This window comes from Serinus canaria, chromosome 1 (genome assembly GCF_022539315.1).
Source record: "Serinus canaria isolate serCan28SL12 chromosome 1, serCan2020, whole genome shotgun sequence".
Taxonomy (NCBI): domain Eukaryota; kingdom Metazoa; phylum Chordata; class Aves; order Passeriformes; family Fringillidae; genus Serinus; species Serinus canaria.
Window position 1 is genome coordinate 75,436,991 of NC_066313.1, and position 108,445 is coordinate 75,545,435.

At 40.3% G+C, this 108,445-nt stretch overlaps 4 protein-coding genes across 4 annotated transcripts; 1 reads left to right on the plus strand and 3 right to left on the minus strand.

Annotated features, from left to right (window-relative positions):
* The first annotated feature begins 2,613 nt into the window (after positions 1–2,613).
* On the plus strand, positions 2,614–89,658 carry UBAC2 (UBA domain containing 2). The gene is made up of 9 exons (XM_030234433.2): positions 2,614–2,779; positions 11,471–11,598; positions 14,748–14,867; positions 15,302–15,408; positions 59,287–59,410; positions 61,281–61,328; positions 72,005–72,250; positions 85,388–85,504; positions 88,794–89,658. Exons 1-9 carry the CDS (start codon positions 2,749–2,751, stop codon positions 88,899–88,901), a joined length of 1,029 nt encoding a protein of 342 aa, XP_030090293.1. The 5' UTR covers positions 2,614–2,748; the 3' UTR covers positions 88,902–89,658.
* Positions 16,706–21,293, minus strand: GPR18 (G protein-coupled receptor 18). The gene is made up of 2 exons (XM_009085323.4): positions 21,200–21,293; positions 16,706–18,033 (listed from the first exon to the last, which is right to left on the minus strand). The coding sequence occupies exon 2, from the start codon at positions 17,987–17,989 to the stop codon at positions 17,024–17,026; it is 966 nt and encodes a 321-aa protein (XP_009083571.1). The 5' UTR covers positions 17,990–18,033; positions 21,200–21,293; the 3' UTR covers positions 16,706–17,023.
* Positions 41,602–55,633, minus strand: GPR183 (G protein-coupled receptor 183). The gene is made up of 2 exons (XM_009085322.4): positions 52,154–55,633; positions 41,602–44,481 (listed from the first exon to the last, which is right to left on the minus strand). The coding sequence occupies exons 1-2, from the start codon at positions 52,192–52,194 to the stop codon at positions 43,377–43,379; spliced, it is 1,146 nt and encodes a 381-aa protein (XP_009083570.1). The 5' UTR covers positions 52,195–55,633; the 3' UTR covers positions 41,602–43,376.
* Positions 89,659–92,814: 3,156 nt separating the features above from the next.
* Positions 92,815–100,062, minus strand: LOC103812615 (G-protein coupled receptor 183-like). The gene is made up of 2 exons (XM_030234930.2): positions 99,988–100,062; positions 92,815–99,094 (listed from the first exon to the last, which is right to left on the minus strand). The coding sequence occupies exon 2, from the start codon at positions 99,059–99,061 to the stop codon at positions 98,003–98,005; it is 1,059 nt and encodes a 352-aa protein (XP_030090790.1). The 5' UTR covers positions 99,062–99,094; positions 99,988–100,062; the 3' UTR covers positions 92,815–98,002.
* Positions 100,063–108,445: the final 8,383 nt, after the last annotated feature.

Here is a 108,445-nt window from a genome sequence, read left to right on the forward strand (position 1 = left end):
CTATCTGAGGGCAAAACCTACATTTCCTCTACTATTCAATCACTATGTGAAACTATAATTATTAGCAAGGGGTGTGCAGTTTTCTCAAAAATACATAGTGGATCTCATCTGCTGTAATCTCAGAAATATTGACATAAGAAGTTAAAAAAAAAAAAACAAGGGATAAAAATATCAGGGATTTCACAGACTCTGTAATGTATTTGTAGACATTTATAGGATAGCAGCAAATAGATTGAGAGCCAGCTGCCTGTATTCCAGCAGTATTGACAAATCTGCAAGGGTTTTGGTTTGCTGTTGGGAGAAGTTTGCCAGCTCATCCAGCTTCGCTGTATCTGTCAATGATAACAAGTCCACAGAGCTGCTTTCAAAATGGCCCTTAAACGTTTCCCAAATGTATCCTCATTGAGTGGAATACATGCCTAAGTCTCCAGTATGTTCAGTGATTATGACTTGAATCCAATTCCAGCACCTGACGTTACAGAGGAGAATCCCTCTAATATGCTTACCTTGCAGGACATCAATCTAGGGAAGTCTTCAAAACAGAGCCTATAAAACAGAAAAATACTAGGTCTTGGCTCTTAGGACTGTAAACTTCTAAATAATGATTGCTCTGTCACTCGATTCTGTGGGACTGTGAAAAGAAAAAAAAAAAAGTTTTATCTTTGAAAAAACATTTGTAAACCTATTAAACTGAAACAACATTTCTAAACCTATTACACAGGCAATACTGGAAAAGTTTTCAGATTTTATCCTCACCTATAGTAAAGCCAGATCCACAAAAAGGCTTAATTACTTTAAGTGGAGGTTAGTCAAGAAAGTTCAAAATGGTAATTAATTAAGCCACGAGTACCTCATTAGATCCCTAAAGCTTCAGGAGACACCCAAGCTTTTCCCAAAGAGGTTTCACGCTGGAGCTATTACAAGCTTTGCAGGCTTTGCACCTCCTTATTTACCTTCCATTCCTTAGAAATGAGGGTTGCCTGTCACTTTTGTGTGGTTACAGGCATTCATCAGTGCACTGGCAAGACAGAGTTTGCATATGTAGCATGCACCAGCCAGAGTCATTTGCATTTGAAAGAGAGAAGGAAAATTTCTGTAGCAAATAATTTCTTCCAGCTGCGCTTGAACAGCAGAGAGTAAGCTGGTTGTCTGAAGCCAAAGACACAAAGTATGGATGGGTTTCATGCTGTGAATCCAATTTAGATTCTTTTCAGAGGAAAGAACCTCAGCTTGGGATAAGTCAGGATTTCCAATGTGCCATCTCTTTGTCTCTTCCTGGCTGGTTTAGACATACCTCCTGCTCTGTGAGCAGACTGTGAGTCCCAGTCCCACCTGCCTGATGCAGGCCTTGTACAGAGAGGACAAGTGAGCAGCAGAAATCTGAAGTTAGTGCTGGAAACCGGCCATTTTAAAAAGATGTGCTGATATGCTGATCTTAGCTGAAGCCTTTGTGAACCAAAGCAAAAGGTCTTTTTATGTCCCCTTGGCAGTGTTAAAGAGATTACGTTTACAAAGGTTCAGAACTCAGCATTTCTGAATGCTGGCTAAAAACTACATTTGAATGCAAATATTAAAATGCATTTTTATGGTATATAACAAAATGTCTGGAATATAAGAAATATACAACTTACCTAAAATTTCTTACCATTGGTTGCTTACTTAAAAATTGTTACCTAGCTGACAAGTGACATTTTGCAGTTCCAGAGTGGCATTTGTTTTCAGTCTTGCATTGCAGTAAGGTAAATGCAACTTTGAGGCCCACAGTTCCATCACCACACGAAAACAAAGCGCACACACCTTGTGCTGCAAAGCACTGTCACCTTTTTAAATGCCTAGCATGACTTATTGCAGTAAAGTCTGAGTTCCACATTTTCATTGAACATGTCAGTGAAATTTGTTGCCCTAATAGTTTCAGCATTATGATACCTTAGCTCCTATGAAATCGGGAATCCAGCTCAACTCGTATTACATGCCTGCCATGCTGTTAGAAAGCTGATGTGCCATCAGAGCTCATGGTGATCTCTTCAATGCAGTCCCTTGGTGGAGCCTGGGGAGGAATTAACTGGATCCTAGAGCAGACACCTTCATTCAGCCACCTGAAAAGCTCTCCAGACTCTGCTGTCTGTATTGGCTCTGTCTCCCTTAGCTGCAATGACAGCTCACCCACGGCTCCTAATGAGACATTTACCGGCTGGACGCCCCAAATCAGGGTGAGCCTCGAGGGCCAGAGTTTTCCCAAGGGTAAGAAGTCGGGCTTCATCAAGGCACCTACAAATTTAAAATTTAAATCGTGTGGAACCACGAAATCACAGAGTAGTTAGGGCTGGAAGCGGCTTCTGGAGGGCGATTAGTCCAACGCCCCAGCCAAGGCACGGTCACCTGGAGCAGGTGACACGGCAAAGTGCCCAGGTGGGTTTTGAATGCGTCCAGAGAGGGAGACCCCACGCCCTCCCTGGGCAGCCTGTCCCAGTGCTCTGTCACCCTCAGTGGAGAGAAGTTATTCCCATTTCTGCAGACAGGAGTAATTACAGATAACACCCTCACGCCGAAGCGCCGCCCGCGCCCCCGCTCGCCCGGCGGGCCCGGCAGGGGGCGCCGCCCGGTTGCCTGGCGGCGGCGTTTGGCCCATCGCGGCCGCCTTAGCCCTCCCCAGCCCCGGCCCCGGCCCGCCGCGGCTCCTCAGGGGCTGCCCGACCTCGGGGGCTCCGCCAGCCGCGCCCGCCGGCCGGGCCGGGCCGGGCCGCTGCCATGTTCACCAGCACCGGCTCCAACGGGTTCTGTGAGTACCGGCCCCGCCGCGGTCCGGGGAGGGCGGCGGCCAGGGGTGGGAGCGCGGGCGGCGCTGCTGCCGTCGGCCCCGGGGGAGCCGCTGGCTTCGGTCCTCTCTTGGCTGGACTTTTAAACTACGTGACGGCGGGAGGAGCCGCGGGTGTGCCTGTGTGTGTCTGCATGTGTATGTGTATGTGTGTGCATGTGTCTGCCTGTCCGTGTATGTCTGTGTCTCTCTGTGTGTTTATATGTATTTGCATACATCGATATAGATCTCCGTGGCAAGATACGTATCAGAAAAAGCAAGCAACCCCTCTTTTCTAAATGTGAAATTAAACTTGTTTTTTAAAATCAGTTTATTGATAAGTCAAACGTAAGGACTAGCGTGCCCCTAGCTCTGCTTAGCTTTATTTTTTCGCACAGCACATGTAAATAATTTCATGTCCCTTGCCACCTGAACTGACTTCGCAGGTATCTGGGTTTGGCTCTGAGCTTTTTTTACAGGACACAGAATCTGCAGCGTCTGGAAGCAGCAGTGAGGAGCTGACCTGGCTGCGGTGTGGACTTGGGCACCACAGTCCTAAGAGCAGGCGAGGACAAATGCTAAGTCAAAGCTTTGCTGACAAACTGCGTGCTCCTTACAGAATGGGAGGGAGTGTCCGTCTGCTGAAGGGCAGGAGGGCTCTGCAGAGCTCTCTGAACAGGCTGGATCAATGGGCCGAGACCCAACAGTATGAGGTTCAAAAAGGTCAGGTGCTGGCTCCTGCACTTGGGTCTGAACCACCCCAGGCAGCACTACAGATCTGGAGAAGAGTGGCTGGAAAACTGCCCGGAGGAAAATGATCTGGTGCTGGTTGACAGCCAGCTGAAAATGAGTCAGTGTGCCCAGGTGGCCAAGAAGGCCAGCGGCATCCTGGTCTGTATCAGCAATAGTGTGGCCAGCAGGACCAGGGTAGCAATTGTCCCTCTGGTGAGGCTACACCTCAGGTACTATCTCCAGTTCTGTGCCCCTCAGTTTAGGAAGGACATTGGGGTGCTGCAGCATGTCCAGAGAAGGGCAGTGGAGCTGATGGAGCATCTGGAATGCATGTCCTGTGAGGAGTGGATGAGGGAGGGAGCTGGGGTCGTTTTGCCTGGAGAAAAGGAAGTTCAGGGGTGATCTTATCACTCTTTACAAGTACCAGAAAGGAAGCAAAGTGAGGGTTGCCCTCTTCTTGCAGGTAGCCAGCAACAGGACAACACCATTGAACTTAGCCTCAAGCTGTACCAGGGGAAGTTCAGGTTGGACATTGGGAGGAATTTCTTGACAGAAAGGATAATTAGATATTGGAATGGGCTGCCCAAGGAGGTGGTGGAGTTACCATCCCTGGAAGTGTTTAAGAAAAAACTGGAGTGAGGTACTCAGTGCCATGGTCTTGTCAATAAGATAGTGTTTGGTCAGAGGTTGGACTTTATGCTCTCATAGATCTTTTCTAACTTAATTGATTCTGTGATTTCGTGAAATCAGTTTGAGTGTGAAAGCACCCTCTGACTAGGGGGAATAATTCTGGCATTTAAAAAGGAATGTTAGTTGTAGCTGTATTTTGTATGAGGAATCGAAAGAAAGGAAGAGTCTTTTTCAGATGGATTTGATAATACTGTACATTGATTTGCAGCTCCTGATTTTTCATCTTTCTCTGTGCTCCCCAATAGATACTGTAGAGTGACTTTTCAATGGCATGTGTCTTTGTATAATTCTATGAGAATGCAGGAGGAAGAGTATCCTTGTTAGACTGAATGGGTGGAAAGTCATGGTCAGTATTTACAAGTTTTTCCATGTTTGATCCATCAGAAGGATGAGTGGGAAATGGTTGTCATAAGAAACATATATGTGGTAGGGAAAAAACCCTAGATAATATGTCATTCTGCCGAAAGAAAATCATAGAGTATCCTGATCTGGAAAACACCCACAAGGATTATGAAGTCCAGCTTCTAGCCCTGCACAGGACAGCTCAAGAATCACACCATGTGCCTGAGAGCATTGTCCAAATGATTCTTGAACTCTGTCAGGCTAGTGCTGTGATCACTGCCCTGGGGAGCCTGTTCCAGTGCCTGGTCACTCTCTAGGTAAAGAACCTTTATGACCTAAACCTTTCCTGACACAGCTCCATACTCAGTGTTGTGCTTTTTTTTTCCTTCTCAAAAATGAATGCAGCATATGTTCTTACCGAACTTACCTGTTGACCCGAAGTGGGTTTTTACAGTAAGACTTGGCTGGTATGGGTGCACTGGCAAACTCCAGTAGAGGCATGGATTTAGGTGCAGTGACATATGCTTACCTAGGGCACAACTGTGACAGTCTCAGGTGTCCCTGTGCCCTCAGAGTTGTTTCTGTGTGTGTAGAAGAAGTTGCTGCAGTAGCAGCAGGAGTGTGGGACTCTGTCAGTGATGCACAGAATCTGAGGTTCAGGTGGTTAATGAGTTGGTGCCTGATGTTGTATCAGGGAACTGTATGTGTGTGTTGTGCCCCTGGGGCTTGGGAACCTCTGGCAGAAGGCAGTGTTGGTGGATTATTGGACCTGTATCAGTGACCCTGAATATAATAAATGGACACCTGTTTCAGCAGCAATAAGAATGATCATGCCGGATCACACTGAAGGCTCCTGCAGCCTACTGGGCCACCTCTGACAGACTAATTAACATTTATAATGTTGGGATGAGGAGATGGAAATGTGAAAATAAACATACCTGGTACATGGTATGACTGTGAGATAGGGAAGCCAGGAAACAAAGGACACCACCTTGTGAAAGGATAAAGTTAGTTTGCCTCTGCTGTGGAAACTGTTTCTGTTATCTGGCGGAGCTGGTGTGCTCTGGAAAAAAGAGCCAGTGGCTCTGGGTATAGTAATAGTAAGAGACACAGTGCAGACATATGCAAATGGCTTATCAGAACACTAACCCAGCTGAGCTGACTTGTCAAAGGGCATTGCAGTGTGCTCAGGGGCCATCCTGGCAGCACCTAGCTTTAGGTGTGCTTGACAGGTGGGCTGAGGTGCCAGACCCAGGCTGATTGCTTGTGTTGCAATCTGCTGGCAGCTTCGGTCTGGTTACAATGCTGCTGAAACACTTGAGCAGTTCTGCGGAGGCTCACGTGAGTGTGTGAATGGCCTGGCTGTTTGCTTTACTGTAGTGCTGCTTAGTTTGCCATGAGGCTGTGTCCCAGGAGCAAAGCATGGTCCACAGGAAGGCTCTCCCTTATAGGACAGAAAGGCCTTACCAACAGTTTAAACCAGCTAGACCAACACAAAACCTTTTTGCAGACATTGTACTATCCCCTCCCAATATTCTTCATGCTGTTTATGTACTGCACAGGAGTCTAGTAGGAAAGTCTGTGAAGTCATTATTAAAGTAAAATTTGAGTCCATCTTTTAAAGCATATACACTTGTTGCATCTGAAAAACATTTGACTATTGCACACAAGCTATTTCTTGTAGTAGGAGTGAGGAGAACCCTTTGAACTCACTAGTGCAACTTAGGCTTTTACCTCTGTGACCCTTGTAGTGCAGTGCTAGCAATTTGTTTAAAATCCCCAAGGCAAGAAGGGATCTCTGTGCTCCTCTGCTTGCATAACTGGCAGGACTGAACTCTCTTGTGCAGAGGCGTCGGGAAAATAATAAAGCTATGTAAATTAATGCTTTGTGGTATGACTGAAGGAAAAATGAAGCATGTACTGAATACATAAGTCTTGTGCATAACAGTATTATGCAATACAGTACTGTATGGGAAAGCAAATTAGCTTGTACATCAGAATACCACTGTGCAGCCTGGTTAGTGTGAACCCTGGAAGCAGCACAGCATTGAAGGCCACAAAACTGTGGCTATTCTGCTTCTGCAGAGCTAGCTCATTTCATTTCAAGCTTGTGTGGGGATCTACACATGGTCTTGTGGTGTAGCCATACCTGATATTTCTGGCAGTGTATAATAAAAGCAGTATGGTAACACCTCTGTCTGGTTGGAAGGAAGAGAAGTTTGCTGAATGGGGTGAATATTTTTGATACTTTCAACCTGATTCAGTTTCTATTTCAAGTATTGCTTTTAGAAACAAAGGTTTTCTCTTTTTTCTTTTTATATTTCTTTTTTTTTTTTTTAATAGTTTGTGACCTAGGCTACACCTAGCAGTTTTCTAAACAGTAAATGTATAGGCAAGTAGTTTGATAACAGTCTTGCCTGTGCCTTTAAAAAATAGATTTAAAGCATGATCACAGGTTTCTCTATTAACTTTCTTAATACTAATATTATTCACCTCTCAGCTTCTGGATTGAATTTAGAAGAACTGTTCCTGCAATATACTCTTACTGTTTTCACTTGCAAATGAACATCACTGCTGGTTGGTGAGCCCCCTGCAGGTTCTTGGACAGGTCTTGGAATCCAATAGATTGATATCTGCATGATGGTTTAATGCAGGAAAAACAACCACTCAAAATGCAGATTCCATAAGTGCATTTGGGAAGTACTGTGGATTCGATTGCGTATTAATTATGGTTTAATTCACAGATCTTGTGTATAAGCATTTGAAAACTGTTCTGTGGGTATTTTGTACCGTTATAGTAGCCCCCAGCAGTTAATTGTCTGTTTGAAAGTGACTTTTAGCAGCTGCCTTTTAGCAGCTGGATTTGAGAAATTTGCAGGTGATAGTGGAAAAAGAGTTGTTACAGAGCATGTTTGCTGCAGCTGCGTATGAGCTCAGTAGGGATCCCCATAGAAATTGACCTGAGCTAATTTGAACTTCTGCAGCCACTGCTCATCAGCTGGCTCATCACTTCACATCAGCCAGCAATTTCTCCCAAGTCAACACTTGAGTCCTGAGCCTGGAGTAGCAGTCCAGGGGGTGAAACTGTTTCTGCAAGAGCTCTTCTGCAACAGTAGCTTGGTCTGGCTGCCTGTTTTGCTATGCCCATCTGCTGTCTCTTCATCTGTGAGTACTGAACAGGCAGGGAAAGGAAATAATTTCAAAAACTGTAGCTGTTTCTGTATCTTCTCATTCTTGTCATTAGTGCAGTGCTGATTTCTGGAGCTGCAACTCAGGCAGTTGTGTTATAAACCTCCCCCTCTGTTTGTGACAGATGGACACCTGTATCCTTCACTATCTGTACTGTAAAAGAGGCACTGGCAATCAGCAGAGTAGTAGGTTGTGGAAGAAGAGGATCTGTGGGCTTTGTAGTAAGTGCAGGGGTGGAATGTGGAGGCTTAGAAGTGGTTTTCTCGCTTATGTCACATTTTAGGAGCAGCTTCACATTGCACAGTTGGTAGCATGAAGGTTGGGACACTTGCCCATGAGATTTTGAAGGCAGTTTTGGGGAAGAGCTTTTCTATTGCACCAGGAAGAAGCAAAGATCTGTAGTGGAAGCTAATTCCTTGCTCTTCATCATAGTGTGGGTGTATTCTGCTGGTTATTACCAAAATTTCTCTGGGTACTTATGTGGATGCTCAGTAGATGTGTTGCAGCACCAGTGCTATAACTGTCTGTTGTTTGAAAGAAATGCCACTTAAGGAGCACTTTGGGATCACAAATTTATTCCAAGATCCCTGAAGGCAGTATTTGATATGTTTTAACTTTCAAGGTCATAATGAGTGTTTAGCCTTTCATTCTTCTTTCTCTCTGTGGTATAATGACGCCGTGTTTTCTCCTTCTGGTGAACATTTGCATTTGGTGCTGCCAGCAGACTGGTGCCCTGGTAGGTTTGTGATAACTATTTCCATCTCATCCATGCTTGCACATTCATTGGATTAGAATTCTGCTTTCTAAATTTTACCTTTGCATTGTAAGTAAAGAATTTGACTTGGATATCAGATTGCCCGATTGTGCAAAATCTGATTGTTGTCATTTTTGGTCTGACAAGCTTGAGGCATTCCACAGTAGTGGGAAGGTTGTTCCTTCCCCACAACCTCACAGCAGTCCCCAAGAAGGATCTATATGCCGCTGGGGGATAAAGCAGACTGCTACACTGTGCAGTGAAACACTGGGAAAAAGAATTTCAGAGGATGAATTATTATATTTTTCAAGTTCACCAGACAAGAATAAACTTCTCAACCATGATGACATTATCAGAAGCTGGAGAGTAGAAATTTCCATCACTCATGTGATGTTTCTGTGGGTGACAGTCAGATTCATGGGTTCTGTGGTTTTTGATTGGATAACATGTCTTATTATAAGTATTTTTTCCCTGTATCAGGGTTTAAAGTGTCTAAGATGAAAGCTAAAAGGAGGCTCTTAATAAAAATGTGTGTTCACACTTTCGGAGAAAACAGATAGAGTTCTGTTGGTTGGATATTTTGGAAAACATTCAAATTAGGAATTAACTTGATAGGATGAAGTATTTCAGTGTATATTACCTGTAATGTAAAAATGATCTCATTAAAAATTGCAGTAAAATCTACATATTAAACCTGTATAGAAAAATATAGTCATGGTGGGATATCTAGAGACTTTGTTCTCATGTGTGTCTGTGGTAATGTGATCCTTATGTAAAAAGTTTTATAGGACTAATTAGTTCTTGTGAACTAATTAATTTCCTAAAATTCATTAAATAATGTAAATGTATTTAGTAAAATATGGTAAAATAACAATTTTAATTTAAATTTAAAATATAGTAAAATAACAGTTTTTATTGGTTCAGAAATGTTTACTGTTGTGGCTATTACAGTCCTTCCGAATTAGGCTGTATTTCCAAGTATCAAAAATCGCATCCTGATTATAAAATTGACCTTTTCACATTAAGAAATGTTAATTTAGCTAAGTTATCCCAGGGAGCATTGCTTGAGGTTTCAAATGAATATCTGTGTGCATTGTCTGTGTAGTAGCTTTCAGGAAGCTCCAGCTTCTGTTTTCTCCCCAGTGTTGTACAGTACTCTGATGGCTTCAGATGGTTTTGAAAAGCCCAACTGAATTAGAGGAATGACTAATTTTTAAAAAATGGATGTCTAAAGAGTATAGACTTTATTTTTGGAGGAAAAAAAACCAAAAAACAAACCCAAGGAAAGATAGTAGATTGAAATGTGGACAGTTTTATCACATTAAAAGAAAAAAAAAGAATCAGCCAGACTTTCTCCTTGGGTGTCTCATACAATCATGAAAGTAGAGTTTATATTTAGCATAGTAACATCAACCTGTGTCAATCCAAGTCACTGCCTAATTTCTATAAAAGGATGGTTCTTCAAGGCCATACTTGCTCAGATGGAAACTGCATGTTTAAATAATGAACTTAAAAGGTATGGGTGTGGACTGAATTAATAGTTTTAAGTACAAGTTTTCATTATGATACACATAGAGATGTTTTCTTCCCATGGTGAAGATCAGAAGACTGCAGACTTCAAGGTGGTTAACAGCTAACCGTGCCCATCAAAGTAATTGTTGATGTCATCAGTTAATACTTGGATGAGGATCATGCTTAAACTGTGTAGCAAGAGCCATATTTTCGATGGCAGTGGTATTGTGCCATAATTGAAATCTTCTCTTTGGTGCCTATTGCCATTTGCTTTTTCTAGCAGTTCACTGTTCTAGTGCGCAGCAGATGTTGAAAAAATCATTCGTGATATTCACTTTAATCTGGACAGGTAGTAAATGTTTATTGTATTATACTGTTTCATGCAGTTTTACTGTTCCTGCTGTGTTCCTGCTCTTTACTCCCCATTAGTGCTTTTAAAATAATCTCATTGCTCCTTTTATTATATTAAGAAGAATGACAGCAGAACTATGGATTTTTGTAGTACCCTCCAAAAACAGTTGTTTGAGAATGAATGGATTCTGTGTCATAACTGATGTGTTGGAATAGGAAGTAAATGTGATTCAGTTTGCATTTGTGAGAAGGAGAAAAGTCATAGAATGAATAGTATTTCAGAGTCTTTGTGTTGGCTTGAGTTTTTGGGCAAGAGTTTGTGTTTTATTGCAGCAACAGGTTAGTGTGAATTGCTGGCTATGCTCCTGTTGGATATCCTTCTTGGTAGATTTTAGTAAATGCCAAATGTGTACTGCAGATTTCGCTGTTCTTTGCCTGCTTTCTTGTGAATATCCTTTCTGAAAGTCATGGCCCTAGAGGGAAAGAAGTTCTGATTTCACAAACCTCCTGATTCTAATAATTTCTTTATGAATAATTGTAATAATTGTAATGGGAGGAAGATGAGTATCACGTAAATTGACTTAAATATGATTCCTTGAATGGTGGATCTAAGTGCAGTGGTGAGAAAGTCCATTTATTCAGATGGTTCCTGCTTCATAGCCTCTAAGAAAAAGCTAATCTTGATCCGTAAGGCAAAGGAAACAGCAGTATTTAACTAGATGTGCATGTATATTTTGCTAGAAAAAAGAGCAATCATTTTATTTCCTGAAATGCGATTGAGCCTTAGGAGGGCAGTATAGGAGGACATGACCTCAGTAGGTGCAAAGAACTTGGGTTTAGTTTAGCTAATTTCATGGGAGAGTGTTGGAAACAAAATGCCTGGCTAATATTTAACTGTCATTAATATCTCTAAACATTTCCTTTGATTAGTGTGTTATTCCTATCGATTCACAAGTTTTTGAGAACTTGGGAAGTTGTTGAGCTAAAAAGTCAAGGTGGTGTCACTGCTATTATGTCTTACAATCACCTGTTTAAATATGTCACTTTTTAAATGTGAAAGACTTTTCTCTAAAATGGTTTGACTGCTTATTTGTTTTGTCTTTAAGATAAAGCGCCTTTGTCAAAGAGTTTGTTACTAGTCCCAAGTGCCATCTCGATTCTACTGACTCTGCTCTTCCAACATTATCAGAAGTTCTTTGCGTATAACCTACAAGCTGTAAAAGAGGATTTTCAGGTAAGAGTCTGTTCACTTTGTGTGAAAAGAGACTGCAAGCTCTGGTTTTCTATGCAATTTTCCCCCACAGTCTGTTTGTCCTCTGGTTCTTTCCTTTTGTACACTGCTGTAGACCAGCTCATTTTTATCCTTTTTTATATCACCCCATAATGTTACTATTTGGAAAACATGAGAAAAACTGATCTGAAATAATCAATATAGCTTTTCATATATTTTTCTTGTATGGGAAACTACTTGGTTTCTTTTGTTTTTCCTTTCAGGCATTGGCATATGTAAACTTGCTGTGAATGAAGTGTGACTATACTCATTTAATAATACAAGTGTTTTGATATGAATGTCAGTATCTCATTGTGCCTAATTTTTGAGGCTGAAGAAGGCTACTTTGATTAGGCATGCTGATTATAAATTATTTATTTTAATGACGGAGTCCATAATTTTCATTCTGTGACTAACAGTTGTAGTTAGTTGTGGAAAACTAAACTTTGGCTGTTGAATAGAACTGCTACTTCTAAATTGAAAATTCCAGATGATGGGGAAGTTTGTCATGCTCTTCAGTAATCAGCTGAATTGGTTAATTTCATACTCATTCCTGTTTCAAGCTAAGATACTCTATCTTTTAGGTATTGTATCTTGTAAGGTTTTATTTTAAATTTAATTAAGGATCCTATAGTATCAGCTCTAAATGTTGAAATAATGCTCTTAAAAGTGATTAGATAAGTTCTGTGGGTATTTGTTTTGGGATGTTTTTAATTTTTGAAAGTGGCATACTACTGCTCAATAGAGAAAGGTTAGCAAATGCCTCTGTGTTTATCTTACCCCACAGATTTTACAATTACATCAAACAAAAGGTATGTAGTCAAATTAATGTCTTTGAGGTTGCCAGCTGTAGCCTGTAAGCATGAAAATATTATTAGACCTAACTAGTGATGCTCTGTGCTATTGTGGTCTCTGTAATCTTTCTTGTTAAAAACAAGAGCTTTATTGTAATAATAAATTACAGCTCTTCAAGAGCGCTACTCATATTTACCAAGTATCTTGCTGATGCTGTGCAGGGAAAATACATTAATGATGTCTGCCTTTTAAAAATGTTACAGCCAAGTGTTTGGGGAAGAGAATGAAAAAGTCTGAGGAACTATTCAAGTTTTAAAGGGAAGTTGTGTGGGTTTGGGATTTGTTTATTTGTTTGTTTTGAGATTTGTCTTCAAAGGAATCCTCTCTTTCCATATGTTTGATCTGCTGAAAAACAGTAGTAGCTGCATTTCATTCAAAGAAAACATCTCTACTGTGTCTTAACCATAAACACTTGCAAGTATCTGTAAAAGCTATGACACTTTCATTGTGGTGCTTTGGGGGAATTTGTGAGTTTGGATTTTTTGTTTAATGAGATCGTTTCACTTATTGCCACAGCCCTTGGAGCAAGCTATGTACTATATCACAGAGTACCTCTGAGATCAGTAAGAACAGATTGTTTTACTCCTGTCTGGTGCTAATATTCAAATGAGAACTCTTAAAAGAAATTTTGTTTAGAATAAATTCACCTGCAAGGATGTGTTTAATGGAAAGGAAATTTTTCAGGGAATGAACAAACATTTTGGATGTTGGATTTTAACACTTCTTAAAGCTGGTAGAGAGCACGCAAATTAAAGTGAACAGTTGAAGAAGAGTACATTTGATTTGGAAAGCAAAATATATGCTGTCCAAAACCAAAAGGTCATTGTCTCCATACAGCGGGCCCTCAAGAGCAGTGAAAATGCTGTGTGTAAAAGATCTTTTTTACTCCATATCTGTATATATTTTAAGCTGGCTAAAGCAAAGAGCAGTAAGGCTGGAAGCCTTTCATAGTCTGTGTGAGAGCTCAGTTAGTGCATGAACTATTCAGCTGCAAGGTCATGGCCCTGCCAGTCTTGACTTCAGGAGGGGTGGTACTCTGGCTGGGATTTAAAACTGGGCATGTTGACGTGGGACAGTGGGAATGGTGAGTGAAGTGGATTGAGGCCAATACTGTGTAGTGTCTTCATTCATAACTTGGACAGTAGGACTCAGCGTTCTCTCAACAAGCCTGTGGGTGATGTAAAACTTGGATTTATAGTTGTTACACCTGTTAGTTCTGCAGCCATTTAGAGGGGAGAAAAGGGTCAATGGGAGGCTCAGTTCAGCAAAAGCAATGCAAACTCCTGCATCAGAGAGGAGTAACACTATGTGTACAGGCTGTGGGCTGAGCAGCTGGAAATCACTTTACAGAAAAAGCCCTGAGGGTCCTGGTGGTGGCTTGAATTGAACATGAAGCAGCAATGCAGCATTGTGGCTAAGAAGCCAAACAGTATCCAGGGCTGCATTAGATAGGAAGAGCCTCACAAGGAGGCCTGGATGGTGATCATCTCTACTCTCAGTGAGAGCAGTCTGAAGTGTTGTACCTTGTTCTGGGCTCCTGAGTACAAAATTGTCCTTGGCATGTTGCAGAGAATCCAGTGGAGGACCACCAGGCTGGTCAGGGGCTAGATGATTTGGTGTATGAGAAGAAGCTGAGAGAGCTGGGATTGTTTAACTGGGGAAGAGAAGGTTTAGGGTAGATCTTATCAGTGCTTGTAAATACCTAATGTGAGGGAGCAAAAAAGGCAGAGCCAGGCCCAGTGAAAGGTCAAGAGGCAACTGGCATGAATTGAAATACAAGAAATGCCATTTAAAGGAAAAGGTTTTTACTATAAGACTGATGGAACAGAGGAACAATTTCCATCCTTAGAGATGTTCAAGACTCAACTTGGCATGGCCCTGAGCAAGCTGATCTGGGTAGACCTTCTTAGAACAGTTACACTGTACTAGTTTGTATATTGAGGTTTCTTAAAAAATTTTTTTTATAATTCTAAATTCCCTAGGGTTGTGATTTACATTTGTATTTCTAAGTGTAAACTAGGAACCTCAACGTGTATTTTGAGTTAATTTCAATTGTTTATTTATTTTAACAGTTAGACATCTGCTTTGAAAAAAATTTTAAAGAGACTCTCCATAGCATGCTACTCTCTGTATTTCCCTCCTTAACTGTGCTGCATTTCTCTTACCTGACTCCAGTATTGCATTCTCTCTAAGCACAAATTCTGTAAAGAATTTCCTTGAAGGAGGAGTGGCTTAACATGATGATATTAACCTTCCAGATTTGGAGACTTGTATGTGGAAGAACAATATGTCTTGATTTGAAAGACACATTCTGCAGCACTCTGCTCATTTACAACTTCCGAATATTTGAAAGAAGATATGGCAGCAGAAAATTTTCAGTAAGTTCAGTTTTGAGGGTTTTTTAATGAAAACTTTTCTATACAGTTTAGTCTTCTACTAGTGGATGAGCCCTGCAGTTTTATTTCTAGCGTGTTGTATAGAAATACATGTTAAAAAGTTGTAAAGATAATTTGGTTTTAATAAATTTAAATTTATATTGATAATACCTTGCAGTCAGTGGATTATTCTAATTTCTATTTGCAGTTGTATTGCTTGTAAGATATCAGACCCATCAAATTTAATTTTGGAAACAATCTTCCTCTTGATTCTTCAGTATCTAGACAAGCAGACCTGGAATTACGTTGTGTTAAAGATTGAATTTGTCTTTATTGAACCACTAGAGAGGTTTTGTTATTTTTTCTTATATATAGAGGTATATTAAAATCTTATTTTGAAACTGCTGAATTGATTCAAATTACCTCTTTCTTTCCAGTCTTTTTTACTGGGCGCTTGGATGCTCTCAGCTTTGTTTGATCTTCTCCTTGTAGAAATCACTCAGTATATATTTGGCATCACCATCAACAGCTTGCCTTCTGGTTTGTAAGTAGCTTCTAATGAATTGGTTATTTTAGATATTGTTTCAAGGGATTGTTTTCTGAAGATTTTATTTTAAAAAACCTTTCTTCATGTATCACTTCAAATTAATTTAATCCTCTTTTGAACTGAAGCATAAAGGTTCTTGGCACAACTACTGCGATTTCAAACATTGTTTTCTTAGCTATGATTTTTGTTTAATTTCTAATTTATCCATACGATGATTAGTTTCCAATCCATTAGTCTCATTTCTCTGTTAACATGATTGCAACATGGCTTGCAGCGCACAAATTGTTGCTGTATTTGTTCACTCTAAATTGTTTGGATCCATTCAGTTTGTAAAAACTGGAATGAGGTTGTGCTGATTTCTGTCTTAAATCAGAAAGGCAACAGAACTGAAAGTCATGTGCTTTATGTTCACTTTCAAATGCATATGCATTTTGAATTGTTATTTTGTATGTTTTTGAAAAATTGAGTGCCAGAGGTTGTTACTCCATTTTGTGCTTGCAGCTGAAGTTCCTACAGCTTTAAGGTGTTCAGTGGTTCAGTTTTGCATAGCCTATATATGAGATTTCTGCACTTAATAAAAGATGTGCATATTACAGTAGGACCACAGAGCTTGCAACTCTTTGTGGTTAAACTTCTGGCAGTTGAGATCACACAGACTTCAGTTTCCATGTGTTGCACACTCTGAGGTAATAATAAAAGCTCTTGGAGTAAGATTTTTAATATTAAACACCATATTAGATCTTTTTCTTTTTAACTTTTGCTTTTCCAGAGCATCTGTTGAAAGTATCTAAAGACTGATTTATAAGGGACAAAAAGCATGTGTTTGATATAATAAAAATACATTTTTCGTAGTGTGTGAGTATTCAAAAGAAGTTGAAAGCTTGAGTAGCTGCTGCAGTTACTTGTGTTTTTTACCTAGAGTTTGTTGCTAGGACATAGGCTACTAATGTGTGTGGAGAAATGAATATTTTCCTACATGTAAAAAGATACTTTGTGAAAAAGTAAGGTGTCATAAATGTGCACGTCATACTGACAGGTAGGTAATGAACAATTTTACCATTTTGCCCTTTGATGGTATTTTTATGACTGCAGAATATAGTCAGTTACAAAGAAATCTGCATCAAAGAAGTTTTTAATTAAGTAAAATATAAATTTTACCTTCATATACCTTCTCATTATGTCATTTGAATTTGATATTGAGAGAATAAAATTAATTTTAGAAATGTGGGATATATCGTAGTTTCAGGAGCATTTGATTATGCAAAAATAAAAAATTCATATATGCATTGCATCATAATTCTTCAGTGTTGTCTGCTTTATTATATTATTAGTCACTTTCACATCTGACAGTATTCACAGTTGTTTGAGGTGATAAAAGCATTGAAAAATTTAACACTGATGCTAGGTTTTAGTTCATTTCAGGTGAAACAACAAAAGATGTTGAGCAAATAAAAAGAAGTGCAATTATTATTCTGCTTCTGTCATATTACAATGCAACAAATATATCTGTTACCTTTAGTTATAGAACATCCTTCTGTGTAGCTGAGTGCTAGAATTTGGAAAAAGAATCCCTTTTTTGCATTGTAAAAGTCCCCTGACATTTCTTCTCTTTTTATATCATTTCACTGTTCATATTATTGAGTGATCTTACACTTCCAGTTCTAAAACTTTTCCTGCGCACGCTTCGAAGGTAATTGCGATAAAGGATTACGCTGATGACTCTTGCCTGGAATTGTTTGGAAACAATGTAGTACAGTATAACATCCAAGCATGTACTGAGATTCATGAGGAAGGTGGTAAAGGCTGCCCAGGGATTGTAACTTGTATTTTCATCTTGCAACATCAGGAAGACAAAGCAAATGTGGAAGGGTACAAAGCAGAAGAGTACCTGAGCAATCAGAGTAACTATAATTCTTATAGATCTCTCCTTGGCCTTAGGCTTCAGTTTGGAAGTCTTGCCATGAATAAAATTATAAATAATGACTAGGTAACACCCCATCATGATAAACAAGGGGATCAAAAAGAAAAAAATCAAGCGACAAAAATTCAATGTATTTACTTCCTTTAAATGGATGATATCAAGCATTTTCATGCAGGTGGTGAAATTTGAGGCTTGGTCTGGATCAGATCGTAAAAACACCAACGGGGATGTTGTTGAGAGGGTCATTATCCAGATTCCAGTGCAAGCCAGCAGAGCTTTTTTTGTATTTTTTAGTTCTTTGACATGTTTGGGCTGGACAATAGCCATAAATCTGTCTACGCTGATAAAAGCGAGCAGCCACAGAGCAATGGCTGGGTAAAAGACGGTGAAAGCCCCGAGGATCCGGCAAAATGTATCTCCAAAAGGCCACGCTTCTGTCCCGTGGTAGATTATCCGAAAAGGCAGGGAAAATATAAAAAACAGGTCAAGTAATGCAACGTTCATCATGTATACAGTTATAGTTGTTCTCTTCTTGGTAGTGCAGCTGAACACCCATAGTGCAGTGGCATTCACCAGCAATCCCACTGTGAACACAAAGCTGTAGAAGACCAGTGATGCAATCCTGTATTCTTCTGGGTGGGAATTTTCTGGCGTCATAGTTTAATTGAACTTAGGAATAGTTGTTGCGCTCCATAAATCCCCTAAAATTAGATAAAATATGGGAAGTTATTCTCAGTCAAATAAAATCTGTCTTTAAAAACAAACAGGAAGATTGTTTTAGGACAGTGTTTAATGATGAAACTATTGTTTAGCTCTGAAATGTGCTAGTTTTGTTGCTTTTTCTGACTGCAAATACATTATCATCCTCTGAGGAAAGCATATGTATTGTCAGACTTGTGAAAATAGTATTTATAAGCATGTTTGAATAAAATATTTTTGTTACTTACAGGGCCTTTTGATAAAAGGAATCAAAAAGTCAAGATTGGCGGCGTGCATCAGTAGCTGATAATTAAATTGAAATAGTTCTGTTTGAGCTACGACAGCTACTTTCTAAAGAAAATATTTCTTCAAGCTGTCTCTGTTAAAAAAATTTTTTACTAAAACTAGTTATGAATAGAAACAAGTCAGCATGGCATGTAGTGACATTTGGATATGCAAAGAGTACTGACTTTGCCTTTTATCTGTGTAGGACCTACTTAACTAAAAGAGCAGGTGCTTGCTTATTAAAGACGCTTAAAAAAACTCTTTGAGTGTCTGCATAGCTTCTAATACAGTGTTTAATCCCAGGGCATCAGAACCACCCACCCAATAAACTAATAAAATTAATAGATTAGTAGACTTCCTGTTTTAAAAACTAAAAAGGGGGAAAGCAGCACAGTTTCCAGCAAGGCCATATGGGAACAATATTTGTCTGGGGGGAAAGTTGCTGTCTGGTAGCCAGCTACCCCAGAGCACGGTTATGTTCCTTCATCCAGCTTCTTGGTCGTAGGAGTTGGACATCTAAAATGTCACTGTGAAGGCTGAGGTGATGAGAGCTGAAGGAGAGGATCCCTGGTTTTTTTTGGAGCCCGTGAGGATGGCAGACCTTATCTGGTGTTTGTGTGAGTGCTTTGTGTAACCTTCACCCCCAGCACTTTCCTGGCTCTTGGTGTGGTCACAATTTCATGACTTTATGTGGGAGGGTTCCTCTTGTCTGGCCTTTTACCCAGCCCTGTGACAGCTTTGTGAAGAGGAGGAGGAGGAACAAGTTAGCTGTTTGTCTGATCTTCCCACTTGTGACAAACGGCCAAGGAAGTTCCACAGTATCTGTTAGGCACCAGAGCTGTTCTTGAGAGCAGAAGGGTGCATAGTTCCTGTGTGTTTTATCTTCAGAAGTGAAGAATGCATTAAAACCCAGGTTTATTATTACTGCCCATTTGGTTAATGCTTTCTCTGTAATGTTACCAAATACTTTCTCAGTGCTACAGGAATGCATAGGGGATTGAAATGGGCTTTATTAATCTGACATCCTGGTTGGACACTGGCAAATACCAGTTGCATTTGAGAAGAGTACCGTGGAGTAACTAACTTAAGTATGACCTGCTAAATCTTTATATAGGTTAGTTTGTGCCTTGAAATACAAAGTTAGAGCTTCTAATGTTCTTACAGTTCTCCAGTTTACAGATATATTAAAGTTATGCATAGAAATATTTAACCCTTAACTTCAAGGTCTTTTTTTCAGCTGTACAAAACAAAAAAAGGTGTGTTTTGTTCTCAGATGAAGACATTAAAACATGTAACAGAATTTATGTTTTGTTTGGGAAAAGCCATGTATGTGATACAAAAAAGAGGGTTGGAGTGCATCTGTAGAAATGCCTCTCAAATTCCTCATTGCATGAAGAACTCTAAAAATAAGAAAAATAAAATAATTAAATAATGCTAGCAAACCTTATTGAAAGTTAGATGGCATATGCTAAAAAATGTTGTGCATGTGCTAGCAGCAGAGTTAAAATATTATCTGGCACACTGTTCCACTTTCACTACTGTTGCACAAAATTGTCCAAATGTTGCTTAATATACACCTCCCCCTTGCCCTTGCACATTGTAAGTGGGTTTTTTTTTTCCTTTTTTGTTCTGTTATTTTTTTTCTCTCTTGCTAGTGGTTGTGTTTGACAGTGCAGAACTACCAAGCTCAATATCCTGAGTGATGTGGCAGGTGAATTGAGTAGTAATGTATAAGACAGGTAGCATAATTTACTTAAATATTAAGAAACATCATGGATTTTAGTTTTGGTTTTGCTCTTGTCTCCTTTGGACTTGCAGTGACTGTAATTATTTCTGGTCAGGTCATGTTTTCAAAGTAACCAGTAGCCTGATGTTGATGGGAAGAGAGGAAGCTGAATCTGGTGTGATCTACTTTTCATGCCTGGGTGGTTGCTGGTTATTTTAAGTTTGTGACTGTTTTGCAATATATCAAAGAACTGACCTGCTGTAACAGGCAGGGTTTGTTCGGTTTTGGTTTGTTTTTTTTTTTTTTCCCCTGGGTTTTTGGAGACTGATTCCCAACTTTGATATCTCCCAGGTCAGCCCAAGCATATCTTTGGGTTCCTCTGGGTGGATGGTTTTGCCCTAGTTGCCATTTTTCATAGTGGGAACATTTACTTACTGGTATTGATTAGAGCACTTCCTGAAGAGCCCTTGGAGTCACTGTTTTCTGGAAGACTTGTCTGTATTAATTCTGAATGATTCCTATGTTGTTTGTATGTATGTTCTATCAATCTTTTAATTTTTTAATGATAACCGACATTCTGAATATCTAATGTGAATTGTGAAGGCCAGCTAGGTGCCCTGTGTGAGAACAAGATGTTCACAGCAAAATCACAATTAAATCTCTTCCTCCAGATTCTTAATGTGAGTTAGGTAATAGTGGTTCCATTTAAAGGGCCATGTGTGTATTTCTCTTCCCAATCCCCCTTTTTACTTTATCCTTTATATTGGTTGCATTTCCCCAAGGACAACATTTTTTCAGTGAAGCAGAGGCACCAAGTAACGTGATCTCCTGGTTTTCATTTCATGAAAACAAACATTTTTCTTTTAGTGATAAATGTACTTACCAATGTTTTCATTTATTGCATACTCTTAAAATTTTTGTTAAAATCCTAAACAACAGTATTTATGGTACTATGCTTTTACAAATGCAATCATTTTTCTTTAAATGTTCTTAATAGAATGCTGCTGCTAATGTTTTGAAAGTGAATTGAAAAATTAAATATATTTTCATTAGTTCTAGAATTAATGCCCATGTTCTGCTTCTGAACAAACTCTCTTAGCAACATGTATGAACATCCAAATTACTTTGTTAGCACAGCATAAGGGATCATTACTCACCTTTTGTGCTGTACAAAATTTCTTCAGAGATGCTTCTTTCATGGCCCCAAATCTGTAGAAGGTTTAGACTTCCTCTTCTTTGCTCAGCTTCGCTTGGCTAAAATAGCTCCTCAGGCAGGAAACAGTGACGTAATCTCACTAGTATTGAGCTCTTTTATTGGTCATACTTAAAAGTTACTATTTCACATAGGTGTGGTGTCTGTGAACTGGTATTTGTATTACCTTTCAACAGTCAAACTTGTAATATTTCATATATTTTCAACTTTTAAATGTTTGTGGTATAATGAAAGCATATTTTATGTTAAAGTTTCCATAAAAAGGTATCTGCAAGAATACACATCTTGGTTGTGCATAAGTTTCTAATAAGCACAATGTAAATGTGTTTTCAGAGAGCAGTCTGGTGGATTTTTTGTGGAAATCCCCATTTTATTTATATTGCCTTGGATAGTAGTCAGTCTGAAAGTGACAGAAAGTCACTGCATTTGAAATGAGAAGTTTGATTCACTTGAATACACAACTTTGTTTATCCTGTAATTACAACATTTTATTAACACAGCAGCAATATTTCTATTTTTTATTTGCTGTCTAAATTAATAACATTCTTATTTGAGAGCTTTGCTGAGAAATGCTGTATGAAAACAGGTTTTAGCCTGTGCTAAAATGGGGTAAAATCTCTCAGCTGTGTCACTGCAACAGACATCTTAGGTGGGATGGGAGTAGTAACAAAGATTTATAGGTGAAGAAGAATAACTTACTTTGTCAGCTTGAGAAAAAATCCACCCTTTAGAAAGGCAGTTTGGAGAAGGAGCTCATTCCATATTCTCTGTAGAGTGCTTGTTGCTTCAGGTCTCTGGCTGTCAGTCTTTGGGAGGTGGTAGCAGAGAGCTCTTTGTTGAGTAGGGGAGCAATAATGTTTTGGTCTCCACTTGATATGTCATCAAGAATTTGCCAGGATGTTCACTTGGTGCCAGAAGCAACAAAGTCCTGCAGTTCAGAAATTGCCAGAATCAGGTTTGTTTGTGGGAACATCTTTCTTCACTGACAGTAAAACTAATGTGGGTACATGATCCCTACTTAGTGCTCAAGATAACTTCTGGGAAAAGAAGCCTCTTTCCACTGTAGTCATGTAATTAATCTCAGCTGAATGGGTTTGGGTTAGCATCTAGGTGTCTGCATGGGTCAGTGGGATTGTTAAAGTAATTAGAGGGAAGGACCTGGGTATGATTTTTGGTGTGTAGATTACCTTTAAATATTTGGGGTTTTTTTCTGTTCAGGTGGGCTAATATGAAACTTGGGGTTTTTTATGATCATTCCAAAGGCCTTTTGAGCTGCAAATCCTGCCCAGATCGCCCTAGGGAAATATAAATTTATTTTAAAGCATTTAATATTTTAGGACTAAGGAGTATCTTAAAAGGACTAATCAGTGCTGAAAACTCTTCAGTGGCTTTATCATTAGGAAAGCAACTCCAGAGCATGCTTCAGCAGAACAAAGCACTGTTTTCAACTGTTCAGTGAAATTCAGTGCCATATGTGTATCTTGTGGAAGAGAAAAACTGGACTTTTGCACTCTCCCGGGCAAGAGTACATTATTTTGGGAAAAAATACAGAATTGTAGAGGCACCTTCCAAGCTGAACTGCTCTGTGAATGCAGTTTATGCATTATGTTTATGCAGTTTATGTTTATGCCAAAAGAGGCAAGTGGACTGCCTGTTTTGTGCCTCCCTTAGTAAAAGAAGAAGTCCAAAAGTGATTCTGGATTTAATGGAAAGCGAGCAGATGTTGAGTTTGGGATCAGAGAGCCTATATGCTGTCAGTTGTCTCTTGGCTTGTAGTCTGCTTGGGGGAGGGTGGAAAGTGTGACCTCTTGTAGCTGTGTCACTTTGTCTGGAGGCTGGCTGATGTTCCGACCCTGCAAGGGAGGTCATAGCTTGTGAGGGCAGCTGGAATCAAATCCCACAGTTTACACAGGTGGCTAGCAGCAGCCCAGTTGAGTTTGCTGGCAGGTTAGCCATCCATCTGGTTTGCTGCAGCATGTCAGTGTGTGTTCTGCTTTCACTCAGGCTTTTCACAGCCTTCCTGGTGGAAAAGAGGCAGCCAAACGTCTCTGCTGCTTGTAGGCTGGCAGGCCTTCTCCCAGACGTGGAGAGGTAGCTCTGTTTGGCAGCAGGAGGCTGAAAAGGGGTGTTTGCAGTACCAGCAGTTGCAAACTCCTTGTCTAGGTGCTCAGCTGGCTGCAGCTGCAGGGTGATAAGCATTTGGAGGTGAACACCCAAGTCAAAAGTTGCACTGCCTGTGGTTTGTGAGAGGCAGTGGCCTGCTCTGCAGTGCCACATTCCCCTGTAACTTTGGTTTCTGCTGTAGGAAGCACCTGGCTCTATTTTTATTTCCTTTGCTGTTTTATCAGCTAGAAATGAGTGCCTTGCATTGGTTTCCCAGAGATGGGTGCGTACTTCCTTTGCTCCAGCTTCTACTGAATTAAATGCTAAGTTCCATCTGGGGTCTTCTTTTGCTATTCTGAAGTTTGAGCTGTAGACAAGGTAATTTTACTTGCATTATGTTGTGCTAAAGCTGGTTTTAAGTAGTTAAAAGCTAAGCCAATGTTCTTCCTGTCTGAGGATAAGGCGGAGTGCATGTGGTCTGTTATGGTGTGTTCACTAACTTGTAGTAAGCCTCAGAAGAAATGAGTTTGATCACTTACAACAACCTCGAAGTACAGCACTGAAGGTATTGCCTTCATGCTGTTGCTTTTGCAGAATTAATGTACTGCTGGTTCTTTCACTGGTTTAGTCATGGTACAGAAAGGTCTGTTTTTCCTGTTCACTTACTGTGTAAGGTGAGCTTTGTCCAGCTGATACAGAGAAGTTCTGCACACAGCGGTACAGAAGGATTGCTACCCTCTGCGTCAGTTTGGTAGGGAACTGGCTTGAGCTCATGTTCTTCTCCTTTCAAACTTTCCATCGTTGGGATCTATTGAAAGAGCTGAAGCTTCTTGCATGGTTCACTGCACCAGTGGTGCAGGAAGCAACTCTCCCATGTCAGTTTGTTAACTGACTGGCTTGCTGTTGTGGGTGAGTTCACATGCACTTTTGGGTTACTGTTCTCAACCTTGATGAAAACTGGCCTCATTTTTTATTCCCGTACTGTGTTCACCATAGTGAATACTGAAGAATAAACTACTGGTTAAAAGTTGGCACTGAATGCATAAAGTCATTGCAGCTGTTTCCAGTTTTGCTGTGTGTGTTACTCAGAGGCTGTGTCATGGCATAGCTGTCCCTCCTCTACCCCTCATCTTTCGGTGGGGGGGTATAAATGCAGTGTGCAGCAGAGCTGAAGGAATGGAAAAGGGAGCAGCTTTAGAGAACTGCAGCCTACTTAGCTGTACCTGACATGTCTTATTTACTGTCATAATTTGCTTTCTCTTCCCTGTTTTGCTAATACATGGTATGGTTTGAGGAAGGAGATCTTGTTTTTTCCCTTAAAAAAAAAAAAATCAACATTCCATATTTCTCCTGGGTTCATTTCGGTTTTTTTCCTACCCCTCCTCCCTTCCCTTCACCCCCCTGCACCACCTCTTGTACAGCCAGGACACACCCTGTTTCGCTAAATAGCCTAAAAATATACCGTGCATCTGACCTGTAGTTCATCTGTTTATCACTGTCAGTCAGCCTTTGAAAGAAACAATACTTCAAAAATTAATTAAAATAAAAGTTGCATCTCTGAGATGTCTGTGACAGTGGGGTAGTGGACTGGAGACAGTGGTCTTTTACACACCAGCAATCTCAGAGTGTCCATAATCTAATATTAGCTCATGGCAAATACCAACACAGTTCCATGCTCATTGATGATCCCAAGTTGCCTTTGACAAATTCCTGTGTTCTGTTTTTTTGGGAAGCAGCTTTCCTAACTCAAAAAATGCACAATTCTCATGACAGATATTTCATAGTTTTTTAAAACTGGCATGAATACTCAATTTTTTATTTTCTTTTTTTAAACCTGCATTGTCAGGAACTAGTTAGTTCCAGTTTGGAAGTGTCTAGGAGAATTTTTTTTTTCCAATCCTCTTTCCTTACTAAGTATGTTGTATGTGATGTTTTTACTATTAAATTTCTCTTAAAGGTCTCAGGTGCATAAGAAGTATCGTTCTGAAATTTGATATACCTCCCAGGAATAGAGTTAGTGTTTCAAAAGAAATGTCTTATTTGGAGCTGCATGTACTCAGATTCCTTTGATGAAGTCAAGTGCAGGATTAGGGAGAGTTGATCTGACTCCTCCAGAGTTCAGGAGTTTGGACAAGCTCTGTCAGTAACCAGCCCAAGTATATGTTATCAGAAATTAAACAATTAAAAATTGCTACATAGGCCTTAGCAGACCAGTGAAGGGTTTAATCAAAAGTATCTGAAGTGAGAGTGGGCTGTGTGAATTAGAATAAGCACTTCAAATTCAAGGGTGCCTTACAGTGTGTTGCCCAGCCCTGGCAGGTAGCTTGCTTTGCAGAAGTGACAGCCTTCTAATGCTGTGCTGCCTGGCACAGATAAACCAGCAGCAGTGTGTTGGGGTTGTGAAGCCTGGTGTGCTGTGGTGGAGTTGAAGTGACACGAGAGGAGCATCAGGATGATAAAGGCGCTGGCATAATCCAGGCTGGGACAAGGCAGCCCGGTGCCTGCTGCACAGCAGTGAATCTGGTTGGTTAGGAGCTCTGCTGGGCAGGTTTGTGTGATGTGTAGGCTCAGCACCGTCCTTGGAGGGAAATGAAAGAGCTGCTGAGTATGAGTGTGCTCTGTGCACCAGAGCACCAGGACAAGGCCAGCTTGTGCTCTGAGCTGGCTGTGCTGGACAGCAGAGCTGGCTGCAAGTAGGTCATTTCAGAATCACTGTCTTTTCAGATATAGAGCCGGGTCCAGTCTGAGGACTCTGTATTTCCCAACTAACTGTTCAACTACAAAAATTATATCTATTTTACACACACACACACACACACACACACACACGCACATTAAAGGAAGGGGCTGAAAATCCTGAGCTTTATCATGGCAAGAGGCCTAGGAGAGTAAGTCAGGGCATAAATCTGAAGTTCAATAATTTAAGCAGCTGTTTTCGTTATGTAGAGATTGTGTTGGTAAAGGTGGTTTTAAGATAGGATGGAGCAGTGAAACTGAACTGGGACTTGTATGTTCCGTATTCTCTGCCACTTTTATCCTTTGCCTCTAAATCATACTGCCTGTCAATGCTTTTTTATTTTAGTCTTAGAACATCTGGGACATTGCCTTTATTTGCTTGTAACGGAGCCATGTGCTGTCTGATGATTGAGGCCACCAAATTCATATCACTTACCCAAATAGCAGAAATGAGAGGGAGTGCAAAGCTTGTTTTGAACAAGGAACAGTGAGAGAAGAAAGGGTAGTAAAGGTTGCAGGATGTTGGGCAACTCTATATTCCTTCTTCTTTCAAATTTGGCATCCTGTGGAGGTAAACATAAGAACTCTGAACAGCAGTTCTGGCTGGCTCTGAACCAGCAGCCCATGGTTCACAGCATTCATTATTGTCTAGATGATGCAGTTTATTTCCAAGGTAATGGGGCAATAAACCTGTCGCAGTTATTGAATGAGTGATTGACACAGTGTCTTGTAGTAGTGATCCTGGATCTGACTTCTCTTTAACTGCCTGACAGTTCCTGGCCCAGTGCTTGTTCTGCCTGGTGTTAGGATTTCCCACTCTGGAAAATGGGGTTTTGCCTCAAATACGAAACAGCTGGGGGAAATGGTTTTCATTTGACCTCTGCTGTGGTGAGGACTAATTACTGCATCAATGCTGCCATCTGCGGATCTTCAGCAAGCATAGCAACTCATCTTTGGAACAGCAGAAATGGCTGATGGAGGATTAATTCCTTTGTACACCTGCACTACTTAGCCAGTTTTTCAGGAAAACTGATTATAAAGAATGAAAGCCACTTTGTCTCTCCTATGAAAGGGACATACCATGTGACATGGAAGCTGTGACTGTTCCCATAGTTGTGGAACTTCAAATACTGTTATTGCTCAAATAATTACAGTTCATACAGGTCTCCCCTTTGCATTTCTGTTTAGTTAATTCTGTACATTAAGATGCAATTCTGAGAATGAGTTGAAAGCAAAGACTTTCTTACTGTGCGTAGTTTGAGTTTACCCTGAAAAAGTGAAGAATTAGAAGACACCTAGTGGAGGAAGAGAAGAAAGACTGGAAACATTTACCATTCTTCTTTTGGCTTTGTTATATAGCACAAGGAAATAAACTAATAATAGAAATTGAGCAACTCTGTGTTTTTAAGCTACTCTCTTTCTGATTTTATTGTTCTATTTGTCTCATATGTCTTTATTAAAATAAGACACAATAGCAACGACTTTCTTTGCACAGCATTCCATTTTTCAGAAGGAGTGTTCTGAAAGTGTTATGATTAATTATTTCACGAGAATAAACAATGCCTTCTTTCCTATGTGGGAATAGGGGCCTCCTTTTTAGCTTAGCAGTTGTTCCTTGTAGGTTATTTTCAGTCCACGTGGGCACGATCAAGCTTTCTTTCAATCTTTACTGGCAGCTTTCGGCTTTTTTTCCCCTCTCTTCTCTTCCTCTTTCCGGAGTTAGGAACACCTTGTTTGTTCGTCATGTTCAGCCATAGTAAAGAAAGACAGGGATGTGGAAGTCCCTTTGGAATTTTAAAGGAAATCCTGCATCTAATTGTAGATGTCTGTGCCAAACAATTCTGTACAAGTTATCATTTCAGCTATTGTTTGCAAATTGGCTCACTGCAGTGCCCTCTGTCATTTGATCTAAAGGGAAACAAGCTTAAAGGAGTCATTGCATCCTAGAAACATCAGTTGTCTCCTGTTTAGTTCTGCTATGAGCATAGATTCTACATTTTGTTTTAAGGATCTGATATCCTTTCATGTAAATGATGTTGTCCTCCATCACAGAATGAACCGCTTCCATTCCAGTGATGTTCTTTGAATCTCTTCTTTCTCCCTGTATTTGTAGGGCAGTTACTTATTTGATTGCAGTGGAGGAAGAAGGAAGGAAAACGAATGACTAATTCTTCAGAGTGGTTGAAGACATACTTAGTGTGAGAAGATACTCTGTCTGTTGTAGCCTTTTGCAAAATAGAGTGTGGTGCTAGGATTGCTCTCCTAGGACAGATGAGGAGTGTAATGAAGTAACTTCACAAAGGAGGTCTTGCAGTGTCTGATGCTTTAAAGAAACACCTCTTGATTTACCAAAGTAATGAACAGAAATTGATTCAGTAACTTCAGTGGTATCTAAGAAGGTACAGTTGACTGTACCTTCTATATGACTGAGACTTTAAAAAACTAATGTGCATGAAACAGAAGATATTGTGTACAATTAGTAAAAAAAGTGTTGCAGTTGTTTCTCTAAAGAATTTAGAAATAAAAATGTCTCCTTTTCAGAGTTAAATGGCCTTGAAGACTTTTGGTATAAGTAACAAGATCTTTTAAAATTTCCTCTTTGCTTTTATTTTATGCTTACTGAATACTCTCCTTTTGTTTAGTCATCACTTTCCTTCAAATACCTTGGTCTGTAGTTGAGAAAAAGGGTTATATGGTGGTCTTAATGGGGAAGTTTGTTTTGCAAAGAAATCACTTCTCTGCTACAGCTTTCTATTTTGTTTCTGTTTTATCATGAACAAGCTTAAGAGTTTCCTGCCAGCAACTTGTGCCTTACAATACTTACTCATTGGAAAAGTCCAACTACAGTCATGAATCACAATGAGGTGTGAATGGTCTCTTGACCAAAAAGCACTAAAATGGTGGGAAGCATTTTAATGTTCAAGTATTGTGAAGTAAGCCAAACTGTGTGAATAAGATAAAGTTTAAAACCTCCCTTTACTTGTCTTCAGCCTTTGAAGATATGGTATGATGTCTGTTACAATATCCTCATCATAATGTGGTTAGAAGAAATTTGATTTTTTACCAAGAGTACAAAAGTAGTTAAAAAAATGGCTCAGCTAAAAAATAGCATAACATTTACCAATAATATTTACTGTAGAAGAGGACTGAGGAGTAGCCAATAACTTAATTGTTCTACAGAATTATGCTTAAAATATTGAACAGGGAATATATGAGTCACTTTCTGTATTTAGCTTCAACTTATTGTCTCTACCATGAAAATAGGTCATAGTAAATGAGGCAAAAATAGCTTGTGTGCTTTGCCATGTAGGTCAACATCAATTGCTCCACTTTGGCTCCACTCTGCCCAAGCATTATGCTAAATATAGATCCTGATAAGATCATTTAATGCTTGTATCAGATGGGAGCTGGGAGTGAAGACCCTCTTCATCCCATGACATACTCAGGTGTGGACTGGGTGATCTGGGCCATTTGTGGGATCAGTAGGGTAGAGAGAAGCAGGATTTCTGTGCTGAAATGTTGGAGCTCATAGTGCAATGAAGGATCAGATATCAGGAGATGGTAGGAAAAGCTCCAGCTCTCATTCATGTGTGGTGTCCACCTCTCCCTCCCCAGCACAGGCAGTAGTCATGTAGCCAGACTTGTCCATGCAAAGAATTCTGGGAGACTGATGCTACCCAGGTGGTTCTCTACACTTCCTTTACTCCAGGAAATGTTCAACAGGTGAAGCTATCAGAGCTGTAAAGTCAGGTAGCATCTGCATGTTTTGAAAAGATTTCTCAGGTGAAGTAAGAACAGCTGTGAATCTAATAATGTTGAAAAGCATGTCAATGAAATAATAACCCTTGAAATTCAGGTGTGTAACTTGCCAGGGCCTTGGATCACTACTTATCAAATATGTTTTCTCTAAGGCAAGAAGTTTGCAGAATAAAAGTATATGTATTAGAGTTAAAAGCTATCTCCATTACAAGTTGGATCATTCCCAGTATAAGGTTCTACTTTTGAGATTATATGTGTCTGAAGGGCCTCTTGAAGTAGGTGCATATCTTAAATGAGGTTGCCCGCTCTTCTTGATTCAGTTGAGTGCCTCAGAAGTGGCAGTTTACCAGAGTAAGTGTCAAGATCCTTAAGATCTGCTAGACAGCTCTCTTTAGATTCAGAAAGATTATAAAAGGCTTGGCTGTCCCTCATAGAAGCATGAGTTTGCTTCCCAGCTATCCCTGTCCAGGCCTGGAGGGCAGGCACGTGACTCAGGCTGGGGTGTGCAGCCTCACATCCTTCTGTATGTGAGTGCCTTCAGTGAGCCCCTTGGCACTGTGTCCACAGGTGATGCTTTGCTCCTTGCTTGCCTTGCACACGGGCACAGTTTGAGAGAGTGAGTGTACAGTGGTGGTAAAGCTAGTGCCCATGGGTTTATAGCCTATTGTCATCATTACCAGGTGTGCAGTCACAGATTTCTGTGGCCTAAATCAGGAACCTCCTGTGACATCTTTCAAGGAACAGAGACCTTGTGTCTTTAGTTTGCCTATCAGCTAGGCAGCAGCCTCAGGCTAGGTGGTCCCTTTGTCCATCTAGGTACAGCTTAAAGCTGACAGTACCATGGTGCATTACACAGGTGTGAAGGGTGAGCATCACTCTCCTGCTTTACAGATCATTTGGTGGAACTGACTTTATGTGTTGACAAATTATTGAGCGGGACTTCAAGGGCTTCAGTTGGGTGTGTCATGAGCAGGAAATCTGAGACAGTTTCTCAGAGCTGTTTTAAAAATGTTTTCCTCTGTTCTGGAACCAGTCAGATATATGGACACCTTTTCTAGTTTTCTGACAATACAGAGAGATTGGTCAGGATGTAGATGAGTTAGCTGTGATGACAGCATTCCATCTGAGAGGGAGCTTTTTTCAGGACTATCTCAGCTAGCAATGCAGTCACACCATATCTACTCCTTTGCTTTTTGTAAATTTTTTTCTGGCCTTCTTATAGCTTTTGGGCTTCGTAAAACATGTCCACTAAATCTTTAAGTGGGAAACAGTCAAGAAGAAGCAATTACTCTTTTGTTGTTCATAAATGAGCTGATTTCCCATTAGTATGAGACAAAATACGTTTCTCAATTTTAATACTTTTGTTCAGTTTTTTTACCTTTTTATTTCCGTGTCTTGTACACTTAATAAAATCAGTTCCGTAAAGGGATACTCAGCTTTAATCTCTGTGCTTTTCTGTTGTGAGCTTTTCCATTTCTTGAAACCAGGGGTTATAGCAAGGGCTTGATGAGAGGTGGTTTTGTTTGTTTTGCCTTCACTTCATGATCCTTTTTCTTAGTGAGATGTTCGTTTGATGCAGTCTTTCCTCACACCACAGCTCTTTGAGCCTGTGGTCACTAGCTTTTTTCACCTTTTGATAGTGTTTTGGTCGTTGTGTGCTCTGCCACAAGTTTGAAAGAAGATTGGAGAGATTGAAGCCTGTGTGGCTGAAACAGTAGAACATCCTGTGCTTTTCCTCTTTTCTTTTTTAAGATTTCCTCAGAATTCATCCCACATTCCTGTATCACTTGTCAGAAAATCAACCTGCTGGTGTTTCATTTCATCCCCTCTTTTTTTTAGAACTGGGGCACTTCTTTACCTCCTGGACATTAAGTACTTTTTTCTTTTTATATTTCTAAAGTTTGTTCAGGAGTGTTTCTTGCTTCTTCAGTGCAATAACTGCCTCTGTGCAGACTGTCATAGTAAACAGCAGACTGCGAGGTGACAGGGGAGCTTGGGGCAAACACAAGGATGGGGCTGCACAGTGGGATCACTACATTCCTTCTTCAAGTAACTTTTTTTTGGGCTGTGGTTAAAAAAAATGAGTGTTTGCAGTAATCGCAGTGAATGTTCCTGCAAATATTCTTTCAAAGGAAAAAAAGGACTTCTTGCTTATCACTGGAGACAGGGATGTACTATCTGTCTGCAGATCTCTATCTTTAGATCTACTTCTGAACTCCTTCTGTGTGTCAGAAGTTTGAGGTAAGCAAATGGAAACGTTAGGGTGTGTTTTGCTCCTTTCACACTATGTTTAACCAACAAGGGGAGTAGACAGTCAGGAGTCCACCTTTCTGGCATAAAGATGAAATGTCTTTGTCCTTAAGTGCTTAAGTAATGCACTTCTAGACTGTCACTGATTAATCCCATCCAAAAAAAAAAAAATCTTGCACCAAATATGTATTGCAGGAACTCATTTAAAGAAATTTCTGCTTAATATAGGACTGATTGTGAAAAGAGCTGAAAAAGTAAGGGGACAGGATCAGAAAATGAGACCAAACCTATTTAGACTCTTGAGGGAAATAGGAAGATCTTATCATATAGGGCACAACAGTCAGAGCAATGGCAGAAAAAAATACCCATATCAAATGCAAAGTGGCACTTGGTCAGTGTAAGGGAGTCTGAGGCAACTGGACTGAGGGCTCTGACTTGCATTCAACTGATGGAAAGAGTGGAACTCATTCAAACCATAACCATGGTTCCCAGCCATGTTCCCCACTCCTCTGCCAGTGCCTTGCACAGGAAGCAGCAAGAATAAGCACATGGGTCTTGGTGTGCTGAAGGTGCAGTTTTGTAGCAAGGCTGAGCTGGTTGAAGTGTGAGCTGCTGCTTACAGAGCAACCAGTTGGCTCTCACCTGTACTTTCCTATCTACCACTTGCAGCACGAGTCATCTGACTTCTTGCAGGCAGTGGTTATCAGGAGATAATGTTTGAAAATAAAACATATGTATGCTTATGTTTTGTCATTTGGGATTATTTCCCACAGGCTAAAATTTTAAACCTGCTCACTTCTGGGGTGGATGCATACCAACACCAGAGCAGGGAAAGGGATGGAAACGTGTAGCTGGAAGGTAGAACAGGCTTTCTCTTCCCATTGCTCTGTACCACAAGATTCACAGTTGATTACATCAGCCCAGCCTCGGGTGCCTGATCTTAAGACACGCATTGCTGCAGAGTTGATAACCTCTGACAGAGGATGAGGGTAGATGAGGCAGAAGACCATAACCTCTGACCTGGGGTTCTCTGAGGTGTATCGCAAACCCTGATTTTAGTAATTGTGAGAGGAGTCATTATCGTCCAAAAGCTCTGCCCTATACAAAGTTATGCCATTCAAGATATCACATGTAAGAACAAATGCATAATCAGGTGGTTTTTAAGTGGTGTCAAGATTTGCTGAGGATTTTGAGGGTGATCTTGAAATGTGGCAATGCTCCATTTTCACATTAATTAGGATACTTAACCTCTGCCTTGCAGCTGGGACATGAAGTCTATCTGATATTGCACCTCTCAGATAGGCACACTCATGTTCAGTAACCATATTTGGAGGATGAAAGCAGTGGGAGGTAATTTGGCAAAAAGTAAAAAAAAAAATTACCAATGATTGAATATGTCTGGAAACAAGATGAAACATCTTTGAAATGCTTCCCTGAAATGAGTTGTGCTTTTAAAATTCAGAGTATTGAATGGCATTTGTAATTGCAGGCACTCATCACTTTCACACTTACCGTTTATTTGCTTTTGTTAGATGGAAAATACCAAACATGGTTAGAGATCTGAGAACTAATTATTCCAATCAGAAACTGGTCTGCCCTGCAGCAGGATTAATCTCTGTGGTCAGTACTCTGTAAGCAGCTTATGGAGGTAAACATTACATGTGTCTCTGCCAACCTGGCTGAATAATGTCAGCTGTCTAAACTCTTTTTGAAGATAAATGAGCTGTAATTGGATTTCTGCACTGGATGATTTTAAACAAGGGCTATGAGAAGCAGTAGTTGTTATGAAGAAACTCCACAATAGGCATATTATGATGAGATATTGCATGTCTCTGAGTGATTTAGTATTTGTCTGTTAAAATCAGGATAGCACATTAGAAAGAAATGCGCTTTGGTGAGGCAGTTTCAAATTTTCTTGTTATGTGTGACCAAACAGAAATGGTAAGGAAGTTGGGTTGTCTGCTACTGAGAGTTGCACAATGTCCCAGCATTGTGAACTTACTAAAAAGAAAAATTAAAAGAAGGGAAAAAAAAATTGCTATCTTTTGTATTTCAACAAAACTTGAAAAAAAATAAAAGCAGACTTTTTTTTTTCTGTAATTATATACTTGAAAGAAAAGCCTGACATTTTAGTCAGAAATTGTTTCTCCATACAAACAGTTTTTGTAAGAGTGAGGTAGATATTAAGAGTGGAAAACATTAATTTGAAGAGAATTTTAACCACTCTACTGGCAATCTTTGCTTATTGAAAAGTATTGAAAGCTTAAAACTGAAACCAAGAGGGGAAAGCAAATTGTGATGTTGCCCACAGTATTTAATTTTCCTGATGTTGTTACCAAAGACCAGCAAGTGGGGTTTTTTTGGAAGCACAGTTAAGAGTTTTCAAATAGTAAAATATAAATTTTTATAATTAGGGAGCTTTTTGTTTTACTAGTTTGTTTTGAACAAATAAAACACAAGTTTATTTAGCTTCTGATGTGTTTCTGAATTTTTTTACACCAATATTTAAGCTCTTACATATGAAGCACAGGAATCACTAAAAATTTTGACCATTTTTTTTCCCAAATTCATGTAGCCTTAATTGGTGGTTTCATTTTTGTGTGTTTTTTACCATCCCTGGACCATAAATATGGAAATTTTTTCAAATTCATATTATAATTCCTTGTTTACTTACAACCACTGCTTGATGACAGTTTTTCTCAGAGATCACTGCTTGAGTCTCTCACACATTTTAAGATCACTCACTGTTTGGTTTTCCATCACTAGTAATTTGTTTATGTTTTTATTCCTTTTTTATTCCCACAAAGCCTTATTAGTTTGTTTTTTCATTCTGCTCATAACAAAAGTTAATTTATTAGATTTTTTTAACTTAGTGGCTTTGGTCTTTTTTGATTTGATAGAATACTTCTTGGAGAAAAAGAATTGCAACTCATCTCTTATCCTCCTGGTATTTGCAGTTGGAAAGGTGATAAATAAAAGATCAAGGAGTCTTTTGCACCAAGGAGAGGACTGAATCCCTGTAAAAGAGGCACAAACACTTGCAAGGCAGATAACTGTTCATTAATAGCCTAGAAAAGCCAGTAGCAAGTTATGAAATCCTTTATCTTTTCCAATGCTGGGAACAACAAGATGTTACAGCACTGGCTGGAACTCAGGTCAGGGGCAGCACACAGTACAGATCCCATCTGTGGTGAGGTTCACCAGCTTGGACATCACTTGTATTCTTTCAGGGTCTTCTCACAGTACAGATTGATCAGTCACTGGCAGAACCCAGCAGGGAGTAAGGAGATGGCTTTCAAGACCCCCTTGAGCAATATACACTCTTACATCATTAATGAAGCTGCAGTCACAAAACTGTTTCAGATAATAATTCATATGAACGAGACATTACATTATACAAATATACTTAGGTGTGCATTGACTACACATTGGGTAATTATGTATTGAGTGTGGATATAGTGATTAATTATACTATTGATTAGATGTGTCTTGATTAAGTAGTGGTCATGTAGTATGCATGATCCAGAGGCCTGCACCTCAGATAGTAGTTATGTAGGTCACTGCCTCTTCACAAAATAGTTGTCCACTGCTGTCTGCTACAGTAGGTAAATCATTATTTATAAGGTTATTTCTGCAACTGCCACCACTTTGGTTCAAAATACAGATGATTTTGTGTTTTCTTATCAATTGAAGACGTATTGCTGTTCTAAGCAGAGGTCACTTAACTAAAATAAAATTGTCTTTATAGTTCTGAGGTGCTCTGCAATTCTTGGTGTGTCTTGCTGGTACACCCCGACATTCTTCCCAGGCCAGTGCTGTCAGCATACTGTGTATGGAGGAATCCTGCTGCTAGCAGTTGTGTTGTATCATCAGATGAAATGGGGTATAAGTCATGGTTCTTAGTTGCTTAGACCTTTTTCTGATGTGTTCACAATACTGTCAAAAGAGAGTAGCAAAACCTTTTTCTACTTGTGGGTCTGTGGCCAGTGAGGCACACTTGTTTCCTGTTTTTGTTTGGGACTAGAAAGTGGCACTTCTTGAAAGAGCCTTAGAATCAGATTTCTGAGAATTTTTTTTCCTTTTTTTTCATGTTGTGAAGACCTTATCTGGACCATATGAAAATGAGACTTCATCTGTAGTTAAAATACATTATGGTACTAGCTCTTTATTGATGTCTGTTCCAAAAATTATTTTTGTGGGTATTTAAAAATTACAAATCCGATCAGTAATCACTTAATTTCAGCAGGAATTTGCAAGCTGCAGCACAAGAAGCGCTGCAAAGAGATTGTGATGGCAGTTGTGCTTGACTGCTTGAATAGAGATGCTGAGCTGCACAGTTAAGTGGTCTCACACCACCAGCAGCTACACTATTAGGAAGGCAGGGCTGTAGCCAGAGGAATTAATTTTTCCAAGTTCAGCTTCCTCATGCAGCGGAAGAAATACAGAGAGACCTTTTGTGGAGGCAGTAAAACCAGTTCAGACATGAGGAGGCATTTCCCTGACCCTGGGCTCTCCATCTGCAGTGGCCCTCAGCGAGTTGCTCTCAGCCCTGAGCTTGGCCTCTGGGTTTGCCAGCTGTGGGCAGCTCTCCCTGTGCTCTTAGTTATAGGGATGCCAAGTGCTTGGGATGTGGGTGCTGGCTGAACGGCTGAAATGGTGCAGGAGGGCAGCAAGGAGGGGCAGAGGTGTCCTGGCTGTACCTGGAGTTGTGAGCTGCTTGTCTTGCAGTCACCCCTGGTGTTTGTGGTCATAAGTTTTGCTGCTGGCATCTGAGTATGTTAGTTGTAGAGCTTCTCTTCTAGCTTTTGGCTTAAAAGAAGTTAAAGCCTAAAACACCTTTGCTTAATGATGTTAATACACTGTAATCTATTATGTCAGTAATTTCAGATGACTTGATTATCCTGGTAGCTGCTCCTTGCACATTTAAAATAGCTGGGTTGCCCCCATCTGAGTGAATGAAGTAAGGTTCTGGTGGGTGTTCAGGTTGTTTCGAATAGCTGGCATTGAGAATACACTGCATTGATTTTATTTGAAAGACAAAAATAAAGAATTGACTTTACTGTCAATAAAGTTGTCTTTATAGTCTGATAACTGGAAACTTCAGTTGTCTCTGTTTGTCAAAAATGCCTCACACATGCAGCTGACTGGGGAGGTTCATCTCTTCTGGTCCCACTGGGGACAGTGATTTATCATTATTATTTCTGAACTTCTGTCCATGATTCAGAGTTGTGACACTAAGATATCTAGTACTTAGTCCCTTGGTATCAGTTGCTACCAATAAAACACTATCTGGCTACTCTTGGCTGGTGAGTTGAGAATAATCAGTCTTCAGCATCTCTATATTTAAAGTAGGCTGTCTTGGAGTTAAACTAACCACAACTTCCCTTGAAAGTTACATGACACAGGAAGGATGAAACTGCTAAGCTTAGCTGATTAGAGGGAGGAACACAGCTCTCCTTTTGCATGGTATAAGACAATGCATACTTTTCTGGAGGGGTTAGGATAACCACAATGTTGCTGCCTTCCAACAGGTGCAAAACTTTCTTTTTTTAGTTTAGCCCTTTGCACAACATCTGTCACAACTGAGGAAAACAAAAGAGGAAGAGGAGAAATTCATACTTTTGCAGTGAGGAAAAATGAATGCAGTTTTATGAAAAGAAATCTATGCCACGTCTTGACCTTTCTTTTATTTTAGGAAGATGCTCATGACAGCATTTTGATAAGGGCTTAAGTAGAAGACAAGACCAGAAGATTTTAAAGCTATGTAATTTGCTAGTTTTACTGGAAGGCCATTGAGTTACATGTTGCTTTCCTGTCTAACTTGGACTAATTTGCTGGTCATAACAGAGGCAGTTGAAAGTAAAGTTGAAAGGAGCCACTAGGCATTATGTTGCCCAGCCCTGGAAGTACCAATTTCAGCATGGCTGTGTCGAATTAGGTTTGGAGTATCTCTAAGGACAGATATTTCGAAGGCTTTCTGTGGTACCTTTCCTAATGTCTGACTAACCTCATGATGAAAAAGTGCTTCTTAATGTTTAGTTGGTCCTTGATGCAACTTTTGCCTCTTACTGGGTGTTGCCATCTTTTCAGTATCCCTCCCCATCAGGCAGTTGCAGATAGCAGTAACATCTCTCAGTTAACCATCTCAGTTCCCTCTGCCTCTCCTCCAGTAACACATGCTACAAGCTCCTTCCACATTTTTGGTGGCAGTCTGCTAGGCTTGTTCCAGTATGCCAAGTATCTTTCTTCTACTGGGAAACCCAAAACTTAGTACAGAATTCCAGGCAGGATCTCACAAGTATCAAATGGAGGGGAAAGAATTCTTTTTAAACACAGCCATGTTTGGCTATAAGGTTACAATGTTAGCTCCTCTTTAACCTATCTACCAGGAGCTCAGAATTTTTTGCCAGTCTGCTTTCTAACCAGGTCATGCCCAGCCTCCACTGTTGTGTGGGGTTATTCTAACTTGGTTCTTCATTTGGCTTGCTGAACTTCATGAGGCTCATGTGAGTCCATTTTTCCAATCCATTGAGGTCCAGTTCTTCCTTATTTAGTGCTTTGGAACAAGGTTATCCTAATTTGTCAGTCATGTGGCAAGATCCTAGTTTAGAGAATCTTTATGCTAATATGGTAAGAAAAGTAGTATACTGTTGATCTCTTGTGTATAGAGGTATACACACAACATACCCTGTTCTCAACTGCCACACAGCATAAACACAGCTGGATCCTGTTCTTTATTTATACTTGCCTTCTTTCCTTCTTTTAGAGTTTACATTAAGTGGTGAACAGCTTTCATCTGACTGTTCACAGGAGAAGAGACAAGATAATTTGAAGAAAGGGGATTTGATGCAGGTCTATAAAATCACAGGTACTGTGAAAGGGTGAATAGGGAGTCACTGTGTTAGTTCATTTCTGGTACAAGAGGCAAAGGACTTCAGATGAAACTACCAGGTGTCACAAGTGAACAAAAATGGCTCCAGACACCATGGGTAGCTTCTTGCTGTGCAGCTTCTTGCTGCAAAACACTGCAGTTGCAGATATTTTATTTGAGTTCAAAAAGGGACCAGACAGTCTGATGGAAGAAAACATTGATTGAGGGCTGTCATGTGCAGAGATGAGACATCTGCCTCGGGAAGTCCAAAGTTAGACATTGCAGGAAGCCAAGGGAGTATTCAGAGGGTAAAAAAATTGAGGAAATATATTTTGGCATTTACTACACAAACAGTAATTCCCATTTTCTTCAGAGAAGGGTTGCAGCTTGGCAGAGTTTTTGTATTTATTTTGTACCACAGTCTTAGTCTACAGGCTGCAGATTAGCCAAGACTGTATTAGGAAATGTTGCACTCAGATGAATTTGTTGTTTTTCAAGTAATTCGTGTGTCTGTTGACACACTGGCTCTGTATTGAGCCAGCACAGTGGGATACTGCTGAATACAAACCTTAGTTTATCTTCAGTTGTTCCTCTGCTCTGTACCACAGACGTGGTGATAGAAGAGAACAGAGTATGTCATGGCTTTTCAGTTCCTCCAGAAGTGGTCGTATAAGGCAAAGCTTTTCTTCTCTTTCTCTTCAGCTCCATGCTATTTATTTTTCCTATGTTGCAGGCTGTCTCATTGGTTTATTGGAGTCTCTTCATTCCTTGCTTGTGTAAAAGCTTTTAAATTTCAGAACAAAATTTCCTTAAATGGAATATCTGTTTAAAAAAGCTCAAAACCTTCCTTTTATTTTTTTACATGAATTACATTAATTTGCTGATTTAAGAGGGGTCACTAATCACTTCTCAAGAACTGTGTTATTTGAGGTAGCATGTTTACAACTTCAGACAGTTGCTGTCACTCTCTTTTGCTAAATGACCATGCTGCTTACAGTTTCCTCATCTATACAGCTTTCAGAACCACAGACCACACAGTCAGACAGCAGTCCTCTGGGAAATATCTGTCCTCTTCTGCTGGGACTATAAGCCACAGAAGACTGCCTTCTTTATCTCCACAGTTTCAGTTAGTCTTCAATACCTCAGAGTCCAAGGCAGCTGAGGGTACTTGCACTATTACTGTTTAGTTTTGTATTCTCAGTGAAAGATGAAGGTACTAGATGCTCTTCTGCTGGAAGTGTGCATGTTTTGGGATTTTTCACATGGTGCACCTTTACTTGATCATATGTTTGACAGTAGATGTCTATCCAGCTTTCTTTTCTGGACTTGGACAGAGACAGCCAAGATGTACCAATTGGCCACCATCATAATTTTTGCTTCCTATATGCTCTGTCACATTCCCTACCAGCCAGGTTTTGAGAGAGATGTCAGCCGTGGACATGCCGTGTTAGTACTAGAACTGGGACTCCACATAGTTGGAGTTCTCCTAGCAACCGCCTGGCCTGACACTCCAAAGTTTTGAGATAGAAGAGATTCTGGTGTTTTTTCAAGAATGTGTGTTTCGAGATCCTGACTAGACTTCACCCTCCAAATAAAGACCAAGTTTTTCTGAAATGCTCCAGTCAGATCCTCACAATGAGCATGCCAATTGAACCTATTGCTACTTGTCAGTTGCTTTATTTGTGTATGAAAAGCATGAAAGAGTCTCAGTTCTATGTGACCATTTACCAGCCTGTCACACAGAAAGGAACAATGCTTAGAATGTATGAAAAGCTTCCCCCAAAGCAAAAGCTTATTTTTTCTTGCAAAGCTCTTACACTACTTCAAGCCCCAAGTTGGATAAGAGCATCATGGAGGAAACCCGTTGTTTGAGAACAGCTGTAACTTTTTCCTCACTGCTCTCATTTAGTCCCGTGCAGCAGGTTGTTACCATCTCTCTGGTGATGGCTGCCAGCCCCATGCCACAGCTGGTACAAGAACAGGACAGATGCTCTCTAAATGTTTTGCTTCAGTGCTGTGTCCCAAGCCAAGTGAATCCCTCACTGCTGCTTTTGGCAGATGACAGAAAAGAGTCTCCTCATTGACACAAGTGTGCTTGAGCTGCGAGTGCATCCTGAGAAGGAGTGAGGTGGAGCAGTGGCATCAGCTGCCACAGATGTGAATTGTCATTGTCCGTCTGTATGTCAGTGCTTGCAGGACTTTTGTCAGGAAACTGAGCTTATCTTAGCTTTTAAAAGCTTTTTATTTTATTGCTTTCTTCTGCATTTGAGAAACATAGCTTTTCTCAAAGCTATATCTAACTGCACTCACGGTAGAGCAGTAGTAGTCATCTTCACCTAGAAAAGTGTAGTTACCTGCTGTATGTGGTGTTTTAATACATACTTAAATTATATTTTACAGACAAATACAAAAAAGGCTTCTTCTTGTTAAGATTTTATAATCACAGTTAGATGAAAGGCATACTAAAAACTCAAAAAAGCCTAGACATTAGTAGAATAAAATAAGCTTGTACTAGTGAGATGTTAACAATACATCTATTTTATGTCTACCACTTCTAGGTATTCATGAGTGGTCTATGATTTTATCTGGTTACCATTTGCTTAATTCAATAGGAACAGATTCTTAAATAATGTTTTAAAATAGTTTATTAAAAAAAGCTGACAAGAACAGAACTGCTAGAACATACAGAATTAAGTAGAACTTCTCCTGATAAAAGTTATTTTTCTTACACTGCTTTTCTGATGCTGAATAGTGTCTTTTACAATTAGAAAAGAGAGAATTAGTATTTTAGAAGTAGAAACTCAATTTTGGCAGTCTAAATGGTATGAAATGTAGGGGGGGTTGTGGTTTCTTTGCCATAAAAAATTGATTGTTAATTTAATGCTTCTGTACTGCTTGTCAGGTACTACCCTTCCTTATTTGCAGGTAGGCAGAGGTCAGCATGTGAGGAGGGAAGGAATTGCAGAATGACAAGTGTAATATGTTTGTTTGACTTCCAGTACAATTTCAGTGCCAGAGAGATACAGCTGCAATAAATAACATTTGTTCTAACATCTGGCATAGCCTTTACTGATGATTATCAGGCACTCTTTAATTTTCCATCACAACCTTCTGGTTGAGTTACCAAGTTGTGTTGGCCAGCAGAGGCATACTAATAAGATAGAGCACTAAAGAAAAGATAGCAGGGCCAGGAATAAAGTAGGGAAGGAAGCTGAAACGTGACTGAAGGGCACATCAGCAGGAACCCAGGGCTTACATCCTGGATTCTCAGCTGGTATTGAGCTGATTCCAGCAGGATGTGCTTAAGTCATTTGGTCTATTTCCTGAGCCAATTTCAGCATGCCTAAAGGGATCCCAGATACGCTGGATGAAGGCATGATGAGAAAACTTGTTCCTTCCCTGCCAGTTCTGCTGTTCTCATTTATTGATCTCCCAGGTAAACAGTGCTTAAAGAGAGGTAGCCATCTCATACCATCAGAATTAATCCATTAATTTACTTTTTGAATGGTCTCAACTATGAACATTTATTCAGGTTTCTAAAGCATTTGTCTTGTGTCCATGTCTGACTTCAGCAGAAGTTCTGAAGAACACTGTATCACTGTTCTTTTTACTGTTTTCGTATTACAGTCTCTTGCTTCAATTCATGTTTATAAATAATCTATATACAACAGGAGTAGAGAGAACCTTTTTACAATACACACTAAAAAGGAAAAGGAGTAAAGCGATAATACACCTTGTGAAGATGAGTGACTTTACATACAGCAGATGTTCAGTGTTGGGGAGAACCAAACAGTTCATTAGCTTTTTATGTGTTGCATTTGACAATGTTTTCTATGTGAATTGTCCAATAAGGCATTTGTGCTCCAAATATTGTAAAATGTAGTTTCACCTCCAAAGAGCTATAAACTAAGTACTTGTCATAGTCAAATGAGCAAAGAAGTTGTTCATTTTATCTCAAAATTTTATTTCCTCTGTTTGTGTGACTGGGCCAACAAAATCATTGCTATAACTGGAGCTCAACTAGAGGTCTTGAAATTTTTAGATGTTCTGGTTGTAGTTGGTCTGAATTGTAGACTATGTTTGTGCTCAACCCTAACTGTGATTTGGCTCTGCTTGAGTTATTAATATCCAGGCATATGTATGTGCAGCATGGAATCTGAACATCCACAATGGTGCTTATTTCCTGGAAAAAATAAGAGATGAGTCAAAAGGATATAGCAAGAAAATTATAATGCCGAGTTTTCCTGCTGTCCTGTGACAAATCTTTTTCAGTCCATCACTCCTTGATTCCCTGACATCCTGAGAAACAGAATTTTACTTAAGCTACTGTAGGGGAGCACTAAGAGTTTTTGCTGTGGACCCTGGATTTTTAGTCTTGGTTCACTGTGCTGTACTACAGAGTTTATTTTTCAGGTAGCTTTCCATTGGAAGATTTAGCAAGTACCGTCATTTGCGTTTCTCCTGCGTCACGGGAGCTTTCTTCGTGATGTGATCTGGCAGCACTTGAAATTGATACACTCACTTGTCGTCGCAGTATTTTCAGTACAGTTCTCTTGTATCCTTTGCATGCAAAGAAATAGATGAAAGGATCTAGGCAGCAGTTAAAATTCATCAGAAATACAGTATAGTGGAGTGACTTCTGGAAAATTTTCTTTTCAGTGCACAAGGGTTCTTGCTGAAGTTTCTTAATCATGTGTTGTATGATTGCAACATGATAAGGAGTAAAGCAGATGATGAACACTATAATTACAAATATGATTGTATTGATGGCTTTTTTGTTTATCCCTGATTTTTCAGTCAGTGGATTTTCCTTGGCTGTTTGAAAAAGTTTGCAGCTGATTTGAGAGTAGCAAAATAGAATAATTCCCAGAGGAATAAGGTACCCTATTAAACAGGCAGCAAGAAGTATAAGTGGTAGATGTTCTATTTTCTCAAAGTTTGGATATTCCATACATGTAGTCCTTTCATTTTCTTCGTGTGACATGGATTGTATAAGTAATGGGAAAGTTTGACTGAATACAAGAAACCAGACAAAGACACAAATGCCCTTGGCATATTTAATCCTTCTGATCTTGTATCGGAAGGGGTGGACGACAGCGAAGAACCTGTCGATGCTCAGGCACGTCATGAAGTTGACACCTGCGTAGGTGTTGATGTAGAACAGGAGCGCAGTGATTCGACACAGAGCTTCTCCAAAGGGCCAGTGGAATCCCAGGGCGTAGTAGGCGATCCTGGTTGGCAAGGCAATGCAGAACAGCAGGTCGGAGAAGACGAGGTTTGTTGAATAGAGGGTAGTGGAGTTGATCTTCTTTCTGTTTTTAAAAATGACAGTGAGGGCAATGGTGTTTCCAAGCACCCCAAGAATCAAGATGGAGCCGTAGAAGACAGACAATAATATCCGTGCTGTGTCTTTGTGCTCATATAAGTCACAGGTGGAAATGTTGGTCTCAGAGGCTGTGAAAGGGTCCATTTCTGCCACCACTGTTGTTGCGGGAAGCTCAGTAGACCTAACATGAGAAAAAAAGCCAACAAAAGGAACCGTTTTGTAAGAAATGTAGATAAACTACTTCTATGTAAAAATGGACAGCCTCTGTTGCAAAATAAGACTAAAAAAATGAAATGAAACTTCATTGCTGTGAAATACTTTTCAAGACCCTATATGAAAACAAACAAACAGATGCCTCCTTTTGGCTTTTCTGTCTTGTTCCCAATTGCCTCTCTAATAAAGAAAGTCAGACAGGGGCAGTATAGTAAACCAGGGATGTAATATATTTGGAAGTAAAGTCTGTAGAGGCTCAGGACTTGGGAGACTGTTTAAAGCACCTTGAGGGGAAAAAAGAGTCTGAAGAAACTACCTGATAAAGCATCAAATGAAGTCCCCAAGGATCAGACAAGCAGACAAAATGTTTTAAATGTGTTTTAGTTAGTTTTAAGGGAAATTTTGTTCCTAACAATTCACACTGTTTACTTGTTTAGAGAAACCTTTTTTTTCTCAGCACTCTCATCATATTGACATTATAATAGAATTATGATTCATTTAGGTTGGAAAAGACCTTTAAGATCATAGACTCCAACCGTAAAAACTTGTTTAATTGTAGTTTTAAGAATTGGCTTCTGGAGTCTAATTCAAATATTTTTACATACATACATTCTTAAGACTACTACTTTAATCACTCTTTAGTGACCCTAATAAAGAGAGGTATTGCAGGTGAACTGTTTTACACTTTGTCAATTTAGTAGATGTTAGAAATTGTTTCATCTTTACAGTCCTAAGTAGCATAGAAGAGTTACAAAGTGGCAGTGATTTAAGGGGCTTTAAAATGTTTTTAAATGATCCAGCAGAATTTCAGAAATGGAAAGAACCCCATTCTGTTGATACTGCTCAAGGTGCAAACATTTCCTAGGTCTGCTGTTACCTGACAGTTGTGTAGTATAAGTCTGAAGCTTAGAAAGGATGGGATATCTCATGTTATTCCTCAGGCAGCTGTTCTACAAAAGGGTGCCTCTTAGAGGCACCATTTATGAATTTAAAGAGCAATCAAAACAAGATTGCTTCTGTTTTAACAAAGAATACTACGTGAAGATAAAAGCTGTTGTAATTAGAATTTTGAGTCTGTCTTGTAGCTTTAATTAACACATCTATGTTATTTCAGAGGATCTGTCATTCAACACACAATATTTGCAAGCAACTGTAGCCTGTTGCACTTGCAAAAACTCTTTCTGGGAAATACATCTGTTTTAGGGGATTTAAATCACACATTTTAGAAAGCATTCCTTATCCTTTTATTAACTTGTGAAAGCATTTAAAGGTTAGTATTTTCTTTCAGGATTTGAGGAGATTCTCCTGCTTATTTCAGGATGTTCACAATTAATGGTTCTCTGTAAACAGTAAACCTGCAGATAGTGGATGATGTGTATTAAAATATGTAAATTAGTTATCTTACGTGTTTAAGGAAGAAATTTGGCTTCCAGGTAGTACATTAAGTCTGTGTTTGCTGCATTCCATAGACAGGAGGGAAGACAGGTGAGTAATTTCGGACTGATAGATGTACAATGTTCTGATTCTTAGGTATTTGTAAAGTACTGTCCCTTAAGATGTAGGAATACTGCATTCAGGGTTGTATGTCAAATCTGAACTGGGAGTTCTGTGCCTTGAATAAAGGAACTAATCTGGTAAAGAGCAACTCCAGCTGTAGTGCAGGTTTAAGAATATCAGTAATTTTGTATTGGTTAATTCTGCATTGTTCACGCTGTCTTGGTGTTAGTGTGTTTGGTGATTGATTAATGCATGTTTATTACCCTGAGGATAGTTCTGGTATGATTTCCTCCCATCTTTTCCCTTGTAGGAGTGTTTAGGATGGATTTTGTTTTACCTAAGTGTAACAGGCTTTGCATAAATGGTGTAGGTTAGTGTAGGTACCTGTATATGAGTCAGTGAAGTATTTTGTTTTGTTTCTCATATTTAAATGCTTCTAATTCTTGTTCACACTCCCAGCATCACATCTATCTTCTATTAATCTCTTTCTTGAAGTTTAGTTAAAATAATTTTGTCAACATATTTAGGAAAGGATAATCCAAGATTTGTGATAAACAGTTCAATTGCAGTAACTAGCTACAGCATATTAAGTGCATGGGGATTTTTTAAAGTTGTAATAGTTTAGATTCAAAAATAGTGCACATAATTCTCATATCCATTCATATGTCTTTCTATAAGCATTAGTAAAATGTAGAGTATCTATTATAAAAACACATTGAACCACAGTTTAGGAAGAAACCTGTATATTCAGTAAAATATATCATTTTTTACATCAATAGTAGAATTTAATAAATTGCATGTTTCCTAATTTTGTGCTATGAATTTGGATCTTTAATAAATTAATCCAGAACTTGTTGTTCAAAATAGGCTGTTCATCCTCGCATAGAAGTGTGGCTTCTTTATTGAGAAGGAGTCGTAGCTGAGACAAGTGTTTGTGTCTATCCATGGTGCTAGCATGGATATATATTGGAAGCAGTTCCCTGGCAGGACAAACTGGCCACAAATGGATGAGGAGAAGGCTGGAGGAGCACAGCTCATGGATCTTCCAGGGCAGTGTGCAGTCACCCAAGCTGTGCTCCTTGCCAGGCTCTTCTGCCTGCTGTGGGAGTCAGCCCTAGGGGCAAAAAGTATTCTTTTTGATCCTCTGTTATCCCCAAAATATTTTGACTGTTAATGTAGGGAACACATTTTACAATACTGTAGATTAGCATTAGTGTTTTGTCTACCTGTAGGTGTGTATGGGCATTTTTGAGAGCCACCAAGGTGTTTAGGTGCTACAGTACCTGAATATATTCATTAAAAAAAAAAAAAAAAAAAAAAAGAGAGAGAGAGAGATATTTTATCTGGTTTGTGGCCCAAACAGATGATAAAGTTGATACCATCCACTATAATGTGCATCACTCAAGCTGTGGTAACTTCTCTGTACTTCTGAACTCTAATTATTGTTGGATGAACTCCATTCACCTCAGCAGGTATTTCGCATTTTCTCGGAAATCTTGGAGAGGAGGGCTTCATTAAAAATAACATTTTCTTCCTGAATGGTGTCTGGACTATTAAGTAAGATAAGATCTTATTTAAAAAAAACCTACTCCTTGTGTCAGGTTGCTCTTTATTTCTTGGCAGCAATCCTGAGTGATCCACTTACACATACAGCATATGACATCCTCTAGAGGATGTGTCTATAAAAAAAACATTTTGAGTATTTTTTGTGAGTTTTGCATTACTGGAGAATAAATGAAGAGTTTTACATCCTTACTGCTGCAAACCTCAGATTAGCTGGACATGAGTCTGTTTTAATGAGCTGTGTGCCTGAATAACTCATGAGAACATGGCCATTTACTGTCCCAAATCCAGATGCACCAATGAATTTACTCTCTGGAATCACTACTAAAACTTTTGCTCTTCCAAAAGCAAAAGTTTTAGTAGTGATTAAAGTTTTAGTAGTCCAAACTCTGCTGGACTAAAGATCCTTCCATTGGCTTTCCAGGTTTATTAATGATACTACTTTGAAGAATATACTTGGAAGAAAGATTATATTAATATCCCTTAACAATTAAATAATTTAAGAAAACAGAAGCAGAGGTCTTTAGCTTAGAGTTACATGCCAAAATGTTAAGGTATAAATGTCTGTATATCTGTATTGTAAGGAAGATTGTTCGGGTTTTCACATTTTCTGAGTCTATAAACACTCTGACACAGACCACTTACTCACTTAATGTAATCTTCTGTATAGTTCAGATCATATTATTTTAGTTATTCTGTAACTTTTCTTTTAAAGCATACTTTCTAAGGTGCTGTTTGTCTTTGGAGAACTGAAGAGGAAGCAAATTACCCATTTGTACTCTAGTCTTTGGTCAGTGAACCTCCCTGTTGATAATATGTCTCTCTCTTAAATGTCTCTAAAATTAATTTGCAATTGCTGTTTTCATTGAGTCTCTTTACATAATCTCATGGTTTAGTCAATTCAAGGTAAGCTTCTCAAACATTTCACTACAAGGTGAAATGATCCTGTGATGTCTGAGTTCTAACTGCAGCTGTGTCCCATGCAGGACTTGGGATTCCAGATGCCTCTTGGTATTACTGTGCCTGGAGGCAAACTCACCACTCCATCCCTGCTTTTTCTGCTCAGTGGGTTTTGTATGCAAGATAGAGTTGTGTAGCAGTGCACTACTGCGCTCCAGGGGTATTTCTCTGATTCACTCTGTCATAGGATATCTCCAGTGTAAGGGCATGGCCATTGCTCTCTGCTTTCACCTGGGAGGACCTTATGTCTGGGAGAGTTTAAAATTAATTTTACTGTTAAATACTATGCTCAGGCTTGCAACCAGTGCAGGTTGTTCTTTCCCTTGCCATTTTCAAGTCTTAGCACTATGTTTGCTTTTTTGACCAGCAAATTTCTTTAGTCAGTTACTTTAGTCAGTTACTTATGAGGCTTGTTAGCTAGGCAGCTGCTAGTCTGTTCTCTATGGTTCTTGATGTTTCACAGCAATAGCATCCATCTGGGGGAAAAAAATTTGCAGCACAATGGCAAGCTGCTTACAAAATCTAGCATGTCTGAAATCTGTGCAGGTGTCTTTCTAAACCAATATTGTGATCTCATCAAAGAAGGAAAAATAGCTTGTGTGGGAGATTCATGTTGTGTGAAAACATTTGACTGGCATCAGTCATTTGTTTTATGTTTATACATTTCTTTTGTGTTTAATCCCCACAGCAAAAGGTGTTTGATGAACAGGATGGTGACCCCAGTCTGGAAGTACTGTGTAATCCAAACCTCTGCTTCACAGACATGTTCATGTGTGATGAGCTTTGTATGTAGTACCATAATCATACATACATTTAACTGTTAAGAAGCATAGACTTAAGCTGTGAGCCAGCAATTGCAGTGTTGCACTTTAGATTACATGGGTTGGGACTGCATGCAAGCAGTGGTACAAAGCTCTCTCTGTATGCTAAATTGAAATTTCTTCTTGTTCTCATCTCCTGCTTTTGCTGAGAAGCACCATCTGTCTTTTCAGCAGAACAGGGGGCATGTACAAGGCTTTTACTCTGTATTGTAATCTAATGTGTGATTTCTCTGTGTCTCATCATAATTTTCATTCTTTGAAGATGAATCCCTGGTCCATTTGTCCCTGGTCCAGTTGCTAATTTAAGGATACTAATTATATTCATGGAAAGGCACAGCAGTTCATGACAAAGATCTCTTCTGGCTCACTATACATAGTATGGTTTTATCACTATGAGATGGACAATATTTCTTTAACAAATTGTATTGAGGGTTAATGCTGTTTTTCTATGCATAAAGAGTATAAATTGTTTTAAAGGAATGCTCAGGAAAGAGACTTCTCTTCTATGCAAGAGTCACTGATCTTAACAGTCCTCTATAGATATAATCTGTGTAAGTCTTACATTGTTTTAAAAACACTAGAAGATGGGAAATATGCAGTGCTATGTTTTTGTAGGTTTAATTTTTTCCTTAATTTAAAAATTCTTTTTTCTGTTAACCAGTTGTATTTACTGTTTGTATTTCTATTTTACTGTACAGGTGATCTCTGTTGTAGAGTGTTCTCCGTTTGAGAAAAAGTCTTGATTCAGCTAAGTTATGTGTATTAAAAAGTGTGTGTGCTAAGTTGCATAGTAGAACACCTTGTTAAAATAGAAGGAACATATACCTAAGGTGCATAATATGGTGTGTGTGGACTGGCAGCGAGGGACTGCAAAAACTGAGGCGAGAGACAGACATGTCCTAAAGCTTCCTCTTTCTTTCTAACACTTTAACACTCATGCTTCTAGTGCTTTTTGTTAATTTCTTTTCAAAAGCTGTTGAGTTTTGTGTTCTAAAGGCTGGTGAGTCAACCTAATGACCTGAAGATTGAGTCCTCAGGTCACAACCCACAGCTAATTTTGATGAGAGATTTTCCAGGCTTGTGCTTTTATCCCTCTTTGATATAGATCCAAATTTGTTGGCATAGTAAACCCAAATTTGTAACACAAACGTCAGAGAATCCTAAATATTGTCTTAACAGTGGCTATAAAGAATTAGAATATTCTTTAGCTGCTTAACAGAATATGCAAGTGCGCAAGACTGTGGGATCTTTATATAGTCTATAGTCTATTACTATGAATTTTAAAGGACAGTTGTATGACAGTTATATTTGGTGCTAAAAAATAATCAAAGCTACAGTAAGCGAGATGGAAATAAAAGAAGTTGAGTTGAAGTGCATAACTAATTAAAGAAAAAGTGGAAGTAATTTGAAGGGTACACCCTGGTCTTATCTGTTGGATCTCTCTTTACAAGGGTGAAAAAGTGTGACACCTATCTAACATAAATCATCTCTGCCAAAAACACATACTGACGTGAAGAGCTCTACTGATGCTAAGATGATTAACTTCCCTTCAGTTTACACTTGCCAAGGTATACCAAATGTAAAAAGGAAAGAACCTAAAACTAGAGCAAATGAGCAGAATAAAAGTGTGAGCCACTGAAAATTACATTCTTTCTAGCAGAAGAAAAAAGGAGTCAAATGAGGATTTGTATTTTAGTATTAGAAAACATGCACACCTCTTTGAGTTTGAGGTTTCTTTTGGAGTTACATGAAACCCATACAGGTATAGTATTTAATTGTAGGGTTATACAGCTTCAGATTACAGCTTCTATATTAAGTTTATTATTCTCTGTACATGCTCCTGAGTCTTTTGACCACAAAAAAATTATATTTGAGCTCTTAAATTTTCAATCGCCTTGTCTCTTCAGGAGCAGCCATGAAAATATTAGACAGATCTCTTGTATTTTATGCTCAAAGGCATGTACTCTCTCTTATTTTTTTAAGATATAAGATATTTGAGTTATTTTCTCTTGAACAGTCTGTCTTGTTTTGCCAGTATAATAGGAAAAATGTATCCTTTTAAATTGAGAAGGTGTATAAAAATCATACCACGTATACTATATCTAAAGATCAGTAATAAGGAGAAAGATGTTTGGCATTGCAGTTCAGAAGAACAATGCCTTCTAAAATCCTTGAAAGAAATGTGCACTAGAAGTTAAAAGAGGAATTAGCTCATAAAACTTTGAACCCATCAAATGCTCTGTTGCAATGTTCAGACGTGAGAAGAGAAAGCAGTTTTCGAGCTGATAATAGAGGCTGTTTTCATAGACAAGAAATACATATGATAAAAGCAAGCTATGCATTCACAACCACAGTATGAATTTGTTTTAGGGCTCTCACTATTATTCTGTGAGGTTCAGTGACTTTAGAGCTTCAGTGCTTCCCTTACTACTTCTACAGTAGTTACTTCTGCACTAGTATAATTTAAATTAGTATTGCTAAAAATTTGCCTAAGTTAAGGCACTATGAAATGTTTCCCTGTGATTGTCAGAAGGCTGTACTATGAGAAAGGAGTTGGAATAGCTTGTTGATGCTTTGGATCAATAGATCCTTTAAGTGGAAACTAACTAGCAGCATATTAATATGGAATATAAAATATCAGAGAATTTATTCCATGGGCCTTTCCATACAAAGCTCATTTATCCTTACTACCAAATGACAATATCCAGTATAATGCATAAAAGGAAATATTTCTGGAATTGTTTGCTGTTGCTCAGTGGCAAAGGAAGAAGTAAAAAGTTAGTTCTTTTCTGTACTTACATCTCTGCAGCTTCTTGGATCCTCTGAGCAGTTAAGGGCATTAACAGGATGGCCTGACTGAGAAGGTTTACCCTTGCACATTGTTCTCTAGAGTGATTACGTGAGTCTTTTGTGGGAGGGGTAGGGTTTTTTCAAGTGCTTAAAAAAACCCAGCCCTGTTTGTCTGCCGGTCTTGATTTGCTGCCTGCTGTTTTATGGGATGTGAAAGCATCTATTTTAGACCCTTTTGCAATTAGTCTGCTCAAAGAGAGTAATTAGAAACAACACTTCCATCTCCCCCCTGAAGGGACTTCACCCAGAGGTTTACTTGACTAATTGTTGACCAACTAAAATCCCTCTCATATGAGAAAAACTTTGTTCATGTGCCATCTGCATTTAAAAATACCTTAATTTACAGCAAAGAGCTATGTAATCAGTACACACTTTGAACTACTTCTTACCGATGAGATCTGATGAAGCATGAGGAAACCTCAAAACTGAGACATACCGAGATGTGCTGTTAAAGCAGACGTCTCAAACGCCCGTGGACATTCCCAGCACGGTTTTAGTATCATAATGATGAGGATTTACAGAAATGCCTTTCAAAAATGTATGAGGGAATTAAAGAACTCTGTGACTTTGAGAGATTAGTAAGAATGTCTGCCTTTGTAAGCTGTTTATTACATTTTAAGCAGTGATAATAATAATGATAATGAAAAATGTAAGGTAAATACATGAAAGATAAAAAGCTTCTAAAACACAAATCTGATTCCCCTAAAATAATATTGACAAGAATGAGTGGCTAGGGAGTAGGAAAGGAATAGGATGTCAAATTGTGAGTTAACCCATTTGTACCTGAAATAACCTTGTTTCTGAGTGAAGAACTTATAATGTAAGAGGTAAATTGTGTGTTTGTTAAGAGGGTTTTGGAGTTCAGGTGCAAATGGAAAATCCTTTTGTTTGCTTTTAGAGGCTGTGGTTGAGAGCTATCTGGGCTTTTCCCCAAAAACTGATACTGATCATTCATGACTGCAAAGGATTGTTTCATGACCTCATTTGGTGGCCTGATTTTAAACAACCAACAAGGCATGATACGGCTATTTTTGGCAGGTCCAACCCACACAGAGTGCAGGATGCCTCTTTGGAAATGTTAGGGCTGTGTTCACAGCACAGGTGTTGGCTTACATTGTAGTGGTGAAGGTGTGTAGAGAGATCGGATCTCTGCTAACACATCCATCTCATCAGAAAGCCTCAAGGAAACACAGATCTAATGGCAAAGTTACTTTGTATAGGCAATGTTATAGGAAATGTTTTTGCTATAGCAGAACATAGAGCTTTGTGAGCTACTTTTTTACCTACTTGGAGCACTTGGTTGACACTGTACACTGATTTTTCTGGTGTTGAACTCCCACTGTACACCTGTACACATGACTTGATTCCCCTTAGATGCCAAAGGGCTCTATCTAAGGCTTTCAGCTCCTCAGTCTTAATGGAACATTCATCTTCTAACATCACATTCAGAAAGTTTTTGGGAAAACTTACCAGTCTTATTCTGGATTTTTTTTCCTTACTTGGGTTTGAATAATTTTTCAACTATTCAGCTTCATGAGAGAGTAAAATTGCTTTAAATGAAGTAATGAGAATTCAGGACTGCTTAAAGGGAAATTGCACAGGGAACTGCTTCATATGTACGCAAAGTAATACCACAGTGTGGTTCTGTGTCCAGCACCTAAGGTCTGCTGTAGAAATGGAAAATTTTGAGATATGCAGTCATGTCTTTGCTCAGGGGCTGACATTAGTACCCCAGCTTCTTATTAAAGGAAATGGTTGTTTCAGAATTGTTTTATCATTATAAAACAACGGCAGTATGTGTTTCCTGCTTTGATGTGATAAAATATTGCCTTCCTTTGATTAAGATACAGTACTAGCTTGTACCCTTTGAGCCACACTGGTATATTAGCTACCAGTCCAGCCTAGCATGATGATAAATTAAATGGTGCAGGTTGCATTCTTTGACTAACTGTTTATCCTTCTAGCTGTTTGTTTTCTGTTCTGATACAGCTGCTGTTGGTACAATATCTGTGGGACTGCTCCAGGATTTGAACATGTAAATTAAGAAATTGTTGTGTGTCAGAAGGTGTTTGTGTTAACCTTATATGTGCAGACATACATTTGTGTTTTCCATATATGTGCAAACAGTGTTCAGATTTTGGCAGACAAGGTGAGGAACATGGAACCCAGCAGGGTACAAAATATATTGTTGGATAGTCTTGGCATTAAGGATTAATGCTTACTTTAGGATAGGTGTCTGACTTGTGCCTTCGTGAGGGGATTGTAAACTATTGGTTAGATGGTTAGTCTCAAATTTTCATGAGCTGCAAGTTGCAAGATTCTGCAGGGATATCCATGGACAAGAGGAACCTTTCTTTTCACCTCCAGATGCATTTTTAAATTTTTCTCTGCATTCTTGCTGCTTTCCTGTGAAATATTGGCATTAGCTAGTGAGTATTGGGTAACAAAGCCTAATCCTTTTGCTGCTATTTAGAGACCTCAGGCAATGGGCTCTCCTGCTCATGTGTAGTGAAAGAATTGAGTGCAGTAGGTGAGTCCTTTGAGTCCAGGGCTCCAGCAGGTAGAGGAACACAACCATCAAGGGCAGTCACATTCCACAGAGTTAATTAATTTTAAGGAATGTTATTGAGAATATTTACCATCTTCAGAATAAAGGCTGGAACCTTAAGTGTAATATGCCAGTGTTCAGACTGACTGTAGGAATGTGGGTCACAGAAATTACTTAGTAACTTGAATTGCAAGTGTGCTGCTTGTGTGCCTGTATTATCTGCAGCTGTTTTTATAAGAGATATTTTTGGTCCCCCCAAAAATATGTGGTTGTGAATTTGTCAGTTTAATGGTTTTTTGGAGAACTTGAATTAAGAAAAACACAGCACAGCAGTTAGTAAGTGTAGTGAGTCATTCTGAATAAAATAGGTTATTTCTGCAAACTTAACGCCACAGAACTTCTATTGACAACAGCAAGCATTTTTGCAGAAGCTACATTTTTTTAGCTTTCTAACCCTTTCTTCATGCATTTTAGAACCATTTTTCCTCTGTTTTGTATCAATTTTCCTCCGTATTTTGGATATATTTGCTAGTGCTAATGTTTTATTTTAATCTGCGTTTAATAGTCACCCTTTTAGACTTTAAATAGTGCATTTCTCTTGTAAGATGTACCTGCCCCAGATTTTTTCTTCTTGGACAATTTTTACATCTCTGATTTATTTTTTTCAAGGATATTGTTTGTATATGTCTTTTTTTATTTCTTTGTACAAAACCAATCTCATCGACTCATATGATGTAGAATGTTCCTATCTTGTCACTGTGTTTCTGTTTCACTTCAAATGTTGAAATTTAGCATGCTCTTCAAAATGAGGATATAATTATTCTAGAGATGGCTATTGCAGTACATCTTTGGCATGGACGTGTAGAATGTTCAAACTCTAGAATTCAGTTTTCAGGTATTAGAGTTTTCTGAGTTGTTTGAAAATTTAATTTTCTAATCCATGTGACTAAAATTAACTTCCTAAATATGAAGTGGGCAAAAACTCAGTTCAAAGTCAGAATATGCTTGTGTCTATAGTCCTTCTTTGCATACAGACATCACAGATTTCTAGTAGAAGTTAATCATGGTATGTGAAAGGGGGTTCCTGATATTCTCATAGTATAATGAGCAAAAGGCTGGGGGAAGGTCACTGCAAAAAAAGAGAAAGCACAGAAAAGGAGACTGAAAGAGATGAGAGGAAAAGTAAATACAAGAGGATAAGAAAGAAGTGAAGGGAAAGAAAACACTGAAGTAGTCTTTCAATAAGAAAATGTTTTCCCCTTGTGGATGTTGAATCTGATATATGGTACCAAACAACTAATTAACGTAACTGAAAGTGTTAAGAGCCAGCCCTTTTATTTACAGTATGTGGATGGGTGTTTGTACCTGCCCAGTGAAATACAGGAACAGAAATTCCTCCAGTGATCATGAGCTTCAGGATTAAGGCTCTGATTATTCACAGAGCAATAGCATAGCTTAGATTTGACAGGATCTCTGGCAGTTGTCTAGTTCAACCCTGGGTTCAAAGCATGTCCAACAAGAATGGGTTATTTTGGGCTGTGTGTCCAGGCTGTATCTTTGAGGATGGAGATTGTAGCTCTGGGCAGCCTGGTAAAATACTGGACCATCATTATCCTGTCTGGAGTTGCTCCAGTATATTAATACCTTTCTTGAAGCATGAAGCCCAGTGGACACAGTGATTTAGGTTTAGGCTCAGAAGTGCTGGGCAATTACTTCTCTTGGCCTGATGAGAGCACATTGATAATGCTGCCCTGTATGTGACTGACCTTTCCTGCAAGGATAGAGTGACACTCAAAGGCTGACTAACACTCAAGGGATTCTCCATCTCCTTAACTGCAAATCTGTTTTCTAGCCAGTCTATGCCACTGCACAAGGTTGTTCTAACCCAGATGGAGATTCCACAGTTACTTCTGTTGAACTCCCTCCCTAACATTCCTAATGTAAGCCCATTTCTCAAGCCCATCAAGGAATGTGGTCCTGCTCTCCAAAGTATTGACTTCTCCCTCCAGTTTGATTTCACTCACCAGCTTGTTGGGAGTGCACTCTGTCCCGTCATCCAGGTTGTTTAATAAAGACCATAAATAGTGTTCATCCCAGTATGGATACCTGAGGGAAGCTGCCAATAAGTGGTTGCCATTAAAGTTGGTGCTGCTGATCAGAACCCTTGAGTCCAACAGTGCAGCCAGATTCCCTCAAATCTGCTTTTGCAGTGCATATCTTCCCTGTTTTTCTTTAAGGGCTGAAGAAGAAACCAAATCAAAGGCCATCCAAGAGTCAGAGTGTATAACGTTTGCCATCTTCCCCTTTCTTATCCACAGCACCAGAGTCAGTCTTGGTAAATCCAGATGGTATATTAGCAGCTGCTTTGTCCATCATATAACTGGCAATGGCTCCTAGGAACTTTGCTCTGTAACTTTCCCAGGGATAGAGGTGAGCTTTGTAGCTATCAGGATCCTCTTCTTGCCCTCATTGAAGATGGCTGTGACATTTGTAATCACCGTGATGTTTCAGTGAGGTAGCAATGGTCACCTCCCTCGGAACCCTGGGGTGCAGCCTATCTGGTCCTTTTGCCTCCTGTATGATCAGCTGGTCCCAAGAGCCTCCAAAATGTCTTTCTTCACAGCAGATGTTCCTCCAGTCCCACAGGAGGCTCAGGGACCTGCAAGGCTTGAGGGCAAAACTAACTATTGAAAACTGACCCAGAAAAGACATTTAGTGCCCTGGCTTTCTTCTTGCCCTTTGTCACTAGGTCCTTTTTTTCACCAGTGGGTCCACATTTTCCTTGACCATCCTTTTGTTGTACTTTACTGTGTCAGCCATATTCTAGTGTTATTCTGTGGATGACTTGTCTGACAGACCTGCTGTAGATAAGTAGCGTCAATATAGATATTCTAAAAAAAGGCATTAGTAAACTATTGAAAATACTGAAGACAACAGAAAATAAAGGGAAATTTTCAAAGTACAAAATTATATAAAGAAGGTTGAGGGTGAACGTTTAAAATTAACTGGAATGAATTTTCACGCAGTGGAATTGCCTGTACAAATGAGTTTCACCCAACATTTTGAAGGGCATTATTGACATTTTAAAAAAAAGATACCTGAATGGTATTTGGGTAATACCTGTTTATATTAGATGTGAACTCTGTCTAAAAAACCAACACTGATTCCTTTAGGATCATACCTCTGTAGTAGTGCCTATGAACTTACTGTTATAGCAGAAAAGGCCCATCACTGAGTTTCCTCCAACTCTAGGTTGTTGGGTACTGAGCAGTGTCAGACACTGGTCTTTGAATTTAGCTGATAGCCACTCTGGACTGGGGTGGTGCTTTCTGTGGTCTCTGTTGACATAATTGGTGAATACTAACATTTAGGGAACCTTTTAGCATTCTCTAATCTCATTTTAAAATGCACTTGCAGTCTTGGGAAATTCCTTTTTGTACTTTCCCATCTTATGATTGAGTGCACTCTTGCATGTGATGTCTCTGTTTCTAAGTCACTGTTTATCATAGGATCAATAAAACCTGAAAAGCATGCCACAGTTGTGGTATTCTCTCAATTTGGTCAGAGTAGAAAGAAATAATTTAAAATTACTTTTCTAAGAAGAGAAAAGATATTTTTTCTTTGTTTTTCTTCTGTCTTCACTTATAAAACCTGATTTATTCAGTGGATATTTTCTACAATGGAGTAACTTCATATGAAGAATAATTTTTGTATATTGCTTTCTTATAGCATTTTGACTCTTAGAACTTCAATGATTTCAGTTTATTTCAATAATGTGTTGTGTCTGTTTATACAGGTATATTTTGTTTATGTAAAAAGGATTATATGCAAAATTGAGTGTCAGAATGAAATGCACTAGCTCATGTTCACAAGATCAGTCTAGGCTTGAAGTTCACAAGATTTGATCTGGCTTGAAGTCTTAGATTCTGTGAGTCTCCTGATGGTTTAAAAATTTTAAAAGCATCTTATGTTGTGATTAAGATGAGGACCCTAAAGGAAGTTTTATTTGTAAGGCCATGGAAGTCACTGGTAAAAGTTAAATCAAAGTGTCAGTATTCCCATCTTAGATGCTGTACTCTATTGGCAGTGCTCTAACACATCTGGGTAAATACTGGGAACTTAGCTTCATAAGTGAAGTGATTTCCTTAACCTTTTGGGAAAGGTAAAATCCTTACCATTTGTCCATTTGAATCATATTTTATTCTGATGTAGGAGATTACTGCTGTTCTTGTTGTATGCTGTGCTTTATGGAAGGACTCTGCTATTAGATGAAATATGTTGCCTTCTCTTCTGCTTCCAATCCTAAATATTGGGAAAAGAAATAATTTTTGTCACTTGTTCTTATTTGCTGATTCATCTATTACCTAGAATGCCAGAAGTTACCAGTTTGTGTTCCCAAGGAAGATCTTTGTTTGCAGGGTGGTGTAACATTTTGATTGTTATGTACTTAAAATTAACTCCTTTTGATTGTTTGACACTACTGTTGCTAGTATCATTCTTATAACCATCTGTACCTGCCTCTTTCTTTTTGCAGCTTGGGTCCTGTGTTCGCGCTGTTTGTTCCATTTTATTCTTCCATTCCAAGAGTGCAGGTGACACAAGTATTGGGCCACTTTTCTATCACAAACAAGTCTCTGGTCTACATACTGGGTTTACAGGTATGGTATGTACTTGCTTGTTCATCTTTTAATAAACTAATAATGTTGTTAGTAGTTAGTATTTCTGTTTGTCTATGAATTTTGATACTTCCACTTGCATGATTCAGCCTACATTTAGCTAGTAACTATCCCATGAGCTAAAACATAGAGAAATATGTGTTTCTAGTATGCTGAAGTGATGAGCAAGTGGTCTGTCCTTACCTTCTCTTACATGGGAAAATATAACAGACAATTCCACAGGGGCTTTTTTGGTCAGTAAAATGAATTAGATGAAAAGAGTTTAAAATGGAACCTGATCCTAAAGCATTTTTATCTTTTACCTTTCTAGTTTGCTTATATTCTTGAATTTGCTTATTTTTCTCTTGTCTGTTAGAGTTCAAACAAAGCTGTAGAGAACAGTGTTTTTTGTGGTAAGACTGTTAGTAAATAATCAAGGTTTTGGCTGAATTTCACTTTTATATAAATTAATCTTACTTGTATATCATGCATTACCATGTGACAGGTAATGTAGAGTAGTGTAACATAGAGAACAGTAACATAATGTAGTATTCCGTGAAATATGACTGGAAAAATATAGCTACTTGGTATAGAAAGTCAGTAATTATTCAAAACAGAATTTAAAAACCCCAAAACCCAGCAGCTTAGAAATGAATGGACATTTGTGTCACAACCTGAATGATGAGATGTGCAAATTGATGAGAAATTAGTCTCACTTCTATATATTCTAGGGATTCAAAAGTAGCTCTGGCACAAGCAATGGGGAATACACCATAGCTGTGTGAAATGTGGGAGAACATATTTTAGAATAAGTAGTCAGTTTCAGAATATTGACTTGTGCTCCACATGAACATTTTATTCATCCTCTTTCCTGTTCAGCCTTTGATTTCCTTCACTTTCTGCTACAGCACTTTATTTTCTTGGTCTCTCAGAAATCTTGTTTCCTCTCTTCTGAGCCCATCACTTCCACTATTATAGCATTCATGGGAAAGCCATGCTAATGTGTGGACTGTTTTCCATCATGTCTTTTGCCTTTTGCTTTCGTGCACACAGCACATCCAGCCTTGGGTCAGTGCTGTCACTGAGCCCTGTATGTCTGTGGGATCTCTCCCTGCTGAGCAGCTTGCTGCCATCACACAGAGCCTGAGGGAAGACTCATTTGCCTTCTTCTCATTTGTAAACTCTGCCCTTATCTCAAGTCACTGTTTCCGTAGTCTGAACTCTAGAGGGAAGGTGTTCTCATGATTCAGTCAGCATCAGCAGAAACATTTTAGTAACCATTTTCAGTCCATTTTTCCAGTTGCTAATAACCTTCTCCAGGTGATTAGTCACATACTTTGCTAGAAGCTATGGGCTGCCATGTTGACTTATAAGGATTTTAAAAAAAATTGCGCCAACTTATTTCCGTGATTTCATGTCAGGAAATATGTCACTGGGTAAGAAATTTATTTTCCTAATTTTGATGCTGGTGCTTAGTCTGTCTGTGACTGCATGTCTGAGAGCTTCACTTGGAGTGCCTGCCTGCTTGGAACTCTTCTCCTGTTGCTGCTGAGTCATTTCCTTTGCTTCAGTCTGTCTTTCAGACCTGTTTTTCTGTGCAGCCTATAACCGACATCCTGTTATACTTAGTAAGCTATATGAAAATAAAATGTATTGTTCTGTAGAAGGAGAACAATTGTTGGATCCCTGTGTTTTTTCCACTTGCTCCTTCTGGAATACTTTTTTTTTAATGGTAAACTGAATTTTAACAAAGGTGAAAGTCTGACGTCTCCCATTGTCATGAATGCATAACCTATATCATTTTGCAACTTAGTGGTTCATATAGCAAGAACTTTGTAAAATAAAAATTTAAATCCCTGCTCTTTTCTTCTAGCTCTTAACCTCTGGTTCCTACATCTGGATTTTAGCCTTAAGTGGATTGGTAAGTCTTACTGTTAAAAAAATCATATGTTGCTTAAAACATTCTGTTACGTATGTGAGCAGCACAGTATATTTGGACTCAAAAAGAACAGAAATTACTAAGTAACAGTCTGTGTTGGTAAGTAGAAAGTTTTTCTCTTCAGTTTCTAAATATGTGAAGCACTGACTAGCTGGTGATAAACTGATAGACAGCAAAATTGGTGGTTAGTATTTTCAGGGTGCCTCTGCTCCCTGCATAAAATTAATTTTGTTGCCATGGATATAGCTGTACACCCACAAGTATAAATGAGATTATTGAGGAAATGATAGAAACGTGTACCCTAGGTTGAGGTTTGTTTTCCAGTTTTCAGCAAGCCTCAGGCTTTGATTCCAAAACTCAGCTTTAATAACTTTGCTGTGAGGGTTTTTCATGCTTTGCTATTCTCCAAGGAGATCTATAATACCGCTGTTTCTCACAATGACAATGGCAGCAAGGGCACAAAATCACGCTCATCACATCAGTCAGATAAAGGAGCTGTGATCTGTCTTTTTCCTTTCTGACTCTGTTGTTGGTAAAGTGCTTAGTGCTGGAACAGATTGTGCTAAATCTTTCAGATTGTTAGATACTGATAAGCTTCTTTTTAAATTTTACAGGCTTAGAAATTAGGAGCTCAGGCTGATTTCTTTGCCCAAAAGACTGTAACCTTTTTCGACAGTGGGAGTGCCGCCACTTCCAAGGGAACTCATTATTAAATTGATGGAGAACTCAAATTATGCCCTTGCTGTGTAGAACCTACTAATTTAAATTTGGGTTGAGCTCAGGAGGAAATGCTGCTAAAAGTTAGTAGTTTGATCTCTTACCATTTGCAGTGACTGAATTTCTAGGATAACTCATAACAGGAGTGACAGAGCAGCAAACAGTGATGTGTGTTCATGATTTGATCTTGCTATAAATATCGATGAAAGCAGTGCAACTAACAAATCAGAATCTATCTGCCCTGGAAATCAGCCCAAGCCTCTGTGCCCACTGAAGGATCTGTGACTTCCTCCAAGCACACTACCCTTCCTGTTACTCTGCTGGCTCTTTTAATAGCCCTTCCTTTCCAGCAGGTGTTCATTAGAGAGGGAAGGAAAGGAAAGAAATGGAAAGGCATTTTAATTCCCTCTTTCCTGATGACAGAAGCTCTGTGTATACTTGATTATACAGACATATAAAGAGTAGCTCAATTTTTTTCATAATACATTATACAGTTCTTATTTTAATTCCCTCTTAATATAAAGTTTTATTATTCTATATAATGAAACTTGCTGAACTTTCTTAGTAATCTTTTTTATAAATTATCCTTTTTTTTAAATTTAAGATTGACAATATGTTTTACTTAGGTGTAAATCCATAGGATTAAATTGAGTTACTTCTGTGTCACAGGATGGCTAAAAAAATAATTTCAAGTTTTCATATTGCTTCAGTCAGCATGAATTAAGTCATCATCAATTATGACAAGTTTTCAGTCTCAATTTTTTTCTGCAGCAAGCAGAGAGCTGCATTATACGACTTTGTAAGAAGTGCTGCAGTTTGAAAAAGAAATTCATGTTAAGATTTTCAGCCATTTCTTTTGCACAGCATATCTGCCACACTTCTGTGATTAGGAAGTCTCTTTTTCTCCTCTGTTAGAAATTATAATTTGGTGTCTTTTGAGAAAACTTGATAAAGGAATAAAGTTTCACAGTATATTAGATAATCTGAGGAAGGATATGCAACACTATAAAGGTGCCTTTTAGCACTACAAGTGTAGTTGGTTGATAACATATGTATATGTACAATTACAGAAGTAGATTGTCAAATTAATGTTAAGTAATTCTGACAACCTATGTTATGTAATTCTTACTAGTCTTAACATTTTTCTAGCTTACTACCGTAGTCTTTGTGGACTCAAATTTTCAGGTATTTGTACAGAAAGGATGAGTAAAGGCATGAACACCAGTCAGATAGGTGTAATATTTAGTCACTAGTTCATTGCCTGGTAGACACTTCACTATATTTTAAGCACTGAAGGTCACTTAGGCACTCATATTGAGTGTATTATGATGCTGTTCTGTAATTTAGCTTTTGTTGCACTTCTGCTTATGTAGAATCCATATTAAAATGGATGGTGCCAGCACAATTTCTGAGTTGTTATCAGTTTCCACTTTGTCTTCAGGGAGTTCCTGGTTTAGATTTATTTAAAATTCTCACAGTCTATATTTGAACATGACTAAATGGGATCTGACTTTTTAGTTACATCCTTGCAAGTATCATGAGACCTTCTTGTGAATTCTAGGCAGGGTATAGAGGTACTGGGAATTCTACTGCCTTGAGTTCTTGTTTTCAGTGGTTTTGAGTGATGCCAGCATTACAGATATGCATGTATGAGTCTATGTGGGCAGGTGGGCATTGATGTAATGTGCCTGGTGATAGGGAATTTTTGACAATTTGTAGTTTTGATGGTGAAATTTTCTCAGGTGCAGAAATTACAGCTCATGTTTTGTTATTGGAATACAGAAGATCTGCTGTGTCTGTCTTTGTGATAAGGTATATTTAATATACCTTATCACAAAGACAGACACAGCAGACCTTCTTATATTTAAGAAGACCTTATTATATTTAATTTTAAACCAGCACAGGATTACAGTCTTAAAGGCAGTTTCTCTACTGTCCACATGAAACTGGACAATCAGTTATTGTACTTTTGGTGTGTCAGTTGCTGGTATGTTGTATAAAACATGCTGTTTATGTATACATGTGTACATGATGCTTATGTATAAGGAAGAGAAAATTAATTAAGTAGACTGTAAAGAAATTCACAAATCTGATGTAATCAGTAATCTGTAATTATCTTATGATTGATAAGACTAATTTAGTTTCTTGTGATTTATTTTGCCAGGAATATATGATGCCTGGTGCATACAGACCAAATTTGTTTCTTGTGATAGGAGTTTTTTGGGGTTTGTGCCATAAAATTAGGAAACATACTAGAGATGCCCAAAATTCTTTCAGTAGTTGTTGACAGAAGTGTTTCCGTGTAGTGCATATCACTCAGTTTAGTGAAGACTTGAAACAGTTACTTCACTATTTTTTTTTCCTTTAAAATAGTCAAAACACCTTAGGAAGTGGTATTCATGTTTCATTGGATGTAGACATCTTCTCTCCCTTTTTTTTTCCCCACCCCTTTAAAGTCTCTTGGATTCCCACTTTACATTTTTCCTCACTATACTCTTGTAGGATGGAAATTTGAGAGGTGTGTCAAGGCTCAGTCATAGCTAGAGCATATCTGCTTAAAGAAGTCAGCTCAGGTTGGTGACCAGCAGAAGACATGTCCCACGAACACATGCAGTTCCCTCCACTTTCTAGGATAATGTCATCAGACAGATCACATGCCATGGGTTTTTCTGAGTAGCTTAGGGCTATATTTGATAGGGGGAAGGTATCTTTGAGGCCCTTTCTGTGATTTTAGTGTTCTAGCCTTTCTTCTTACCTCGTGTTAGTTTTTTATTTGTTTGCAAGATGACCTGCACTGCATAAAGTTCAAAATTTGGAACCCAGCAAGTCTCCTGTGAGCTGCCTTGAATTTATGTAGAGTTCTGTTAAAACCTTAGGAAACTGAAATTGAGAAGTTTCTAAAACCCTGCTTGACTTGGAGATTTCACCAAGCTGTATGCAACAGTTTTCTGCATTGTTACTGTGCTACACTGGAATTTTCTTTTCTCAGATTGTATGAAAAGTTGTGCTTTTTATATCTAGATATTGGAAAATGTAGAGAATCTGTAATTTAGAGCTTGTACTTTAACAGCTTAAGGTTAAGATAGAAAGTTCAGACAGTGTTGAGTGCATGATTTTTATTTTGAGTACATTAGTTATTATTCATAATTTTGAAGTGGCTAACTTAGTTTTACATAGAGTACAGATGCTGTTAAATGCTCCTAAGTATACTTGGATTGTACTTTTGAGTTCTGTTTGTTAAGAGCTTTGTCCATCTTTTCTGTTAGTTGTTCATCCAGCTGAGGTGGTTTTGTATAGTGAATTCATGTCCTTTAGAATTGGCATATATAGGATAAAATGTGAGTCAGCTGGGGGAGCAAAATAATTAAACCAGACTTTCGTTGTTTTAGTCTTAAAAATAGTATTATGTAGCTAATATCTGATCAGATCTGATCTGATCAGCTGATCAGGAATCATTGATTTTCTTGTTGTTTTTCTTGCTCTTTCACATCTTTCTTAAGTGATTTTGAACAGTGCATGCTGAATTCTTTGTTATTTTAAAACATGTTTCAAAACATTTTGTATTTGCATTTGTATTACCCCACAGTATAGTGTTCACACTTAAAATATCATCCCTTCTACATACTTAAAATTAATATTAAAAATGTGCTTTCTCAAAGAGAATCTTTGGTCAGAGTCTGTTAATGTATGCAGTTACCTCCACAGTTCTGTCCTGCTGTGCATTGTTCTTCATCCTCCAGTTAGTCTGGATATTCATCTTTAGTCATCCACATTCAGTCTCATGTAGGACTTTAGTCAAAGTATGATATCTTTTGAACACTTTGTAACTAACTGTGCTTGTAAGTGGATTCAGGTAAATGTTTGCTGGATGTTGGATCTAGTTAATTTCTGAATATCTGGCATTGGTATTACAGTATAAATATCACATAGTGTTGCTAATACCAATGAGACTACTCATTTACTAAAAATTCTGCCTATGCTTAAGTACTTACCTAAGTAAAACCATGTGTTTTGTGTGTAGCGGATGTGATTCCCCTTTCCTGCTAGAACTACCCACCAAAGAGCATGTACTCAGTTCACAGAATCACTGAGGGTAGCAGCTGATCCAGCCTCCCTGCTCAGGCAGGGCCACCCAGAGCAGCTTGCCCCAGGACCATGTTCTGATGGCTTTTGAGTATCTCCAAGGATGCAGACTCTACCACCTCCCTGGGCAACTTGTGCTAGTGTTCAGTTAACCTCACAGTGAAAAAGCGTTTCCTGATCCCCAGAAGGAGCCTCCCATATTTCAGTTTGTGCCCATTTCCCCTTTTCCTGTTGCTGGGAACCACTGAGATAAGCCTGGTTTTGTCCTCTTCATTTCCCTTCAGGCATTTCTTTACTTTGGTAAAATCCCCTGGGCCTTCTCTTCTCCAGGCCAAACAGCCCCACTTCTCTCAGCCTCTCCTCATGTGAAAGATGCTCCCACAGTCCTTTGATCATCTCTGTGACCTGGACTTGCTCCAGCAAGTCCATGTACATTAACACATGTGCTAAATCCTGCCCAAAACTAACTAATGTGCAGTATTTGTGTGTGGACAGTGCTCAGTGTTCAGCTGAGTGACTGTAAGTGACTTGGTCTGAGCGCCACCACATTCTGCTGACTTTATTGACCTAATGCTCCCTGTGGTGAGAGCTGTGACACCCTGCCCAATCAAGGTGTGAACACATGACAACTGACTAAGCTACAAGCACTTATTCCTGCATCAGTTAATGCATCTGGGAAAAAAAAAGAATTGGTTCATCTGGAATACAGGGGATGTTGGTTTGGAAGTGAGGTTGTAATTGTCCGGGGAGGAGGGAAATGCAGATATTTCCAGCTCTGGAAGAAGGAGAAAGTAGTGAGAAAAGACAGGAAAAGGTAATAATATGTCATAAAGCACTTTCTCTGTAATATCTGTGGCTTCTGTAGAAAAATGGATATTGGTTTTCAGTTTGTATTTAGTTTCTAAATTTCTCTTCGATCTGAGGAAGAGTCTCTGTGTCCAAAATATGGTCTATTTGGTCAATTATACCAACTGCTCATTAGGAATTAGATTGTTCTATCAGTATTTGCTTTTTTAGCAGCAATGTTGCCCTTTTTCAGAGAGGGAATCCATGAGAGTAATTCAGCTGTGTGTGTACTTTGGAGACATCTGCCAAAGGATGAGTTACATCCCAAGAGTGCCTATTTCTCTCTGGTGACTATGACACTAACTTTAAAGAAGCAGCTTATTAAGTAGGCTTTTAAATTACAGATATCTATGTTGGGTCAGATTAATCATATCCTGATCTTTTAATTAAAGAGATTTGTTTAACAATGTGTTAATCATCACCTACAGAACGCTGGCAGAGACCAAGGAAACCTATGCTTAGGACACCAGTACAAGTTAAGAGTAGCTGTACTGTGCTGAAATGGCAGTACAGTCATGCTTGCACATACACAATGTTTTTTAGCTGATAAAGATTCCATCTGACCAATGAAGCACTGATGAACTCTGAAGAAAAGTGTTTCAAGGTATCTGGAAAATTTATGAGCCAAATCAATGGGAAGCAAAATTGAAGAAAAATATTTTAGTATCTTTATAATGTTCTTTTTCTCTCAAGGTAACTCTTACAAAAGGCTGTTTATATTATTTGCAACAATTTCCAAAAAGGAAACCCAAACAAAAATAATCTGTTAGAATTGTGACAGAGGGTGAAAATACATGTATAGTGGGGTTTATTTGTTGGGTAGTTTTGTTTCTTGGGTGGTTTTCACCAATCCCTCTTGGCTTGATAAATGCTGTCTCTAATGAAAATAAATGCAGAATTGTGACACAAACTTCAACCCATGTTTTGATTCTAATTTTTAGAATTCAGAACATGCTAAGGATTAAGCAGATAAAATAGGTATAAAAATGTAACTTCACCTTAAGAAAACTATTTGCTTTTCATTTGTTGGTATCTGAAAATATCCAAGTCTTGAGTACCTATGATGAATGTATTTACATTTTTCAGAACAAAATAATCGAGTATTTCATGTCAAGTTCTGTTAGTTAAAATAATTTTAAACATAATTCTCTACACCAGTCTGTCTACTTTATTTCTGTTTGATTTCTTTTTTGAAGGGAAAGTACAGTGAATTTAAAGATATAAATTTTAAGTACTATTCCAGCTACTTATGGGGCATATGTATCTTTGCAATGTAAAATACTGGAGAGCTTTTCATGTTTAATTTACCTTATTGCAGAGAAACTACAGCTGCTTCCTTTTTCTCAAAAATGTACAACTTTGGAAGGACTTGAGGCAAGGGGAGGGGAAGTCAGGCTTTATACAGGGGCAGGAGGAGGTTAGGAAAGTTCATGAGAAGAACCAGTAGTAAGTCACGGCATTAAGAAACTGAAAATATCTAAGCACACTTTTATTCTGCAGTATGCCAGAGAATTTCCAGCATCCTCCATTTCCTCTTCTTAGCACTGTGCCACATACAATATGGTGGAAGATTCTGTGACTAACCGAAATTAAGATGCACCTTATGTTGCTAGCCACAAATTCTCCATTTTAACTGCATGAACATAACCACATCATTTTTTTGTGTGACTTATGGCGGCTAAAATGCAGTGGAAGCTCCTCTGTTTGGGGGAAGTAGCCCTTTAATCTGATGTACAGTGCTGAAGTTGGAATATGATGAGGTTATTTTATCTTCATTGAATAAACAATGTTGCTCTATATTCTTAAACACTAGAAATTCACTCAATGTCAGTAACAAAAACAGTGTAAAAAGTTGCTTTTTACTTTGTCAAAGCTTATGATTTTTAAAATTATATCTATCAAGTTCTGCATATGGACCAGCTATAGAGGAAGTTCTTTGGAAATACATGACATTAAGATGAGAGTATGACCCTGAGCCAGACTGAATCACAAGACCTTTTTTAACTACAAATGTCTCCATTCTGGGCTTATTGGAAATATGGAAATAGCTACCTTGCCCTCACTATTTGAAACTTATTATTTGTTATAACTGATCATAGCGTTTTAAAGTTTCTTATACTTCCATATAATAGCTCTTAATTTTAGCATGTCCATAAACTTTTAACCTTATAAAGCCTTTTCTTCTGGTTAAATGCTCTGGAATCACTTGCTCTCTACAACTACCTAAAAGGAGATTGTAAAAAGGTGAGGGTCAATCTCTTTTTCCAAGTAAGATAAATGGAAATGTCCTTTAAGTTGTGCCAGGGAAGGTTTAGATTGAATATTAGGAAAAATTACTCACCAAAATGTTCATCAAGCACTGGAACAGGTTGCCCAGGGCAGAAAGAGGTTGAGTCACCATCTCTATTTGTGTTTAAAAGACATATAGATGTGGCACTTAAGGACATGGTGGACTTGGCAGTACTGGGTTAACAACTGGACTTGATGATCATAAAGGTCCTTTCCAATCTAAATGATTCTATGCCTAGCCATCTCTGCTGAGAAAAAGACAAGAATGCTTTTACTGATGTAGCTGCTAATTGAGGTTTGCAGTATGCCTTCCCTTCTGAGACAAACTAGTTCCAAAGTACTAACACCAAAGATAGGCTGCTCTTGTCTCATTGCTCTATTTTCTGTCTTGACTTGATAAATAATGATCTCTTTGTGGTTAGTATGTTCAGACACATGTCAAGATTTGTCATGTATTCAGGTAGATGTAGATTTTCCTATCACCGCTTGCTTTGTTTTGTTCTTGTGACTTTTTGAACCCGTTCGAGATTTTTGAAAACAGTAGACCTTTTCAAAGGTGGTAAGAGAGAGCAGAGATCAGTATCAAGGAGGGACATCTGAAAAAAGTGAAGGAATGTTGCTGTGATGTTGGACAAAGTATTTTGAGTGGGACTTTTTTCCCTGTCTAGTTAACACCTGTACAATCAGGTGTAGAATCTCTGGAACAAAAGAGGGGGTCCTGGCTCCATAGGCTAATGATACTACCTATACCTGCACCTAACAAGGTGGGAGGAAGGGAGATAATTTGTATGTTCTGGTGCTGCTTGTGCATTTTGCATTGAAGAAAACATCACATTAAATATGTATGTAATATTTGCAATCTGGTTCAGTAATTCTTGCTTCCCCAAATCTGCTTTTTCAGTTACTGTGCAATCTAGGTCTTCTAGAGTGAGGAGTCTATCTACCTATCTCCCTCAGGATCAGGGGGTTTGCTTCTGGGGGACCTTCTTGCTAGGCAGACACATCAAGCAGTACATACCAAAAACAGGTGAATTGCAGAAGTGATATGAATTTTCTTCCTTTTGTTTTTTGATGAATATAGCTATGCCTTGGTTTCCAGTTGATGTGCACAGTTTCAGTCATGAGTTTGTAGTCATCTGGAACAGTTTCACTAGAGCTGAGGAAAGGATCTCTAAGGTCATGAAAAAGCTTCTGTTACAGTGCCCTGTCCTGTTAGGACCTTCCTTTGAATACAGAAAATTTTAATTAAAGGCAGCCTTCAGTCTGATGTAATTATCGCTTTTATAGCATTTACCTCCTTTCTCATAGCACAACTGAAAGACTGAAGAGGTTGAGAGTAGTTTAAACTGTTCTTTCTCATTTTAGAATGACAGCCTGAGCTTGGGCTGTCAAGCAACGAACAGCTTGGGCTGTACATCCAACTATGAGTCATAAAATGAAAGTAAAATAAAACAAAAATCATTGTTTCCAAAAGCAGAATGTGTTTTTGTTAAAAGTCTCACTACCTCATTGGATATTTACAATAACCTTGTTAATAATCTGAAAAATATCCCCCCTCCTCAAGAATGTTGGTTTTTCCTTTAGTGTCTCCCTTTGTATAATAACCAATGCATTTAGTATCTTTATGCAAATGTCAGTGAGATACAACAAATAGCCCCAAATAAATAAATAAATAAATAAATAAATAAATAAATAAATAAATAAATAAATACATCAGGTTCAGAGTTTCTACATTGCTTTCCACATAATTTCATTTCTGGGGTATGTTTACAGATTTGTTGAGGTTCAGATCTTTTCCGGTTCATTTCACTGTGCTGTGACAGCATAATTCTTGTGGCATAATAGACAATGAAGAGTCACAAATGCTGAAATGTGGCATAAAGCAGAATGCAGATGGGACCACTTTGGGCTCAAGGGCTGTGGCTTTACAAAGGTATTCAAAATAATGGCTGAGGGATGACTGTAATTCCTTTTATGGGGCACAGGATTTCTCTTTCTCCTGAGGAATCTGAAATGAAATCAAGCCCCAAGGCAAGCATGAACACAGGGAATGTGGTTGTTTTTTTTTAATTATGGGTAGGAGAAGGTCCTCACAAAAACTGGCTTTTTCAGTATCACAGTTTTTAATGACTTGGTTTTCAAATGGTTTATTTTCCCTCCTATAAGGCAGGTGGGCTTCTTTTGGAATGAGTGTGTGCATAGTCTTAGATTTAACTTCAGTTCCACTGGTTTGCTTTTATTTTTACTAGAAGGAGAGATTCAGGTGGTGGGAACAGAAGTCTTAAGAGGGTTTGGTTTTTTTTTGAAGGGCTGTTCAGAGTGCTTCAGCTTCCTCAAGAGCCGTCTTAATCTTCTCAGGTCAGCATGCAGCATACCCTGACCAGCTCTTTTACTAGAAATTAAAATTTTATTTTCATTTTGACCAGTTTTAGAAAGGGTCATTTGGCTTGGGCTCAAATTCCAAAACAAACAACCCTTTGCAACTTTATCAGTCACAGGCAATGCACCACACAGATTTAAAAAAGCAATTTGTTGTTGTAGGGAAGTAAAGAAATCCCCTGTTCATTCTTTGATTCTTGACTGAGAACTGTGAGTAAATACTTTAAAAGTGCTTAAAAAACCAGAAAGACCAGCTGTTATCTGCAGCCAAATTCAAAGTAAATGTGGTGTACTTAAGTTTTTTGGTTTTCAGGGCTTTTTTAACATTTTGTTTTTGATTTTAGATTTCTGGGATTTGCTACAATAGCAGCATGTTAAAAGTTCATCGAATTCTTTGTGTACCCAGATGGGTAGCAAAGATATTTTCTTGGACTCTTGAACCAGTCTTCTCATCTGCGGAACCAACGAATGAAGTTCGAGTGGGAATGGGAGCCACAGTTGACATCCAGAGGCAGCAGAGAATGGAGTTACTGGATCGTCAAATCATGATGTCTCAGGTTGCCCAAATGAGGCGGCAGCGACAGCAGCAGGTATTGCTATACATTCTGTAAGGATTATCTTGTTATAAGAAATACATTTTTTTGGTTTGTGCATCTTTCATCGCCCTTGTTTCTTAAATGTAATGTATTTTTAAATTTTTCTCCATCAGTCTTTCACACACTGTTGTGCTGCTGATAGCCATTTAAGTGGTTTGTATAGCTTTATATGTTCAAACTGCTGCACAAGTTTGGAGCAGGATGTCAGACTATCTTGTGGGGATATCAGTACTCCTGGCATTCTATCACAAAAAGTGAGGCTGAAAGGCAAAGTGATTGCTTCTTGGTGGTCTTTAGTGAAAGCCATTGTGTAAAGCTAGAAAGTCAAAATGCTCCTCACTCTTTTGAGTATCTGTCTGGTCAGCAGCCTTTTCAGAGAGCCTGAAAATTTTCTATGAAATTCCTTTGTTTGTAGGTGTATAGGTTGTTTCTTAAGGGCAGAAATCAAATTCTCTAACTTACAGAGGTAAAACACAAGTGACTTTCTGTTTACCATGTATAATCCTCTTGGTTTATTTCCTTATTGAACAGAATAACAGAGTCTTTTTATTTTCTCTGTTTTATATAAACTATCATATCCAGATATTCTCAGACTTTGTGTTGTAGGGCAGCAAAACAAGGCAGGTGGTGTCTCAATTCCTGTATCTTAGGTATATTCATTGTCTTCACTGAGTTTTCTTTGCCTGAAACACAGCTCTTTACTGATACACAAGTTCTTTTTGTGTTGGGGGTGTTGTAGTGCAAACATATAGCTGCGTTACCCTTAATGCATTCCCAGAATTAGAGGTGTGATGGCATAAAGCTTTGTCCTGCAACTGGAGTATGAATCTTTCTTTGTTTCCAGCCCCTGATAACATCACTCTGTTTTACTTATTTCCTTAACGTTTCAATATGATGAAATTATTCCTCAAGCAGAGACTTCTAATCTATTTTTCTCCATTCCTATTAGAACACCGATCAGTTTTAACATAAGAACTGAACTAGAAATTACTCAATTCTTGAATGTTGCCATTGTAATAGAAAATGAATTGAAACTGTATGTTGGACTACAAGCAGCTGTGAGGAGTGCAGCCGGGTTTCTTCAGATGTGAGAAAGAAGCCACTTCCAGTTATGAAGGACAGTCTTTCTAATATCTCTTTAATTATAAAAAGCGGTAAATAAGTTCAGAACGATAAATGATAAAAGAACTGTTGATAACGTTTTCTTCTCATCTTGTCCTTTCCCTGGGCTATGAACAATGAAAGTGGAAAAATGTCTTTTCATGTTTGACTTCAAATAGAATTCTTTAAAAAGGTGGAGGGGTTTGACTAAAATGCAGGAACGCTGTTTGAACATCAGTAAGATGCTTCCCTTTACAAGTTGCTGAAACACTTTCAAGTTACCTTCATGTTTAGCCTTTAACTTGAGCACAGCATTTATTTAACTGGTCGTGCTAATCTGTGAAACCCGTGATCAGAAGGCCATAGGATCAATGTATGAATGTTCCATAGAGGCTCTTCAGAAAAGGTGTGTCATGAAAGCTTTTGACCCACCTGGTGTTTTTTAATGACTCACTCACAGAATTTACTGGTCATCAGCTAAATCGGAAAAAGTATCACTCAAAAAGGTTGCTGTGTAGTGGTAAAAATGCAAAACAGACTATTTTCAATCTCAAAATAGTATTTGACAAGTTGAAAACTGTCTTCTGGATTGGTGTACTTGGGCAATTCTTTTGCCTTTAGAAATTTGCTAAGGTGTAATTTGAAGACAGTGGAGTGGAACAGATCATGCTACACATGAAAAGAATTTATATGATAATTTTACCTGTGGGAGTGAAGCTATAAAGAATGCAGATCAGTTTCTTAAACAGCTTTTTTGTGAAATTGAAAATAATAAAAGCTGTGAAGTACATGTCAGTCATCAGATCGGGCTTTGAATTATATTCTGGGTAAATGTTGTGTGGATTTCTGAAGTCCCAATATGCTGTCTGTAGGTAGTGTGCCACAGGTGGGATAAATTAACATTTTCTCTCACACTTTCAGCTTTGCTTGGTGAGAGAAGTGAAATTTAACTTTCTTCTCTATGCTATAGTGCAACAATTTTGTTCAGCTGCCCCTTGAGAGGGTGCTCTGCTCATTGTTCACACTCCTTTAGTTTTCAGTTCATCTGTTTGAGAAATGAGACAGTGCAGTTTCCCTGGATGTTGGTAGCGTTATGGAAGGAGAAGATCAGTGCTTCTAATGGGGCTCCGTTGTCTGGGCAATCTTGTCAGACTCTGATAAGGGAGGCCCTTCTCTTAAATAGATGCTTTTTGTAGTAAGTTTATTCTTTGAGTCTTTACAAGAAATTTTGAAGAACATGAGCCTGACAGGTTATGCAAACCAGCATTAAAAAGTTTTTAAAAAAAAGGGCAGGGGGGGAGGGAAGAAACTGGGGAAAAAGCCTTTCTCAGAAGTTGTTTGTAGTATACCTCTGTGATACTGAGATGTAATTAATTTTATCTCTTTTTTTTTTTCCTGCTGTTCACCTAAGCCCTTTTATCCAAAGCAGAATTCACTTTGGATGCTTTCTACAAAAAAGAAAAAGCAAGGAACAATCACCCCAGAATTTCTTTGCTGGCATTTCTTTGAGTTTTACCATTCCCAGCCTTTTTCTAGCTGAAATCTTCTGGTCTGGAGGAACCTGAAGCATGGAACTGTGTGTGAGTGCTGGGTTTTCAAACACCCTTGAATTCAATGAGTGGATTGAGTGTGTGGTAGAATTTGAAAATAAACTCACCAAGTTCATTATTCGGTGTACCTCATTTTAGCTCTTAAATATTCAGCGGGCACTGTGTCTGAATATGTTGCTAGAAACTGTTATGTTGATAGTTTCTCAGGGGAGTGTGGTTAAATGGTGACTGGTTTTGTGTTGGTTTCTAGTTGCTGTGGATACAGCCCTTAAACACATGGTAGTGTTCATCTTGAAAACTTTCTAGATCTTACTGTGTTCTTTATTTGCTCCTGTGGATATTGCTGAGAAATTACAATCTTGATGTGTGAATTACATAGCATCACCTACATTCACCTTTAAAGGTAGTAAAATAAAATGTGTGCCATATGTATTCATTCCCTGAAAGTACCCGCTTGCCATTTTGTTGCTGCTTTTTAAACTTTGCTTTCATAGTTATTTTCTTTCACACTCTTTTGTCTATCCTATTTTGTAAATATTTTGTCCTGTTTTTCTTTTTTTCCCCATATCTGATCTTCTGTTCCCCTTCATATCACTCTCACATTTTCATGCCTCACTGTGCCATTTTCCTCCTACATTTTTGCCACCTCTTCACCTTCATCTCTCTTGTTTCCCATACTTTGTATTTGCTCCTATATAAAATGCTTCTTCACTTTGGGGGAAGTTCTCTCCTGTCATGTCTGACCACCAGTAATCATTTGCTGTTTTATCCTTTTGCTGCTGTAATATTGATAAAAGTTGGTCTTCCTGTCCTGATGTTTCTTTTTCTAGATCTCTTTTATTTCTCATCATTTTTCTAAAGTTTATCTTTTTTGTAACCCAAATAAAACACTGGTGGGAAAAGGGAAGCAACTGCAGCATCTGTGCACCAGTGTGAGTATCAGGGCGTCAACTTGACTTTCACTTCCCATTGAGAACGTGGAGGGAGGCTGGCAGAGAACCAAATTGTGAATAGATAGGGAAGATTTCGTGCCTAAGTGCTATTGACTACTCTGATGTCACTACAGGCTGTTATGTGGAAGTGGTGGAAGGTTGCAAAAAGTTAGGGAACACCTTGTGTTGGCATTAAGTACAACTCCTTGGAGCACTCCTTGCTGTGCCCATTTGGGATGGGTGGTGTATCTACCTCAGTCCCTTCATCTTGAAAGAATGAGTTTTGTATCTGCAGAGCATTTTTGCTGAGTGTGTTAAGGACATCATATTGCCTTCTTCTTGGATTCTCTTAAGTGCCTTGTATCAGGGAAGAGCTTCACCAGGTTGCTCCAGACTGTAACAAGCCTACAGCCATATATGAAAATCTTCATTTCACTGCCTCTCTTTCTACCCTGTTGGCCACTTCAAGCTTATGCTGTCTTTTCCCTGCTGTATTTTTGTTCTTCTCTTCCAGCTGCCATTAATTTTCACTGAGGCCAGAATTTCCTAAGATTCATACCACATGGCATCTCATATGTGTATCTCATCTTCATCATATATGAGATTCTGCTGTTTGCAAAGACCAGACTTCTACAACAAAGGAGCTTCCTCTAATTGTTCGTTCATTAGATGTCTTTCTCCTGGGACACAGGAGAGATGTTCTGTGGGTAGGCACACTGAATGTCTTTATTATTATGGGGAGCCTCATATCCTGAACAATTTGCAAGTTTCATATTTTGTCAACTAAGGACTGTGTGTCTAGATTGGTAATTTACCTTCTGGTTATATCTAAGCAATAAACTCCTGACCTTGGAAAAAAATAGATTAATGGAGCAAAGGTTTTCCTGTCTCAAGAATTCTTCCTCAGGAATGTTGTCCTCATTCAGGACGGTAGAAAAGAAATCCCCTAGTGAATATACTCCTAGACAGTCCAATTCTTCTTTTTCAAAGTGAAGAGCTAGACTTGGGAATATTTTTTAGCTCTTCTATTGGTACTGAGGTGGCACTTTAGTGAAGTTTTCTTGAATGACTTCAGAAGTTTGAGTACCAACAAGAAGTCCTTCCAACAGATATTTTGAACCATGAAGACCTTCTGCAACCTTTATATATTGCCAAGTTCACAAAACCCCTTGTTGTCACAGCCAGGACTTCAGATGGAAGCAGCTTTTCTGTTTTGTTCCACAAATTTGTGTATCATTGTCAGGAAGGAAACTACCAGACTGCTTTACCTGAATAAATGGGTGAGACTTTTAGCCAAGTGTCTCACCAAGTTTTTCTCTAATTGGGTTTCCATTCCAATCAATCTGTGTTACTAAGGCTTCTTTGGGATTTTGTGACCTATTTGAATAGAAACCGCCTTTAGCAACTTGCATAAACTCCAAAGACAGTGATATGTAGGGTACCAATAGGATAAAAAAGCTTTTGTGCCTAGACTCCTGGGATATGTGTGCCAGAATAAGAATAAGAATTCTGTTAACCAGTGAGTGATTTACAGATTCATTTCAGCCCATGAATAAAGCTTGTATGCTGCAACAGTAATCACTGTGGCTAAATTTAGACTCAGTATTCCATCACTCTTCCCTTCCTCTGCATGCCAAGGTACACGTGTGGACACATTTTCAAATAACAGACAGCTTCCATTTTTGTAGAGAAAGCAATATCTTTTCCTTCAGACCTGTGTGTCTTAAACTCATCCTTTGCTTTTTTGTGTTCTTCTGGCATTTTTCAAGCCTTGGTTATTCTCTGTAGTTGTTTAAAACTATTTTCTTTGTGTTGAAAATAAACTTGAATTTATATCAAGAGTTTATTGACTGTAAAAACTGCATATGCTGCTGATGTTGCCATGCCCCAACTCTGGTTTTTAACTGTTTCATTTCAATAATGTATTTGTAGCAACTGATAACCCACTGCTATCTAGACCTTCTGGATTATTTTGCTATATGACTTCTTTCATGGATTCTAGGTGTGAAATTAAAAATGTTGAATTTCCAGGTAATGATCAATTCATGACTATTTCCTCTACAGACTACTGCAGAAACTTCAGATTTCTGTCTTTTTTATGGAAGTTGGCAATTCCACAAGCTGACAGAACTAGAGCCAGCAGATACTAGTACAACTGGAATGAGCTGAGTGTGTCTCATTAACAGCCAGCTGTCACAAACACAAGATTGAGTTTCTCTATCTCCTACTCATTGGTAGCACCCTGCTTATGTAGTGAACAATCCTTTTTTCTCTTGGACAGGAATTATGAAATTCTCTTTCATTTTGACTCAGCTTTTGAGCTATAGCCTTTGAATTTGGTTTAATATTTGTAATCAGCTTCCCTAGAGAAGCAGTGATTGGACAACTTCATAAAGCAAAAACACTGTTTTATTTAAAAGCAAATAAATTGTTTGGGAAATAGAATATTTTTATTCTCCTATGTGAGTGGTCTATATTCTTTTCCTCTGGCAATTTAACTAGAGGCAATTTCTTATAAAAAGCTTATGATATAACAAATTGCCCCAGACATTTCCAAAGTATTTAATTCACTGTTGTTGAATCAAGTTCTGTTTACAGAAGACAGGGATGTTTTAGGTGTAGCTGTCTCTTAATTTCTAATGAACATGGGGCAAATAAGGCATCTGTTTTGGGGCAGTCACTTATTGGATTCCAGGTCTGCTTCTATTGTCCTTTCAATCTGCACTTAAAAAGTCTTGATGGGCCATTTCTTCTTCCAGAGTCCCATTTTCCTTAGTAGGTAGTAAAAAAGAAGCCTGTGGTTCAGGCAGTACATGGTCCTCCTTAATGTGTAGGTTTTCTGGTTTGAACTCTGATGCTTACACATAACAACTGCAAGCTGGTTCCACCCTTGTTCCTTAATGTGCTGCTGTGGTGGCTTAAGCCCTGCCAGCAGCTAAGCACCACACAGCCACTCTCACCTCCCCTACCACCTCAGTGGAGTGGTGAGGAGAATCAAAACTAGGTTGAGATAAGAACAGTGTAATAATTGAAACAAAGTAAAATATAGTAGTAATAATAATAATAATAAAAATAGTAAAATTTTTAAAACCCGCAAATATGTAATGCAAAATACAATTGCTCACCACTGGCTGACAGAGGCCAAACCCCATTCCCTAACCTGGATCAGCCTTCCTTTTGGTTAACTCACACAGTTGTATATCCTGGGCATGGTATTCTATGGTGTGAAATGTCCTTTTGTCCAGTTCAGTTCACCTGTCCCAGTTATGCAACCTTCCAGCCTTTTTTTGTGCACCTTCTCACTGGCAGAGCATGAGACACACAAAAAATAATCCTTAAGATAGATACAGCTTAGCAAACCCCCAAATATCAGTGTGTTACCAACATTATACTGGATCCAAAACACAGCACTACCAGCTGCTGAGAAGAAATGAACTCTATCCCAACTGAAATCAGGGCGGATACCTTAAGAAGTTCTACAGGTGCAAAGTGTTGGCACCTTGAATATTGCCTTTGAGATACTATTAAATGGAAGCTAGTCCTGTTTGCAGCCTAAGACAGAGCTTGAAACTTCACTTCCCAGAATGGGATTCTGATCTGTTCTTTTCCCTATGTCATCACAGACTAGCCTTTTATATACTAAGGGATGTATATTTACCTTATGTAGTATTTGTAAGATTATGTAGTATTTTGAAGGATTTAGGTTTGAGTTTCCTTTGTGCCAAGGGTTTGTTATCTCAGCTTGTCAATTCAAAACAATTTAGAACTCTGATTTCTCACTTTGGTTCCAGTCTCTTCTTATTCCTTATTACTCTTTGAAAAGGTTTTTGCATAGGAGGTGAGTAAAGAATTATCCATCTAATCATCATGCTTCAATACCAGTTCAGTGTCACAAGTCCAGATCCAAAGAGCCATGGGGTAAGGATTAAAACTGACTCTGTTTTGTGCAAAATGTATAATACAGAGCTAAAGTTCTTTCCTCAAGTACAGACTCCATGCTCATGCTGGTGGACCTGCCTTCAGCAGTTGGAACACTGGGCCCTCGCAGTCATGCCAGTGCTGAAATCCCTTCCATTGTCTCTCAGGCAGCTTCAGAAGCCAGATTAAGGTGTTCCTTCTAGATTTCAAAGGAAATAGCTGATCAGGCTTCAGAAAAGACCACATGTGGATTTCTGAACTTGTGTGACATATGAACTCCTCAGAGACAATGCAGGCATCAAAGTTCAGGATGCAGAAGCTGAGAGCTGGAGACAGAGCCTTTTGGCTGAATAGACTTGTCTGTAGGATAAATTTCCAGGAAATTAGAATATCATTAGAAATTGCTGGAGTGCTTTACTTGGTGAAAGATTCTTTCTGTTGTTAAGAACAACGCTTACAACATTAATACTGTTATCTTTCTACCCCCTTTTAAAAGAGGGAAGTTATTAAAGTAAGAGGAAAACAAAATACCAAAAAAAGTCTCCCCAAACCACCAAAAAACAGAAGAGTTTTATCCTCACAAAAAGAGGCAGGCTAGACTTTGAGTAAGTGTACTGGAAATTTCACCATTTTTCTCTCTTATGCAATGTTTAGGGTAGCTGATATCATGTCATCCAAGACTGTGCTTTTTTTTGTTTATTTATATCATCAGTATATGGACTTTGGAGTCAATACATTGTTGAAAAATTTATGCCAGAGAAGCAAATCAGTAAATTTCTTGTTTTCAGTAAATTTTGTTATGAAGCTTTATATGAAAAAAAAAATAAGACAGTATTTATGTCTTTATCAAGTAAAGGCTTCTATACAGAGTGGAATATTTTACAAATGTAACTTTAAAAGGTGAAATGCAAAGCAATTTCCTTTTTATTTTTTCTCAGTGTGGTTATTGTGTTAAGAAAAGGTGAACAGGACATATCAGGAGGTGCTTCCTGTTTGTGCAAGTAGATGACAAGCTGGCACTAACCATCTACAGGAGATAACATTATCAAAATATCTTACCCACGTGCATCACTTTCAAGAGGATTTTTTAAAAGGCTTTCATTTCTTTTGAAATTAATGTAATTAAAATACGTGCATATCTGAAGGCTACATAACTGGATATTTGGTAATTATCCATTATTCAACACTTTCATTTGTGAAGCTTTGGATAAGAAGTGCTTTTACAAAATATGCCATGACAGGTGTGTATGTGGGAAACAGTTTGAGCTGTTTTTCAAAACAGAGAAGAAGGACATTATCTGAAAAGTGGCATAACTACGTTTTAGCAGGCTGTACAATCAGAGACATTTGCTAGCTCTAGATATTTCTTCCTTATTCTGCAGGAAAGGAGGATACTTCTTTCCTGTAAACAGAATTGTCCCAGGCACCACTAAAAGAAAAAAACAACAACCCAAATTTTAAAAAAGAAAAACAAAATCAAGGATGTGACTTCAGAAGGCGCAGCTTCTGTACGTAAAGCCTTGGCAGCTGTCCAGGAGTAAATCATCAATATGGCATTTCCTTAAAACATTTTCTGTAATGAAGAGCTGCTATTTTCCCTGTTTCTTTAGTTTGCTTCATTCGTAAATCTCATTCTTTGGTCATCTAAACTTGTGACGAGTTTGTTGTTCTTCCTGTAATGGAAGTTCCAATATCACCAGTGCTTTCCTAATCCATTTCCAATAGTGATTTATTAGAGACCAGTAAAATTACTTCCTTGGTATATTTGTCTTCTATTAAAATTAACTGATTCACCCAGTCTGTGCTGCTAAACAAAAGGAAACTTCTGACTTTTTCTAAAAAATTACAGCATAGGATTAAAGGGCGAAAGTCTTATAGGCTTTTCTTAGGTTTGTCTTGTCACCCTTCTAGTCAAATAATTAATGAAGCAGTGCTTTTGTCAGATCTTTTTCCTGATGGCATGGCAAGGCAAAGACTGAGTTGGGAACAGAGATAAGGGCCCAGGCACCAAGTTGTGCACAGCATTTTTATGAATCATGGTCTAGAATTTTTCAGTGCTCCTCTTTCTCTAGCAGAACACCTGCACTGGCTTCTCCCTGACACCAAAGATCAGGACCAAGAAAAATATTGCCTGAGATAATCTCAGTGCAAGATATCCCAAGTCTGTCAGTTGTGGAATCTAGCTCTTGATGTAAGAGGTTGAAGGCATCCTCCTTACCTAGTCCTGGGTCATGTTAAGTCTCAGCCCCCAAACCATGTAGAGTTGAACTTAATTCTTTTTATACCAAACTGCCAACCGCAATCATAGAAGAACTGCCTGGATTTCACTGAATGGATTAGACTGGCACACTGAAAGTGTTATCACTGAAAGTGCTCCTAAGGAAAGGAGCTTCCATAGTGGACCCTGGAGCATCCCCACTACTTATTGCTTTGGACCACTCCAGAGAGCTCTGCTATCTGAGACAAGGCTTCTGTGGAGAGTGAGAAGATTGGTGTGAGCTCTGCTGTGCTGCTGGGTGCTGGTGCTGAGGGTCAAGTGTGATGTGAAATGCTTAAATACAGTTTGCTGATTTCCCAGGAGGGAGTCTCAGATGGTTTAGAAGCATCACTTACATAAATTAATCAGACTGGATATCTTCATGTGAAATCTTCTTGACTTCTCACAAGTAAATCTGGTGGCACAGTGTAAAACCACTGCACTACAGAAATGATCATGAAATTATAAAGGGGAGGTCTGCAAAATAATTTCTGTAAGGCAAGAATGAATATTACTTTGGAAATCTCCTTCTGTGCATTGTTTAAACTGGAATTTGTGATATTTACTTGATGTTAGAGACATTATTTGGTGCTTGGTATGGCTCAATTTAAAACAGATCTTTATGTTTCTGCTGTGATAGTTAAGGTTGTCTGAAGGTCTTTGCACGGTTGTAAATCTATAGCCTTGATCTCCGTCTTCCGTGGATTTAAGATATTAGCTGCATTTCCCAGTTTTCCCTTATCTTTATGAGACTGACCACATTACTAGTCCCATCGTTCCTGCTGCGGTTCCTTGAATCCCTGCTCTTTTGAGCCTGACCTTGTGAATGTGTGTCACCTAATTAGAAGCAACACTGTGAAGGGAAACAATTTTCTTTCAGTTAAGATAAGTGATCCTAAAGCACCCGGTTTTGGTGAAGTTTAAAAGACTACACAGATGAGAAGTGCGCCACAATGTCAGGGTTAATCCTAACCATCAGTGTTCACATACCATTAAATGTTGGATGTTTTCCTCTCATTAATATAGTTAAGAACTGATACATTATGTTTACCACAGTTTCCAAAGGTAATTGAAATACTCAATTTTGATGTCTAGTCTGTTTTCTCTGAGAAGGGGTCTTCACGTGAAACTCTTTTGAATGCTTCAGTCAACATCTGTAATTTATTAAGGTATCTGCTGTAAACCTTCAAAACTAAATAGTTGTATTTGTTAGGAAATGGCAGTTCTTATTGAAAAGAATGAATTATGTGTATGTTAATGCAAAGTGTATTGTAAACTTAAGGTAAGGAAGTAGACAAGTCTGTAGTGTTAGGTGAGAGAGCATAGGACAGGGAGGATGCAAAACCAAACTGGAATAGGCAGCTCAGTATTGAAGCTCAGGGCACTGCTGGAAAGGTACATTTATTTTGGTCTTCAGATACACTGAGATAAAGGTGAATTAATGTATATTGTAGGTTTTGTATTTGATATACATTATTGTGTATGACTTATGGTGCCTCAAAGGGATGTGTCATAGTCCTGTTAGTATTTTTACCAAGTCAATGTGAATGACTTGTGGCAGCATTACTTTCTCCTCAAGTCATCTCTAAATCAAAAAACAGGTAAAGCAGCATTAGTGCAGTGCTCTCACTGAACTGTAGAGCTTAGTAGACTCTGAGAAATTCAAAGTTCAACCTTCAAACTCAATGTAATTCTGAGTTATGTGAAATTATAGATGGGGAAGTACAGGACGCGATTCCCCAAGACCACAAGGTAGTGCAGTGGTGTCAATTGAAGATCTGATCCCTTGTTCTCCTTAGGCTTATGCTCCAAACCAGTTCTCCTTTTTACTATGCTGTGCTGTTTGACTAACATGAGACTTACACAGAATCCTTTGATCAAAACCTCATGAATGTTACGCAAATATTTTATACAGTATGGGAAATGTAGACACATACTTTTTAAATTCAAATTCACTAATGGTGGGATCTATGTATTGAAAATGGGTGATGGCTATTTCACATCTTCACAGGGAAAAATGTACTCTAGTATAGAAGGGACTAGAATATTTCTCAAGCTGATGTTTCAATTCTCATGACTCTTCAAATGCTTTTTTAAAGTGTGCCATTGTACTGCCCCCTGTGGTGTCTGGGCTGGTTGGGTCTCCTCTGGACAGAACGGAAGGAAACAAAGGAAAGGGCAGGAATGCTAAATATTTTTTTTTGTGAGCATATTTAGCTGTTGCTGATCTGATTGAGCAGGGGGTATTTAATGCTCCAAGGATACATAAAGGCAGGAAGAGCACTCTGAGAGAAGAAAAGAAAAAGCTCTCGTAAGAGGAAGGCCTTCTGAGAAACGTTATAGAACTAAAATAGAGCAACTAGAGGAAGGAAGGCCATGTCCTATATATACTGAAAGGGAGGGGGATCTTCTCCATAGTAACAGGGAGATCAGGGGAGGAGGGAAAGGACAACACAGACTGACAGTCTGCAAAAGATGTTTCAACTATAGAAAAGAGAGATTGGGCTTTGCTCTTACCTGCTTATGGGATCTGTGGTCTTTGTGTGATACAAAATCCCTTCAAAAAGGTCCATTTAAGCTAATGAAATGAAGATTCATTCTTTCTGGACAATCATAAGGCTTGTATTTTAGTATTCTTTATGTTCCAAATATCTTACTATTACTAGAGTTGAAGTTTGGTTGTTAAGAGGAAGTTTCAGTTCTGTGATTTGCACCATACCTATGTTACAGCTGTGTATTTGCATTATTGCTATGTAGTTTTGGCACTGGAACATGGCCAGGTTTTGCAACAATATTTCATCCACAGAAGTTAGGTAAATGTGGTGGGTCTGCAAGTCACACTGATGTCACAGAAATAGTCACTTGCATGGAAGTCCCAGGTGTCCTGAAGGTTGGGTTTATTCTGAGTTTCCTGATGTAATTTTACTGATGCACGGAGAAGCCCCTTTTGCTTTTTTTCCTCACTTATTTCTTGTACTCTTTTTCCCTTGTTAACTTCAGCAGCAATTTTGTAAAGTACTTGTAGGACCTGCTGTTGCACCTCTTGCCAGGTGAACCCCTGTTAGTAAAGACAGCTGTCTTTCAGCCTCAGAAACCTAGCACTGTACTAAACCAGATCTATCCCAATGGATCTGAAACATCCTTTCCTCCTTCTGTTTGCACTTCTCCTTAGTTTGCAGTGATTTCTTCAATCAACAAGTAAAGAAGTAACCAGTCCAATCTTTGCTTCATAGGAAACTACAGCAGTTTTTGTTATTTAAAATAAAGTACTTTACTTAAACATCTGCTTTGATATAATGTGATACAGATGATCTTTTTGTTTAAAACATTTGTAGTTCTTTTTGCAAAGACTGACAGTAGTGTCTGCTTTCAGGGTGGGATGATTAACTGGAATAGACTGTTTCCTCCTTTACGTCATAGACATAATGCAAATTATCAAGATCACCCATCTGAAGGCATACCTCCACCTACTGAGGTTTCTGAAGAGCAGGTAAACACTTTCTGTTTTAAAATGTCATATTAAATGGTTAGGAATTAATCTCTACCAATTTTTTATCATCTGTTTACACAGTTTCTCTAATGGTTTCTATAGCAGCAAAAATGAACATATAAGGTAATGGTTGCAATACAGAGATAGTGTATTGTCATTACTATCCAAACCAGTTACAGAGCTACTTGGGAGTTTCTACTTTTATGTGTAACTGCTTGTATTTTGTATTTAAAGATGTTGATGGTTTCAGTAGTGGAAACTATTCAAATCTGATAAAATAAATGTTTCAAAGAAAGAAGAATGATAAATAAATTTCATTATTTGTCATGTAGAAATCATCTTCACTAAAGTCCCCAGCTTAAGTTTCCAATTCAGTCACTTTGGGTTTTTTTAAATAAAAATGTTATGCAAAACACACTTGGGCAAAAATTTGGATGTTTCCCTCAATAATGTGGTCGACTAATTACTGATGCCACATACAAGATTGTGTCCTTTCTTTCAAGTATAGATTTACACTTCTAGACTTTTTTCTGCTAGTTTTATTCTCAAAAGAGATTATTATTTAGTCTGAAATTTAATAATTTAATATTAGTCTTATTCCTGCATTCAGAATTTATTGCATGCAGTCAAGTTCTCCAGGTTGTAGCCTGCAGTTAGCTGTATGGCCATTTTATAGTTTAAGGTCTCTGCTGCCCTTGAACAAGATTAGGTTTCTTCCCCTTTTTCCTTTTTTATAAGGAGATAAGTCAACACTTGGTAGCAGCAATGTAATTTTTAGTTTAAACTGAGCTTCTCCCAAACAGAAGTATTTTCTGTGATCTGATTTCTAGCTTTGATTGGATGTTAGATTGTGTTCAAAATGTTAAAAACTTTTAGCTGCACTTTTGACTGCAAACCTTCAGGGCTACATCTAGAAAGGGGGAAAAAAAACCACTACCACCACCAACAACAAAAAAAAACCTTCCCAAAAAACCCAACAAAACCCCAACTAACAAACAAAAAGAAAATAATAATAAAAACCCCACACTCAAAAGCACGTTCTGAGACAAAGCCCAGAAACTTAGTTTTGGCTGTCCTGAAAGCCTTCTTAGTGCCAGTATGGGATGGACCAAAAGATTTCCCTGCTGGGTTGGCTTACTTCTGGAATTATTGGCAGATTCTGCTTATGGGGACTTCTAGTTTTGGGCCAAAACTAATGACATAGTTGCCAGTCTGGATTCTTACCCAAGGCCCAGATTTATGAAAGGAATATGCACGTATATTTTCTGATGCATTGAGGATGTAGGGCTCACTTGATTGCTTATTTGCAAGGCTCTCTGGTTACCCTGCAAAGAAGAAGTCATTAAAGCACCTTTGGTTTTTCAAGACTGTACTAATAATGACACAAGTTGTCTTAAAATGGCAGAAATGCAAGGGTTTCATCTGTTCATCTCATTAAAGTTTGTGAGCATTTGCAATGCTTGTGGTACAAAAATCTCTGCATTTCTTGTGGGGTTTTAGCACCTTTAGTTACTGTTGCCAGTTATACACGGTTTCCTGGAGCTGGATTCATTTCCTGTGGTTAAAATGCGCTCGGATGAAAAGAGGATTTTGTTATTACTGTTCCCCGTGGTGCTTGATGAATATTTCTGCAAATAGGAACGTTGCAATTCCATCCACCATTTCTTAAAGTTAGAATTCATGGCAACTGCAACAAAAACTTTACTTCTGAAGTGTGTTTCTGTGGTTAGCTTTTATTCCGCTGCCTGCCCTTTTTCTCATAAAAAACCCACAATCTTAGATGAAAAATAAGAGTTACAGGTTATGAAATTGAGTTTGGACTTAAAGTAAAGTAACAATTCATTTCTCTCTCTACAAGAAAGTGAAAAAACGTGGCAGTGGATTGTAAGGTTGATGTTCTGACATCCAAGGTCAGAACATCAACCAAGCTGTTCTCAAATGTGTTGTGGGGGTGTATTTATATTAAGGAAAGGAGGACCTGTGCCTCTGGGCAAACTTGGCACTTGTATATTTCTCAGGAAGTCACCAAAGCAGAGATGACTAAAAATACTGAAAGTTCTGGAGGTGTCTTAGAGGAAAGAAAAGCTGCTTTTGGTGGTAACTTTCTTTTAAAAATACTTTCAGTGCTAGTGCTGAAAGTGCACATTGGTCTTGCACCCTGGGAAAATTCCTCTCGAGATGTGTACAGCTTCCTTTGCATTCCTGCTTCACTCTGCTGCTGCAGGCTCATTGCAGGCAGAGGAGGAGGAGTAGCAGTAGCTCTCTGACAGCTTCTGTAGCCCAGGACTTCCAGGTTCAGAGTTGTGGTGTCTGGTCATAAGACCCTTTGAAGCAGGATGAGGAATGCTTTATGCTGTCAGCAGCCACAGTTACTTTTACATGCCATTCCCTGCCCTCCCACACCTTTTTTCCACTTCTGGAAGATTAATTACAAAAGTGAATGAGTTATATTGTGACTTTCAGTCATACCGAAGTGAGACTTACAGATTTTAAATTAATTCTAAATGAGTGTTTAACCATAAATTAAATTTGCATTGTCTTTTTACATGTGGTGCTTTTAATATCTGTTAACACAGAGCACAAAGGTTAGGTGTCAAGTATGTGATATTATAAAGAGGACTGGTCATTGATTTAACAAAATCACTATCTTAATGTGCCCTTTTCCATGTTTTTCTTCTGTTAGATGTCATTGACTTTTGCTTTGCAGAAGTTTTTGGCAAAAAAAATTTGCTTTTTTGAGTATATGTAGAAGCCCTCCAAGAACTTTCCTAAACCAATTTAAGTATATACTTCCTCTCCTTTAGGACTAACTTTAAGGTTTATTTTAAAAACCCCAACACCTGGAATTAATAGTTTTGAGGGGGTTTTTTATGCTCTCTGGACAAGTAGATCTTTTCAAGGAAAAGAGCTGAAGATTCATTCTGGATTGGTTTTCTCATCTACTCCATAATTCTGTGTTTTGGTCAGTGTTGGTTTCTTGAGATCCTTTTCTTGTTGAGAGCAGAAAGCCCCCAGGTCAGGTTGTAATTGTCATGTGTGGTACCAGACTTCGGATTTTACTCTTCTTTCAAAAAGAAGAGACCAGCCAGGAAAATGCAGGTGTGGCATTTTCTGCAATCAGCTTTGAATTAAGTGGTGGAAAGCCATCTCTGTGGCAAGGTTTTGAAGTACGCTGTCCCTGATGGGTATTGGATCAGTGGAAAAGTGATTTCTTACATTATTGACTAATGTGCACACATTGTGAATAAAACTCTGGTTTTAAAGTCATGTTACTTCATTTCTTTTCCAGGTCGCACGACTTATGGAAATGGGGTTTTCCAGAGGAGATGCTCTAGAAGCTCTGAGGGCTTCAAATAATGACTTAAATGTAGCCACTAATTTTCTACTGCAGCACTGATGGTTTTGTGTGTGAAGGAGCTTCACCCGATGGGTTTGTACATGCCTGGGAGAGGATCAAAGCCACCTGCTGGGCAGACTCACCAAGGTCAGCCTGCAAGAGCGAGAGAGACACGGCTCCACGTGACAGGTGACTCAGAGCCATGTAAGAAATGATGAGAACTGTTCCCAAGCCTTTGGATCCCTTGGTGGTTTCTAGTCTGGTTATCCTTTTCAAATTAACTTTAGTTTCTACTTGTTACTGGATATCACCTAAATTTATTTTTAAATAAAATAGGTGGGTTTTTTCTTGTAAATCTTTGTTAGACATTATCAGACTTAATGAATAGGGAAAAAAAGCTCCAACAACTACAACAACTAGATTTACCTGTCAAGAAAAATCATATTTTCTTCATTTACAAGTCTAATTTCTCTAGCTTAAATGTTATTTTACAGTACTTGATTTTTTATTACAGTAATAAGGGGTTTGAAGATCACTTAATTTTCAACTCAATAAAGGGTTATGGGACTATTATGTCATTCTTTGCAAAGTTTTGTTAATGCCTGTAATATTTTATTTCTCAAATTTCATTTTGAATAAAAGTTGTCATTCAGCACATCATAGATAGGGTGAGAGAAAATTCGTGTGTGTATGGTGAGCTATGGCAAGTGACCACTGTAAATTTGAATTTTTACAAACAGAGTGAATTGCTGTTCAAATACGGGTCCTGAAGATACTCACTGGAAGCAATAAAGGTGAATTGAATGATGCAATAAGATCAGAACTGGAATGATGTGAATGACTTCCATGGCTAACTCAGAGATGACTTCTGTAACAAGGGATGTATGCTGTGTCCTATGTGCTGCTTTCCATTTTTTCAGCTGGCTACATACTGTCTTGAAAAGAAATTACAAAAAGCTAACTTTTCTACCTATAAGTCTAGTTTTCTAGTATCAGAGATGAGGATGGCCCTGCATTTGCTGAATCCTCACTATCTGGTCAACTTCGTGTTGACCACTGGAACATTAACATTAGGGGTGATCCAGGCTGGCACAGGAGGCAACAGAACAGAAGTGCCAAGTTTATGCCATGTTGGGTTTGAAGCTTAGATTCATTGAATCAGCTTGCTTGGCTTGGCTCTCAGAAGTGCTCAGTATTATCACCTTAGGAGTTGCAGGAGGTGGGGTGCAGAGAGGGGAACATCTCTGTAAAAGCAATCTGAAGGAATGCAGGATTCCAGAGTGCAGCTCCATGAACCAATCTACACATGTATCTTACACATTTCTTGTATGTTTCTGTCTGTACTTGTGTGTGTATGTGCAGCATGTGCATATGTGTCTGTTTATATATACACACAGGCATATTTAATACATGCATACATTGAGAATAAGGCATAGGGCATAAGAAGTGTAACAGAGGCAATTACAGGTGCCTAGGGGATGTTTTGGAAATCCAGATGAACACTGTGTACCACAGCACAAATCTTTGCAGTCTCACTTGGCCTGGAAAACATATCAAGAAATTGCAGGACAAGATTTAGGGGGAGAGAGAGATACCTCTCTTTCCTTTTTTAATTGACTGATAAAACTGAAAAAAGTCCTTTGGGCATACAAGTAGTTATCTAGAAATTGCATCAAATTTGTGCAGCTTTCAGTACATGACATAATTTTTAATTAAGTCAGTATTCTGTATGTATTTATGTGGTATTTTGCAGTGGGTTAAGTAAGGGGGGGTTTGGAATGACTGTTTTTTCTTGGGCTTTGGTCAATCTCCTTCAGGGTTTAGCTTGTTTCTGTGATCATATTATTTAGGGAGGGTCTGCTTTTTAAAAAAAGGTTGAAAAGTTTTGTTTATGTGAGGCTGAAGCTATGTGTGTGTGTAAACCACAGACACTTCTGTACCCAGGGAACTCTGGAAACCTGCTGTCTTGGAAAGCAAAGCATACATGTAAGAAAAAGAAGTCCTACCATAATCTGTATATGCAGACTACTTAAATGTTTTGAAACAAATACAGGTTTTAATTTTGAAACATACTGATTCTTCCTTCACAAATATTTTATCCAAAAATAACAATAAAGACTGGTAAATTAATTCATAAATCAAATTTTGTCTGTAGGAAATAAAATACCTATCCCAGAGTAAATAAACATGCCCTTTTCAGACATTGCCCTGCTGAAGGGACAAGCACAAAGAGTATTCCTTGGAATTTTAAAACATGTTGAATGGCATATGGGGTATGTAAGTGGATATTCTCCAAGTCTAAATCCTTTCTCACTGTTGCCTGTACAGGGAATATTCAAATGCCGTGGTTGTTTAGAAAATTCATTTTACAAAGCATGGTTAAACATAAGGGGTAAAAGGCAGGTCTTGGTGATGTCAGTTAAAAACTCCAGTTTATTGTGAGAACAGTCTGTGTTCAAAATGCTTCCAGGGTTGTGATTTGCAATTAAAAAAAAAAAAAAAAAGAAGTGGTAAAAGAAGGGTCTGAGACACTGTTGAAAACAGTTCCTGTTTCATGCAAGAACCATAGAAGAAAAATTCGCACGTGAGAGCTGGAAAACAACTCAGTTTCCATTTGATGGTGAAATTTTCATGAACTGTTTCTGGGAATGTGAGGAGCATGTTCTTCACCCAGCCTACGCTGGGTTTGTCTGATACAGTTTTGAATGTCTCATCACACAGTTTCTAATCTGTGTGTGACACAAGCCATATTTTTTTGGCACCATGAAGAAGGCAGAATACTTTTCTATGTATTGGATTTCAAGTCCCTAGAAAATTCATTCTAGTTCTAGTAAAGCCAAGATTTGATATTGTGAAATAAAAGTAGTTGCTGCTGTTAAAATTTCCCTGCTAGACAGGGAATATCATCTCGTGAGACAGCACTGGAGTAACTTATTGGGGGACTTTCCTAGACAGTTACATGACACTTTGAAACACACCCACAGTGAGGTTGATATTTGTGTAAATCTACCTGATAAGCCACCAGGCTCAGGTTCTCAAGCCTTAACTTTTTGCCAAGGTGGAGATTGATTGGTCTCAAGACCTACCAAAACCATTTTCCTCCCTCAAAACAAGCGTTAAAGGCTGCCTGTTACTGAGAGAGCACAGGGACTGTCGCAGCTGGTTCACACACCAGCCTGTGCTGTCTAGCACTTGCCAGTGCCTTTTGGAATATGTGGTGGAGAAAAGCTCTTGTTATGTTTGTCTGGAACAGAAGAGTGAGCTAGAAAAACTTACTGCAAGGCACTGGGCAAAGGGCAACATTTCTGTCCCTCCTGTTTGTATGTATATGTATATATATGATTATATATGCATATATGTGTATAAGCATGTGTATATATACAGAGAGTGAGTCAGAATATTTATGTATTGGTTCAATGAATTTAAGTGGAGCTTAGAGTTTGTTAAAACAAAATTAAAAGTCTGTATTCAAAGACTCCCCTCTCTCAAACGTGTGTGTTTGGAGTTTCTGTGCAGTTGCATAGGCACCATGCTTTGGAAACACCCCCAACTACAACTCCCATGCTGTGAGTGGAACTGGATCTGTTTGAGGATAAATAAATGCACAGCATTCATTTGAACTGATAGAGGGATTTGATACAAAACTGCAATTAAATTCTTGTGTATTCTTCCACAAGAAAAATCTACGTGAGATTAGCTTTCTATAACTGTGTGGCCACAGTAATCAGTATTTTAGATAAATGAGCATGTTTTGAACAAATGAACTATTTTACTAGGAGAGTCACATGAACACACAAACTGTATGTGTTTATATATATATGCTCACATGCATGCATATTTATTTATATTTATATATATATGTAAAATGTGTGTGCATTTACTTAAAAAACACTGGTTTAATTTTTAGTAGGATTACATTCCTCCTGTTCCCATATAAAAAGGGATTCTTTCACCACAGAAAGTGCGCTCTGAAACTCAAAGAGGGTGTGTGCTTCCAACAGTGTTTGGTGCAAATATGAGATGAGACACCAGCAGTGGGAGCAGGGGAATGTTGGAGTTGGACAAATGGGTGTGACTGTTGAGAATTTCAACACATCGGTAGTTCAGCTGTCATCATTTGTTTTCCAAAGGAGAGTTTTAAGAGGAAGGAGAAGTTAGTTTGACTCATACCTGTTTGTAGGAGCTGTTTCTACACCCGAATGATTGCAGTGGAGAAAGCAGAAATGTACATCAAAAATGGGTGAAACATTCCAGGATCCTGGCTGAAGTGAAAGCAAGATCCGACCTTTTGACTGAGGATGGGTAGGGACCATAAGTGTCATGTAAGATTAGCAAAGGAAAGGACTTGGGAGAGATGAGGCAGGTGGAACTGAGCAAACCCAGAGAGTTTAGGAAAGAAGAGCAAAGTAGAACTGAGGACAGAAAGAGATGACCTGCTGAGAGAAAGGGGACAGAGTGTTGCATTGCACTTAGTTCAGTTTTAAAAGAATTTGCAGGATTTCATGCAGAAAATGAAAATATGCAAGGTTATGGCTAATCTCATACTGAAAATCCACTCTTTTTTTAGTGGTGTCTGATAGGGGAATCCTCTCATTTTATTTGGTCAGTTTTGCAGGAGGTGGTACATGTGGCAAGTGAGAAAGCAGTGTAATCCCAGCAGCTGGGCAGTGCAGCAAACCCTGGAGCCATTCGTATATGAGAATGCAGATGGTTCTGGCTTCCAAAGCAGTTAACCCTGCCAGCCTGACTTCTCCTGGCACCTCTCCATCCCAGCTGTGGGGAGACCTCCTCCAGAAAGGACACAGGTCTTGCAGCATTTCCCATGGAAGGTGCTTTATAATTCCCTGTTCCATGAGAGCACACCACCTGTCTAAGGGAAGTGGGTGGATTGAGAGCTTGTGCTTGCCCCTCTCTGCTTCTGTGCGTTTGCTTGGGGGCGGGCAAAGGCACAGGTGCACTCTAGGAGAAAACAGTTGTCCACATCTCCTGGCCTGATCAATCACACCAGGGCTTGTTCCTTGGCCTTGAGAAGCTTTTATTTTTAGTAGATATCTGCATAACTACATCACAATATTTTACTGGCTTACAAAGATGGCTTACAAATATTATGTATGACATGCAATAGTTTCAGTTCAGGACAATTTAAAGCACAGACTGAAGAGGTGTGTAAGTTGGGAACCACTGCTAAGGAAAAAAGCTGTTCTGTGTGAGCTCTCTCCAGCCCCCCTGCCAAGGGCAGGGACACCTTTCTAGACCAGGTTGCTCAAAGCTCCATCAAACCCAGCCCTTGAGCATTTCCCGGGATGGGTCATCCACAGCTCTCAGCAGCCTGTTCAAGTGTCTCACCACCCCCATGTAAAGAACTTTGTCTGAATATCTCATCCAAACCTGCGTTCTTTTTGAAGACAGTCCCCCTTGTCCTGTCATTAGAGGCTCTTGTCAAAACAGGCCCTTGTTAGAAGTCCCTCTCCAGCTGCCTTGGAGGCTTTAGGTACTTAGATTTTCAGTGCTCTGAGGTGTCCCTGGATCCTTCTCCAGGCTGAACAATCCCAAGGCTCTTATCCTGTCATCAAAGGAGAGGTGCTCCACAACCTGGATTATCTTGGTGGCCCTCTTCTGTACTTGCTCCAACAGGTCCATGTTGTTCCTGTGCCGCGGACCCCAGAGGCAGTATTCCAGGTGGGATTGCACCAAAGTTGAATATAGGGACAAAATCATCTCCCTTGACCTGCTGGTCATGCTGCTTTTGATGCAGCCCAGGATATTCTTCTGATGCAGAGAGTATATATCCTGTATCTGTGCATGTAATACCTATTGTTGTGTGTCCACAAAGCGTACTCTCTGCCCTCAGATAAAAGTGCAATCTTCTCTTAAAACAGCACAGCACCAATAGGCTGCAGAAAAGCAAGAATTACCTGCATACTGTGCAGTTACACCTCTCTGCACGGAACGCCTTCGATCCAGTGTGCTGCCGTGTGCCTCCCGTTCACGCCACCAGCACCCGGCTGACGAAAGGCGCCGCATCCCTGCGCGGCCGCAGACGCGTGGGGGAAGCACAGCCCCATCTGTCACCGTCCTCTTAGATTCGTGGGCATATTTTTAACACCGAGCAAAGGTTCCGACTCCCTCTTTTGGAGGGAACCGGTGCTGCTCCTCTCGTCCGGAGGCACCGTCGGGGCGGGCCCTGCGCCCTCGGGGCTGCCTCCACCACGGGTACCCCCAGCCGGGGGTCTCGGGGGTCTGCGCCCCGGGGGAGCCGGGACAGGGCAGGAGCAGCGGCCGGGCGGAGCCCGTGGAGAGGTATTTAAAAGACAGGCAGGTGCTGTACTTGTGGACATGGTTTAGTGGTGGCCTTGGCAGTGCTGGGTTAATGGATGGTCCCAATGGTCTCAGAGGTCTTTTCCAACCTAAATAGATTCTGTGCTTCAGTGTTTTTGTGATTCCAAGGGATTGCTGGTGGGTCTGGGCTAGCAGCGTATAGCAAGAGCCATGCGAGGAGCTTGGACTGAACAGGTGAACGACAAAGGGTAGGAAAATGTTACTGTGCCTCTAGACAAAATGCTGTGTATGGTTTCTCTTCAGTTTTAAGAAATGCTCCTTTTTCAATCAGACAGGGAGCACCCACAGGTGGGCAAGCTAGTCTGGGCAATGGAGGATTCTTTAGAGTTCTTCTTTGCCTCAATTCCTCTTAACCCACTCTGCCCAAGTCCCTTCCTTCTCCATCTTGTGGATGTTTTCTCAACTCCAGCTAATTGCCTGCTGTCCCCAGATTGGTACTTTCAAAAGCAAAGTAGCCGAGGCTGGTGTCCATCCAGAGGAGGAAGGCCAGATCCCTCCTGCATTGTGCAGCACTACACCCAACTCTTCAGCTATTTCCTACTCCAAAGGCTCCTACTGGTGGCAAGAGATGGAGGTACCTTTCTTAATAAAGTACTTCTGAGAAAAACAGAGTTCAGTAAGGAGCAAACAAGGTTATGTTTATACTTCACCTTCTCCTGAGAAGGCTTGGTCATAGACTGGCTTTTTTTCATCTGTGGGCTGCAGCTTGGCAAAACATCTCAATGTCTTGATCTTGAGTAGGAGGGTTGGCCACTGCTCTGGAGCTCACATGGAAATCAACAGCTACAAACCACTGGCATCCCCCAACACAGTCCTGTGGAATTTGAGTTACAAAGATGGCAGAGCCAAGCTCTTCATAGCACAAGTAGGTGATGTTAGGGGCAACAGCCACCACCTGTGGATGGGGAAGTTCAGGCAGTGGGGAAAATTGTTTTATCCAGAGAGCAACGCAGGGTGGGAACTGTCTCCTCAGCAAGGGGACCCACCTTGTCTAGAGTGTCCAAGCCTTGTCTGCATGAAGCCACATCCAGCCTGACAGCGTGCCAACCATAGTCCTGCTTTGGGTGCGCTGCTGGATGAGGTGGTACAGAGATTCCCTTCCAGCCATCACTTCCCAGACATATTAATGGGGCAATGTAACTGTACAGCAACTACCAACCTAGCCAGACTCCTTCAAGGGTGTTCAGACCACTGATATCCTGATATTATTGCATCCCAGCTCTTTTTTGTCCATTGTAATATGCTTTTCAGGACAAAGGCCTTCTGCAGGTCAGCACTGAGGTTAAGCCTGCTTTGAAGAGGGCTCAGCCTCCAGAAAGGACCTACTGGAATCTGTTTCCCACCTGAGTTGTTTTAGGCATCCTTCTTAGTCAGTCTTCAGCATGCCTTCAGCCTTCAGACCCATAGCATAAGTAAAACCATCGCTGTCCAAAGCTTGTTCATGTGCATTTAAAACAATGAAAGGCTGCATGTGACTATTATTAACTTTCTAGGCATAAAAAAGGTTATTGCTTTAAAGAATGATCTGTATTAATCAAGTGTCTGTTCATGAAACAATTTCAGGTATACTTTTCAGTAAATTAAGTATCTTTTTTTTTCCTTTTCATGTCTCTGTGTGTGTCTGTCCCTTCCAACTTCAAAGAAAAGACTAGACATGCCAGGAACTGTGAAATCCTATGTGTGGGGTTTTTATCATAGTCTAGTGATTTCAGCAAAGAGCTGAGGAGGCTCCTGCCAACTTTCTCCTCGTCTGGGAGGCACAAACCTCAGCAGGAACCTGATGTCCCAGGGTTCCTTCTCTTGCTCTGGCAAAAGTCACAAGTAAACTCCCATAGAAGGGCTCTCAGACTCCTCAGGGCATGAGCTTCAAGGTCAGTCAAGGTCACAAAAGGCCACTCTCAGTTCTTGTTCCTATTTCTCTACTAAGGACTAATGGGAAGGTTTGCCCCTTGAGTACATCCAGGGCAGGTTTGCTTAGAGCTGGGCTGGGATCCAGGCCATCCCCACGATCCTCTTCCTGGCAGTGGGTCCCAGGGTGACTGCAGTGCGGTCAGGTGGGGAAGAAGCAGTCTTCACCCCGGGCAAGAAGCAGTCACCCAAATGGTGAATGTAGGCAGCAGCACATCCAGGAGTTCTACAAATTCACATCCTCACACCTCTTCCTTGGGAGAGGGCTTTTCCAGCATCTCCCACATGTCCCACAATTACTGCTTGCCCCAAGCAGAGCCCTGGTGCAGGAGCAGGATGCTGGGCAGACAGAGAGCAGAGCTGCTGTTTGTCGGTGTGAAGAAGGAGCTGTAGGCCATCTTCTGCATGCAAATAACATCCCAGCCTTTCCTTGGAGTGCCCTGAGTCCATCTCCTCATGCTGTGTGCCCTGAAGCCTGCAGGGATGCTGCTGTAGTGCTCCAGGGGCAGTGCAGGGGAAGGGGGCAGAGGGACACCCATGGTGGTTACCAGCCCGCCCCAGCCCCACAGGGGTGCAGACAGGCACGGGAGAGAGGTGCAGTGCAGTGCTGGGACACCTCCAGCTGGGTGTGCCAGGCAGAGCAGCTGCACAAGCTGCCCTCTCTGGGGCTGGGATGAAAAGGGGCCTCTCCGTGCTCCTGGCTGGCAGGTGCAGCAGCACTGAGTGCAGAGCCAGGCACGCAGAGCCAGGCAGGGCTTTGTCCCTGCCGGATTGGCTTTGCGAGAGCCCCTGGCTCCAGGCAGGGGAGCGATGGAGCCTGTTCAAGGTGCTGAACCTGCAGCTTGACTCCGCCTCTGGCCATCAGGGATGGTCCCTAAGTCCCAGGCCAGGGCAAAAGGGAGGTGCTAGTGCTGCTAGACGGAGCTGGAGCCGGGCTGCTGGCTGTTGCTGTTGCTCTCTGAGGGGGTCTTGGCGGTGGAGGAGGTGGCCAGGGAGCCGCTGTTCCTGAAGATGCGGAGCAGCCTCCGCTTGTAGCCCCGGAAGGCAAAGAAGTAGATGATGGGGTCGATGCAGCAATTGAGGTTCATGAATGCCACAGTGACTTGCAGGGACATCTTGAAGGCTTGCTGCTCAGGGCAGGATGGCTGGTAGAGGATCTTCCTGACCATGAACTGGACAATGTTGAGGTGGTAGGGACTGAAGCAGAGCAGGACAGCTAGAAGAACCACCAGGATGACAGTGAAGGCCCGGTGGTGGTGCCCGTTCTTCACTGTCAGTGGGTTCTCCTTGGCCGTCTGGCAGAGCTTGAGGTTGATCCTCACGTAGCACACCAAGATGATGCCCACAGGCAGGAAGAAGCCAAGCATGCAGGCCACCAGGAGCAGGTAGGGCAGATTGGGAATCTCCTCAAAGTTGAAGTACTCCATGCAGGTCAGCTTGTCTCCCATCCTGCGCGTCATGGGCCGCAGGAGCAGCGGAGCCGTCTGCAGGAACACCAAGGACCAGATGAGGACGCAGATGCCCCTGGCACGGCTCATCTTCCGAATCCTGCCGGGGTGCCTGGTGCGCACCACGGCCACGTAGCGGTCCACGCTAACGCAGGTCATAAAGTAGATGCTCACATAGGTGTTCATGTAGAAAATGAAAGCTGTGATCCGGCAGAACCAGTCCCCAAAGGGCCAGTCAGACTCCAGGATGTAGTAGGCGATCCTGCCCGGCAGTGCCAGGGTGAAGAGGGCATCAGAGAGAGCCAGGTTCACCAGGTAGAGGTCGGTGGAGTTGAGTTTCTTCTTCCTGCGCTGGGAGGTGATACAGAGGGCCAGGACATTTCCACAGGCACCGAACACCAGCAGGATGGTGTAGAAAAGGGAGAAGGTGACTTTGGTTGAGAAGTGGTGGTTGTGCACGTTGCAGCTGCTCTGGTTGCTGGAGGTGAGGTTGGTGGGCAGGAGCACGTCCTCCACAAGAGCCATTTCCACGGCGCCTCACGAGCTCTTGCTCTCTCCCTTGGAATAAGAACAGATGTGAAACTTGCAGCTTATTGATAACAGGAGTGGCTCTCTTAGAGCTGGCCCTCATCACAAAGCAAAAGCCCTGTCCCCTGCTCCAGTCACCCCTCCCAGCGGTGCACAGCTCGAGTCATTTGGAAAAATGCTTCTCTTGTGATTTTGGTGAGAGCATCTCAACAGTGGCTGTGAGTCATTCTCCTTTTCTTATCACGAGCTACTCTTAATTTTGTTTTTTCACAAGTCCAATCAATATGAGAAAGGACTGGAGGTACTGGGAGGGGGAATTGCCTGTCACACAAGGAAGGTCCCAAACTCATCTGGTGGCAATGATGTCATTTACTCATTACTGCGAGGGGAATGGGGAGCTTCAATGAGAAAATGCCCAAGACCTGGCGGGGCCCGGGACAGGGAGGGCTGGGGGACTGGCGGGCAGAAGTGCTGAGGATCACTTTTGCAACCCTCGGGCAGGACAAAGCAGCAACAAAACTGAAGAAATTCGAAGAGAGGAAAAAACCTAGCCTTCCACTAAAATCCCCCAACCTTCCCCAAAAATCCCGTGACCCATGCTCGTCCGATCAGGGACCTGGGAACACCCCGGCACCAAACCCCGCTCCCCGCACACCCTCCCGCCGCTCGCCCCGCTTTGGGCACGGGCTCCGTGCTCCTGGCTGGTGACAGCGGTGTCCCCTCGGCTGCGGGGCTCCCGGTTCGCGTCTCCCTCCCGGTGCTCACCGCACGCTGCCGCCTCCCGCCGCCGGGCTCCGCTCCGAGCACCCCGGGACGGGACGGGCGCAGTGCAGCGCTGCCTCTTCTCGTCCCCGGCGGCGCGGACCCTGAGGGGCTGGGATGCTCAAACCCACAAGCACGAAAGGGAGGTTAGCGACTCCAACCTGAGTGCCACGGTGCCGCCGCCTTCTTCTCTTCCTCCTCCTCCTCCTCCTCCTCCTCCTCCCGCCCGACTTTTGGGGGGCAGCGAGCGCGGAGCCTCCTGCCCGCGTCCGGCACTCGGGCTCCCCGGCAGTGTGAGCGCCTCCCGGGATTCGCTCACAATAAAAAAGCACCCTGAGATTTGGTTTTTTTTTTTTTTTTGTTTGTTGTTTTTTGTTGGGGTTTTTTTTCCTTAGAGTTAGTAAAACTGTGTTCTTTCTGGGTGGGGCTTTTTTTTTTTTTTTTCGGTATGTGAGAGGCACGCTGCCGCCGCGGGGGATATTCTCAGTAGTGGAGTAGTGGCTGTTCTGGAGAAGATAAATGACTGTACCTGCGCTGCAATCGCTCCCGACATCTGAGCCGACTTGGGGTTTTACTCTGAAAACTTCTACAAGGATGCAAAATTCCACTGAACGACGAAAACATCTTCAGCTCTGGTTCACGTGCGGTCCAGAGCGCTCAGCCCGGGCACACGCACATGGCCACGGCAGCACGACCGGACCGCGGCAGCTTTTACAATAAGTTGTGGCAAATGTTCAAAGGAGCTCATTGTGCCTGTGGCCAGTGCAAGCGATGCTGCGCCTGTGGTGAAACCCAGGTTTGCCTCTCACACACACACAGAGACATCACCAGGCACAGCTCCTTAGCGCAGAGATTGAGTTGAATGAAACAATTTTCCCTCAGTGGAAATATTTTTGTTATTAAGATGATACATTGTGCAGTGAAAGTGGGGCAAAGCCCCTTGTCCCAGCTGGAATTCTCACGGTGGGTTCTGTCCCCATGGAGTGCTGAGCAGTGGAGGGCTGTGATTTATCCCTCAGCCCTGTGTGTGTGTGTTACAGCATGGAGAGAGCACTTGCCTTCCCAGCACTTCCCAAAATGTTTGCAGAAGTGCAGCCTGCCCTGTGACCAGCAGAATGGCCTTCCCCATGGTGGCTTTTTTACTGGAGACCACTAGGGTTTTCAAATCCCAAGAGGAATTTTTCTGCTCTTTTTTAATGGTTCTAGGGTTTGGGGTTTTTTTTGTGGTAGTGGTGATGATCTTGCTGGTGTCTGGTTTTATCCCTCAAAAAAATTCCTAATAAACCAGGAAATTCCCATCACAGGGTGTTCGGGATGCTACTGAAAAACTGAAGCCAAGAAATACAAAGGTTAAAATTACAGCTAAGCTAAACTTCCATATTTCCCTCTGGGTCAGTAAAACTCCACTAATTATTTAATTGCATAATATTTCTAATGTTTTAAAACAGTGGCATTAAATTCAGTACTAATCTGTGTACTCATGTACTGTGAGTCATCTGTATAGAAATTACACATTACGGTCATGAATTTACTAGAAGTTGAAGGTACCTAGCAAGAGTAATAATGAAAATTGGCTAACAAGCTTATCTGTTAATGGAGATACTTTTGTTGCTCGAGGGTTTACATTACACGGAGGGAAAGGTCAGCTAATAACAGAATAACTGCTGAGTAAATTATTAAAACTATTCCCTACTAAAATAGGGGTTTTCTACTTGCACATCTGTCAAGAGTTAAGCTAATCAGGCTTGAATGTGCTTGAGCTGTTTCATCGTGATGGTGAAAACAGCCAATGTATTTAACATTAGAAAAGTGTTACATCTGCAGAAATGCTGAGCCCACACCAGCGGGTGGATCCAGCACCATCCCTTCCCCTCCCTCAAGCCCTGCAGGACAAACAGCTGCAGCTGAAACGAATAGGGCTCTCATCGATTCGGGACTCACTGCGGCACTGCCGGTGCAAAGCTCCTGCCCACCCTCATTACACTCTCCCCCACGAGAGTTTTATCTCCACAAATTAACACCGTCGAGGAAATAAATTTGGATGAAGCTCAGCTAAATGCCATTAGCTACCACGCAGGGGCCCACAGCGCCTCGGACCGGCCGGGATCACCAGGGCTTGGAAGGGATGGACGGGGAGGTTTGTGATGCAGATTCGTGCCCGGGGCTTTTCCGAGGCCCTTTGTCCAGCCCCTCCCGCCCCCTGGGCTCAGCAGGCACTGGAAGCAGAGCTGCAGATCCCAGGAGAGGAATCATGTGCTGATGGCCCAGAGCTGCCACCTGCCTGGGGATGGGGGGCTTCTCATGGAGCTCATGGCAGTGGGAAGTGCCGGCCCTGTGTAAAGGGGGCCTTGATACAGGAGGGTCGGCAGGGTCTTAGCCTCTCCTCCCCTAGAGGAGGAAGATGACCCAAGTGGCATCACCAGCCTCAAAAAGAGATGGAAGAGCCCAAAGTTCACAGGTGACAGCCGTGTCCAGGGTGACAACCGTGCCCAGGGCCTTGGGAATAAAACAGAGGGAAAGCAATGCTCTCCACCTGATTTTATTTTTCTTTTTGCAGAGCAGAACAAAGGAAGTGGGTTCTTCTTTTGTGCAAAACACGCTCCTGCCCTGTGTGCAGCAGGTGCTGTGCTACAGGGGTGCAGCCCAGCTCCACCCGTTTGCACGGCTCCAGCGAGCCCAGCACGGCTGCACCTCCCCACTCTGCACAGCAGGCAAGGCCCTCTCAGATGGGGCAGGGGACTGAGGGGACTCTTCTTCCCACCTCTGGGGATCCACTCCCTGCCTCTGCGGCCATGGATGGGCTGAAATGGGGTCTCCCCTTAGGGTGGAGAAGCCCTGTCCAGCCCATTTTGCAGCCATCTCATTTAAGAGACACTGCCCTTGACTGAGGAATGCAGTGTGGGATTTGAGGAGTGAGGTTCAACTTCAAAGCTGGGTCTAGGCTTTCTTCTCTTGTGTACATGTTTGCATTAAGACACTTCCCTGGGCCTGGCAGGGAGCATGCAGAGTCCCACAGCCCAGGTATCCACCCCAGGGTGAGCAGGACCTGCTGTCCCAGGGTATCCCTGCTGCCAGGGACCAGCCAGAGCACAGGGGACACCTCTGGGGGAGTCCTCTGCAGACACTTGGCATGGAGGGTCTCTCTCCTGAAATGTGCACCATGGTCCTTAACCATGGCATGTCTCCAGCCAGGTCCTTGCCTGGCAGCCACCACATGCTACCTCCAGAGCCAGATGTTGGGTATTTCAGAACAGATGTGCACCTCAGAGTCACTGTGGCTCTTCTCACACCATCCTCAGAGCACACCGCTTCTGCCATCGCAAGAAGGCTCCCTGCAGCCTCCTTTTGCAGCTGGAGATCTTGCCATGGATGTTGCTTCCCAGCCCAGCAGAAAAGCCAGGCTGCAGCTCCTCTGGGACCAGGTCCTTGAGGCCATCAGCTGAGCCCAGCCGTGGTGGAGGCTGTGGCCGGCGAGGGAAGCTCAGAAGGAGCCGCACCTGCAGGCACGTGCTGGGAGATCCATCACTGTGCTTCCTCCAGGGCTGCTTCTTCGGCTGCAAAGCCACCCTCAGGTAGCTGTTTACACCTGCTGGGATTTCCCAGAGTTGAGAGATGATTTGGAGCTGGACTTTCTGAGGGCAAGGCAGCACAACAAATGAGGTAACAGCCCCTTCATAGAGAGACAGCAGGAAGTTTGCGCCTCCTCTTTCCATTGTATCATCATCTCCTCTCCCTTCTTGCTTTCCCCACTGGCTTTGGTCACATTTTCTGTCTTCTAGTGCAAAACATTTTCAGGAAGCTTTGGGTGTAGACACAAAAGTCTCCTGATGCTTTCAGTTTTGGTGCAACAGGCAGGGATTTTCCACAGCTCAGCCCCTGCATCCCAGGTCACCGTTACTCATCTGGCAGTAGAGCAGAAATTAGGAGAATCCCTGGTTTTGACATTCACCTGTCCATTCAGTAACAGCATCTACGTGGAGAGGACAATGTTTTAGAGGCTTTAACTTGATATGATGGGAATTGTAGAGGAATAAAAACCTGAAGATTCCTACCAATTTGTGATAAAAATCTGAAGAAAACAATTACTGGGGTTTTGATATGTTTGAAAGCTAATCTGGCCCTAAATCTAAGTGGGAAATACTGAATAACAAAGCAGCTGAAATCTGCTTCTGCATGATATGACTGATTTTGTTTTGCACAGGCAGCACCAGCTCTGGAAATGATGGGGCAGCACCAAGTCATGACAGTCAGGGGTGGCACTGTTCATTTCAGCATCCCGAGCAGTGGAGCACAACATGGCAGCAGCTTTGGGAGCCACTTCCTTCCACATTCCCTTGACTCCAGCCCCAAAATGTGGGCATGGAGCCCTGTATGTGGGCCAGGCAACCACCACCATTTCCATGTGCCTGTGGCTTTGTTGAGCCTGGCTGCAGAGAGGGGGTAGCTGTGCTAACAGGGGCAGCTTTTAGTCAAGAGGGTCAGGGCACCTTTGCAGGAGAAATATCAGTGAAATTCACATTCTAAAATAACTTCCTCCAGTGAGCAAGAAACACACTTTCTCCCACGCTGTGCTATGACTTAGAAACTCCATTTTGCTTTTGCAGGAATAAGATGAAAGTTTTCTTGGTATCTGATTTCTGTGGTTAAAAACAATGTTTAAATGCTTATTAAAAAAACACAATCATAAGGCAAATTTGGAGAACTGAGGACCTATTTTTATCTGTTGTTTTCTTTTGCCAGGGCCACAAATGCTATATGTGCACACACAAATTTGTAACGTAACGAATTTGTAACAGCTACAACATGAGCAAAAAACAACCAACATAGAAGATGATCACAAACCACAGAAATGAGTGTTCATGATAGAAAAAGTGCCAAAAATGCACATCTTCATTCAGTCTGGATCTCTGTGATCCTATACTACAATTTCTTTGGTCAGGGCATCCTCATTTTTTGTGACTTGTGAGTCTTTTCCATTTGTTCTTTGCGGTCAATGTTTAGGCCATGTTATGGCCAGGTTTTGTCTGTGTTTAACACATGACAGGGAAACCCTGCGGCAAAAATTAGCATCCTCATGGGCATTGCCATGGGGTGCTGTGTTCCTTGCACCAATGCCTCAGAGAATCACAGAGTGGAAGGTTGGATGGGACCTCAGAGGAGCAGCTGGTCCAACCACACTGCTAAAGCAGACAGCCAGACCTGATTGCCCAGCACTCTGTCGAGACATCTTGTGAATACCTTCAAGACACATCCTGTCTGGGCAATCTGTGCCAGTGCTCCGTTGCCCTCACTGTGAAAAAGTGTTTCTTGATGTTCAGACAGATCCTCCTGTGTTTCAGGTTGTGCCTGTTGCCTCTGATCTTGTCACTGCACACCTGATCCTGCCACAACACTGGCTCTGTCCTGCTCGCACCCTTCCTACAGGAATTTCTAAACATCACTGAGATGCCCCTGAGCCTTCTCTTCTCCAGGCTGAACAGCCACAGCTCTCAGCCTTTCCTCTCAGACAAGCTCCAGTCTCTTCATCATCTCTGTGTCCCTTTGCTGGATTCTCTCCAGTATGTCTGTGTCTCTGTGTACAGGAGAGCCCAGAACCAAACCAGGATTCCAGCTGTGTCTGAGCAGAGAGCAAGGATCATCTCCCAAAACGTGCTGGCAACACTTGTCTAAGGGACCCCAGGATGTCACTGGCCTTCTTTGCCACAAGGGCACTTTGATGCCTGGTGTTCAGCTTGGTGTCCACCAGGATCCTGAGGTCCTTTCCCCTGCAGAGCTGCTTGATCCACCAGGATCCTGAGGTCCTTTCCTCTGCAGAGCTGCTTTCCAGTCGGTTGGCCCTCAACCTGTACTGGTTCTTGGGGGTGCTCTTCTGTAGGTGCAGGATTTTGCATTTCTCCTTGCTGAACTTGATGAAATTCTTGCCAGCCCATTTCTCCAGCCTGTGAGGGTCCCTCTGGATGGCAGCACGACTCTGTGGCATATCAGCCACTCTGCCCATCTTGGTGTCATCAGTGAATGTGCTGGGGGTGCTCTCTGCCACTCTGTCCGTGTCATTAATGAGGATATTGAACAGGACTGGAGACAGTACTGACCCCTGGGGCACACAAGGAGTTCCTGGCCTCCAACCAGAACCTGTCCTGACCACCCTCACCCTCTGGGCCTGCCTATGCACTTTCCAACCCACCCCAATACCTCAGCTTTGTCTGCTGCTTTATCTACCCAGCATTTGCATGTGAGAGAGCAGGGTGCTCTGTGCTTTATTGTGGGAAAGGAAACCTCAGAGAAGTGAATAGCTGGAGATCTTGGTACTTAATTTCTTCAGTTTTTTTTCAGAGTGGTTTGTTCTTGCTTGCTCAAAGGGTGCCTGCAACAGGTACAGAGCCAGCCCAAATCACTCAGCTCCTCAGTGTATTTCCACCTCCTCCGCCCCTGATCCTGCAGAATCCTATGGCTTTTGGGAGAGGGTGGGACCAGCTTGTTGCGGAATAAAAACATTTGTAGATGAAAACCTTTCCTAACAAAGGCCTCCCTTACCAGTGGTGATCAGAGTGAAGTCTGGATTTGTGGCTATTGCTGCCTAGACTCGGTGAAGGCAGAGCCAAGAGACAAATCTGTTTGCACCACAGCAATGATTCACCCGCAGAGCGATGCCCACGCGGCGCCGGCACGAGCAGGGCGCAGTCCCAGGAGGAAGGAGGCAGCAGTCACCCAGCCAGAGCTGTCACACATCCCTGCATGTACTGTGTGTCTGCACGGGACCTGGGCTGCCTTGGGACAGACACTCCTCGTGCAGGAAGGTCTTAATTTATAGGGCCAGAACTTCCACATGGCTCTTGGGTGTTGTTTTTGCTCCTGTGCAGGGCCTGGGTTTACATTCCTCTGCAGCTCCTTCCCAAGCAGATCTCCCCTGAATTCCACTTGCCATGGGCGAGGGACCTCACCAAACCCTCCACACCTTCTGTTCCTTTTCTCTTTGCTGTGTTGCAATTCTTGGTGTCTCCACAAGAAAAACGTACTGTGTAAAGCAGATTGACCTAAACCTAAGCATTCAAAGAGACTGAATTTTGGATATGCTGTAAAGGTCTGGATTATATGGAAGAATTTGTTTTGCAGCCATCAAATTTTACCTTTTATGGCTTACTTGTAAGACCAGACAGATCCTTTCCACCTTAAATAGTACTTTTCAAGGTTTGTTGACTAAATATTGTTTTAATATGTTTCTTACATGCCTTTGCTTCTCCAGTCTTGTCTCCTGAGTTGAAGTTGAGGTTGGTCTCTTCCCTTACACACCTGGGAATATATTTTCCAAATTCTTTCTTCATAGAGGAAATTGTGCTTCTTGGGGTTTCATTCACTAGTAGTGTATTCATGGAGACTGCAACATTTTAGCTGCTAGTGCTTATTGAAAACACTTGAGTCTCTGGGCTGTCGTGTAGCTACATCTGATGCTTAATGCTTTAAATGATTTGTGATCATGAAGAGCTTGATCTGTCAGCATAACGCAAGTGAGAGACTTCTAAGCGCTCCATAAAAACCAGAAATAAAATGGTACAAGCTTTTTGTATTTTCAGGGGAGTTTTTTTATGTACATGGGAGATAAAGAAAATTTGCCTTGAAACATTCAGCCACCACAAAAAGCCATGAGCCGTAGCTCAGCCAGGCCAAAAGAGGCTCCTGCCTGACCTCAGCACAGAGGGAAAAAATTGCCTTTTAAGGTCCCATGGCTCTAAGCTCCTTCTTATTGGGAAGGCTTTGCACAAGTGGGAAGCCCCAGCACTTCCAAAGCAGTCACTTGCAGAGGCAGGGATAATTTCTCTCCATCAGGGCCCAAGTATCCCCCCTGCTTACCACCCTAGCATTTGCACAGATTTTATCTCTGCCAGGAGACACAGAGGAATGATTTGCATCTCATGGACAGGGACCCGAGGCAGGGAATTAAGTGGTATAGATTGGTTTCTTTACAAATTGCAGTTGTGTGGTTTAGCATCAGGAAGCTAGAAATCCCAAAGTGGGACCTTGCCTGTGAGCCATGCTGGAAACATTTAGGGGCTGTTAAAATCATTCATTTGTTATTCCCCTGGTATTTTACTTGTGATGTTTGCATGTTGTGGAAACAAATTTCTGATTATTTGTGGTATTTTTGGGGTTCCTAGATGAAGGGAGGAAAGGATGAATCTGACTCCATTATAATAAATTAGACTTTTAGAAGGCTAATTTATTATTTTATGATACTATATTCTATTAAAGAATGCTATACTAAACTATACTAAAGAATAGAGAAAGGATACAGACAGAAGGCTCAAAGATACTAATGAAACACTTGCGAGTCCTTCCAGAGTCCTGACACAGTTTGACCGTGATTGGTCATTAAGTTAAAACAATTCACAGGTTGGATAAACAATTATTGTTTTCAATTTTCTCTGAGGCTTCTCAGCTTCCTAGGAGAAAATATGACAGTGAAAATTATTATTTTTTAATTTGTTGTTGTTGTTTGGTTCTCCATTAGCATTGGTTGTCTGCAGCAGCCCAGGCACTTTGGTGCTGTTAAAATGTGTAATCTTGAGACATGTGCAGTCAGAGAGAAGTGTTTGGTTTTTCACACCCACAATCAAAGTCTGA

Excerpts from the sequence above, each read along its gene's own strand:
- UBAC2 (XM_030234433.2), top strand. The coding sequence starts at position 2,749 with ATGTTCACCAGCACCGGCTCCAACGGGTTCT. Across the intron at positions 15,409-59,286 it reads AACAGCTTGCCTTCTGGTTT|CTTGGGTCCTGTGTTCGCGC; the intron begins GTAAGTAGCTTC and ends TTCTTTTTGCAG. Across the intron at positions 61,329-72,004 it reads TTTTAGCCTTAAGTGGATTG|ATTTCTGGGATTTGCTACAA; the intron begins GTAAGTCTTACT and ends TTTTGATTTTAG.
- GPR18 (XM_009085323.4), bottom strand. The coding sequence starts at position 17,989 with ATGACGCCAGAAAATTCCCACCCAGAAGAATACAGGATTGCATCACTG.
- GPR183 (XM_009085322.4), bottom strand. The coding sequence starts at position 52,194 with ATGCCCTTAACTGCTCAGAGGATCCAAGAAGCTGCAGAGAT. Across the intron at positions 44,482-52,153 it reads ATCCAAGAAGCTGCAGAGAT|GTCTACTGAGCTTCCCGCAA; the intron begins GTAAGTACAGAA and ends TTCTCATGTTAG.
- LOC103812615 (XM_030234930.2), bottom strand. The coding sequence starts at position 99,061 with ATGGCTCTTGTGGAGGACGTGCTCCTGCCCACCAACCTCACCTCCAGC.